General features: G+C 44.5%; 1 protein-coding gene across 2 annotated transcripts; it reads right to left on the bottom strand.

The window, feature by feature from the left end:
• Window positions 1-41,022: 41,022 nt before the first annotated feature.
• On the bottom strand, window positions 41,023-117,227 carry TRPA1 (transient receptor potential cation channel subfamily A member 1). Of its 2 annotated transcripts, XM_074987083.1 has the most exons (27): window positions 116,807-117,227; window positions 113,178-113,340; window positions 112,627-112,802; window positions 110,079-110,186; window positions 108,873-108,981; window positions 102,064-102,209; window positions 98,561-98,697; window positions 96,070-96,118; window positions 87,940-88,039; window positions 85,451-85,551; window positions 83,077-83,246; window positions 82,825-82,989; window positions 81,628-81,742; window positions 74,056-74,222; window positions 68,748-68,841; window positions 68,327-68,386; window positions 63,500-63,598; window positions 62,213-62,283; window positions 61,490-61,637; window positions 55,107-55,196; window positions 54,713-54,882; window positions 51,944-52,073; window positions 50,478-50,660; window positions 47,591-47,659; window positions 43,594-43,704; window positions 42,900-42,997; window positions 41,023-41,571 (listed from the first exon to the last, which is right to left on the bottom strand). In XM_074987083.1, exons 1-27 carry the CDS (start codon window positions 116,933-116,935, stop codon window positions 41,373-41,375), a joined length of 3,357 nt encoding a protein of 1,118 aa, XP_074843184.1. In that variant the 5' UTR covers window positions 116,936-117,227; the 3' UTR covers window positions 41,023-41,372. The 2 variants fall into 2 exon arrangements, with proteins under 2 accessions (XP_074843184.1, XP_074843185.1); XM_074987084.1 differs by lacking the exon at window positions 63,500-63,598.
• Between the last annotated feature and the right edge of the window lie 26,952 nt (window positions 117,228-144,179).

Raw genomic sequence — 144,179 nt, 5'->3', positions numbered from 1 at the left:
GATTTGAAACTTTACTACAGAAGAGGAAAAATGCTACTTCCTTTTTTTTTTTTTTTTTGTAATTTACATTTAACACTGTATTATATGTGTGTGTTTCTGTATATGTGTGTTTCTGCGCTGCCTGCTGGTACGCTTTCAGTTCCCGATTAGGTTTGCTCTTGACTGGTCAGATTGTAACTCTGGTGTTCATAACTTTGAGGTTTTACTGTTTAATGTTCTGTGATGCATTTATTTGTGCACAAAGCCTTGCACTGACAAATCCCTCACTGCAAGCTACTCACACATAAGATTTAACTGTAAGTTCTCTGGCACCTTTCAAAACTTCAAAAATATTTTTAAGGCTTATTTGTCAGTAACGTTCAGTGGACCCTAGTGAGCTCGCAATTTGCAGCATATTGTCCAGCCATAGTCCCCAGTGTCAGCTTGCAACTGCTATTGCTGTAAGGGGCTTGTCTGCAAACATTCAATCAAAACATAAACAGTAAATGTGTACTTGCAAAAGAGTTAATTGAAATCAGCGCCAGTAGACTGAGAAGCCATCAGAGCCTTTGGATGTGTGCAGGGTCTTTTTACAGTAACAATTTCATTGTAGTCTGTTTGCTGAATTTATAACATAAGAAGGGCAATGGCAGGTCAGAACAAAGGTCCATCCAGCCCAGTATCCTGGCTGCCAACAGCGGAAGTAGACTGAACACGTATCCATCAAGCGATCTCTCTGCTGCCATCCATCTGCAGCTTCTGACACACAGAGGCTAGGGACACCATTTCTTATCCATCCTGGCTAATGCCCAGTAATGGACCTAGCCTCCATTAATTTATCTAGCTCTTTTTTAAACCCTGTTATAGCCCTAGCCTTCACAGCCTCCTCTGGCAAGGAGTTCCACAGGTTGACTGTGCGCTGTGTGAAGAAAAACGTCCTTTTATTTGTTTTAAACCTGCTGCCCATTAATTTAATTTGGTGTCCCCTAGTTCTGATATGGAAAGAAGGAAATATTCTTTCCCTGTTCACTTTCTCAACACCACTCATAATTTTATATACCTCTATCATATCCCCGCTTAGTCTCCTCTTTTCTAAACTGAAAAGTCCTAGTCTCTTTAATCTATCTTCATATGGGACCCGTTCCAAACCCCTAATCATGTTGGTTGCCCTTTTCTGAACCTTTTCTAATGCCAATATATCTTTTTTTAGATAATCTGACATAAAATTGATATGAGCCAATACTTTGCTAAGTTCTAACTATAGCTCAGTTTGTGTATAAATGTTTCTTACTGACACCAAGTGTGTGCATGTTGTGTATGTGTGTCTGCATCTACCACATATTTTAGAGAGTTTGTCTTTCTGTCTGTTTGATTAAGAACTCCTTCTAAACTATGAATTAGGACCACCAAATTTACTATACAGCTGCCTTTTATCATACCTTACAGCAACATAAGGATTTGGCTGTGCCAGGAAAATGGGATGTGCCTGGAACGGAATTGCTTCTCTTAAATCCAAATAGAAAAGAGACAGAATCACCAAATCAAAGGTAGTCCTCAAAACTGAGGGCAGGGGACAGGTGAGGTGTGCACTTTATTCTCATTCCCTGACAGGGCAATAAAGGGATCAACAAACAGCTTCAGACCTGCTGCCTTCCCCACAATCCTCCTTGCACACACACGCACACACACACACGCCCTGAGCCCTTCTTACCCCCAGCCCTGAGTCCTGCCCCCCAAAGGCAGCCCACTGCCTGGAGGATCACACATCTCCAGCCCCTACCCTGAGCCCTCCATTCCCAGCCCAACACTTTCCAACCCCCTGTCTTGAGCCTCCTGCACTCCACAGCACATTTACATTTCTTACAGGTACTGTTGTATCACAACCCACCCTCCCACCAACCTCCTGCCCTCAGGGTTGCGATATGATATGACCTGTACTTTCACTCTCAATTGAACCAAGATGAGCCAGAAAAGTAGGATGAACCTAGAACAGGATTGCTTCTCAATATGCCTTACAGAAAAGAGATAAAATGGAGAAATTTGGAGTAGTGCTCTGTTTTGGAAGAGCTAAATCAATGCTTAAGGTTTGAAAACGAGAAGAAAATGTTATTGGAAACCAAATTGACTATCACCTTCTTTGTTAAAACACAGTGAATGAAAAAGAGTTTATAGGGATTAAGAAATAATATACCTGATGGAATTCTTAATTTAACACATTAATAAAAAATTAAACAGAAAAATTTTAACAATCTCTTTTTTTAAGAAATCCAAAATAAAAATTAACTTCATAAAAATAACATTATAGTTTTGAAAAATGTAATCATTTAAATCATGCATGTATATTTTCCTTTAAATTTATAACCCCCACCAACTTGTTTTCAGGATCCAAGTAATGCCAGGTAAATCTGCTCATGTGTATATACATGGTTGGCATTAAAAACAGAACATTGAAAAGGTTAGAAATATTTTTCAACACAGCTGCTATGACTGGCTAGTGAGAGAGTATGGTGACTTTTCTTGAGCTAACTTCAACTGGTGAAAGAAAAACATTTGAGTCTATACTGAGACATTTTAAAGCATAGAAATGTAGGGCTGGAAGGGACCTCAAGAAGTTTTCAAGTCCAGCTCTCTGCATGGAGGCAGAACCAAATGAACATAGAACATCCTGGACCAGTGTTTTTTTATACTGTTTGTAAACATTCCCAGTGACAGGGATTCCTAACCTCTTTTGCTGCATCTACACTATCCCTTCCTTTTGGAAGGGGAATGTAAATGCAGCCAATTGAAAATGTAAATGAGGTGCAGAATTAAATATCTCATACCTCATTTGCATACTCCTGCAGGATCTTGGTTTCGAAATGGGTTTCTTTCGAAATACAACCAGCTGCGTAGCTGAGGTTCCTTCGAAGAGAAATCCCACTTTCAAGAGCACCCTTCTTCCCAATTTTTGGGGGGAAAAAGGACAGTTTAGAAAGTGGGGTTTCCTTTCCAAGGAACCCCATCTACATGGCTGTTTGTGTTTCAAAAGCAGCCCCTTTCAAAAGTGAAATCTGCAGGAGCGTGCAAATGAGGCATGAGATATTTAAATCCATGCCTCATTTGCATTTTCAATTGGCTATATTTATATGCCCCTTCCGAAAGTGAGGAGTAATGTAGACACAGCCTTGAAGATCTATTCCAGAATTTAACTACTCTTAGAGAGGAAATGTTTTTCCAAATATATAACCTAAATCTCCCTTGGTCCAGGTTAAGTGTATTGCTTCTTGTCTTACTTTTGGTGGAAATGGAGAACAATTAATCACCAACCTCTTCATAACAGCTCTTAACATATTTGAAGCCTATATATTCAAGCCCAAATGGGAGCAGGCTTTTTTTAAAAATCTTTCCTCACAGATCAAATTTTCTAAGCATTTTATTATTTTGTTGCTCTGCTCTGGACTCTCGAATTTTTCCACCTTTCTTAGAATGGGGTACCCAGAACTGGGCTGAGTATTCCACACCAGTGCCATACACACCAGGACACTTACCTCCTCCGTCTTGCATATAACAGTCCTGTGAATACGCCTCAGAATGATCATTAGCCTTCTTTGCAAAGGCATCACAATGTTAACTCATATTCAACTGGAATCCAGTATAAGCCCCAGAGCCCCTTCCTGATGTCCTACCACCTTCTCAATTTTTCAGTTGCACATTTGATTTTTCCTTCCTATATGTAGTACTATGCACTTCTCTTATTTGAATTGTCTTGTTAATTCTAATCCTGTCCTCCAGATCACTTACAACTCCACCTAGGCTGCTGTTACCAGCAAGCTTTATAAGCACTTCATTATCCAAGTCATTAAAATGGGATAGGATCAGACACAGGACTGCCCCCTGCAGGACACCACCAAAGACACCCTCAATATAGTCTTATAGTGCACCCACCTTATATGAAAGAAGCTGCAGGACTGGAATCTGGGACTCTGTGTGCAGCCTGGCATCTGAGCCTGATAATCTGACCCTGTCTGCCTCATGCTGCCTGAACCTCAGTCTGCCCTCCAGTCTGTCTTGGACTTTAGCCTCATGAAACTAGACTTGGCCTTACTCACAATTCCTACTCTGACCAATAGGTCTGACTATCCTCATCCCAGCCATTACATCACAGTAATTTCATCTAAATTGCTTTTTAGTCATTTCCTTATGATAATATAATGTTGTACTGTGTCAAAAGAGTTACTAAAATCAAGCTGTGTCATGTTTACGGTTTCCCCCATCCACTGTGCCAGTAACCTTGCTAAAGAAGGAACTTGGCTGATTTGGCCTGATTTATTCTTGACAAATCCATGCGATTTCTTATGACCTATTACCGTATTGGTGTTTACAAACTGATTGCTTAATAATTTGTTTGAGTCTCTTTCTATGTATCAAAGTCACACAGACTGGTCTACAACTCCCCACTTCCTCTTCGTTCCCCTTTTTAAAGATAGGTGAGATCTTCTCCTGCCCTCTGGGACCTCACCCATCCTCCACAAGTTCTTGAAGATAATTGCTAGTGGTTCCAAGAGTACACCAGCTAATTCCTTAAGCACCTTTAAATGAATTCCATCCAGCCCAGATGATTTGAATACATCAAACTTACCTACATATTATTTAATCTGTTCTTTCCCTAGTTTGATTTTTATTCCCTCCCCCCTTGTTAATTTGACTTCTTAATTCCTTCCCCTAGAGCACTCAGTTGTCTGGCTGAGGATATGTAGAATTTGCAGAATAGCCTTCCCGTAATGAAGACTTTCTATATGGCTTTAAAAAAAAAAACCCACTGAACATGCGCAATAGCTACCAGACCTGTCCCCTGGGTGTTTCTGGCCTCTTCCATTGGAGCCCCTTTTGCTAACCCATGTAGCTGTGCAGAAGCACAGATGATTCAAGGTATCCATCTTCATTCACCACCGCTGCCCTCCCTTTACTGCACTTAAAATAGTGCAGTATGGATATATGGGTTACAACAATTACACACAGGGAAGTATTACAGTTCAATGAGTAGAAATAACAATTCCCTTTTTCCTCAATGCAAAAATGATGCACGATTTTCATGAAATATCCCTATTGCCAGCTATAACCAGAAGCCAAAAAGAAATTACAAGTTGTGCCCTCTGTCGACAAAGTGGTTGTATTGCGTGTCTGGTTTTTAAATAAAATGTTAAATATTGTACTCAGGCCCTCTGAGGGGGAGGGGAAGAGAAGGCAACGGGGGCAACTACCCCAAGGCCCAGTGATTCAAAGGGCCTGAGACTTCTGACTGCCACCGCTGCTCTTGTGGCAGTGGTGGCAGCTGGAGCTCCGGGCCCCTTTAAATGCTGTCAGATTGCTGCACCAGGTGCTTCTCATGGCTCTGAGGGCTGGAGAGCGGGAGCCACACCATGCTCTGGGCAGCACTGCCAGCCAGCTGCCCTCGGCCCCACCCTTTCTGCCCAAGGCCCCACCCCTACTGGGGGTGCAGAACCAGGTCCACCCAAACCTGGCTCCAGAGCCCATTATGGCTGTTAGCCCCACTGGTTTTACTTCCTATCCCAAATACTGTTCCAACATGAACTCCTGCAAAAGGCTAATGAAATAAACCAGGAATGTTCTTTAATGTTCTTTAAAATGTCTAAACATATTTTGGGCCTGTTTTAATTTACATGAGGCCCCTTTACATAGCTCTGGTAATGCAAGGGTGTCTTAAAGAGGATGCAGATACTACTGGGTTATCTTGGGCAAATTGCTTAATCTCACTGTCCCTTGGTTCCACATATGTAAAATGAAGATAATCCTAATCAGCCCATTGGGCAATGAGAATAAATGTGGCTGAGGCACTTACAGGCTACTGAGATGAGTAGGCCACGCGAGCATACACAAAAGGTGAAACTGCATCCTCCACTCATTGTGCTCATCATTGCTCGGGCTCCTAAAAGCCAGGATCACAGGGTACACGCAGTAATATACACACAGTGTTCGCACGTTTCACTTGTGGATGCAAAGTGACTCTAGAACACACCTTTAGATGTACTGCAATGCATACACACAATACGCAGAGTTAAGAATGGTGTTTCACACTTAGATGTTTCCTAGTGTTTTAGGTTTAGTTTAGAACTTTAATGTTGTCTGAATGCAGTTTCCAGTGCTTGTAGCTATTTTCACTTTAATAATGCAGGTTTCACAAAACAGAAATAAAGATGGTCAAAGCCTATAGCATGAGCTCAAAATTTATAGCTGGAGGAAGGAGGAGGGAGTTGCTGTTCAGACATCTTGATTGCAGGCTACAATGAATTCTTCAGTTTTACAGTGCTCAGGTTGATAGTTCTAGTAAATACATTCCTGATGGCCCAGGTTTTTAAGAGTCTTGCCTTCATCTTGTTAAAATTATGCTTTTCACTTAGCTACATATATTTTAAAAACCCATTTTCTCTTGCTTTGTAGTCCATGACAATATCAACACAAGGCAAAGCTGGAGAGAAAATAAAAATCAGTTCAACTATTATAAATTAACAATTAAATAGGGTGAGATTTTAATGGAAAGTATTTGCAATAACCAAGACATTATACAGAACCACTATTCAAATCAAACTTTTACCATAACTTCAGGTAAGTATCAACCTTTTTTCAGAAACACAATTCTGTCCTGTACCGATGGTGCTACGCCTCAGTTCCCAGATAGATGGTCTCTTTCACACCACTTTACTACACTGTCTATCAGTGCCACTTGTTTTGTTTCCATTTTGATCTTTTAGGCTGACTTTACTTTTTCCTCCCTTAGAGTAGATGACTCACTCTGACAGAGATGTACAAAGACAGAATCACAGAATCACAGGGCTGGAAGGAACCTCAGGAGGTCATCTAGTCCAGTCCCCTGCTTCAAGCAGGATCAACCCCCACTAAGTCATCCCAGCCAGGACCTTGTCCAGCCGCGACTTAAAAACCTCAAGGGATGGAGAATCCACCACCTTTCTAAGCAACTCATTCCAATGCTTCACCACCCGCCTGGTGAAGTAGTTTTTCCTAATATCTAACCTACACCTCTGCCTCTTCAACTTCAGACCATTACTCCTTATTCTGCCATCTGACACCAGTGAGAACAGTTTCTCACCCTCCTTTTTAGAGCTCCCCTTCAGGAAGCTGACGGCTGCTATTAAATCACCTCTAAGTCTTCTCTTCTGTAAACTAAACAAGCCCAAATCCCTCAGCCTAACCTCATAGGTCTTGTGCTCCAGACCCTTAATCATTTTTGTTGCCCTTCACTGAACCTGCTTCAGCAAATCCACATCCTTTTTACGCTGGGGGGCCCAAAACTGGACACAATATTCCAGATGTAGCCTCACCAGTGCCAAATAAAGAGGAATAACCACTTCTCTGGATCTGCTCGAAATGCTCCTCCTAATGTACCCCAGTATGCCGTTAGCCTTCTTGGCTACAAGGGCACACTGTTTACCCATGTCCAGCCTTTCATCCACCTTAACCCCTAGGTCCCTTTCCATCGTACTGCTACTGAGCCAGTCAGTCCCCAGCCTGTAACAATGCATGAGATTCTTCCACCCCAGGTGCAGGACTCTACACTTCTCCTTATTGAACCGCATCAGATTTCTTTTGGCCCAGTCCTCCAATTTATCCAGGTCCCTCTGGATTTTCTCTCTACCCTCCAAGGAATCTACCTCTCCCCCTAGTTTTGTGTCATCCACAAACTTGCTGAGGGTGCAATCCACTCCCTCATCCAGGTCATTAATAAAGATTTTGAATAACACCGGCCCCAGAACCAAGCCTTGCGGCACTCCGCTTGAAACAGACCGCCATCCAGATATTGAGCCGTTGACCACTACCCGTTGGGCCCAACCATCAAGCCAGCTTTCTATCCATCTTATAGTCCAAGGATCCAATCCATATTTCCTTAACTTATGGACAAGAATGTTATGGGAGACCATATCAAAAGTCTTGCTGAAGTCAAGGTATATCACATCCACTGACTTCCTCATGTCCACAGAGCTTGTTACCTCGTCATAGAAGCTAATCACAATCACCACACACACCCTGCACTAGCTTCCAATGAGCACTGGGCACCTGACATTTGTGCCTTTGATAATTTCCCTGTGTGATTTGTCGTGGCCTCATAGAGCAGATGGAACTCCACTGACCTCAGTGCAGTTCACTGGTACCCACACCCATACCGGGATATAAATTATATCGGAAAGACAGAACAGGTCGTGCGGGTGGCGGAGTGGTACTATATGTGAAGGATAATATAGAATCAAATGAAGTAAAAATCCTAAAGGAATCAAAATGTTCCATAGAATCATTATGGATAACAATTCATTCCTCTAATATGAATATGGCATTAGGAATATATTACCGACCACCTAACCAGGACAGTGATAGTGATGCTGAAATGTTAAGGGAGATTAGAGAGGCTATCAAAGTAAAAAACACAGTAATAATAGGAGATTTCAATTATCCCCATATTGATTGGGTGCATGTCACCTCAGGACGGGATTCAGAGATTAAATTTCTTGATGCCTTAAATGACTGCTTCTTGGAGCAGCTAGTACAGGAACCCACAAGGGGAGAGTCGATTCTTGATCTAGTCTTGACTGGAACGCAGGATCTGGTCCAAGAGGTAACTGTTACTGGACCGCTTGGAAATAGTGACCACAATATAATAACTTTTAATATTCCTGTGTTGGGAAGAACACCGCAGCGGTCAAACAATCTGGCATTTAATTTCAAAAAGGGGAATTACACTAAAATGAGGAAGCTAGTTAAACAGAAACTAAAAGGTAGAGTAATTAAACTAAAATCCCTGGAAGCTGCATGGAAACTGTTTAAAGACACCATACTAGAGGCCCAACTTAAATGTATACCCCAAATAAAAAAACACAGTAAGAGACCTAACAAAGGACCACCATGGCTAAACAGCCATGTTAAAAAGGCAGTGAGAGAGAAAAGGGCAGCTTTTAAAAAGTGGAAGTCAAATCCTAGTGAGGAAAATAGAAAGGAACATAAACACTCCCAAATTAACTGTCATAATGTAGTAAGAAAAGCCAAAAAAGAGTTTGAGGAACAGCTAGCCAAAAATTCAAAAAACAATAGTAAAATGTTTTTTAAATACATTAGAAGCAGGAAGCCTGCTAAAAAAGCAGTGGGGCCCTTGGATGATAAAGATATAAAAGGAGCGATCAAGGAAGACAGTGCCATTGCGGAGCGATTAAATGATTTCTTTGCTTCAGTCTTCACGGCTGAAGATGTTACAGAGGTTCCTAAATCTGAGCCAGCCTTTTTAGGCGACAAATCTGAGGAACTCACTCAGATTGAAGTGACATTAGAGGAGGTTTTGGAATTAATTGATAAGCTGAATAGTAACAAGTCTCCAGGACCAGATGGCATTCACCCAAGGGTTCTGAAAGAACTCAAATGTGAAATTGCGGAGTTATTAACAGTGGTTTGTAACCTATCCTTTAAATCCACTTTGGTACCAAATGACTGGAAGACGGCCAATATCACACCAATATTTAAAAAAGGCTCTAGAGGAGATCCTGGCAATTATAGACCGATAAGTTTAACATCAGTACCAGGTAAATTAGTAGAAACACTAGTAAAGAGTAAAATTGCAAGGCACATAGAAGAGCACGAATTGTTGGGCAAAAGTCAGCATGGTTTCTGCAGAGGGAAGTCGTGTCTGTCTAATCTATTAGAATTCTTTGAAGGGGTTAATAAACATGCGGACAAGGGGCACCCAGTGGACATAATATACCTAGATTTCCAGAAAGCCTTTGACACGGTCCCACACCAAAGGCTTTTATGTAAATTAGGTGGTCATGGGATAGGAGGAAAGGTCCTTTCATGGATCGGGAATTGGTTAAAAGACAGAAAACAAAGGGTTGGAATAAATGGTAAATTTTCACAATGGAGGGGGGTAACTAGTGGTGTTCCCCAGGGCTCAGTCCTGGGACCGATCCTGTTCAACTTGTTCATCAATGACCTAGAAAATGAGGTAAGCAGTGAGGTGGCAAAGTTTGCAGATGACACCAAGTTGTTCAGGACAGTCAAAAGCAAAAGGGATTGTCAAGAACTACAAAAAGATCTCAGCAAACTGAGTGATTGGGCAGCAAAATGGCAAATGAAATTTAATGTGGGTAAGTGTAAGGTAATGCATGTTGGAAAAAATAACCCAAATTACACGTACTACATGATGGGGTCAAAATTAGCTACGACAGATCAGGAAAGGGATCTTGGAGTTATAGTGGATAGTTCTCTGAAGACATCCACGCAGTGTGCAGCGGCAGTTAGTAAGGCAAATAGGATGTTAGGAATTATTAAAAAAGGGATCGATAATAAGACAAAAGATATCATACTTCCCCTATATAAAACTATGGTACGCCCACATCTCGAGTACTGCGTGCAGATGTGGTCTCCTCACCTCAAAAAAGATATATTGGCATTAGAAAAGGTTCAGAAAAGGGCGACTAAGATGATTAGGGGCTTGGAAAGGGTCCCATATGGGGAGAGGCTAGAGAGACTGGGACTTTTCAGTTTGGAAAAGAGGCGATTGAGGGGCGATATGATAGAGGTATATAAAATCATGAATGGTGTGGAGAAAGTGAATATAGAAAAATTATTTACCTTTTCCCATAATACAAGAACTAGGGGACACCAAATGAAATTGATGGGTAGTAGGTTCAAAACTAATAAAAGGAAATTTTTCTTCACACAGCGCACAGTCAACCTGTGGAACTCCTTGCCCGAGGAGGCTGTGAAGGCCAGGACTCTATTAGGGTTTAAAAAAGAGCTTGATAAATTTTTGCAGGTCAGGTCCATAAATGGCTATTAGCCAGGGATAAAGTATGGTGCCCTAGCCTTCATAACAAGGGCAGGAGATGGATGGCAGGAGATAAATCACTTGTCTTCTGTTCTCCTTCTCTGGGGCACCTGGCATTGGCCACCGTCGGCAGATGGGATGCTGGGCTTGATGGACCTTTGGTCTGACCCAGTATGGCCATTCTTATGTTCTTATGTTCTTATACACATGTTGCGCAAGAAGCATGCTATTGGCATGGACACCAACTGGAGGTCACGGCCACCAGGGGCCAGGGAGAGATAGTTTCACCAGCACTAGTGTTGCCTCTAATTTTTTTCCATTCATGTGCAGTATAAATTTCGTTTATGCACTGATGCATGTTGGATGTGCAGCACCCGTAGAAGCACATGCTGCCGGATGCAGGGATTGGGTGTGCTCTGCTAATCAACTGAGTGACATCTGATGGCCACCAAAGTGCTCAGCTTACCGGGAACCTGACCTGCACCCCTCTGGTTGAGAGTGGCACTGTGATTGTCTCACTGCTCTGCTCAGGGCTAGCAGGACAAACCGTTTTTATGGATTTTAATGGAAAGCATTTGCAATAACCAAGAAATTACACAGACATTACAAACCCGTTCTGCACCATAAAGATGGCACTACGCCTCTGTTCCCCTGTGGTATGTTGCAGTGTCTGGAGCGATGAGCTGGGGCCAGCCCTCATGGGAAAAGAGCCACCTCTACAGCCCAGGGTTGAACATCGCAAGGACACATTTACAGTTTTGTTGGTATTTTAATGTTATAAGCATGCAACATAAAAATGACGACATATTTGCTGATGGTAGACATTAAATTGCAATATTAGTAGCATTTTAATTTTTTACCTGCCTGTTTTGCCGCTAAGTGTATGTGTACACACATTTTGCCAAGTGAAAATGAGAGTGGTTCAGTTGTGCATACCATGTGAAAAATGTCTTGTCCTCACTCCTACCAGGGCCGATTGTGGTTTAACGATAGCAGCCTGCAAAAGAAAAATCCTGGAGCTATGGAGCCAAAGTCATTGTTGAATCTCTCCATTGCTTTTAGAGCTTTTCATACAATGTTTCACCATGCGAAACAGAATGCTGGCCTGGGTGACAGTTTTGCTGCGCTGTTAGATTAAACGTGTCTAGTGAGGTTTGTGGTGGATTCACAATGGTTTGAAATCTAGCGTGTCGATTGTGGAGTGCACAAATTGGAGTGACAGTTACTGTAACACAAGAGGGGCTGTTTCTACACGTGCCACTTTCTCCGAAAGTGGCATGCTAATAAACGGCCTGAAATATGCTAATGAGGCACAGATGTAAACTCCCCATGCCTCATTAGCATAAGGTCACATGAGTTGGAGTCCAGAAGACGCTCTTCCAGATTCCAAAGCAGCATGTAGAAGCGCAGCCCATGGGGGGTCTTCCACAAGGAAGTCCTCCTAGCGGAGGCCCCTTCTTCCCCAAAATGGTAGGGGAATTTACACCCGTGCCTCATCAGCATGTTCCGGGCAGTTTATCGGCATGCCACTTTTGGAGGAAGTGGCATGTGTAGAAACGGCCTAGTACTGCTAATAACAATTCCCACCAGTGAGCTCAGCACCTCATAGAAAAGGCGAACGGATTCTAGCCTTGCCCTGCTGCGCATACAGTCTCAGATACCCTCACCTGGTAGCCCACAGCTAACCAGACAGAAGAGTGGGGAAATGAAGCAGGGGATGACCAGTCCCCTGGTAACACAGTGTACAGACCTCCATGATCCTGTCAAAACTCTTGTAAAAAAAGTGTTATTTTCCTCCCTTGTTTCTTCTGGGTGAGACATTTCGATCTGTCACTGAGTCGTGTGGGTGATGCGGCAAACCTCCTTCCCCTGAGTGCTCTCCCCTCTCTGTCACCTTGGCCTTCCTGGGGCTGAGCTCAGAGCATTCAGCGACTCCTTCCAAACTAGGCGCCTCTTGCAGTGAGCTCACTTGGGCAGGGCTCCTGGGGCTGCATCCAGGCCCACTGATGGGAGGGAGGAGCAAAGGGGGCAATTTCCCCAGGGCCTGGCCTCTCAAGGGGGCCCATAGCTCCAAGAGCCGGCATCTCTGCTACTTCAGCAGTGGTAACAGCCAGAGCTCTGGGCCCATTTGAAGTGCTAGTAGGGCTGCTCTGCGTGGCTGTGGGAGGCCCAGCACTGGGGTACCAGAGGCTCTAACGGTGACTGCCCTGAGCCCTGTCCCTTCTGCATTTGGCCCAGCCCCTTTCATGGGTGCAGCGCCGGGCTCCCCTTCCAATTTGCTCTGGGCCCTGCATTGGCTGTCAACCCTGCTGCCTGCACCCCAACTATACAGTCCACCATAACTTGCAGCCAGTGTGTAGAACAGAAGCATTTATTGGTCAACAGGGTCATACAGTAGAATAGATCTTGCGGGCACAGAAGACAGAAACATTCAGGAAACTCCTTCTTGGGGGCAGTGAGCCCAAAGTGAGGGTTTTGGCACTACCCTGCATCCCAAACCAGCTGCGACGAATCCACTTACAGCTGCCTGGTCCCTGCCCAGCCTGTTGCACCTGCTCTGGCCTTTGTTTCTTTTCCCAGGGCCAAGAGTCACTTGGTTGCATCTTCCTCCTGTGTGTCAAGTTACCAGGTTATATAGCATACATGCAAGCAGCTTGAGCAGCCCCCACCAAAGTCACACATCCTTGTTCCCACCATCTTGACACTGATTCAATACACAGGGAGACTGAGGCACACACAGTAGACACACAACTCAGTAAGAATCACATTGGTTCCCATACAACGTACCAGGAAAACCCCCCACTTTGTCAGACCATCCAGTGAAATAATCTCAGTTCATGTATTGAATAATGAGACTTCAATAAATCAGATAAAAAGAAGGAATGGCAGCGCTGGAATTCACTAGTAGAAACAAGGTAGCCAGCTAATTAGAGGTGATATGCCACTTTCATATCTCTCAAGGTCTACAGTTACATTCTTAAGTCCTGATCCTACGAAAAATCCAGCCGCAAGAAAGGAGAGTCCTGGAGCTGCTTAATCTCCGATTTAAAAGCTTTACTGTAGATTCAACAATTTTACTCACCAATAAAATAAAAGCCACAATTGCAGCAAAAATCATGTGTTTCTATTTCAAAAGAGTCATATAGAATCCTCAAATCAATTGGCCTTTGTTAAGAACAGAATTGCCAAGAAAGTTCTGGGAATGTTACGGAATACAATCAGTGGAATGGAGCCTCATAAAAACCTCTCTCACCAACATCTGTACGGGAGAGAAATGCTGTGCGGTGAGTCTTTGAAATCTTTGACCGAGTTTCCTTCCCAGTTCTCATACGTGAATAAGACTTCTGAGTCAATGTGCCACTTCTGAGCCCGATCGGAATTGTTCCCCCAACAAGATCCATGTGTAGCGGGGACTTTTCCTTTGCAACTGTTGCTGCCTTGTGGCACTGTCCCTTCCCCAGGAAGGCCTATCAGCAGGTCTGGGGCTTGCACTGGAAGAGGTGAGAGTGTGAAGGAGGGCACACGTTCTTGCCCTCTGCTTTGGCCTTGCAGATGGTGCCTGGAAAGCATTTTACTGTCTGTGGCCACAGCAGAATTAGACAATTATAATTAATTAAAATATTTTTTTCCAATAGGCAGTTCACTTTTTTAAAGTAGGTCATAGCTTGGTAGAATTAATGGCTTTTTCAGTCAATTTGTCTTCCATTTTAACTCAAGCATATATCACAATATGAGCCAAAGTTCAGCAATAATGTAATAGACAAAACACACCAGGCCACCTCTCTGCCTTTGATGTTCAGAAAGAGAATCATTTTATAGGACTGATATACTGTAAAAGAGAGGCAATTAGAGGTGAAATGAGGAACAAATGAGAGGCCCCCAACCCAGTGAAATACATCTGATCAACAGTGCAAGATATCTTTATCTTCTAACTCCTTCTAGTCTCCTCTCCCCACCAAGGTCAGCCACTCTGAGGAGCAATTTATAAACTCACAGCTCATATTGTGGTTGCAGTTTCAGAAATGACATGAAATTAAATCAGTCTTGAGTGCAGTAGGATACAAAAGTTACCTTCCTAGTTTAGTGAGCCCTTCATGACGCCCCATAAATCTTCTAAAGGTAGCATTCCACTCTTGGTTGCCTATCTTTCTTTCCTTACAAAAAAGGCCTTGAAATGGAAACAGAGGGGTTTTCTTTGAAGTCATATTTCATACCACAGAAAAAGCCATGCACGGAAGCAACTGACTTAAGTGGTTCTCCCTTCTTGTTCGAAGCATTTTGTGAAACGTTTTAAATAGGACTTTCCCCCTAATCCCCGGCATTCCTAATTGCTGCAGCCACATGAAGTTAAAAGAGTCGCTGACGAAAAAAAAAAAAAGCATGAGCTGATGTCAACAAAAGGCTTCTTTTAAAAAGATAAAGGCAGAGATCTTTAAAATATGCAGGCAGCAGGAATGAAGGGAACTTAATCTAACTCTAGCCTCTCTCACAGATTGTAAAACTCAGTCAAACAGAAATTCACAATTGGAATGGATTGATGTTGATTACAGGTCCTTATGCAGCATATGCAAATACAATTATTAAATACACTAGGCCAGATTAATCTCTTATAGACCAGTGTTAATGTCAGTAGAATTAGATCCAGGCTGAATCAGGCCCAATCAGATTCATGTTTGCATTTATAGCTCATCATACAGAACAAAATAAAGCTCACTCTCAGAAGACCACATGTTGGACTAGATTCACTGAGGGTCTGCAGGCTTTTGTTGGTGCATAGTCTTGCCCAGGTCTCCCTGCAATAGTAAATATGCTTGGGCAAGGAATGCGGTGGCTCAAGAAACTCACAACCTCCCTTCTACTGGGGGATGGTGAAATACCAGGGGGACTTGCAGCCAACCAGCATATCTCCAAAAGTGGGTGGCCTGGGGCTGTGAGCCTCACCCAGTGTGCCATGGCACACTTGTGTGCCGTGAAGCTGAACTTAGGGCACCTCAGAGCCAACTGCCAGGTATGCGATCTGCTGCTCTGCTCCAGCACCCCACCATTGCTGAGAGAAACGTGTGGTGGCTCTGGGGTGGCTGCAGCATCGATTTAGAGTGGGGGGTGGTGCCAGGGGTCCTGGCTCTAGGGGAGGGGTTTGGGTTATATATATTGGGTGAGGCACACAAGTATAATGAGTGCTGAAGAGTGACACAAGGTGATAAAGGTTGCTGAGCACTGGCCTGGATGCACCAATTCATCACATCCATGATGAATCCTGAAACAGCAGGGCTGTTCTGGAATGCTCACCTGCTATTAACATGCTCCACCTCTGGTGCACTCTCCCAATGGGAGGACGGCAGTGGAAACACTGTCCCTCCTTCCCTGGGCTCTGTCTCTACTGGCACAGGAGCCCTTCCTGGTGCACCAGCAAAGGCTAACTTAGCCCACCGTTTAATGCAGTGTTATCCTCATCTCACTGATACTAGGTCAATATGATTCTCACCAGCCTAAGTGGTTTATATTAGATATGGACTTAAACCAACCCTTGGTCCTTGCCCCCTCTGACACTTGTATCCCGACCCAGATCCAAACCCCGTGGCTTGGGCCCACTGCTGTTTTGCAGACAAAGCCTTCCCTAGCTCTCTCTCTGCATGTGTTCTGACAAGGTCTCCCACATGAGAGAGCTGTGAAGACTTCATTTTGTGTTATGCTGCCTAACATGTTATTGGAAAACTTTGTAGGGCAGCTCAGGGGAGTGAAAATGATTTGCCTAGGATGAATGTAACCACCAGTGCATTACTTCACATAATCTAAACAGAGGTTCAGGCGCACTTCATCTATCATTCCTTGAAAGAGAGGGGCTGAGTTAATGCTCTCTGACAAATATTATGTTTCTCAGGCATCCCTGGTGCTGTCTTCCACATTTCCTGACCTACTTTGATTAGAGGTATAAACAGCTGGAGTGAAACATAGCTTGAGTTGTGCTCTTAGAACTACAAGGTAAGGATTCCATAAAGATTCATCAACGCCCTAGTGCTCGCTGAGGGAGATGCGCAGCACCCAAGGGAGCACCGATTCTCTCTCTCTCCGTGCTGTAAGATCCGTCATTTGCCTAATAGCTATGATTTATGACAGGGTTTTAATAGATCTCTGGGCTTTCTAACTAAGACAGGAAGGGGTAAGCGATAGGGCATCACACCTCAGGATGATTGACGCCCCTGAGGGAGGCCAGAAGGGAGGAGCAGACAATAGAGTGAAGTGGGACAGTAATTTTGCACCAGCGAGATATCTTATGCCCAGCATTGTTAAGGGTGCTGGCAGACTTGCAGCTGCTGAAAACCATCACTCAGAGCACTGCTGATGAAGATACAAAGCAGCTAGAGAAGCACGTGAAAGGAAGGAAAGCTGATTAAGTCCCGATGAAGGAGTCACAGATAATGGCACTTTTCTCTAAACCTAATGATTAGGTCACGCCATAATGCTGACAAAAGGCAAAAACATTCCAACTCAATCCACTTTCTTCTTTATGAAAACAATTCTTATATAGTGAACAATTTGGCGTATTTTATTCAGTGCAATGAATGCACAAAAGAATGGGCTAGTCAGCCTCAAAGAACAATTGTGCATAGTTCATTGTTATTTAGTTTTATTTGTTTTTAAATAGCCCCATCCGAAGCTCTGGGAACACATACAACATAACAATGAAAAGAAAAATGGAACCTTATTCTGAATATAAAATCCTTCCACACACATCACATCAGGGTTTCTCCACTATCCAGTGCAAAGCACTCTGTTTACTTTTCCAGCCAGAAGCTTTATAGCATGACTTGAAGGTCACCAAATGATGTACCAACTACAAATACTAAGACTATAAGCCCTTCGGGTGGAGAGCAACCAAAAATGGAAGTGGCAATAAGAACAGAGCCATTTTTCCTATCTCTGATTTCTGCGCCATCCTCACACAACTTTTGTTCTCACAAGAAGGAGCATCTACTATTGACTAAAGTCCAGAGCTACAGAGTAGCAATGTCCTTAATTTGGGATCTTGGACAAGTCATGTATAAGCCACATCCACTCAGTACAGCACTCTGTCCTTCTCCAGTAGTTGCTGAGCCACAAGGTGTGGTTGATGAGCCTGCTATGACCTTAGCTAACAGAGACGGGTTTTTTAGTGTGGACAGTGGTGGCTCCGTCTTTAAATCCAGAGGTTCTGGGGTTGATTTCCTCTTCCAGCTAGCTACCCAGGGGTGTCATAATATGCATGCAATTACATCTGGGTGGGGAACAGGTTTCCAAACCTTCAGGAATTTTTGAGATTTCATTGGAATGTTCCATCCTATTGTGGGACAAAAGGTCAAAATTACAATAAATCTTCACAAACTGAAAATGAAATAACAATCATCATCATCATCATCATCATCATCAGACCAGGTCAATTCAAATATTTTATTTTGTTTTGATAAGTGTCAAGGCTTTCAGCTTGAGTTCAGCCTTCTTAATTTTACACTGCTTCCCTATCTGTAGAATGAGATGGAAGGCAGATGATACCTTCCAGTGGGGCTAGGAGGAGAGCAATAATTCAGTAGAGTTTGAAAGCACTTTTAAAAGATGCTCAAGTGCAAGGGGAGTGGAAAGCAGTCTCTTTTTCCTGGGAATTTTTTAAAAAAACAGTTTTTATGGCTTCTCTTCACATTTCTATCTCACATTTTCTGAAAGCTGCTAACCAGGCAGTTACTCTAATATGAAGTGGCGGTGTGATATGTGGCAATAAGGAGTTTGGTTCCTTCATTGGAAAGATGCTAATTTTATAGTCACCTAAATTTAAAAAATATCATACTGGCATGCATCAGGGGAAGCCTTTTCACCTGACCTTCTCTACGATTTCTAGGTTGTCCTTCCAGGCTTCTCCCCTTACCTCCTCTTCTGGCCAATTCTATAGCTTTCCTATTGAGCTAATTACCTCGTTAGCCCAATCATTGTCCCACACTGTCAACAGTCCTCACCACAACAGGCTAATTGATTCCCATGAAGCCTGTAATTTTCTACAGCTAGCACTCCGGTGACCTATACCTATCTGCATTACAGTTAGTGGAACTGTTGTAAACCGTGCACATTCCTATTTTGAAAGGTGGTTTCCAGAAAAACAGGTACCACAATCTTTTCTCCTAAGGAAGTAAGTCAGCCATTAAGAATTCCCTTTGTGGGTTTACTTTTCCTCAGATTGGATGGATCTTCAGCTACCATCAGAACACTTTGGGTACCTCCAGCAAAGACGTGAGGTTGTAGGAATACCCTAGATTTTGTCCATTAAACATCCACATCTAATAAATAAATTACCCATGTAATAAAATTGCAAAGTAAATCCATAAAGCAGCATGCACTAACCAAGGGCCAGAGTCTAAAATTAACAATGCTACATGAGCGATAAGGTAGCACTCACTATTGCTAGCGCTACACTCACCCCTAGTGCCACCAACTTCAAGCAAGTGAGCAGTCTCGAAAATGCAACATGACTGCTCATTTGCATATTCGAGTGGCTCATTTGCATGTTCATGGAAGAAAACAAGCAGTGAAGATGTAATTCTGCCAGCAAAAACCCACTTTGTCGCCAGCTCCTTATCCCTGATTTTCTGCTTTGGATATGCCAATGAACTACTTGAATATGCAAATGAGTGACTGTTCTGCATTTTCAAGACTGCTCATTTGACTCAAGCTGCCGGCACTAGGAGTGAGTTTAGCACTACCTTATGAGTAAAGGTATCAGAATAGGGCCCTAATAAAATAGTAGTCAGTATACCTATACCAGCACATCTTAGCTGTGTCTACACGTGCATGCTACTTCGAAGTAGAGGCACTAACTTCGAAATAGCGCCCGTCGTGGCTACACGCGTCAGGCGCTATTTCGAAGTTAACTTCGACGTTAGGCGGCGAGACGTCGAAGTCGCTAACCTCATGAGGGGTCGGAATAGCGCCCTACTTCGACGTTCAACGTCGAAGTAGGGACCGTGTAGACGATCCGCGTCCCGCAACGTCGAAATTGTGGGGTCCTCCATGGCAGCCATCAGCTGGGGGGTTGAGAGATGCTGTCTCTCCAGCCCTTGCGGGGCTCTATGGTCACCGTGTGCAGCAGCCCTTAGCCCAGGGCTTCTGGCTGCTGCTGCTGCAGCGGGGGATTCATGCTGCATGCACAGGGTCTGCAACTCGTTGTCGGCTCTGTGTATCTTGTGCTGTTTAGTGCAAGTGTGTCTGGGAGGGGCCCTTTAAGGGAGCAGCTGGCTGTTGAGTCCGCCCTGTGACCCTGTCTGCAGCTGTGCCTGGCACCCTTATTTTGATGTGTGCTACTGTGGCGTGTAAACGTTCCCTCGCTGCACCTATTTCGATGTGGTGCTGCGCAACGTCGATGTTGAACATCGACGTTGCCAGCCCTGGAGGACGTGTAGATGTTATTCATCGAAATAGCCTATTTCGATGTCGCCACATCGAAATAGGCTACTTCGATGTAGGCTTCACGTGTAGACGTAGCCCTTGTGAGTTATAAAACAATAGAGTATGCCCAACCAGCTAACTAGCTGGTTCCTTAGCCCTCTTATCCTAATCCTCAGGCTTCATTTTGTCCTTCTCCATGAATAAAGGACACGGGGAGGGGGGACCTGTTCCCTTTGAATACACTTATAGCTCAACTCAGCCTCCCTTTTGTTAATATTTTGGGCTCATACCCTTTCTAGTAAGTTTTAGCTAACCCTCAGCACTTGTCATGTTGATTGGTTAATAAGGAGCTTACTGTGTCTTCCCTAGCTAGTTCAGAGAAGCTTTTGTCATCTCTTTGTATCAAGACACTTAGAGGTATGAGACAGGGCATTGCTTGAACCTCTCCTAATACATATCCATGTGATAGTTGACTCATTCGATACAGAAGCCTGTTCCATAGCTCTGCATCTCTATGGAGTTCTTAATCTGAGACACTGCTGAATTGCAGCTAAATCTGTAAACACCAATTTTAGGTTTTTTATGTGTGATGATGGGGATGGACAAACACGTATGGAATGATTTAAAACTCATTTAGGCCACCTGAGTCTGCAGCTGGGTTTATGGACTTGAGTTTTCAAGGCTTCTCCTTTGCTGTGGCTGAGCAGAAAGCTTATTTGCTACTGCTTGTAAACCTAGTTCCTGGTTCGATAGGTACATTACCTGCCGGATTCCCATGATGCTCCACTTTTCTTCCAGCGAGATCCTGTTTCACAAGATTTTGAGCCCATAAAACCTGGAGTTGGTGGTCGTGATTCTGGATAACTCACAACAGGAGCAGCTTGCTCAGAATTAGCATTGCTGGAGTCAGGAGTTTCAGTAAAGCTCTCTTCTCCTTTGGCAGAGCTCCCTCTGCTCTTCCTCACAATGGACCTGACTCAGCTCACACTGTGGGAATTCATGGCTGTGCTGTAGCCACTTTGGGTACTGTGATGGGTGAGGGCAGGTCAGGCCAGAGGACGGAACGGGTAGGTGGCAGGGAAAAGGAGGAAGGACAATGGACCTTCACTGTGGCAGAAGAGTGTCACTTCACTTTCTATGGGGGGGGGTCCATTGTAACGGGGGCACAAATCAGGGCATTTAGCAGGACTGCCTTTGCTTGCACCTGGGTCACGCTCCAAAGAGTTCCCAAACAGAAAGGAAGAAGCTGCTTCTCTCAATCCCTACACCATCCCATTCACCCCTCTTCTAGCCTATGCCTGACATGTCACGGCTGGTCCCAGAATGCCCCCCATCGCCTCCACACACACTGCCTACTCCAGCCACATCAGGGATCTAATCCAAAGTCAATGGGAGTCTACCTCTGAGAGATGATTTGTGAGACCTCTCGGAGCTGCTGGCCTTCTACCAGGACCTCCTCCGTACCTGGTGGCTGCTCTCGGCAGACAGGTTTTATGGGCCACTGCAGGGAAAGACCTCCTCGTGGAGCCCCTGCTACACAACCCCTGTCTCCATGTGCAGGTGACGGAGTCCCTCTTGGTGTGCCGGAGGTTGGTCCTGGGCAGAATCACTAAGATCGGAGACCTCCTGGACTATGACTGGGGAGACTGGATGGAGGCCCTGACGCTCGCCCAGCACATGGGGCTCTCCACCCTACACTCTCCCCGGTGCGTATTTGAGGAGGTGAAGGCTGCTTTGCCACCCGCTGCTCATGTTTTCCTTGGTCAGGTCCTGCAAGGGGGTGCAGAGCGCCACCCTCAAACTCCTGGCCCTCCAGATCTCTCTGTGGGCCCCCAGCCCCATGAGCCCCCCGCCCCCGTTCCCCTTCACCATCCCAGCCAGCTGCACACTTTGCAGCTGGTCCCCTTCTGAACCACGCCGAGGCATCATCTGTACATGCTTGTGCTTCATACGCTCCATTTCCCCACCCTCGTGTCCTGGCCCAATCACAAGAGGCAGGACCTCCTAGTGCCATCAGAGGGTGGGGAGCCCCAGTGGGCCAGCATTTACTCCACCTTGGTCCCACGGCCGCCAGGGACATCAGTTGGAGGCTCCTCCATGGGGCGGTGAGCACGGGCGTGTACCTGGCGCAGTTCACCGCCCCCCCCCGCCAAGACACTTGCTTGTTCTGCGGCGCGAGGGAGACCCTGGCGCACATCTATGTTGAGTGTACCAGGTTGCAGCCCCTCTTCCGGCTCCTCCAGAACCTCCTGCTGAGGCTCTGGCTGCACTTCTCCCCACTCCTCCTGATCCTGGCACACCCCATCCGTGGCCCCACTAAGTTGTGGGACCTCCTCGTTAGCCCCATCCTGGCTACAGCTAAAGTAGCCATCTATAATACCAGAGAGAGGAGGCTGGCTGAGGGGGAGACCTGCGACTGTGGGGCCTATTTCTGCTCCACCCTCCGCTCACGAATCTGGGCAGAGTTCCTCTGCGCACCATCCACTGGCTCCCTCGGGGAGCAGTGGGCGCAGTCTGGGGTTCTTTGCTCCGTGTCCCCCTCTGGCTCCCTTGTCTTGAACCTCTGACCTCCACTCCCGTCCCTGGTTTTCTTGTTAGTTGTCCCCTGACTTCGCTTGGGGCCATGTCTTTTAATGGGTCCCCCCTCACTTTGAGGGGGGCCTTTTAGTCATGGGCAGGCTGTGCCCACCCACTCCCTGGTCCCCAGTAGGACCCCAGCAAGCTGTGGATCTGAGCCTTGCATTACTGTGTTCTGCCGCAGGACTTGGTAACAGCTACGCAGTTAAAATGAGCGGAATTCATGTGGACCTGTGAGTGAGGGTAGCTAGTTGCTTTGCCAGCACTTATCCTGCCCTTCTATGTGGAGTGGTGCCAGGCTGTGTCGAGAGCAGCCCTAAAATACCAACATGGGAAATCACAGCAAGGCCATCCAGAAGTGTCTGTGATTCTGAAAGCCCTTGGAAAGGATCAGCTGGCTTCAGTTTGGGGAAGACCACACACATTCTGGCAGCAATGCCACCTGTTGCACATTTCTTGCCAGTTACAGCACCGCTCTGTTCTGGTGCTGCTGAGTGCCCTTAAGAAAATTCCCATGTCGAGAATGAGATAGCAGTACCCCTGAGACTTTGCGATGCACTGAGACCTCGGGCCTATCGCAGGCCCTGAGTGTGCTAATGAGCTAGAAAAAGCCAAACAGCTTGTCAAGGTGTCCCTGCCAGCAAGCTAAATGTTTGTTTATTTAATCAGGGCACACCAGTGGGTCAGCACTGTATGGGGGGGATGCTCTTTCTCTGACCCTTTAAAAAACGAACAACACATGCTGCTGCACCTGTTGTTTTGCCCTCAGTTGTAGCTCAGCTGAGTCAACCTCCCCTGAGGTGAGTAACACAGCTTGTAGACTCAGAGGGGTAGAGCCGTGTTTGTCTGTAGCACCACAACTAACAAGCAGTCCGGTGGCACCATAGCGTATGTCTGTACGGCAATCTTATTTTGAAACGAGCTATTCCAGAAGAGATCTTTCAGAGCAGCTTATTTCAGACTAACGCTGCTACACACAAAGGCTGTGTCTACACTGCATTCCACTTTCGGAAGTGGAATGCAAATAAGCCAGATCGAAAATGCACATGAAATGCGGATTCACGTACCTCACACCTCATTTGCACATTCTTGCACAATCATGCTGCCAGAAAAGGCTTTTCTGTAAGCAAAAACAGCTGTGTAGGGAGGGGTCTTTCAAAAACAAACCCCGTTTTCGGAAGAACCCTTCTTCCTATTTTGTTTCGAAAGAGCATAGTGCTGTGCAGACGTGCTGCTGGAAGACCCTGTCACCACCTTGCATCTATCCGTCAGGGGTATGTTCTTGAGAAAGGCAGTAGCGGAGGAAAGAGCAGGCGGTGACAGCACCCAGAAGCTCTTTTCTGTGAAGTACTAGCACGTGTGAGTGCAGGCGGAGATCCACTTGGACAGTCGTAGAGATGAAATGGGCAGGCCCTTGGATTGCTCTGCGAAGGATAGGAAGGGCCTCGGAGACTTGTGCCAAGGTGTTGTGCAATCAGTATAGAAGATCAGCTCCTGACACGTGTCCTGAATGTGCCAGGCACAGGTGCAGTGTCAGAGTGTGCTTTGGGAAGAACGCAGGTAAGTGGATAGGTGCATTGGTATGAAATGGAGAAGGACCTTTAGGGAGAAACTTAGGATGATGGCAAAAAGTGACTCTATCCTTGGTAAATACCATATAAGGAGGTTCAGCCATAAGAGTGGCAAGTTCCTCAACCCTCCTGGCTGATGTGATGATGACTAAAAACAAAACCTTCATCGACAGATGGAGCCAAGAACACGTCACCAGGGGTTCAAAGGGCAGTTTCATGAGGCAATTGAGTGTGTGGTTAAGGTTCCCAAATAGGGACTGGAGGTTGTACTGGCAGATCTGCAAACCCATCAGAAGAACGTTTTGTGGTAGGATGGGTGAAGAAGGAAATCCCACCTGCTGCTCAGTGGAATGCTGCCAACTCCATGGCAGGCACCCAGACTGCACCGATGGTGAAGTGCAGCAAGGAGGACAGGAAGGGGCAGGGTTTGAGAAGCCATAGAAAGATTAGTGCCCAATCACTGAGAGACCTGTATCCACTTGTACAGATAGGGTTTGTGGGTGGACTCCCATCTGCTGTTAACAAAAACCCCCTTTGCCCCTTCAGAGCATGCAGTTTTGGCTTTCTGGAACCATGAAGGAGCCATGTATGAGTGCAGCCTGAATGGATCGGGGTGAAGAGTGCAGCTGAAGTCCTGAGACAGGAGGTTGCAGCAAGGAGGAAAGGGATATGGAGTCGCTCACCACTGACGGCCTGTACCGGTAAGGATACCAAGTTTGTCTCTACCACGCTCAGGCTATCGGGATGAGGCAAGCCCGATTCATTCTGACCTCAACCAAAAGCTCATGAATCAAGGGAAGGGGAGGAAATGCGTAAAGACAGGGTGGATCCCATTTGAGGGAGAAGGCATCCCCGAAGGAGTGTCTCCCAAGGCCCACTCTGGAGCAATACTGATGCACTTTCTGTTGACTCAGGCCGCAAACAGGTCAGTGCATGGCTGGCCCCAAAGTTAGACCACATGGTTGAGGGACACCCTGTTGATTTCTCACTCATGGTGATCACTGCATGAACACCTGAGGGTGTCTGCGGGCACGTTCAGTACCCTGGGGATGTATGTCGCCATCAGAGTAATGTGATGCTGAGGGCACCAAGACTACAGCTGTATGGCTTCTATGCACAGGAACCAGAACCAAACCACCCCTGACAGTTGATATAATACATGCAGGTGGTGTTGTCCACAAGGATGTTGACTGATGTGTGTGCAAGGTGCCACTGGAAAAGCTGGCAAGTGCAGCAGACCACCCTGAGTTCCACAAAGTTTATGGGGAGCACTTGCTTGGTGAGGGACCATTTGCCCTGGACCATACAAGAACCCAAATGCCTCCTGCATCCCATAAGGGAGGCATCCATAGTCAGAGTAATAGATAGGAGCAGTTGCTGGAACAGTGCCCTGGTGAGAACATTGTCCAGACATGTCCACCACTAAAGGGAGGCAAGAAAGTGCAGTGGTACAGCCATGGATCTGGACAGTTGGTCTCTGTCTGGAGCACAGCACATGGCCAGGCAGGACTGAAGCCATAGCACGTGAAGTCTGGCCATCTCAACCATGTATGTGGAGGTGGCCATGTCACCCAGCAGCTTGAGGCATTTGTGCACCATGACAGTGGGAGACAGTCACATCACCAGGATGAGACTGCACAGGGCCTGGAATCTTTGGAATTGGAGAGTAGCCCTGGTGGCAGTAGTGTTTATGTTAGCCCCAATGAATTCTGGGGACTGCTTGGGTTGACGTGTGGACTTCTCATAGTTTATATGGAAGCCCAGGCTGAACAGGTCTGTGGTGACCATCACCGTGCTAAGGGCCTCCAGGAATGATGGCCCTTTTACGAGATAATAATACAGATAGGGGAAAATGATTACTCTGTGACAGTGCACGTGGGTACCCAAAACTGCCAATCTTGCAGAACACCTTGAGTGTGGTGCAGAGCCCAAATGGGAGGCCAAGTACTGATATTGGTGTGACCCCACCATAAGTCAGAGGAGATGCATGTGAGCTGGGTGTATTGTGATGTTGAAACGTGCATCCTGTAGGTCAAGAGCTGACAGCCAGTCATTTCTGTCCAGTGGTGGAATAATGGTCACAATAGTCACCATCCTGAACCATTGATATAGAAGGTATTTGTTGAGCCTCCAGAGGTCAAGGGTGGGCCCCCACCCCTGTTTTAATTCTGGTTAGGAAGTAGCTGGAGTAGAACCGCCTGCCATGAAACTCCACGAGGAGCAGCTCAACAGCACCCAGATGGAAGAGGTGCTGCACCTCTTGCTTGAGAAGATGCTCATGAGAGGGGTCCTTGAAGAGGGACAGGGTAGGGGGGTGAGTAATAGGGAGAAGTAAATGGAATAGAATACCCTTGAGCCACTAACTCCAGGACCCACTTGTCTGAGGTGGTGGCAGCCCAAAGGTGGAAAAAAGGATGGAGGCGGTGATGGAATGGCTGGCAACCATACTGTGTGATGGCTGGGGCAGAAAGATCTCTCAGGCTCCCGACCACATCCTCAAAATGCTGCTTCGTCTGTTGAGGGTGGGATGCCATGGGCTGTTGCTGCAATTGCCAGTGAATCTTTGCCACTGGGATTTGGGCCACTGGCAAGGTTCAAAGCATCGTGGTTGCTGCTGGAACTGCTCCCATGGTCTTTGATAGGGAGAGTACCAGAACCGCTTGACTTGGGGGTGAGTGTATATCCCCAGTATATGCAGCATACTGCGAGAATCCTTCAGAGTGAAGGGACCTCATCTGTCTTCTTTAATAGATGATGTTTTCAAAGGGAAGGTTCTCCTCTTTCTGCTGTAGGTCCTGAGGGCTGGATCCACGATATGTGCCTCATCACCACAGTGTAGGCCATGATCCTGGTCTCCATGTCTGCTATGTCCATCACGGACTGGAGTACCATCTGCGTGATGATGTGCTCTTCGTGTATTACATTCATGAGGGCTGGGTGCTACTACTCAAGTAAGGAGGGAGCCAACTCCTGAAGCTTGGAGTAGTTCAGGTTGGTGATAGTTGGCCAGCCTGGCTTCATAGTTTGCCACACACAGGAGTAACATGCCAGAGGAATAAACTTTGCACCCTATGATGTCCCATTTCTTACTTGTCCTGGGGAGTGGAACAAAAATAATTAGTTTTGTTGTGGACAGCACCCACTACTGAGGTTGGCTATAGATGGGAGAACAGCAACTCTGAGTCCTTAGGTGCCACAAAGTATTGTTTGTTGGCCCTCTTGTTAGTGGAAGAAATGGATGCCAGTGTTTGCCAGATGACATTTGGAGGATCCATTATGGCTTTGTCCATAGGCATCACAATTCTGGAAGAGGAGGGAGACTGCAGAGTTCGGAGACATCTATACTGTTTGATCAGCACCTCCTGTAGGGCCTTCTCCTGAGCCTGGGCCACCTGCCAAAAGAGCTCCTGGAAAGCCCATGAGTCATCTGTAGGGGAAGGCAAAACTGAGAGCACTGCAGCGTTTGGTGAAGACTAGGAGCCCCAGAATGCTGTGATGGTGGGTACATCGTTGATGTGGTGGGCTGTGACCACATGGGGAGGTCCCTGGACACTGCAGATGGTGCCAGCGGAGACCAGGAGTGGGGCAACTGCACCTGCCAAGGTGACCATTGAGGAGCCGTTTCGTGTGGATAGGGTAATGGTGTGCAGACCAAGGCAGGGGCAGGTGTGGGTAAGCCATGGTAGATGGCACATCTTCCTGGGGGGTGTGCAGGACTGGAGTGACACGGACGCTCCTCCAGTCAGAACCGCCCCCTCCTGGGGTAGGCAGTTTAGCCCCCAAGGCCTGTGAGAACCTCAAGTGTCTGGATGAATATGGGGATGGGACACTTGCTGTGGCGAGCTGGGTGGTGCTGGGCTGGGTGCCGTGTGTGCCCAAGAGACGAGTGTTCACAGTGCCATTTGGACACTGTGGTGCACTCCAGTGCCAGGAGCCTTGGTGAAGCAAGGTCCTGGTGCTGCTTTGGTGCCATCCCTGATGCTGTGTGAGAATGGGGTGGTGCCTTGGACCTGGACTGGCAGGATGTTGAGTCTTGTGCCTCATGCAAGCGGTGCGGGGACTTGGAGCAGTGCTGCTTGCCCTCTGGGTCCAGCACTGAGGGTAGGGTCTTAGATTTTGAGGACCTCTTATGCCTGGGGTAGAGGTGGCTGAAGCCAGTGGTGCTGATGGTGCTGAATGCTGATGTCTTGGCCCCAAGTGCACCTGCTCCAGCGGTGCTGGCTTTGATGGTGCCAGAGGTGTTGCAGCAGTCTTTTCAACTGGTGTGGCCCATGAGGATGGCACCAGGGTCCAGGAATACACTGGAGAAGGGCCTGCCTTCACAGATGGGGTGCCAACCGAGGTAGAGGGATCTGCAGAGTCCAAACCCCCTGCTGTCCCTTGCTGGTTTCTCAGTGGGAGGCTCCTCCAGGGATGATCGTTGAAGGGACTTTTCATATAGATAAGTCTTGACCCTGTTGGCTTGGTCCCTCCAGGCCTTTACCTGGAGACTGGAGTAATGGGTGCACGATTGGGTTTGGTGACCCTCATCCAGACACTTGATGCAGCAAGCATGGCAGTCAGAGGCTGGCACGGCTTCCTTGCATGTTGTGCATCACTTGAAGCCTGGGGGGCCCAGCATGGGGATGATGCAGCAACTAATTCTAAGAAGAACTAAACTTCTTATTTTGTTGATGTTATTTGAGCTTCAAACGGGAGAGAGAACATGCATAAGGGTAGAATAAACACTAAACTATCTATCTAACTAAACTCTTTAGAGGGAGAGCAAAGTTCTGTCTGCAGCTGAGGATGGTAGAGAAGGAACTGAGGGGCCATACCACATATATGCCAGATAGCATGAGGAAGCACTGCTGTTCATGCATGGCGCTGGAAACCTCAGCTATAGAAGAATGGGGCAATCCGTGTATCAGGCCTGATGTGTGTTAACATATGGTGTGGGAGAAGTCCTGGGCACCAGCTGACACTGTAATAATGGACACCCTAGAAATCTGAGATACTGCAGGAAAAAATGGTTTAATGAGGTAAGGAGGAGTCCCGTAACAGGGCAGGATGACACTGGTGATTCTACTAGGGATGAGTTCAGCAACACTGATGATTAGTATATTTCTGAATCTGAAATTTGAGTTCATGTGCCGGAAGGGTCCCAAAGAAGTATGTCTCAGGTAGGAAACATGGCATCTAAAATGAGGTGGCAGCAAAGAGCTTAGAAGAACTAGAATCTAAGCAAATTAATTGTTCTTTCCCAGGAAGAGTCTGGAAATACACACATTCTTTATTAGGGTGAAATCTTGTCTCATGGAAGTCAAAATAAGTTTTCCACTAACTTCACTGGGGCCTGAATTTCACCTCAGGATTGATCCAATCAATGCTATTGGTACTACAGTGTTCACCTGGTTCACACTCTCTGGTAGGGTAGCTCTGTAAGAGAAGCTGAATAGTCCAGTGGTTAGGACATTAACTTAAGGTCTCAGAGACCTGGAATTCCTTGCTCCACTACAGACTTCCTGTGTGACTTTGGGCTAGCCAATTACCTTTCATTTCTCTCAGCTCCCCACATGCAAATGAGGATAATGCCTCTGCCCTACTGCTCTGGGGTGTTGTGAGGATCCATTAAAGACTGTGAGATGCTCACATACCACGGTGATGGGGGCCTAAGGGCATGTCTGCACATCCAGCTGTGTCTAATTCCCAGCTTGAGGAGACACGTCCATGCTAGTTGTCAGTGAGGTAGCACACTAAAAAGGGAGGGTAGCAGTGGCAGTGCAGGTGGTGGGAGGGGTAGGCCACTGTGTCAGGAAAGCTAGGCACATACTTGGGGCAGACAACACTACTTTCAGTCTCAGTGAGTGCTGGTGTGAGTATGTCTCCTCCAGCTGGGAATCAAACACCCCGGCTCAAGGTGTAGACACATCCTACAACAGAGCGATGCTGCTGAAGCATCAGTCATACAAATGCAACTTTAGAGCATGTCAGGTATACGTGATGGAACAGCCCATTTGCGTTTGTTGAATATATGTTTATGAAACTCTGCGTTGCTTTTAATTTAGGCTCACTGACATACTTTGCCTTCCATGACCCTAGCTAAAACCAAACAGCCGAGGTTTGATAAACACTTAAATGATGTTTATTTTTATTTTCTTTAGTTTCTCATTTGCTTTCTCATCCTGCTTTCAGTGATGTAAGCAGCCAGAGAATTAAAAAGCAATCTTTTAAAACCGAAAATTTTCCATGCCAGTTAGAATTTCACTGTTTATATTTTTGGAGTCATTAATACACAGTTTATGAGTTGCTTAGGACTAACTTGTATAGTGTTGAATTTATTCAGATAACTGGATGATGCTTTTACGACTGCTGGAGAACAAACAGAGCTAAAGAGTGACTCACAGTGCTTGTTCTGGACTGTTGACTCCTTTCTTAACTCCCTCAGCACCTCCCTGATTTTAAATGTCTTCAAGGAGCTTTATGAGATGTTTGCCCTTTGTTTCTTTTTGAAGAACACAGAGACATGTAACTCCATTGCATCCCCAAATCTCATTTCATCCCCTCTTCCAATTTACCTGCTCCCTCACTATAGTCCCACTTCTACACAGAGTTAAGCAAGTACTAAACGCTTTGCTGTACAGGGGGCATCTAATTCCAAAACCTGCTTCCTGGATCATGCATTTACACCTTTGGTTGTCATCTCTTGCCTTCCCCTTCTTTATCCTTGTATCACTTTCTTTATCCCAGATAGACTTTTCCTGGCCTACAGCTGTCAACCATTCCCTTGGGAAAAAAAATACTCATGTGATCACTTTTCACTACTAGCACAGGCTTTTTGCCTTTGTATTATAATGAAGCTCTGAAGAAGATGCTTTCTCTTGCCTCTGACCACTGTCACTAGTCTGCTACTGCACAAACCCCTTGAATACTTTCATGCCTGCTTTCAGTCCTGCCCCAAGATCAGCCTTGCTCTTCTCTGCTTGGTTAACCACCTGTGCTTCTGATCATGATTCTTTGGACTTCTTTTATCTGACATAATTTCCCTGGGACCTTTATTCCCCCTCCACAATATTTGTTGAATACTGCAACAGAGTAACAGAGAAACTTTAAAAACACAATACAGTTCATGTGTCTCTGATGAAAGAATGAAGACAGCAGTGCAATGTTACCTACTTGACCATCTCAAGAAACAGCCCCATAAAACAGCAAGGTTGGTTTCATGTGTTCAGAAAGAACAGGACTGTGTTAAAAAGGGAACAGATTGAAATGAAAGTGAAATAAGTAGGCCTATCAATTAATCACACTAAACTCATGCACTTAACTCAAAAATTAATCACAATTAAAATGAATTGTGATTAATTGTAGTTTTAACTGCACCATTAAACAATGGAATACCAGCTGAATTTTATTAAGTATTTTGGATGTTTTTTCTACATTTTCAAATATATTGATTCAATTACAATGCAGAATACAAAGTGCTCATATTATGTAATTATTTTAATACAAATATTTGCACAGTAAAAATGACAAAATTAATATTTTTCCATTCACCTCTTAAAAGTCTCCAGGACCGGATGGCATTCACCCAAGGGTTCTGAAAGAACTCAAATGTGAAATTGCGGAGTTATTAACAGTGGTTTGTAACCTATCCTTTAAATCCACTTTGGTACCAAATGACTGGAAGACGGCCAATATAACACCAATATTTAAAAAAGGCTCTAGAGGAGATCCTGGCAATTATAGACCGATAAGTTTAACATCAGTACCAGGCAAATTAGTAGAAACACTAGTAAAGAGTAAAATTGCAAGGCACATAGAAGAGCACGAATTGTTGGGCAAAAGTCAGCATGGTTTCTGCAGAGGGAAGTCGTGTCTAACTAATCTACTAGAATTCTTTGAAGGGGTTAATAAACATGCGGACAAGGGGCACCCAGTGGACATAATATACCTAGATTTCCAGAAGGCCTTTGACACGGTCCCACACCAAAGGCTTTTATGTAAATTAGGTGGTCATGGGATAGGAGGAAAGGTCCTTTCATGGATCGGGAATTGGTTAAAAGACAGAAAACAAAGGGTGGGAATAAACGGTAAATTTTCACAATGGAGGAGGGTAACTAGTGGTGTTCCCCAGGGGTCAGTCCTGGGACCGATCCTGTTCAACTTGTTCATCAATGATCTAGAAAATGAGGTAAGCAGTGAGGTGGCAAAGTTTGCAGATGACACCAAGTTGTTCAGGACAGTCAAAAGCAAAAGGGATTGTGAAGAACTACAAAAAGATCTCAGCAAACTGAGTGATTGGGCAGCAAAATGGCAAATGAAATTTAATGTGGGTAAGTGTAAGGTAATGCATGTTGGAAAAAATAACCCAAATTACACGTACTACATGATGGGGTCAAATTTAGCTATGACAGATCAGGAAAGGGATCTTGGAGTTATAGTGGATAGTTCTCTGAAGACATCCACGCAGTGTGCAGCGGCAGTTAGTAAGGCAAATAGGATGTTAGGAATTATTAAAAAAGGGATCGATAATAAGACAAAAGAGATCATACTTCCCCTATATAAAACTATGGTACGCCCACATCTCGAGTACTGCGTGCAGATGTGGTCTCCTCACCTCAAAAAAGATATATTGGCATTAGAAAAGGTTCAGAAAAGGGCGACTAAGATGATTAGGGGCTTGGAAAGGGTCCCATATGGGGAGAGGCTAGAGAGACTGGGACTTTTCAGTTTGGAAAAAAGGCGATTGAGGGGCGATATGATAGAGGTATATAAAATCATGAATGGTGTGGAGAAAGTGAATATAGAAAAATTATTTACCTTTTCCCATAATACAAGAACTAGGGGACACCAAATGAAATTGATGGGTAGTAGGTTCAAAACTAATAAAAGGAAATTTTTCTTCACACAGCGCACAGTCAACCTGTGGAACTCCTTGCCCGAGGAGGCTGTGAAGGCCAGGACTCTATTAGGGTTTAAAAAAGAGCTTGATAAATTTTTGCAGGTTAGGTCCATAAATGGCTATTAGCCAGGGATAAAGTATGGTGCCCTAGCCTTCATAACAAGGGCAGGAGATGGATGGCAGGAGATAAATCACTTGATCATTGTCTTCTGTTCTCCTTCTCTGGGGCACCTGGCATTGGCCACCGTCGGCAGATGGGATGCTGGGCTCGATGGACCTTTGGTCTGACCCAGTATGGCCGTTCTTATGTTCTTTTGTTCTAAAAGAGATTGCACTGCAGTATTTGATCATGAAAATATCATTTACCAATGTAGATTTTTTTCTCCATAACTGCAGTGAAAACCAAAGCAATAGAAAACTTTAGCATCTGCAAGTTTGACTTCTTGTTCAGCCAGTCACACAGACAAACGAGTTTGTTTCCATTTACAGGTGGTAATGGTGCCCACTTCTTCTTTTCATTGTCACCTTAAAGCAAGGTATTTATGTGCAAGAAGTGCTAAACATTCATATGCCTCTTTGTGCTTCTGCACTCTGCCAGAGGATATGTTTCCATGCTGATAACACCTGTTAAAAATAATACATTAGTTGAATTTGAGAGTGAATTCAGGGGGCATGGAGTGGGGGGGGTGGAGAATTGTATGTTGCCTCTTCTGTTTTACCCACATTTTGCCATATATTTCATGCTACAGCAGTCTCAGATGATGAATCGCTATATGTTATTTGTTTTAACAGTGCTTTCACTGCATTTGCTAATGTCTGAGAGAGTCACTCTGATGTGAAAATTACAGAACCCAAGCCACACAAAAACAAAAAACAAAAAAACACCCACAATATTCTGCTGGTGGCATTTGACTCAGACGAAAATGAATATGTGTTGGTCTGTGCTGCTTTGGGTCAGTATCGAGCAGAACCCACTGGTTCAGATTGACCTGTATCCTCTGGAACAGTGTTTGCAACATGAACGGGTCTGCCTGAGCAATTGGTTGAACGAGAGATAGAACTGAGCTGACTTGTGGGATCCAAAATTGTACATTGTTTTATTTTTAAAAGCAGTTGTTTTTTGGTCGCAAGTCTACATTTGTAAATTCAGCTTTCAGGCTAAAGAGATTGCACAACAGTGCTTGTATTAGGTGCACTGAAAAATACAATTTCTTTTGTTTTTACAATGGAATATTAGTATCCAAAAATAGATATAATGTGAGCACTGTACACTTGGTGTTGTGTGTTGTAACTGAAATCAATATATTTAAAAATGTACAAAATAGCCGAAATATTTAAAGAAATGATATTCTAACAGCATGATTAATCACATAACTGTGATTGATTTTTAATTTTGTGATTTATCACAATTAATTTTTAATCATTTGACAACCCTAGAAATAACTTTATAAACCAAGATTTCCATAAGTGAAATTAAAGGCATAAGAAACAGAATTCCCTAGCTTTCCCTCAAAGATTGTAATCAACTTGCTGAAAGAAAGAAATGAATGTGTTGCTGAGCCATCCACTAATCTTCGGTACAGGAAAAACATGAAATGTTACACACTCACTCTCATATGGGGAAAGGTTTGTATTGTGTTCATTAAAATAATACGAAGAAAGAAAAATTACAACAGAAATCCAGCTTCTATTCAAGTCAATAGGAGTGTTAAAAATTACTTTAAAGGGGCCTGGATTTTTCATATTCATTCTAGAGAGAGATGCCTGCCAAAACCAAAATCAAGTGAGCAAACTAGGATCTTGTACAATAAAATGCCCTCATGAGTCTTACACCTATAATGACAAGGTGAGAGTTGTGAAGAATATGACATGAGTCCATGTGGAGGATTAGCAACAATGTTTTTGACTAAGACAAAAGTTCTCTCACTGGAATTAGCCCATTCTACTGCCAAATAATCAGTCCATTGTTTCTTAATCTTGTTTTCCTTGCCAGATCCATTTTCCACAGTGCTTTATACAAAGATGGAATAGCTTTGCCATTAAACTTATTTTTAAAAGAAGAAGCTTCCAAGTAAGTACTTATGGTCAGTCCTTAGTGTAATCTTCTGGTTTGTGTTACCCATATAAACTAGTAGCGAAATAGGTCAGAAGGAGGTGAATTGCAGAGGCACAGAGCTTTCTCAAGTATAATAAGCATTTGTCCTTTTATAGGTCCTTGTCCCCTCCCTTCATCTATCACTTTTCCATCACTGAAATATTACTCTCCTGTGGTCATCTGGATCGGTGGATGAAACCAGGTTATTTTAGCAAATATGGAGATTTTACTGAAGAGATCACATTGTTTCCAGGCATTGCTCTGAGATGTAATATCTAATCAGGTAGCTGCAGATATATAAAGGTTGAGTGGTTTTGCTTCCTCTGCAGCATGGGTCATTTGGCTGCTTTGAACTAAAGCAAATGGCAGATTATCTGTAATACAAAGTCTTCACATGAAAGTGTGAGGACTTCAGTAACTCAGACAGTGATTATGAGCCTATTAGAAGAGTAGGTGGATAAGAGTCTGAGACCTGCAATGTGCAGGTCAGAATAGATTATTGTGATGGTTCCTTCTGACTTTAAAGCAGTCCTGCTGCCATGACAATGTGTGTTGGGGGGCGGGAGGGGGAGCAAAGAAGAAAATTGCCTTGGGGCCTGGAGACTAGAAGGGGCCCAGAGCTCCCATCCAGTGCTGCCGTAGTGGAGGCTGAAGCCTGAGCCTTGTGTAGCACACTCTGTATGACTCTGAAGGGCTGGCAGAGAGGCGGCTAGCTTCTGGCCCCACCCTTTCTGCCTGGGGCCCTGCCCCTTCCAGGAATGCCCCCCACCCACCCACAGACCTTACCCAGGGGACTAGTTTTTCTGTCAGCCCCCTGTCTTAAAGTCTACGACCCTGTGAAATCTTGCTTCTAGGACAATATAACAGAGCCAGCGAGACTTCCATAATAAATAATAATAATGTAGTATATCCTACTTGAATATGAAATAGTTTTCCCTCCAACTTTGACGCCTTTTCCTTCTTGTTAACCATTCATTCAAAATTGGTTATGGAGTCATTACACTTTTTCTTCCCCTTCTCTCTTTACAATGCCTCACGGGTTTCCTTGGCCACCTTCTCCCCTTCATCCATTTTCTTTTGCTGCTAGTCAGCTACTTGCTCTTCACTTACCTGCTTGATTGAGTCTCTGTCCACTCACTCACTGGCTGTTCATCATCTGTTTGCTTTCTAGCTTCAGGGCTCTGGGCCCTGCTCTCTGCCCTCCCATGCGAACCGCGATCTGAAAGGTTCTGTCGTGTGAGGGGTGGTGGTGGGGGATCTTGTCCTTGTCCCACAGTGTGAGCCAAGATCTGGCAAAAGGCGATTATCAGAGACTCTTGCATTCCCTGTGCAGCCTCCAACCGTACAAAGGTGCTCCAGACTCATCTTTCCCCCAGCACAGTTGCTTCTAAGAGGAAAGGGGGTGGAAAGGGGGTGCCATGGATGTGCAGCAGAGTGTGGCAAAAGAAGGAGGTGGGTCAGAGCTGTTCAGTAGGGGACATGGGGAGAACTTTAAATCTCCCTAAGTAGCTGCAGATATGTGTGGTGTGGCAGAGTCAGTACCACTCCTGGGCCCTGAACTCTGTTTGGTCCACAGTCCTCCAATAAGGGACCTCCTTGCCCCTGCCAGAGTTCAGGCTTCGGTCCCTTGGCTCAAAGGGCAGGGGAGCCCCTGCCTGGTCTGACCAGGCTGAGTAACCAGTCCTTCCCAGACACTGGCTGAACTCAGGTTACTGGGCAGGAGAGCCCAAACACTTCCCGTGGGAACCCTTCACCACTCCTGCTTTCTCTGGTGATGCTGGTGTTCTCCTCAGCTCTTTGACTCTCACCCTAGCTGTTGCCACCTTCTCATCTCTCTCCAACTACCTCTTCCACTCTCCCCGTTCTCCTCACAGGGAGGGCCTTTTAAAGTCTCACAGCGGCCTAAAGTGAGTTCCGCTGGCCCTGGCTGATTTACAGCAGGCCCTTCTCAGCTTCTTCCATAAGTCAGCTGCTCCTCACTACCTTAAAGTATCCCTCTGCTAATTAGCCAGGCTATCTTGACTTGTATAGGGCTGCCTCTCTCCCCTTCTAAACTAGCCCTCTGGTCTGACCTTGTCACACTGGCTGGAGCACTCTTGTCTCCCTCTCTAGAATATCCTCCCATTTTTGTCCAAAACATAGCAGAAACCAGATTGGCCCATTGGCATCACTATATCTTAAGGCTTGTTTAAATATAAATTTGGTGTAAGATGCCCAAGCAAACAACATATACCTGACAATTTTTACTAGTCAGGCTTCCAAAATAGTTTGAAAAAGCTTAAGCGATTTATGCATAAGTGTGTGTGTGTACAAAGGAACTATATATACATTATATGCCCTGTTTGTCACTGTGTTTTACACGTCAAAAAAGCATTTACTCCCTGCAAATTATTATATTTCCCGCTGACCTGCTGCACATTGGCTTGGGATTCTGGAGCTAATGGTGAGATTTCAGACCTCCCTCAATTTCCCAGGCTGTGTTGTCATCCTGAGGAAGAGCTGTGGGTACAAATCTCAACTGGCTGTGAACCTGCTATGTCCAGGATACAGAAAATAAAACAAAACCACTTGGAGATTTGGGAAGTTGCTAACACCACCAGTCAAATGGTCCTCTCTGCCAGCCAAACCTCAGAGTGGCTTTGGGGGTTAGCCTTGGATATGTGTACAGAAGGGATGGATATGGTTGTGTGTATTTTCAACAATCATGACAGCCGCTGAATGTATAAAAGAGGAAAGAACACACAAGAATGAAAATGAATCATTTCAAATGAAAAGTTAAAACCTAAAAACTGATTAAGAGCACCCCACTGAAGGCCACATGTGCAAACTCCTCTGATTCTGCATGGGAAAGGCTCACAGAATCAGGCTGTAAAACTCCAGGTGGTGATTGCTTCTATTCTGAAGTAACAGTGTTGGTTCCTTTACTTCCCTTATAAAAATACTCTAAAAATCAAAACTTCTTGGGTGAGGTAATATTACTGGATCAATGTCTGGTAGTGAGCAAGACAAGTTTTTGAGCACACGGAGCTCTTGCATGGCTTAAAAGCTTGTCTCTCTCACCACCAGAAGTTAGTCCAATGAAAGATATTACACATTTACCTTGTCTCTCTAGTATGCTGGGACCAACACAGCTATTACCACACTATATTAAGAAACACTGTCATTCACTGCCACCTAGTGTTAATGGTGAATAGTAACAGAGAGATAGCCGTTGGTCTGAAGAAGTGGTCTATCCCACAAAAGCTCACCACTTAATAAATTATTTTGTTATTCTTTAATGTGCTACTGGACTGCTTTTTTGTTTTGCTAGTGGTAATGTGAGAGACTGGCAAAACTGCAAATGACTTGTCTTCTACTTTCAAGGGCTTAGTGGTCATTTTTAACTTTGTTTCCTTTTCAGACCTCTTTGGAAATTCAGGCTGCAGTCTGAGGACCCCTACCATGAAGTCTTAGACTGAAAACTGACTGAAAATTATTCAGCTATAAATGTTGCTTGTGATCACTCTGGCAGTGTCAAAAATGGCACTAACCTAGGCTTTTGTAGTACCAACAGCACTTTTGGCTTTTGACCTCTAAGTGTGGATATTCACATACTTTTATTTGATTAGAAAAATGGAATGCCGTTTCTGGGATCTGAAACTTTGTTTTCACAGTCACCTTTTGCAGATCACTTAGACTGGGGGTTTCAAACTCATGGCCCATTTAAAGCCTAGATCATATTCACAAGCCCTGGCAGCCTGGAGGGGAGGCTTGTCCATACCTGTTCCCCAAGACCCACTGCCTTCCTGCCACCACCCCAGCTGCTCCATCCCATCACACTTTCATCCCTGAGGGATCTGGCCTCAGGATTTATGAGGGGGACCTGGCATGGGATGGCAGCAACAGGAGCATGTGTCACTCTTGGAGTGGAGACACCTGATGGGCAATCTCAGAAGGGATTCCTGGATGTCTTTATAGAGCAGCTCTCAGGAGAATGGTCACCACTTTCACTTGAAAGCAGGAGGAAAGAGGGAGTGGCAAAGCTGAAAAATGTCTTCCATCTTCAAAAGAGGGCAATAGCAGCTGTGTCCTTGCACCTGTGACTGGGCTGAGGCTCCTGAACTTAACAGGCAACAATGGCTCAGTAAAAGTTGCCATTCAAGAGCAAAAGGCCCTCCTGAGCCTTCTTGTTCTCCACTGGAACCCTGAAGAACAATCCAGCAGCTGACTGCACTTCACCTGTGGTAGTCCCACCAGAATAGCAGTGAGAACAGAGGGAGCTTCTTTGTTTACCTGTTCTCTTTCCGCAGAACCACAGTGTCAAGGACTATGAAGATGAGCAGGTCCTAACTAGCTGCAGCTCTGGTCTATAACCAGTTCAAGGTTAGAGTTGTTGAGTGAGATGATATTTTCACTGAAATCAGTGTGATGTCATCTGTGCTGCCTTACCCCAGTCACTTGTATGGCAAAATTGCCACTAATTTGCACTAACGTGCCTTGCCTTTCGTGTGGATTAGTGAGGTTCTGCGCCATAGGGCATCATTACTGGTACTTAGTTTCCCATTACCTGAATAATAAGATATTCTTTAGAGAATGGGTGAAGTGATATGCAAACCTAAAAGTGAAATATGTCTGAACATAAAGACAGAGCACTGATGGTGACAACCAAGTCCAGACATAAGCAGTTTATTATCACCATTTCTGAAACTGAAAATACACCACAGCATATCATCAGTGCAGTTTAATTAATGCTTATACATACATGTCTACTGCTGTATCCCACATAGCACATTTTGTGTTTGGTAAATAAATAACAGGACCCAAAGTGCACATTAAGATAACAAGATGAGTTCTTCCAGTAGAACCAAAAGGTATACCTACAGTGCAGCTGGGATCATGCTTCCCAGCCCAGATAAATGCATACATGCTAGCTCTTCTATACCTGGGCGAGGTACCCAGTGGGTAAGGCAGGTGTGGACTTAGCTGGCCTGAACCACCCCTCATGTTGCCACAACCACACTGCTGTTTTCAGCACTCTACCTGGAGCAGCCATAGTGAATCTGTCTACCTGTGCTGGTAAGCACCAGGCCAGTTTCAATGCAGACAAACCTTAACTGTACTAAAAAGCAACTGACAGCACTAAATTCTGCATTCAGCTACACGTACATCCCTGAATCCATATCTGATGGCAGAATCTGGCCCTTCAGCTGCATAACAGATTCAAAATCTTACAGTTACTTTGTACCTTTCAGGGCCTGATCCTGCAGTCCTTACTCAGTCAAAAGTCCCAAAAAATCAGTCTGGTTCAGCTTCTTGTTTTATATTAAATTGTTTTTCATAAAGGCTGTGTCTACACTTGCACTCCTCTTTCAAAAGAGGTTCGCAAATGAGGGAAATTGAAAATGCAAATGAGGTACAAATTTGCATATCTGACACCTCATTTGTGTATTCTTATTTTGAAAAAGCTTCTTTTGAAAGAAGGAAACCAGTGTAGATGCTGCTCTTTTGAAAGTAAACCCCGTCTTCGAAAGAATCCTTTTCCCCATTAAATAAAGGGAAGAAGGATTCTTTCGAAGATGGGGTTTACTTTCGAAAGAGCAGCGTCTACACTGGTTTTCTTCTTTCTAAAGAAGCTCTTTTGAAATAAGAATATGCAAATGAAGTGGTCAGATAGGCACATTTATACCTCATTTGCATTATCATTTTCTCTCATTTGCATACCTCTTTCAAAAGAGGAATGCAAATGTAGATGCACCCAAAGTGATTCCTTTATTTATCTTTTCTAGAAAATCAGGTCATGATAGGAATTAGTATGCTCTGAATGCATCAAAAACGTTTTCATAATGGCAAACCAGGTCACTACATACAGAGAGAAGAGATTTCTTGTACTTCTGGAAACCCGAATTAGGAATCCATGCTATAGTTGCACACATGATGTGAGTCCCATTAATATTATACATGGGCATTAGAGGAGAGGACATCCCTAAGTGAAGCAATTTTATAGGTAACAAGTGATGTGACATTCACATTCAGAAACAGTTGTTTTTAGCTGTGCTGGAGCTACGGGCATTCTGATTTTACAGCTTTTAACACAGTATCCCATTTACTGTTCATGTGTTTTAACTGCTGTTTCCTAAATTTATGTTGAAATAAATCATTACTGTCTTCATCCTCAGCCTCTGATATGATCTCCATTTTCTGTATGATCAGTTTAATGAGCTCATGCTGTTTTTCCAAGAGTGTTGACATATCCTTAAGCCTAAAACAAAGTGTATACAAAGTAAATTTTATAATCTATTTTTAACATAAGTTTATTAGAATTATAAACATTCTAAATGCAAAACACTCATTAGAGAATCAAATTCACTTCTCTGCCAAGAAAAAAAAAGTTCCCCAGAGTATATTTAATACCTCATGCTGTGGAACTTTGCCTATTTCAAGAATATTGTATTGGAAACTGAGCTCATAGTCCTTAAGAAAAGTGATATATAATTGTACATTTTAAATATAAGACCAGAGAGGTCTGTCCCATCCTGAAGCAGAATTATTACTTGCAGTGCATGATCATACCAAACCCTTTCTATTCACATTAGTTACTCATTAGTGTAGTCCCCCTGAAGCAAAAGTGGACAGATTTTTAAAGGTTCTTAGGTGCTTAAAGAATCCTAGAGGATTTTCCAAAACACTCAGCTTACTTTACTGCCCAACTAAATCTGGCCTAAAGCAACAACTGACATTATTGAGGACTTCGTTTCAGTCCTATAGAACAGAATTAGACATGTACATCTTGTATTCTTTTACAAAAACAATTACAAAAATGGCACTCATTTCCAGAAACTGTTCCCCATGAGTTACTGAATGAGTGTTTTGAAATATCCATTAGTGGTTGGTGATAGAACAGCGACACTCAGACTGAAGCTCAGGAACTGCAAGTGTCTCTTTACGGTGTCTCCAGAAGCTCTTTGCAGCACATATTAAAACACTATGATTTAATTAACCAGTCTAAGTTATTGAACCAATTGTAAAATACTTGGTCAGTCATTTTTATGTGAAAATACTATATATACATATATTAATTCTCATTGGAAGTATTTAGTAAATTAAACAATAAATTCACACCACTGAGGCGATTTTGGGTAATTTGATTCCTAATTTGGGTCCTGACCTTCTGAGATCTGAGCATCACTGGCCTAGAAGATGGAAGATCTGCATTCAAGTCTGCCACCTTTGGCAAGTCATTTAGGCCCAAGTTTTAAATGAGATTAGGGCTCCTAAATCAGTTACGTGCTGCAAAGCTAAATGCAGAAAAACCTAAATATATTAAAAATTCTAGACCATAGTGTGTCTGTGCCACAGTTCCCCACCTGTAAAATGAGGGAAATAAGACCTCACTACCTCACAAATCTGCCAAGTATTTAATGCATTAAATATTGTGAAATATTTAGATATTATGCAATGAGTAGCTTAGACAGATTTAATTGTGCTTCATAAAAACAAGAGTGAGTGCTATGATCCTGGCATTAACTGAAAATATATTCACAATGCTGATTCTGCTTACTAGTGCACAAATAAAACAAAAATCAATACCTGTATTTCTGCTTCAAAATTTCCAATTCTAAAGCTGTGTCAGTACTCTGAGCATCTGTGACAGAGTCTTCACAACCAAAGCAATAGTTGAAAACACTCTAAATAAGAAAGAAATATCAGACATTACAATGAGGTGCAAAACCCTAAGAGATACATACATTAATCAAAGAGAGGCAGCAATCTCTCCTTCCCAGAGTAAAAGTTACAGCTTGTAGCATGTAGCTGTACTTTAGCACCCTTCTTAACTTTGGCTTAGAAAATGAAAACAGCCAGATTCACTTTGTCAGCAAAAAAACCTGTTCTCCCAAGGTCTGCAAAAAACGTATTCTGTCTTCCAGGTCATCAAATTATTCCTCCAGTTTGAACTACATTATTTTACTAAATATTTCTTTGTCTTTCTCTGTCAAGCTTCTCACATAGTTACAGTTCCTTGAAAACTCATGACCAATTATAATTGCTTAATCACAACTTCATTTTTTAAAAGTTATTGATTATTTTTGTTGTGGAGAGTTGGAGGCCTACTCTTCCTTCCAGTTAAGATTTTGCCATTAACTTTAATGAGGGCAACAGTGTGTTCTCTGGTCCACATCCTGCACCCAGCAAAGTTAATGGCCACAGTCCTGTTGCATTCAGTCTTTGAAAAACAGAGCCCCCTGTGAATGTTAGCATGATATTGTAGGAAACAGCAACTTACCATAAATCCACAATATCTTGGCCTGTTAGGATACACAGTGATTGATTCCTGGTCCACTCGACTTAGGAACCAGTACGGTAGCTTCTTCTCTAAATTTGTGTGAAGATTGACCTAAACATAATTTTTGCATTTAGATTAGTAATTGCCACAGCAGAACACAATGCTCTTTAGATCAAAATACATGATTCAGATGATGCAAATGCCCTTCATCTCACCAGCATCCTACTTGTTCTGGTAATGGGTAAAAGCAAACCTTTGCTTCACTGTTGTGAGATTCAGACATTTCATCCAAAGTAGTAAATATAAGGCTGGTTTGTTACGGCCCAAAAGAGGAAAAACACATGTTAGTCACAGCAAAACAATGCAGAGGTAAAATATTTCTGGAGAAAGGATAAAAAAGTCACTGGAGACACTTGTTTAGTAGATGCAGGGTGGGTAGGGAAACATCTGGAGTCCAACACAGTTTGTAGTGCTCAGTCTCAAAGCTCAGGGAGAGATTGGATGGCTTTGTCCCTAGAGTTCTGTACACAAACTTCAGGGACCTGAATCTCCTGCTTGACCACAATGTGTGACATTGGCTAGTCACTTACTGTCTGTGCCACAGTTCTCCATCTTCAGAACAGGAACAACAGTAATTCCCTGTTTTGCAGTGGTATTGTAAATGTAAACACATCAAGGCTCTCAGAAACTCTGGTGATATCAATAGTTAAGATAGAGAAACTGATATTAAGGGTTACCATGGGATTCGGGGAGGACTGTGCAGATGTCATGTTAGATTGGAGATGATATGCATTGCTCAAAGAAGTTGAGTTTGTAGGATTGATAATAATATGTATTAGGAGAGATTCTTCAATAGGATGGCGGCTGGGTATTTGTCACAGTGGTAGATCTGAGACCATTCGGCAGTTGAAGTGGGTATTATGATGCCCTGCAATGCAGGAGGCATGGACCTATGGTAGGACATCCAAAGGGTAGCCCAATCTGCCTCATGTAAAAGCAATAGGAGTTCTCTCCTGACTCAGTTCAAGGCTCTACTGGCCTTTTTACACTGCTGCTGAGTAATGAATCCATCTGTGATGGGGTATACAAACTTTGCCCTGTCCCTGAAGGGGTTAACAGATAACACTAGATCATGCTACAGCGTGAGAAGAAGCTTAAAAGGGAGCCATTCAGATCAAATGGGAGGAGACTAGGGAGAAGACAGACCTACCCCAAGGGTCTCTGAACAAGGGTGCCAGAGAAACCTCTCTGTGAGGAAGAGGACTAACAGCTGAGGCCAGTTGGGGCGGAAGGTTTAGTTGTCTTTTCTTTCGTGATCTTCTACTGAGCTTAGAGACTTTGTTGAAGTTTGATGGCGTACACTTCCCCAGCCCTTCTAAGTCCTGGCTGTGACCCTACGCATCCCTGTATTCAAATACTGCACATTTCTGCAATATTTGTACAAATACGGCTTGTGAAGTATTTGAAGATTATACATCATGTTGACTGATGTCTCACTACCTGACTTGATTGCTTCTGTGGGGATGTTGTCTGGATCAGGTGCTTTTCTGCTTTTCAGATGGGCAACGGCTTTTCTGATTTTTCTTTGGAGGTCTGCTGCTGTTAATTTGCAGTGGTATATTTGCAGGTGGTAACTTCTGAGGTTCCATGTGGGGAGAGCAGTTCAGTAGCTCTTCAAAGTGTTCCTGCCATCTGCTGAGCTGCTCACTTGGGTTTGTTAGCAAGGCAGGTAGTGAGACACCGGTCAACATGATGTATAATCTTTTGGGGAAACTGTGGGACACTGAGGAGATCCCACAGGACTGGAAATACTGCTACCTCATCAAGCTTCCAAAGAACGGCAACCTGAAGGAATGCAAGAACTGGAGGGGCATCACTTTACTGTCTATTCCAGGAAAAGGGTTCAACAGGATTCTCTTGGAGACAATGAAGACAGAAATCAATACACAGCTCAGGGAAGAACAGGCCAGCTTCCAAAGCGAGAGGTCTTGTACTGACCAAACAGCAACTCTCAGAGTGATCACAGAACAGTCACTTGAGTGGAACTCTCCACCATACATAACATTCAAAGACTTCAATAAAGCCTTTGACAGCATTGATAGAAACACTTTGTGCAAACTACTGCAATGCCCTGGCATCCCATCCAAAACTATTTAACCTGATCTGTCCAACATATGAACCCTCAACGTGCCAAGTTGTTCACGCTGGTGTCTTGACAGAATCCTTCAGCATATTCTCAAGATTGTGAAAAGGGTGCCTGCTGCCACCTTCCCCGTTTCTGATCACAGACTGAATTATGAGCAGGACAACAGATGGCCATCAATGGGGCATTCAGTGGACACTTTTGAAGTAGCTAGAGGACATTGCCACCAAAATCAATGTCACCCTCCTTTCACACTGACATGAAAGAAGAGGTAACACTACACAAAACTGCCTCAATGACTGGACTGAGCACTAACAAGGGAAAGACCAAGACAATGAGAATCAACCAGACCAAAACTAATATGTTCACACCAGGAGGGTATAACCTGAAGATGTGGAGCAGTTCACCTACTGGGGAGTATTGTGGGCAGAGACAGAGAAACAGACAAGGATATCAGTGCCAGGATAGGGAAAGCAACATCTGCATTTAAGACTCTTCGTCACATATGGCATGCACAAATAAGCAAAGACAAAACTGTGGATCTTTAGCACAAATGTGAAGAGTGTACTCTTGTATGGATGTGAGACCTGTGTACTAAAACGTCTTCAAAGCACAATCTACAGACATTCAGACATTCAAAAACAGATGCCTGAGGTACATCCTTCACATCAAATGGCAAGACTTTGTTACAAACGAAGAGCTTTGGAACTGAGCAGGACAGGAATCACTTGATGTTCAAATCAAGAGAAGAAAGTGGGGATGGCTAGGCCACACTCTCAGAAAACCATTATCCAGAATAATCCATCAAGCTCTCAGATGGAAACCGCCTGGAAAATGTAAAAGAGGAAGACCTCGGAGGATGTGGAGAATATCTACTGAGACTGAAGGACTACAACTGGGGTACTCCTGGAGTCAAGTAGAAGTTTTGTCCCAAGACATAGTGAAGTGGAGGAAACTTGCAGACGATCTATGTGCTACTCAGAGTACAAGCATTTAAGTCAAGAAGTATTTGAAAACAAACAAAACTGGTGAATTGAGAAATGCAGTAAGCAAGCGCCAAGGCAGGGGCTGACAACCTTCAGCACACGGCCCAGCAGGGTAACTTGCTGGTGGGCTGAGAGACATTTTGTTTATGCTTACTGTCCATAGGCACTTAGCTCAGTTCCTATTGCCTGCAGCCACTGGGAGCAGCAGAGGGCTGAGATGAAGGTTGCTGATCCCTGACCTGAAGGCTAGATTCTGAAAGGATTTTAGGCACCTAAAAATGCAGATATCTGCCTAGTGAGGTTTCTATAAATGCACAAATGAGAGTTAAGTGCTAATATACTTTTGAATACCTTTGAATACACTTGAAGTAAGTCCCTTAGTCAATGGTTACCATATAGTATATCTTAATACATAGCCTCTGACCAATTAAGCGAACACAAACATGTTGCATTGGAGCTGGTGTTTTTTACCTTTTCACTTACCACAATCATGTTAGGCTAAATAGATTCTCCCTATAAAGGGAAAGCAATAAATCCCCAAAATTATATATAATATTTTTGGTTTTTATGTTCACATAACTGAAATTGGCTGAATTGACTTTTCATGCCTTATCCATTCATTTTTAGCTTAAATGAATTTTTATAGTGATACAAATGACTAAAAGCTAGAATTTAGGATGAAATGCACTTGTTAGCCTACTTAGTTTACAGAGATGTTTGAATATAGTTTTACCATAGTAATGAAAATACTATACACTTCACGAGAGACCAATAATATTAACAATAAACAAACTAGTTATTTCAAGGTGATACTTAAGCAATTACACCTGCTATTTACTCCCTTACACGCTGAACATACACTACGAACCTGCATTGCGATCCTTTTCAGTGCGGCGTATTTTTGCACCTCAGCAATGTCTCCAACAGCCAAACCAATCTAAAAATAAAACACCTAATCAAATAACTGTTCATAATTACCTGATTTTTCACACTGGATGGTTTAAATTTTATTCCTCACTTGTGTTATGCACTGAAAATTCTTTGGCTAAATCATATTGTATCAGCAAAACACTTAACCACTAAAGACAGAAGTTTTGTGCATACTTAAAATCCATCATCTAGAAAATGAAATGTTTAATCCTGTTTCATTTTCTTAGGAAATTATATTTGCATATCATTGATGGTCTTTTAAACTACTTCTAAGAACTGTTCTGAAACTAATTCACTTCTTTAAAGGCCCTTTATTGCTGCTATTGATGTCAGCATAAAACTTACAATTACTGCAACAGCAGAATCAGGCCAACATCCTCCATAATTAAAGTCTTTGTATCATGACGTTCAACACAGTCCACAGGAATTGATTTCCTAGCAAACATGTTTAATACGGCATAGGCAAAGATGATGCATTAAATTTTTCTCTCTCTTTGCTACATTTCCAGTTGGTTGATCCATTTTATTTACACCAGTCCAACCATTTAATATTCAACAATACTTCTGGTGGGATAAGTAGTTCATTTATTTAATACAACTCACTGTGATTTGCTGAAGCAAATTGTGTGTGTGTGTGTCTGTCTGTCTGTGTATCTGCATGTGTACACATACATATAGCTTTAAAAATATCAAACTGTAAATTACTACAGTAGTGGCTAGATCAGCAGTTCTTAAACTGTTGGTTAGGACACAGTGGGTCATAACCCTATTGTAATGAGACCCCAGGGGCTAACTTAGCTTTGCTGGGGCCCAAGGGATGAAGCCAAAACCTGATCCCCACCAGCAAGGATCAAAACTGAAGCCTGAGCGCTTCAGTGCTGGATGGCAGCGCTCAAGTTACAGGCCCTTTGCCTGAGGCTGAAGTCCTTGGGCTTTAGCTTCAACTTCTCACTCTCCCTTTTCTGAGGGTGATGAGGCTCAGGCTGCTGTGTTACAATGAAGCATGAGAACCCGAGCTAGATAATAGCTTTTATGCCCTGCAGGGGGGCACATCATTTCAGGAGGAGCACGGGACAGACTCTGGCTATGTCTAGATTAAGGGTTTTGTCAACAAAAAGGCCATTTTGTCCACAAAACCCAGAGCATCCAGATTATCAAGCACTGTCTCTCAACAGTAAGTCAACAGACCATAGCACCTTTGTCAACTGCCATGCCCTGCTCACCACAAGGAAGACTGCTGCTGTCGACAGATCTTTGTCAACAAAACACCAGTCTGGACATTCTGGGGGGCCTTCTGCTGACAGAAAAGGCCTCCAAAACATAGCGCACCCCTGTATGCTATGGTTAGAGGTTGCCATTTTGCTGACAGAGCAGCCACGCAGCCTGGCCAATCTCTGTCGATAAGAGTGGATCACTCTTTCGATACACCCTGTGGTCTGGACGAGAGCTATCAACCGAAGTTTTATTGCAAGATATCTTCTGACACAAACTTCTGCCAACAAATTCCTGTAATCTACATATAGTCTCTGCTTCAGACAGGCACAATCTCTGCCGGGGTTTCTCCATGGACATAGGAAAGGGGCTGCTACAAGGCTGCTTTCCATGCTCCTTTGCTCTGTCAGGTGGAAGATGGTCATGGCCCTGCTTCCTTCTCTGTCACCTGTTAGGTGAATTTCTTCCAAAGGGTATGGGGGGTGGAGCTAACTAGCAGTCTCTGCAGCATAGGGGCTAGTACTAGAGGGAGGGATCACATATGTGGCCAGTTTTTTGCATTATACATTATGATTATACATGGTGATTGCACAAGGGACATCATCGTCTGGCTCTAAATACATAAATGCGTAAGATTGCTCTCTAATAATAACTGAAAGATACTTGGTTTAGGTAGCAAAATGGAGGAAAAATGGAGAAAAGAGAACCACAGAAAGACAAAAGGGTTATTAAAAAAGACAATTAGACAATGGCTACGTCTACACGTGAAGCCAACATCGAAATAGCTTATTTCGATGTAGCAACATTGAAATAGGCTATTTCGATGAATAACGTCTACACGTCCTCCAGGGCTGGCAACGTCGATGTTCAACTTCGACGTTGCACGGCACCACATCGAAATAGGCGCTGCGAGGGTACATCTACACGCCAAAGTAGCACACATCGAAATAAGGGTGCCAGGCACAGCTGCAGACAGGGTCACAGGGCGGACTCAACAGCAAGCCGCTCCCTTAAAGGGCCCCTCCCAGACACAGCTGCACTAAACAACACAAGATACACAGAGCCGACAACTGGTTGCAGACCCTGTGCCTGTAGCATGGATCCCCAGCTGCCGCAGCAGCAGCCAGAAGTCCTGGGCTAAGGGCTGCTGCCCACGGTGACCATAGAGCCCCGCAGGGGCTGGAGAGAGAGCATCTCTCAACCCCCCAGCTGATGGCCACCATGGAGGACCCGGCAATTTCGACGTTGCGGGACGCGGATCGTCTACACGGTCCCTACTTCGACGTTGAACGTCGAAGTAGGGCGCTATTCCGATCCCCGCATGAGGTTAGCGACTTCGACGTCTCGCCGCCTAACGTCGAAGTTAACTTCGAAATAGTGCCCGACGCGTGTAGCCACGACGGGCGCTATTTCGAAGTTAGTGCCGCTACTTCGAAGTAGCGTGCACGTGTAGACACAGCTAATGTCTTATTAAAAAAAAAGTCATGTTGCTACCTAATGAACAGCATTTACTATAAATCAGCACACATATACATACATTATCCCATCCAATAACAGTGTGTATGAACAGCTATGTTCATAAATCTCCATATTGTACTCAGTGAAATACTTACCAGCAAGTTCATAAGAAGAATTGGAATAAGCAGGGTGAAGACAATGAGAACTGCATAACTCAGGAATGGATAGGGCAACCTATCACTTAGCAGTGGATCAAGAAAAGCCTCGTGATAATTAATATCCCCCAACATCATAGCAAATGTCTGCATTACAGAAAGTAGTGGAGTCTTGTAATGGTGCTGAAAAAAAGAAACAACAAAGGCAATGTAAACATGCAAAATTTTAAAATCTGTAATGTAACATCTTTTTTTTTTCCTTCAGATTCTCAATCATGAATACTGGTTGTGGCCTTATGTAAAATCTCCACACAAATCGGTAAAATTTACCAATACAAAATGGAGAAGAGCAAATCTACTGACGTAAACTAGTGCAGCTCTGTTGATCATTCAGCCTTGCAAAAACTATTGTCCTAAAGACCATACCAAGTGATTCAAACAGGAATGATGGAATTAAGGAGCGGATTTATGTCTGATTGGAGAGAACAAGGTGTAAAGGGTTTCCGGCAGTGGAATTTGAGTTTTCTGCTGCACAGGATACTATGTCAAGTGCCATGTACAAGTCTTTTATGTCAACACATATCCCTTTATCAACCAAACTTTTAATCTCCTGTAAAAATGATTCCAAGTTCATTAAAAAAGATCAACAGTAATTCCCATACAACCCTGTTAATTAGTATTAATTATTTTACCGTACTTCAGTTCTTAATTGACAGAGTCAATTATCAGCCTTTCCATTATTTTACCTGAGATCAGTCTCAAGGTATAATTATCTAGGTCACTCTGTTCCTCCTATTGCGAATACTGGTATCTCAGCACTTTTCTAATTCTCTGGAACTTCCCAGAATATTAAAAACTAATGCCGACAGTCCAGAGAGCTCCTTGTCCCAGTTCTTGGGGAAGATCTGTGCAAGAGGATCCTAATGTTGTGGGAGCCCACGTCTCACTCTATCTTTCTGTATTGTCTTTGAAAGGAAAAAAAAAGTAGTAACACCTTTTGGTACAGTTTGGCTGTGTCTACACTACAAAAATAAATTCAAAGTTGCTTACTTTGAAGTGCAACTTCAAAGTAATCAACTTCAAAGTTGGGCGTCTACTCACACCCTACTTCAAAGTTGAACTTTGAAGTAGGGCACTACCCCATTCCCAGGAATGGAGTAAGGACTTCAGAGTTGGGCTCCCTACGTTAAAATTAACTTTGAAGTAAGGGAAAATGTGTGTAGACTCTCTGCTGGCTACTTCAAAGTAGTGCCTAACTTTGAGGTTAACTTTGAAGTTAGTTCCTAGTGTAGACACAGCCTTTGTGAATTATAATAAAGATTTTTCACTACATTGCAAATTGTCCTAATTTTCGCCATTAAATCACCTCATCAATTCTATGTAGTAAATGTATGGGTCTGGGGGGAGGATTATTAACAAAGGGGATTATTAACAATGACAACAAATAACTATGCCACCAATCTTACCTGTGAGCACAAAAGGACAAAGAAGCTGAGTCCAAAGGCCAATATCAGGAAAAAGAACACAACAGCAATCCGAAGCAAAGTCCGCAGAATTTCCCAGAACATTACAATGTAGATTCCATAGCTTTCAAATCTAAGGAAATGATTGTAGGTAAAAATTAACCACAACTGAATATGGTAACCAGCTACTTTTCCTGCCATGTTTGTAAGGCAGAGCACAACCCTAAAGCATCTGCTATGGCTAATATTTTGCTTTTCGGAAAGATTTTTAAATGGTCAGTACATTTTTCTAATTTCATGCACACAAATGTGGAAGAGGTCCAGTTTGTCACAAATTTAGAACAGGGCTTCTCAAATGTTTTATATGGCAGATCACGTTTACATTGAAAAATTATTATCTTACAGCTTCCTCCTCACCCATTCATCAGACCACTTCCTCTCCCATCTGAGAATGTCTAGTCTAGCCCAGGCGTATCATGCACAGCAACTGATTACGTGGAAAAGTAATATTAGAAAACTGGACATTTGTGTGTTGTCTTTTAATAGAATTCAGTCACTAGGAACAAGGACCATGAAAATAAGGCAACTCTCCAGTTTAGATTTTTCTTCTTTCACAACCAGAGGTGAAATGTGCTATGTCTGTAAAATCCGCAACCGAAAGCTCACAACTGAGGTCAAGGAGAAGCTACTATAGCTCTAAGGCACCTTTGTAGCCTCTTGATTTTGAGCTGCACAGGACAATGGTAAAGAATCCAGTGTAACAAAGACAGCCTTGAGGGCTGATGATGTAACCACTGTTTCAAGTCCCTGTGCACTGAAGTGCTACCTACAACCCCTTCTTCACTATCCCCCATGGCACTGCCCACTCCTACCTGTGACAGCCCCCTCCCACACTTTGTTTCACCTCCCCTCTCCTGCAAACTGCCTGTACACTGGGTGTTCAGTGGTGTTCTCTCAGGGCACTAACTGATGCCTTACAGAAAGCTTGCACTGGGTGAATTCACAGTTGTTTGACATGCAACAGGAGCATAAAAAGGCCATGGCAGATGGAAAATTCTTCCTTTAGAACTTCTGTGATGACACATTATGGGTTAGCTTCGAAGAGCCGTTTTAGGAACAGAAGACCTAAACCTTTTTCCGTTTTACATTATATTAATCAGGAGTAACTCCATCGAAGGCAAAGGAGTCACACCAGTGTAAATGAAGAAACTGAGACAAAAGTCAGGCCTGTTATGTTAGGCCCCCGGTGTCCAATATGTTTGTTACTCATCACAAGCAACAAATAGGACACTCTGTTGTGGCAAATGCCCACATACCTTCCTCATAAGAAATAATAATTCTTTGAATTCCTCACACGTGCTCAAGATGATTAGCACAGGTGCAACACTCCCAACCCTTAGATGCACTCCTGCCGAAGTCAGACACTCATACATGTTCCTGCACATACCCAATGTGCGTTTGTAGACACTGACCCACGCTCTTGCCTTGAACTGCCCCAAAAGCGGCCTGATTCATTCCTGCACTCACACAGGCAAGGCAGCCTGCCAGCCAGCAGGGAACCCCTGCAGGCACTGACGCCGTCTGCACTGAAAGGGAGCCCTGCAGGGCATGGCAAGGATGTGGCTTTGGTATCACATCCTCTGCTTGCAAGGAACAGCTGGAGCTGAACCACTCCCATTGCCGCCGGGGGTGGTTGTCACAGCCTATGCAGGCTTCAAAGCCATTCTGCAGTTGGGCTTTTTTTGCTGCAATGAGCCATGTTGCCGCACTTGTATCTGTGATTATTACATCATCTCACAGTTTTGTGTGAATTCAAAGGCCAGAAGGTATTTATTTTTCTTATACCATTTAATAAAGCTTTGTATAATATAATGTGATGTATATGGGAAGGTGACAACCACGAGTGTGGCGAGCTTTGAATTCCTATTGGACGCTGCCGTGTTGGGCAACAGAGGTACATGGTACCTAAAGGCTTCTGCTGGCATATGGAACCAAAAGTGCTCTGAGGGAAAGAAAGCTGTCTGAGCAGGTAGGGTACCAGTCTCACCTATGGACTTCTTGTGTGATCCTGAGGCCTACTTAGGCCTAGTCCATACTTAAAAACTGGATTAACCCAGCTTTGTTGCTCAGGGCTGTGAATAGTTTTATAAATTGGGCAAGACAGTTAGGTTAAGATAAACAATGGTATAGATGTGCCTACATTGACAGAAGAATTCCCTAGCTACTGTCCCTCAAAGAGACAGGCAAAAAATTCTATTGACATAGGGAGCATCTATGCTATAGCCATGCACCACCATTGCTGAGTTGCTGCAGTAACTAAAGTGTAGATCCTTAGCGTATGTCTAATCCTGCAAACATGGATGTACAAGTTGAATCTCTCTAATCCGGCACTCTCTTGTCCGGCAACATCTGCAGTCTGGCATGATTTTAGTTAGCCAGATGCCTGCATATGCATGTGGCCAAGATTCCTGTGGTCCGAGAAAGTGTGTTTACAGCCACTGGTCCTGGCTCTCAGTGCTCTGTGCTGTTATTTAACTCTAATTTATCCCTAAATGTCTGCTAAGAGCCTAGTAAGCAGTGGAAGTGTTGGTAATGCTGCTAGAGAATACTGACTTCCCATGGTTTGGCAAATTCTCTCATTCAGCACCTGTTGGGTCCAGAGGATGCTGGATGAGAAAGGTTCACCCTGTATTATGATTTTACCATGAGATTACTCCTACTGAATTAAATGTTAATTTTCTAAATGTCTGTAGGAGCAGGACCTAATTTTACCTCTGAAGATAGAGTAAGAAGTTCATCCAAGACAAATACACAGCAATTGCTCCACATTCCCACTGCAAGCCAACTGGGGTATTAACAAATAAGGAAGATACAAAAATTATGCTTGAAGTATAAATTGTCCAGTCTAATAGATTAGAACAATCCAACAAGTACTTCAATTTCTAGGATTTAAATGAGAGAAAAAATTAGCACACTGACAGGGATGGAACTGTTAAAATATTACATAATATATTTTCTCTCTCTTCTTAAGTTTTAACATCTCTTGAGGATAATCCTGAGTTAGGATTTCCCTTCTTATAAAAGAAAAATCCAGCTGTGTTTTTAATATCAAATACATTAAGTCAAATAAATTGAATATGAAAACATGTAATATATATACATATACCTGTTGAAAGAGCTGAAATATCTCTTTGCAGATTCCAAATAAACTCATGACAAAAACCAAGCACATACATACTCTTTCGAAGTATGAATCCTGAAACAGAAATCACGAAGTACAACAAAATGGTGAATATAGCAGAAACTTTGGCTCACTTTCTAAGGACATTCATGTTGCATTGATAAGTCTGCTAATTCTTCACAGAACAAAATTCTCCAACAGAATATCATTAAAATCAGTAATAAAAAATGTTCTGTTAACACTGATGATGAAATCTACTCCAGCTGCATTGGGATCATGAGGTGCTATACTAAGCTGCATCTACACGAGCTGGCTACTTCGAAGTAGCCGTGCCAACTTCGCAATAGCGCCCTTTGCATCTACACATGGCGAGCGCTATTTCGAAGTTGAAATCGACGTAAGGCGGCGAGACGTCGAAGTCGCTATCCCCATCAGGAGATGGGAATAGCGCCCTACTTCGACGCTGAACGTCGAAGTAGGGTGTGTGTAAACGATCCACGTCCCGCAACATTGAAATAGCGGGGTCCTCCATGGCAGCCATCAGCTGAGGGGTTGAGAGATGCTCTCTCCAGCCCCTGAGCTCTATGGTCACCAGGTGCAGCAGCCCCTTAAAGCTCCCCGCCCCCTTATTTCCTGTGCAGGAAGCTGAGAGCTCGTGCAGGCAGCAGCACTGCCACGTGCACAGCCTGCACGTCTCTCTGCAGCCCCAAGCCACCATCCTGCACCCCATGGCAGCCAGCCAGCCCCCCAAGCGCCGCCAGGGCTCCCAGGCTGGCAGCCAGGCGTGGAAGAGGCAGCGGGGCCCCTCCTGGACGGAGGCCGAGATCCGGGACCTGCTGGGGCTCTGGGGCGAGGAGGAGGTGCTCCAGGTAATGGGGAGCAAGAGGCGGAACGTGGATGCGTTTGCTCGGCTGGCCGAGGGCCTGGCTGCCCGGGGTCACCCTGCCCGCACTCCTGACCACGTCAGGAGTAAGGTCAAGGAGCTGCGGCAGGGTTACACCCAGGCCCGGGATGTGGCCAGCTGATCTGGGGCCACCCCCGCCATTTGCCCCTTTTACAGGGAGCTCAAGGCCATCCTGGGCCCCCGGTACACCTCCTCCCCCACAGCAACTCTTAACACCTCGGCCGACGAGCCCCAGCAGGCCCCGGCGATGGAGTCCGCCCTGGAGGCAAGCCCTGCACCCCAGGGCCCCCGCAGGAGCCCACCCCTGGGACGCCAGAGGAGGAAGAGGGGGATTCCTCCAGCAACGGGGGGCTCCATATCACCCTCCCATCCCGCAGCTCCAGCACGGCGTCCGCCCATTGGGTGTCCCCTGAACGTGGGAGCGGACCGTCAGGTATGTACCCCCCCCCGGTGCACACCCCCCGGGGTTAAGGGGCGGGGACAAGAGACATGACCAGGGCCCTCCACACGCCCAGATGACCGTGGCCCCAAGGACAGCAGTGGCATGTCCCTCAGAAGAGTGCATCAGCCCCTGCCCCCCAGCAGGACAGCGCCATGTCCCATCCCTGGGGATGGGGGGAGCAGAACCTAGGGTTCCCCGGCGGGTGGGGGTGGTGGGACACCCATCAGCAGCAGCAGCAGCAGCAGCATCTCTGGGGGACAGGGATGGGGAACCAGCAGCAGAGGGGTTGGGGGACAAGGGCCACAGGTCAAGGCCCACACTAACGGCTGTCTCCACTCTTGTTCCGCAGCTGCACCATCGGAGGGCCCAGAGGGCACTGGCGAGGTGTCTGTGGTCCCGGAGAACCCACCGGGGCCATCCCAGCAGGCCAGCCCCTCAGCGGAGCACCAACCAGCCCCACGACAAGGCCGACGGAGGAGCCACCCGCGGACGGCCACGGACCCCCAGCTGCTCGCGACCCTCCGCTGTCAGCTGGAGGTGTCGGAGCGGCGCCTGCGGGTGGAGGAGCAGCGGCTAGAGCTCCAGGAGCAAGCGCTGGCCTGGCACCAAGAGGCTTGGGGGGCCTTCATGCGCACTTTTGACTGCATTGCGCAGCACCTGGCCCCCCCACTGCACCGCCCATCGCTCTGCCCGCCGCTCAACCTGCCTTCCCTCCACCGTCTGCCACCCTGGGGCCTGCCGCCGAGGGGGACCATGGGCCTGCGGACACCGGCCGGCCGTATTTGCCGGTTCTCCCGGCCCCCACCCAGCCTCAACCAGGGCTCCAGCCGAGACGTGGGTTGCGCCCCCCAACACCGGGTGCTGGACATTAGGGTGCGGGGCCGAGGATGTGGCCCCCCCTCCTTTGTACATATTCCCCCATTTGTAAATAGTTTTTGTTGGACCCCTGTTTTAGTAGCTGCCCCCCCATGTACATAGTTCCCCCCTTTTCTTCTGTGAATAATAAGGTTGCACTGTTTTGTTTGAAACAACATTGCCATTTATTTCAAAGAAAAGTGTGGGGGGGTCTGCTCTCGGGTGCTCTGTGGTGTGGGCGTGGGGGCAGGGAGTGTTGTGGAGGATGGGGTGGGTGCAGTGGGTGGCTCACCCACAGCTGGCCCTGCCTGCGTTCACCCCGCAGCCTGGTCAAAATGGGCCCGAAGGGCCTCCCGGACCTGGATCCCTCAGGGTCGACCTGGCGACTGGGGGGCAGCGGGTGGCTGGACGTCGGCCCTGCCAGCCTCCACAGTCCAGCCCTGGAAGAAGGCCTCTCCCTTGCTCTCCACCAGGCTGTGGAGTGCGCTGCACGCGCGCACAATCTGGGGGATGCTGGTGAGGCCTGCATCCAGGCGGGTGAGGAGACACCTCCAGCGCCCTTTGAGGTGGCCGAAAGTGCGCTCAACCACCTGGCGCGCATGGTTCAAGCACATGTTGAACCGCTCCTGGTTGGCTGTGACATGGCCCGTGTAGGGGTGCATGAGAAAGGGCCGGAGGGGGTACGCCACGTGTGCGACGACGCAGATGGGCATGGTGGTGTCCCCCACAGGGATCTCCCACTGAGGGATGTAGGTCCCTGCCTCCAGCCGGCCGCACAGGCCCGAATTTCTGAATACCCGGGCGTCGTGGGTGCTGCCAGGCCAGCCAACATAAACGTCCAGGAAGCGGCCCCGGCTGTCCACCAAGGCCTGGAGAACCACGGAATGGTATCCCTTCCTATTGAGGAAGAGTCCTCCACTGTGCTCCGGGGCACGGATGGGGATATGGTTCCCATCCAGAGCCCCAAAGCAATTTGGAAAGCCCAGGTTGGCAAACCCCGTGATGGCAGCATCCGGGTCCCCAAGCCGCATGAGCCTGTGGAGGAGCAGGACATTGATTGCGCGGATGACCTACAGGGGAAGGACATGAGAGAGCACCAGTGAGGGGTGTGCAGGGTGTGTCTGGCCCTCCACCCTGGTTCCCCACCCCGGTCTCCCCCCAGGCTTCCCCCCCCGGGTCCTCTTACCTCCATGAGGACAGCCACGATGGTGGCCTTGCCCACGCCAAACTGCTGCCCTACGGATCGGTAGCTGTCTGGAGTGGCCAGCTTCCAGACAGCTATGCCAACTCGTTTCTCGACCGTGAGGGCACGTTGCATGGAGGTGTCCTAGTGCCGTAAGGCAGGGGTGAGCCACTGGCAGAGCTCCAGGAATGTCTGCCGGCTCATCCGGAAATTCCGGAGCCAGTGGTCGTTGTCCCACTCGCCGAGCACCAGCCACTCCCACCAGTCCGTGCTCATAAGGTGGCTCCACGGCCGGCGGCATGTGTGGCAGGGGTGGGCTGGGAGGGTAGCAAGGTCTGGGGCTGCTTCCTCATCCCCTGGGGGCAGCTCATCTTCCTCAAATAAAAGATGGTCAGCTGCCTCCTGCATGGCACTAAGCAGGGCAAGCACTGCTCCTGCAGTGGCGGGTGTGTGGACCTCTGGCTGCTGCTGCTGCTGCTGCTGCTGCTGGGGGTCCATGCTGCTTCCATGGGGTGTGCGTGCTTGTGGCTCTGCAGACCGCGTGCTGTGCAGGCTACATGTGTCTGGAAAGCGTCCTTTATGGGAGTGGCTTGCTGTTGCCCCGGAAGTGCTAGTCCGCCCTGTGACCCTGTCTGCAGCTGTTCCTGGCACCCTTATTTCGATTTGGGCCGCTTTAGCGTGTAGACCCTCCCCTGCAGCACCTACTTCGATGTAGTGCTGTCCAACATCGACGTTCAACGTCGACGGCACCAGCCCTGGAGGACGTGTAGACGCTATTCATCGAAATAGCTTATTTCGATTTCGCTACATCAAAATAAGCTATTTCGATGTAGCATCCCCGTGTAGACGTAGCCCTAGTGTAATATGTGAGCTCAGTCCTCTGAGGGGGCTATTTAGGAACTGGGACAAACAGATTTAAAAAAAAATCTACGAGAGCTGGTGCTTGGTCTTTCTGTGAGTGCAGGGGTCTGGACTCCATGACCTGTCAAGGCTCCTTCCAGCTCCATCAGATGGTCTATGTACAGGCTAGCAAAATGCAACCCTTTCATGGTACTTAAGGGGAGTGCAGATGGGCTTAGCTGGCTCCTCTTCTGTGATGTCTATCAAGGCAGCCATTATAAAAGACAGCAGTGGAGTGCCACACATTCACCCCTTCACTATCACTCAATTTCATACTCTCTAAATAAATTCAGACTTTGTCTTACTTATATCTATTTCATAGACCCATTCATGTGCCAGCAACAGAGCTCTTACTTCCTTGCCAGTGTGCCAACTATTACCTGAAAGAAACAAATGAGTTTTAAATCTGAACCATGGGCCAAATTCTGCCTTGTATTTATACACTGTGCTGCCTCAAGCACTTGGTTCACACCTGGTCCTATCTTGCCTTCAGAGTCACTGTATGGTTCAAAGAGAGGGCAAAACTTGGATGTATATTCCAGGAAGATCTACAAGATGCATAAGCCTTGGCTCTAAAGTCACACACACAGCTACTGAGATCACATACGTCCTATTTTTTGACATTTTTGTTACTGATGTCAGCAGCATACCAGGTGTTGTAGATTTTCCTCCTAGGCACATTTAATCATTTATAATTATATTGACTGTGTGTATAAATGGCACCCTGAAATTAACATTATTTTCAAGGTTTTATAGATTTTGTGGGGAGGATATATTACAATCTAGTTTAGATTTCCTCCACCCCCCATCCCCGCACCTCTTTCCTGTTCCCATAGCTGATTTATGTTCAGTTTAATATTCATTTTGGACGTTGTGACTTCACAAAATAATACAAACATGCAGAGTTTTGAAATAATTGCTTGAGTTTTCTTAGCAACTTAAAGACAAGAAGCAATACCATCACCACATCAAACATTAAAGTGGCATATGTTTCATGTTGTTATTACAACCTTCAACTCTATTTTTCAGTCCTCGGGTTCTTATCTCACCATGTCATAGCAACATCTATCATTTTCTCTAGTTTCTTCCTGCCCTTAGCTTGTTGCTTTTTATTTGTGTGTGAATCACAGTATGACTCATGGTAATGTACAAAAAATGAATTCCAAACTACCTATCAACAGAATATTGAGGATCCAGAGTGAAGCATTCAAAAGGAGGTAGGTGAAAAGTCAGGCTGCATACACAACTTATACTTGTGCGCATGTGTTCTGATTAAGTCTTGTACTATGTGATAGCATTCTGTTTCTCAAGTAGGTTATCACACATATTGCTGCACAGAAGCCCGTCCTCAACATTTTTACAATTTAGAAAGTGCATGGGGGGTTGTGGGAAGAATCCTGACAAAGAAGCCTGAAAATCCTGGGAATCCTTTCCAGATTACTGTGCCCAATTCAGGAGTCAGATTTGCTTTGCATACCACCACGTTACCCCTCACTTAAAAACTACTAAGTTACAAAAACATGCAAAAATGTCACAGAAGGCTACTTCTGAAAACTTGCTGACTTTCTGCCATCTTATTGTCAAATAAATGAATTGGAATAGAAATATTGTACTTACATTTCAGCGTAAGGCATATGAAACAAGTGAACTTTTAAACTGTACTGACTTTACCAGTAAGAGAGGTAGCTGTGTTAGTCTGTACTCCAACAAAACAAAACAGCAGAAATGTAGCACTTTAAAGACTGACAAAATGATTTATTTGGTGATGAGTTGTCCCACAAAAGCTCATCACCGAAAAAATCACTTTGTTAGTCTTTAAAATGCTACATTTCTGCTGTTCTGACTTTACCAGTGTTTTTTATGTAGCTTGTTTTTACTTTACTAGTATTCTTTTATGTAGCCTGTCACACAAATATCTAGAGGAGTTGATGCACCCCCTGGAAGACCTCTGTGTACAACCAATGGTACATGTAGCCCTGACTGAGAAAAACTGTTATTAAGTAACTAATTATTCTAGAAAACCATTTCAATTATCTTGTCACCCTTAAAATGATAAACAAATTGTTACTAATTAAAAATAGCACCTCATCTTCCAGTGGTCCTATTTCATGGACTTCTGTTGCATTGGAAGATATCCCTGGCCGTATGCGGGTGATCAGAAGAGTCAGAGGAATGAGACCAAGAGAATATATGGCAAGGTTCATAATATGAGCTCGGAACCCATAGGCCATCCTGGAAAGTGAAAAATGAAAAAAGGTTACAAAGAAAGCTAATTTTACGTTTAGAATTTAAGTGAGTTTCATTCCACCCATTCACCCTGATAAAAATCTTTTGAACACCTCAACCACTGACAGGCTGCTTGAATGTTAGCAAAGATTCTTGCAGAGTCTTTTGAACTTGCAAGAGACAGAAACTCAGCCCAATCTATACTGACACAAGTTTTATTTTCATTTCCATAACAGAAAATCTGGCGCAACTTCATTAACTTCATAGGAAATAAGAGCAGATATGGGCCAAAAGACCCTAGTGACAGCTATTATAAATTTATTCATGTTGAACTCCCTGGGCAAGACCAGTTCCTGATACAATTTATACAGTTGCATTTGCACGGTGTAACCCACAATCACAAAAGAACCACTGAAATACAATCCTCCCAACACAACAAATCTTTCCCATAGGAAATATAAAACATTTTTATAGTAATGCGTTTCTCTGTATATTCCATTTTATTAAAAACTTGATTATGAGATTAAAAACCACAGTTTATTCTAAAATCTGTTTTAGGAGTCCAATAAACAGATACATACCACTTCATGAGCAAATATTCTTTACATACAGGATGACTGAGAAGCTCCATGCGATTATGACGTACCATTGCCTACAAAATGTGCAAGAAGATGTGTTAAACATACAGTATATCCACTTGAGTTGACTGATCAAGTTACATATCAATAGTTTAGATCGAGGTGAGCAAACTTTTTACATCAAGCCTCACTTTTTGTCCCTACTGGCCCTCCTAATGTGTCTAATGTAATACAAACTGATGGAAATGTTAGTTATTTTCACATGAAAAAAAAACAACCTCTTTCGTTATGTGTAAGAAAATAAGTATGTAGACTGTAAAAAGGTTATTAATTGGTATACAAATGTGAATACATACATAAAATAGTAACATATTGCAACGTTTTTAGCTAGATGGATGAGCTGGAGACTCAGCAACCGACTGTGCTGTGTCCCACCCCCCTTACGAAACTTCACACCCCCTGAAGGGGCCTGCCCCTGCACTTTGTTCACTCCTGGTTTAGACCACTTATTTCAGTAAAACAGGATCCTATTTGTCCAAGTCTCCATTATCCAGCTCTCAGTATTAACCAAACCACCAGCCAGCAGGGAACCCCACCAGGCATGGGGCTGGCAGCAGGGAGTCCTGCTACCCACTCTTTTCCTTATCAGAAATTTTTGTTATCTGATCTGGCCCAGGCCCCAATTAGATTGGGTAATTGGGGTTGCACTCAACTTCATATTAATTCTAGGCTATTTAAAGTTATAGTGTATTTGAAGTTAGCTTACTTAGCTAATTTTATTAGGACAGAAAAGAAAAAAAAACAGAATATTCTTTGAGGCTAATATTGTGTGAGAATAGGATAAAACATTTTGCACTGTACATGTGAAGAAAGGAGGCTGGGCGTACATCATGACCACATGTATCCAGGCCAGATTGCTCTCTTAGAAATGCTTTATAATTCTGTTTACATTTCAGGAACAGGGCACAAGTGATGAAGGATGAGTTTGCTTAGGTACATGGATGTCCACATGCACTGACCCCTTCCAAGTATTTTTAAGTGCATAAATAAGTTCATAATTTCTACCTATACCTAACAACTAGTTAAAATATTTGTTATACAATCTATAAGAACTTCACCTAGCAATTTACTACCCTGTTATGTGCTTTAAAATTGCTGAGTTATAAATCGCTGGAAAAGAGGGTTTACAGTTTGAAAAAAACCAAAAAACCAAAAAAAAAACCTCTTACCTTTAGTTCCAATGATACCAATGTGCAATATTTTGATAGTTAAAAAAAAAACAGAACTTACATTTAAGGTGGTAAGAGGTTCGTAGACAATTTCTTCATCTGCCTTTTTTTTTTTGTTAAGTATTAGTGGACATTGAAGATACCTGAAGTTATATTCAATCTACACATTAAACCCATATATTAGTGTATATTTATGACAATATTGACAAGAGTAGTTCAATCTTAGTACATTAGTGCAAACAAAAAATATTATTTGGAAAAAATATGACTATCATGGCAGAATGTCTACCAACATGGATACTTTGTAATTATCAATCAACCAGTAAAATAATGCAATCACAGCGATCATGTATAATTACTATGGATTATCATAACTATCAGTAAAATAAAAGGGGTCTTAAAATACCCTGACTGAGAAAATATGTATCTTTTCCTGAAGATCCTGTATCTTTTAAATAGTTATTTCTTAGATTTTTATTTTATTTTAGCATTGACTACAAGGTAGAAGTTATAGAGTAATATAAGAAAGAAACCACAACATATTATATTTTCCAAATTATGTTCTATGTTATTCACACAATCCAGTGTGAAAATTTACATGAAATGTTTTAATACAAATCCAAACTTAGTGCAACTGTAAAAGCCACAAAAAACTTTAACATATATCCTGCTTCCTTGGATATCCATATGGTGATTGTCCATAGTTTAAGATTTTTGAGCCATAAAATGTGCCTGTTTGTACACAAAGGTCAAATTCACATTTAGCATAAGCACATAATGGTTAGAAAAACAAACTGTTTTAGAGGGGGTGTAAAGGCAGATACAGAAATTTATACAGAACAAATGGAAGAAAGGGGAAGTTGATAGTAATGCATATAAATCAAAAGTCATGAATTACAGAAAACAGATATGAGAAACCAAAGGACATAAGAAGAAAGTAATGGTCAGCAGAGTGAAAGAAAATAAGCAATTTTTTAAATATACTAGGAACAAAAAGAATCCTGACAAGGTAATTTGTACATTACAAGATAGAACTGGTAGAATCAAGAATAGAACTCTGCAAATATTCACTTTATATTTGTGGTGTATCTGCATGAGCAAATGAGGATGAGGATCACTGTGGTTCATTTTTGCAGAAATGGATGCAGAGGTGAATACCCATTTTGTGTCTAGAACACTGCAAATTTGCATATATTTGCTTTATACCTAGGTATCTGCATCTATGGATGTGACTGTAGACCATTTTTGCAGACAGATGAAGATGTGGATAAAAATTTTGTATCTGTTCAAGGTTATAATTATCAATAATAACACTGAAAAGGCTGAAGCATTCTATAACTATCTCTGTTCTGCCTTTGGTAAAAAAAGAGACTACAGTTTTATAATATAATGACAGTAACGCTCCTTCCAGTCCTCTTGTATCTCTGAAAGATGTTAAACAGCAAAGTTATGAAACTTAAGACATTTTAAAATCAGCAGGACTAGATAACTTGCATCCAAAACTTTTTAAAGATGTATTTGAGTAGCTCACTGAGCCATTAATACTGATTTTCAATCAGTCTTGGAACTCTGGAAAAGTTTGTGAAGAGCAGAAGAAAACCAATTGTTGCGCCACTTTTTAGAAAGATGTTGGTATATATAGACCTGTCAGCTTCATAGCAGTCCCAAGCAAGATAATGAAGTGACTGACATGGGACTCAAAAAATGAAGAATAATGCATCATATGGTAATTCAGACAAAGCAGCATGGGTTTACGGAAAATAAATCCTATCAAACTAACTTGATTTCTTTTTCGATGGGACTACAAGTCTTGGAACTCTGGAAAAGTTTGTGAAGAGCAGAAGAAAACCAATTGTTGCGCCACTTTTTAGAAAGATGTTGGTATATATAGACCTGTCAGCTTCATAGCAGTCCCAAGCAAGATAATGAAGTGACTGACATGGGACTCAAAAAATGAAGAATAATGCATCATATGGTAATTCAGACAAAGCAGCACGGGTTTACGGAAAATAAATCCTATCAAACTAACTTGATTTCTTTTTCGATGGGACTACAAGTTTAGCTGATAAAGGTAATAGTGTTGATGTATTAGGCTTAGTCTTCTCTAAGGCATTTTGTTTGGTAACATGTGACATCCTTGATTAAAAAGAAAAATATAAGATGAACGTGGCACACATTAAATGGATTAAAAACTGGTTAACTGGTAGGTCTCTAAAGATAACTGTAAATGGGGAATCATCACCAAGTGGATGTTTTTTCCAGCAGTGTCCTGGAGGGATCAGTTCTAGACTCTATGCTATATACCACTTTTTAATCAACGAGACGGAAGAAAACATAAAAACATCACTGATATAGTGTGCTGACGACATAAAAATTGGAGGGGGAATGGTAAATAATGAAGAGGTTAGCTCATTGATTAAAAGTGATCTGGGTACCTCAGTAAAAAGCATAAGCTAACAATATATTATGTTTTAATATGACTAAATGGAAATGTATACATATTGCAACAAAGAACAGAGGCCGCATTTATAAACCGGGAGGGTCTATCCTAGGAAACAGTGATTCTGAAGAAGACTTGGCTGTTGTGGATAATCAGCTGAACAGAAGTTCTCTGAGGCCAAAAGAGCAAATATGATCCTAGGAGGCATAAAGAGGGGAATTTCAAGTAATAACAGAGCAGTTATGTCACCTCTCTACTTGACACCAGTGCAACTGCTGCTGTGTCCAGTTCTAGTGCCCACAATTCAAGACAGATATTCATAAATGGGAAAGGGCTGCAGGAAGAGTCACCAGTACAGGCTGAACCGCTCTAGCTCGGCACCCTCGGGACCGCACTGGTGACAAAGGAGAGAATTTGCTGAACCACAAGAAGTCGATACCATCTAGCACGTTACCGACACTTCCAATGCCTAAAGGGGCTCTTAGAAAACATTCAGGGGTAAATGACAACTAAATAACAGCACAGAACACTAAGAGCCGGGACTTGTGGCTGTAAAGAAACTTTATGGCTGTGTCTACATGTGCCCCAAACTTCGAAATGGCCATGCAAATGGCCATTTCGAAGTTTACTAATGAAGCGCTGAAATGCATATTCAGCGCTTCATTAGCATGCGGGCGGCAGCCGCGCTTCGAAGTTGACGCTCCTTGCCGCCGCGCGGCGCGTCCAGACGGGGCTCCTTTTCGAAAGGACCCCGCCTACTTCGAAGTCCCCTTATTCCCATCAGCTCATGGGAATAAGGGGACTTCGAAGTAGGCGGCGTCCTTTCAAAAAGGAGCCCCGTCTGGATGCGCCGCGCGGCGGCAAAGAGCGTCAATTTCGAAGCGCGGCTGCCGCCCGCATGCTAATGAAGCGCTGAATATGCATTTCAGCGCTTCATTAGTAAACTTCGAAATGGCCATTTGCATGGCCATTTCGAAGTTTGGGGCACGTGTAGACACAGCCTATGGGGCCATGGGAAACAGAACCACCCCTATGATGAGTGGTCATCCACCTAACTAAAATAATGCCAGAATTTGGATGTTCATGGGTGAGAGAGTGCCAGACTACAGGGGTTCAACCTGTATTAGAAAACATATAGTGAGGCTCAAAGGGCTCAACCTACTTAGCTGAACAAAGAGAATTTAGAGGGATGACTTGCTTCATCAGTAAAGAGGTATACAGGGAACAAATATTTGGTAACAGATTCATCAATATAGCAGAGGAAGGCTGGAAGTACCAGCTAGACAAATTAAGATCTGAAATATTGTGTCATTTTTTCTCAGGAGAGTAATTAACCACAGAAACAATTTGTGAAGGGTCATGGGCAATAATCCCTCTAATTGTTTTCAGCTGTGTGCAGAATAAACTTTGTTATGTGTACTCAGGCATGTGCAGACATTCATGACCAATAGAAACACACACTGCAGGCTGCAGGTGCTTTGCTAATCAGCTGAGTAACGTTTGAATCTCTCCCAGATGGTCACCCACGTGCTCAACTTATACGGGATCTAGGTCAAGGTAGATTTTCCATCATTGACTAGATGTTCTTTTAAAAGATCTGTTCTGGGAATTATTTTGGGGTTGGTCTGTGGGCTGTGTTATACAAGAGGGACACATCCACATGGAGCCTTTTTTCAGCGCTGCTGCCAGCAGCACCATGCTAAACAGGGTTCTCAAAAGTGTAAATGGCTTCCCATTTGCATAATCACATGGCTAATTAGCACAGCCACACAAGATCTCCCTGCCAGTACAGGCTGCTGCTGGCAGTAAACAGGCTGTGTGGACTGCTTCTGCTGGCAACCACTCCCTCTGTCACCAGCTCCTTAACCCTGACTTTTTTCAGGGATAAGGGGCTGACGACACAGGGGTTTTTGCCAGCAGAGGCATGTCTGTTTACCACCAGCTGCAGCCTCTGATGGCAGGGAGATCTCAAGCGGCTATACTAATTAACTGCATGATTATTCAGATAGAAAACCATTTGTATTTTTGAGAACCCTGCTTAGCACTGGGGCGAAAGCACTGAAGAAAGGCTCTGTGCAGATGTGGCCACAGTCATGCTAGATGGTCAGAATGGTCTCTTCTGGGTTTGGAAGTATGTGCAAATCTATGAACACTGAAGATATCTGCAACACTTAAACCAGATGTGTGTTTGACTCAAAAAGTGAACTTTCCACCTGTTCTCATGGTTATGAAAATAGAGCATATTCTGGAAATTCATAACTTTTGATTCGAGATTCATTACAAGAGCTATCTTAGCAAAACTGAACACCGATAAATTGCTGAAGTTTATATTACAGTCAATTTGCTACAATCCAAATTTTTAACAAATAATTTATTACTATAAACATATTGCAGGTGAGTCATATCTAATTGTAAAACTAATTTAATTACTTTTTTTCTTCCACTTACATAGAAGTCACGGCTTGTCTTTTCGTCTGGAGACTCAATCATACAGTTGTCCAAAACCAACTTTCAGGATTGAAAAAAAAATTAATTTGCATAAGTGAATTATGATTGCTGAAAATTTGGACTGTTCAGAAATAAAAAGGAATATTTCCATATTTTTGAAAAGTAACTTCCATGATATTCAACAATAAAGCAGCCATTCTAACAGAAACAATTATTCATTCCATATTTACAGTAGAAATAAAGATGTGTACAAATCTATATCTGCACATATTTATAAACAAACAAAAAATTTACCCTTTTTACCTGAGCATGAAAATTTGTACATGCAGATATAAAATCTTTATAAATATAGATTTAGTTGCAATTGCTCATATTTTTAAAAATGAGATAAATTATTAATGCACTGACTAAGCAGTCTTACCTTTAAGGACTCAGGAGTATATTCAACCATTTCCAACAAAGGACACTTATTGGCAGGAGAAGAGTGAGAAAATGTTATCACAGCTTCTTCCCATCTGTAAGAATAAGTTGCAATAGTGGAGAATGAATTCTATGCTACTCTATGAAGGATAAGAAGCTAAATGTCAGCTTTATAATGAAAGAAAAATGGATTATGTTATTTTGAAATCTAATTATGTTTAGACTGGATGAGCTCTTATTTTAGGAATTATTTTGTTAACTACAACATATGACAAATTTACATGCCTATAAGTAAAAACCAGCTGTTGAGGCCATAACAGAATAACATCCCTGGATGTTTCCCCAAGAATGATTTATGCGTAATCCTGTATGCAGCTAAGCTGTCATGTTTTCCAAATCACATGGATATACTCAGTTCTTCTTAAAACCTTGGACTCATTATGAACTCTAAACTGATACTGAAGTCTGTATCTTGGGCTCACAAAATTCTGACGATAATAATAAAATACTGGATGCCACTCCACTACTCTTAGCATGAGTGGTGATCAGAAAACGGTGCAATTCTGTCACACCTGAAATGAGCCCAACAAGTTTAGCAAACTGACGGACCTAGATAACATGTCCTGTCTAAATACCTACAAAACTCTCAAGAACATAAGATCACAAGAATGGCCATATTGGTCAGACCAATACTTCATCTAGCCCAGCATCCTGTTGGCCAGGCACAAGGAAATTTCAAGAAATTCATCCCCCATCATTCAATCCCAGCTTCTGGCAGTCAGAGGTTTATGGATATCCAGAGCATGGGGCTGCATCCCTGACTACCCTGGCTAATCGTCACTGATGGACCTATCCTTCATGAATTTATCTAATTCTGTTTTCAGTCAATTACACTGGCCTTCATAACATTCCCTGCCAGCAAGTTCCACAGGTTGACTATGTGTTACGTGAAGAAATATATCCTTAGGTTTGTTTTGTTTGTTCTATCACCCATAAATTTGATCGGTGTACATGTTATATGAAGTGGGGGAACTACACCTCCTTATTTACTTTCTCCATACTATTCATGATTTTTAGACATCTATCATATTCCACTATGCTCACCACTTTTGTTTAAGAGCCTTTGGTGGGAGACCTTCTCAAAGGCTTTCTGAAATTCCAAATACGTTATCTCTACTGAATCAACCAAGTCCACATGTGTGTTGACTCCCTCAAAGAATTTTAGCTGATAGAAGAGACATGATTTCCCTTTACGAAAGCCACATTAACTCTTCCCAAACAAAACTTTTTCATCTATGTGCCTAATAATTCTTTTCTTTACTATAATTTCCAGTTTGCCTGGTACTGAGATTAGGTTATTGGACTGTACTTGCCATGATTACCTCTGTAGCACCATTTATTTATTTTTTTTTAAAATCAGAATTACATTAGCTATCCACCATTCTGCAACAGATTCATTTACATGATAAGTTATATACTACAATTAATTGTTCTGCCAAGTTCATATTTGAGTTCCTTCAGAACTCTTGGGTGAACACCCTCTAGTCCTAGCAATTTGTTACTGTTTAATTACTGAATTTGTTCCAAATCCTTCTCTACTGATACCTCAGATTTGTCACCAAAAAGAATAGTTCAAGTGTGGGAGTCTCACATTCTCTGAAGTGAAGATCAACACAAAGAAACCATTTAGCTTTTTGCAAATTTCCTTGAATCATCCTCGTGTATGTAAACATCTGCAAAAGTTTTACCCAGAAATTCTATATCAAATCCCTGGAATTGTGTGACTTGTATGATTTTGATTAAAACTCTGTTTGTAAAGTAGACTGTCAAGCGACTAAAAAAATCAATCATGATTAATCATGCAATTAATCACACTGTTAACTTGTAAAATAATACCACATATTTAACTATTGTTGGCTATTTTCTACATTTTCAAATATTGATTTCAGTTACAACACAGAATATAAAGTGTACAGTGCTTATTTCATATTTCTTTTTATTACAAATATTTGCACTGTAAAAACTAAGGATATAGTATTTTTCAAGATCTCATTATAATTACTGTAATGCAATTTTTAATCAGGAAAGGTGACCTTACAAATGTAGAATTATGTATAAAAATAACTACACTCAGATATAAAACAATGCAAAAACTTTAGTGCCTACAAGTCCACTCAGTCCTATTTCTTGTTCAGCCAACTGCTCAGACAGACAAATTTGTTTGCATTTGGAGGAAATAATGCTGCCTATTTCTTGATCTCATTATCACCTGAAAGTGAGAACAGGCATTTGCAGGGCACTGTTGTTGCCAGTGTCTCAAGATATCTATATGCCACATATGCTAAGGATTTACATGTCCCCTCATGCTTCAAACACTATTACAGAGGACATGTATCCATGCTGATGATGGGTTCTGCTCAACAGCAATCCAGAACAGTGTGGAATGATTCATGTTCATTTTCATCATCTGAGTCAGATGACACCAACAGAAAGTGAATTTCTTTTTTTGGTGGTTTGGGGTTCTGTAGTTTCTGTGCCAGAGTGTTGCACTCATAAGAATTCTAAAAGCTTAATACACACATTATCCCTCTTAGATTTTGGAAGAAACTTGAGATTCTTAAACCTTCAGTTGAGTGGTATAGCTATCATTATAAATTTTACATTGGTACTATCTGCATTTTTTCAAATCTGTAGCCAAAGCTCTCTTAAAAAGAACAACATTTCTGAGTCATCACCGGAGATTACTGTAAAATGAAATATAAATGCAGAATGAGGGTAAAACAGAGATGGAGACATACAGTTCTCCCCCAAGGAATTCAGTCACAAATTTAATTAAACACATTATTTTTTTAATGAGCATCATAACCATGGATACATGTTCTCTGGAATGGCAGCCAAAGTATGAAGGAGCATACAAATGTTTAGCATATTTGCTACATAAATACTTTGCAAAGTCCCATTAGAATGTCTGTTTTCACTCTCTGGTGAAATTGTAAACAAGACACAGGCAGTGATGTGAAATGCCTCCACCCAATCCAGTATAATGAGGATGTGAGTTTTGTAACTTTCAGTCATTTCTAGTGTAACCTTTTAAGTTCTGTAACTTTCTGCAAGCTTTGTAACTTTATAACTTGTATAACCCTTGAGCTTTGTAACATTCCATCATGTGAATAGAGGACTGTGTATGTGTCTAAATGGAAAGACACTTCAGGACCACAAAAGCCAGAGCCAGGAGACAGGTGGTGTCTAATACAATCTGCTCTGGGCAGGATCAGAGAAAAATATGGAGGTGCTGCAGAGGCAAAAGAAGGACTTGTTGAGAACAAGATCTGGGCTGGCTTCTTGATGACAGACATAGAAAAGAATTCAGTGTTTGTGACAAGAGCCACCCAGTTAGATAAAAATAAGATAGCCCACAGACAACAGGCTGTATGATCAGCTCACAGGCCCAGATTCACGCATGCAGGCAGACACACCAGACTCACTGACCCCATCTACACCAGCAAGTTCTTCCAAAATATTTTTCGGAAGAAGAGGCTCTATTGAAATAACCAGCAGAGCATCTACATACAAAAAGAGTTCTTTCAACATTAAATCAAAAGAACGCATTGCTCCTTTCAGAAGCCCTCTTCCACTCCCATTTCAGGAAGTGCTCCTTCTTTCGAAGGCATCTTTTGAAAGAAAATGTGTGCAGACGCTCCGCAAGCCCTTTTCTTCGAATGAGCAGTCCTCATGGGGCCTGATTTTTCGATCCCTGGCCCATTCTTTTGAAAGAGCGGGGGGCTGTGTGGACACGCTCTTTCGAAAAAGAAGATCACTGTTTTTATCTGCTTTTTTGTGTGTGGATGCACTCTCTTGAAAGAAGGTGTTTCAGAAGAGGTCTTCTGGAAGGACTTCTTTCGAAAGATTACCATAGTGAAGATGTAGCCACTATGTTTTGGCTTTTTTTGCTGCCTCTATGCAACTCTTCACTTGCATAAGTGTAGGAATGTATGAGTGTGTGTGTGGGTGCGGGGGAGAAAGCGCAATTCTTTTTGCACTTGATTCAACTGTGGCATTTAACAAATCAATATAAATGTAACCCTGTGTTGGTCTTTTGTGGAAAAAATGGAACAGGCAGCATTATCTCCCTTAAACATAAACACACTTATTTGTCTTAGCTTTGGCTCAATAGGAAAAGCAGGACTGATTGGACTTTTTGGTTCTCAAGTTTTGCACTGTTTTCATTTTGTGTGCAGATATGTGACAAAATAGCTACATTTATCAGTTGTAGTTTCACAATAAACAACTTGCACATTGTATATGCATGAGGTGAATTGAAAAATGCTACTACTTCTATCATTTTTATTGTGCAAATATTTATTATGGAAGTAATAGTCAGCAGGCAGTATACAGTTTGGCTACGTCTACACATTCCCCTCCCTTTCAGAAGGGGAATGTAAATGAAGCAGATTGAAATGGTAACTAGGTGCTGATATGAATATTCAGCACCTCATTTGCATAATGGCAGCCACCCAGCACATTGAAAGTGCTGCTTTTGAATCACAAACAAGCTGTGCAGATGGGGTTCCTCTGAAAGGAAACCCTGATTTCAAAAGCACGCTTCTTCCCAATTTTTTTTCTCAAAGTACACGGCCAGTTTGCAATTCGAAAGCAACATTTTCGATGCTCTGGGTTGATGCCATTATGTAAATGAGGCATTGAATAGTCATATCGGCACCTCATTGGCATTTTTGACCTGCTTCATTTACATGCCCCTTCCGAAACTGGGGGGCATGTGTAGATGTACTCTTTACAGTCTATGTTGTAATTGAAATCAATAATTTGAAAATATGGAAAACATCCAAAATATTTAATAAATTTCAACTGATAGTTTATTGTTTAACTGTGTGATTAAAACTGATTAATCACAGTTAAGTTTTAATTTAAAAATTAATTTTTAATTTTTGAGTTAATTACTGACGTTAACTGCAATTAATCAACAGCTCTAATGTAAAGCTATCTTTGTACCACTGCAGCACCATATTCTAGAGTAAGAACTACTCACATCTCTTGATTTCTTGCTATGTTTCTTTTAGTCCTTGAACAATTGCCCTGACATGGAGTTTTTCCTTCCTAAAGCTGATGACTATTACTTATTTGCCATTTCTTCTCATTTTCATTATACACATTATAACAGTCTTTTGAATATGGAATATGCATCTGTTCAACCGTAGTATAGTGCATGCTCAGTACTGCAAGCAAAAAAAGAGAAGACAATGGGCAATAAATACGTAAACCTATTAGAAAGCATTATTTAGGCATCTCACCTTTTGTTCAAAATGACAGCTGAAACTACATCTTTTCGCCTATTGTGAATTGCTTCATGGAGAAAAGAAGCTGATGCTTTGTTGAGGATTATTTTGGCACCACAGTCAAGAAGCAGCCTCACTGCTTTTGCATGTCCTTCTTTCGCAGCAAGATGAAGAGCTGTGTTCTTTCAATGGACAGAAAAGATACCAAAACATTATTAGTAATCACTATGCTTGAAAGGAATGTACAACCCTTCCCCTCCATTACTCCTCAAAGGCAAGAGTCTGATCTCATTGCACCAGCACAAATCCTGAATGATTTCAGTGGTGTTATAAAACCTTGTTCCAGGTGCTTAATTTTATATGCCTGTACCATTAAAGGGAAAACAAACTGCATAGAGGAAACAGTAAAACCTATACAAAGGATGTAGATCATTAATGTTGCACAATTTTGCAATTAATGAAAGCAAGATGTTAAAAAGAATTAAAACTGTCCTGCATCAATGATCCACAGAACACACGTTTGAGAGTCAGGAAAAGACAATTACTTACCTGTTCCGTAACCAGTGTTCTTCGAGATGTGTTGCTCATGTCCATTTGGGTGTGCGCTAGTGCATGCCCAGTTGCCAGAAGCTTATTGCCCTAGCTGGTAGCCCTAGGGTCAGTATGGTGCCCCCTGGAGTGGTGCCTGTATGGCTGCCCATATAGGCGCTGCCCGTCCTCTGCTCAGTTCCTTCTTGCCGACTACTCCAACAGAGGGGAAGGCAGGATGGTTTGGGAATGGACATGAGCAATACATCTCGAAGAACACCAGTTACAGAACAGGTAACTGTCTTTTCTTCTTCAAGTGATTGCTCACGTGCATTCCAATTTGGGCGAATGCCAGCCAATGCCTAGGAGGTGGGGTCGGAGCCCCGAAAGGAGTGCAGGACAGCTCTGCCCACTGCAGCATCTTCCCGTGTGTGCTGTGTAACTGCGTAATGCGCTGCGAACATGTGAATGGAGGACCAAGTGGCCACCCTGCAGATGTGCTGGATAGGGACCCTGGCCAAGAACACTGCAGAGGACGCCTGTGCCCTTGTGGAGTGAGCCTTGATCGGGGGAGGGGAAACCCCCACCAGTTTGTAGCACTCTCTGATACAGGCCACTATCCAGGAGGGGATCCGCTGAGAGGAGACTGGGTATCCCTTCATCCTGTCCGCCACTGCAACAAACAACCGCTACGACTTCTGGAAGGGTTTGGTCCTGTCCATATAGAAGGCCAGTGCCCTCCGGAGATCCAAAGTGTATGAGCTCTGCTCCCTAGGGAAGACATGGGGCTTTGGGTAGAACACTGATAAGGTGATGTCTCGGTTAATGTGGAAGGAGGAGACCACCTTTGGCAGAAATGCTGGGAAGGGTCTCAGCCTGACCTTATCTTTGTGGAACACCATATAAAGTGGGTCCACCGTCAGGGCCCTGAGCTCTGACACCCTTCTGGCTGAGGTAATGGCCACCACAAATGGTGCCCTGTAACTAAGGAATAACATTAAACAGGGGCAAGGGGGTCAAATGGGGAAGCCATAAGCTTAGACAATACCAAATTAAGGTCCCATGTTGGTGGGGGGGCCCGAACCTGCAGTTTGACCCTTTCCATCCCCTTCACAAACCTTTTCACCACAGGGTCTGAGAACACCGATTACATCCAGGGCCCTAGGTGAAACACCAAAATAGCTGCTAAGTGCACTTTCAGGGAGGATACTGACAGCCCTCTCTGGCTTACGGCCAGCAAGTAGTCTAGGATACAAGGTACTGGGGCCTCTCCCAGGGATAATCCCCTTTGAGTGGCCCATATAGTAAACGTCTTCCATTTGGCTATATATGTTACCCTCGAGGAGGGCTTCCTGCTGTTTTAACAATACTTTCCTGACAAGTTCGAAGCAGGCCAGCTCGATCGGTCTCAGCCATGCAGCCTCCATGCTGTGAGACGTAGTGCCTGGAGATTAGGGTGCTGCAGTCTCCCTTTCTCCTGTGTCAGCAGATCCAAGCGTAAAGGAAGCACCTTTGGGTCACAAGCAGACACCTCCAAGAGGGTTGAGTACCAGTGTTGTCAAGCCCAAGCTGGGGCCACCAGGATAGCTGATGCTCGATCCGACCAAATTTTCAGCAGTGTTTGGTGGATGAGCGGTATCGGTGGGAAGGCGTAAAGCAAGGGTCCCAACCAACAAATGCTGTAGGCGTCTTCCCAAGAACCCGGGTTTCAGTTCTGGTAAGAGCAGAATGTCCTGTACTTCACGTTGAGATGGGTGGTGAAGAGGTCTACCCGGGGACGTCCCCACCTCTGGAAAACTGAACTCAGGACTTCCGTGGGTAGTGACCATTTATGGTCCATGAAGGACCTGCTGAGACGGTGTGCTAGGGAGTTGTGAGCCTCAGGCAAGTAGAACGTCCTCAGGAGAATCTGGTGTTGGATGCAGAAGTCCCAGAGTGCGAGGTCCTCAAGACACAGGGGCGATGAGCATGCACCCCCTTGTTTGTTTATATAGTGCATTGCCGTAGTATTGTCTGTGCTGTGACACACTGCCCCTTCAGTTATCTCAGAAACACTTCACACGCCAGCCAAACCGCTCTGAGCTCCCGCACATTTATGTGGAGCTGAGCGTCGGTCTCGCTCCACAGAGCCTGAGTCTGGCGATCCCCCAAGTGTGCCCCCCAGCCCAGGTCCGAGGCATATGTGACCAGGGAGAGGGAGAGCTGCAGGGGGTTGAAGGGCACTCCTATGCAGAACGACCAGGCCTCTAGTCACCAGAGTAATGCCGTTAACACTCTTGGGGGGATTGTCACTAACTTGTCTATATGGTCCCTGACAGGTCTGTATACTGAGGCAAGACACAGATGGCGCATTTGCACCCTGGCATGCTGGACTACAAACATGCATGCTGCCAGGTGGCCCAACAGTCTGAGGCATCCCCTGGCTGTTGTGGTTGGGAACCTGATTAGACCCTGTATGCAAGACTCCATGGCGTGGATCCTGCTCTGGGGCAGGAAGGCCCTGGCTTGCTCTGCATCTAACTGGTTGCCCACAAACTCCATGACCTGAGTTGAGGCTAGTACAGACTTTGCCTCGTTCACTAGGAGGCCTGGTGTGTCGAATATCTCTCTTATTAGCTGCACATGTCGTGGCACCTGTTGCTGCGACCGACCTTGGATCAGCCAGTCGTCTGAGGTGCTCCCCCTGCCTGTGTAGGAAGGCCGCCATTACTGACATACATTTGGTAAAGTCTCTCAGGGCCAAGGATTGGCAGAATGGAAGGATCGTGAACTGGTAATCGTCCTTCCCCAGCACAAACTGGAGGAACCTACTGTGAGGTGGATAGATTGCTATGTGAAAATACGCATCCTGTAAGTCAAGAGCAGCAAACCAGTCCCCTCGTCCCAGCATTGGGATAATTATGCCCAGGGATATCAAATGAAACTTTATCTTTTTCACAAATTTGTTCAGGTTTCGCAGGTCCAAGATTGGCCCTAATCCCCTTTTCGCTTTTGGAATTAGGAAATAACGGGAATAAAACCCCTGCCCCCAGAAATCTTTGGGAACTTCCTCTATAGCCCCCTTTTGAAGGAGGGCCTCTACCTCCTGCATGAGAACCGTCTCGTGAGAGGGGTCCCTGAAGAGGGACAGGGAAAGTGGGTGGGAAGGGAGGTAGGAAGAAAATTGGATAGCATATCCCTCTTCTACCATGCGAAGAACCCACTGATCTGCCGTTATACTGCACCATGCATAGTAGAATGGGGATAGGCAGAATGAAAATAAATCCTGAGCTGGAACCGTGGGGGTGGCCGATGCGTTGCTCCTGCTGCCCCATCAAAACTGGTGTTTAGACCCTGATAAGGGTTTTTGGTGGCCCTGATCCTGTGTCTGGCGGCCCTGACATCTCCTATTATGGCGGCCCCTTCTCCTGTTCCCATCCTGTTGCTGTTGTGGGAACTGTCTGAACCGGGGTCTCAGGGTAAAGTGTATCCTCTGGGTCGCCAGTGTATACAGACCTAGTGAGCGTAGGGTGGTCCGTAAGTCCTTCACGCTATGAAGCTTCTTATCAGTCTTTTCTGGAAATAGGGAGAGGCCCTCAAAGGGGAGGTCCTGTATGGACTGCTGCACTTCCTGCGAGAGTCCCAAGACCGGAAGCCGTGCCCCCCTTCTTATGGCTATACCCAAGGCCATGACCCTGGTGGCCGCATCCGCTGCATCTAGTGTGGCCTGTAGTGCCACTCTAGATATGAGTCTCTGTTCCTCCACCAGGGCCGTAAAGTCCAACGTGGTCTCTGGCAGGAGCAGCTCAGCAAAATGGTCCATGGAGCTGGCTGTATTATACGCACATCTGCTAACCATGGCTTGCTGGTTAGCAGTTCTCAACTGGAGGCCACCTGCAGAATAAACTTTTCTATCATACAGGTCTAAGCATTTGTCCTCTTTGTTTTTAGGGGAGGGCCCCTGAACCCCTGCCTGTCCCTGTTATTCACAGCATCCACGACTGGGAGTCAGGGGGAGGATGGGTGAACAGATGCTCATTGCCCTGGGCTGGGAGAAAATACCGGCACTCGTTCTTTCTAGCCATGGGTAAGGCTGAGGCTGGGGTCTACCACACTGTCTTTGCTCTGTGGCAATTATTTTTATAATGGGCAGTGTCACCCTGGTAGGTCCAGATGTTGAGAGAATATTTGTAACAGGGTCTATTTCATCCCTGGCCTCTTCTGCTTGCACCCCCAGACTCTGGGTCACCCTTCTCAATAACTGCTGGTACGCTCCTCCATCCTCCATTACTGGGGATGCAGAGGATCCAGCCAAAGCCTCATCTGGGAAGGATGAGGACGAGGGCATTGCGCCCTCCAAACCCATCGGTGCGGGGGGTTCAGGTACCTCCATTTGAGTCCCCGACACTGTGGTTCACAGTGCCGTGCTTGGTATCTGGGGTGAAGGGCCCCCTAGTGGCACACAGTAAGGTGCCATGACAATGGGGCCACTTGGCACCTGGGATGGCACCAGTTCTGTTGGTGCCGATGCCCACTGCACTACAGGTCCTGGTGCCTGCAGGGGCGGTGCCCATGTTTGGGTTGGTGCTGACTGCACCGGTGCCGGTGTTAGTGCTGTCATTGGTGCTGGTGCCAATGACTCCACCTGCTCTCTTGGGGGTGCTCCCAATGAAGCAGTTGGTGCCAATCTTGGCACCTGGGGAGTGCTGGGCTCCCTATCTGGGAGTCCCACAGCCTGCCCCTGTGCCTCATGGACTGCCCCCGGGGTCCAGAAAGTCCATTGTGGGGCACCTGGGGGGGCACTTGCCACTTCCCCTCCGAGAGGCGTTGGGGCCGGTGTTGATGTCCACTGCGTTGGGATGATTTTGTACTTCCGTTCCGAACTGAGTGGGAGTAAAAAAAGTCTGACTCCAAAGGCGACGACTGCGGCAGTGCCGACGGTCCCATGGTGCCTATCGGTTCCTGAGTGCCTTGCACCGTCTGGTGCTGAGCACTGAGGGAGGCGACCGTTTGCGGTGGCCTCACCGGCGTCAGGAACCGTGCCGGGGCCCCATAGGCTGTTCAGATGCCTGTACCTGGGGCGATGAAGGTTCCCGGTGTGGCGTCTGCAGCAACACTGTGATCTGCATGAGGCCTTGCACTGTGGGCAGTCTGGGAGAGCACGGGCTTCCGCCTTGCGCTGGAGTCGATGCCCACCCTTCATGACCCCAGTCACGGGGTGATCTGGCAGACTCTCCCGATGCTTGCTGTCGCCTCCTCCTCTCCTGGGACTGACCCCAGTCACGCTTCCTCTTCTTGCAAGGCACCAGGCACCGGCTCTTATGGCACCAGGAGGCGCTAGGCACTGAGTCCTGCTCTTGGAGCCAGGAGCTTTCTGACAGCACCAGAGCGCTCTGCACCGATGACGCAGTGCTCTGAGCTCCCGCTAAGGAAATGTCTGGGCACAGTGCTGATTCCATTAGTAGTACCTTCAGCCATTGAGCTCTGTCTTTCAAAGTCCTAGGCTTGAAGGCCTTGCAAATAGAGCAGTGTTCCCAGAGATGGGCCTCACCGAGGCAGCTCAGGCAAGCCCCTATGCAGGTTGCTTTTGGGCATTCACTCGCCACATTTTGAGCAGGTTTTAAACCCCGGGGAGCCAGGTACCCCCTGGCGCCAAGGCGCCAAGGGAGGTTAAAGTCCTGCCTTGGTTCACGAGGTGCTAAGTGGAACTATTTACAGATGAAAGACAACGATCTAAAGTATTTACAACTGTTTTCACTATCAACTAATTTAACAATAAAGGCTACCAGCAAACGCTCAACAATGAGGGAGCTCCAGCAACTGACAGCGCAGCGAGAAGGAACTGAGTGGGAGATGGGTCAGGTGGTACATATATGAGCGGCCATATGGGCACCACTTCAGGGGGCACCACACCAATCCTAGGGCTACCGGCTAGGGCAAAATGCTTCCGGCAACTGGGCACGTGCCAGCGCACACCCAAATTGGAATGCACATGAGCAATCAGTTGAAGAAGAAAAGAAGAATCCCAAATTAGTTCCACCAGCATGGTCATAGGTCTGCAGAGAATTATTTGCAAGCAGCTCTTGAAGAGGAGTGTGTCCACAGTGACTTGCATAAAACAAAGGGCAATGGTGAGGATTGTTAAAGGCAGTAAAATGGCTTGGAAGTACATATCCCATTGCAAGTTGATGGGCAGGAAAAGAAGTGCTTCCAGATCTCTGTGGCACTTGTGTGAATCTCCCCAAATATCAACCCATCCTGTGTTCTATGAGCAATGTACAAACACTGGGCTGCACAATAGCTTCTGATTAGCTTCTAGATGGAACCTGACGTGCTGTGTTTAACTGGCATGTTTTAAATGCTTTGAACCCTAGCTACCAAAACTGCCATCTCTCTCCCATGGTTAGTAATAACTATTGCTTGAGCGTCACTGCTTTCTCAAAGGGGACTGTTGATACATCATTTCACACAAGAAGTCTTCAGCTATGAAAGGGGATTTGTCCCCTGCCAAAAGATATTGGTTACGTCTACACTAGCCCAAAACTTCAAAATGGCCATACTAATGAAGGGCTGAAATACATATTCAGTGCCTCATTAGAATGCCGGCGGCCGCGGAACTTTGAAATTGATGCGGCTCACCGCCGCGCGGCTTGTCCAGATGGGGGCTCCTTTTTGAAAGGACCCCAGCAACTTCGAAATCACCTTATTCCTATCTGCTGCCCATTTCGAAGTTTTGGGCTAGTGTAGACACGGCCATTATGTTCTTCTACACTGCTAACATAGGCCATAGTGTATAATTAGCAGAGCCTTAAATTATTTTGTACTTTACATTTTGTATTAATGATATTGATCCTCTGTTGTGTAGAAGCTCTTAGAACTTGGATTGGCATTTCACTAATTATAAATAAACCTCAACAATGTATTTGTTATCATGAACAAAAGAGTAAGGCTTTTGCCAAATAAAATATATTGTCATAAACACAGTCTCTTACAATCAACAGCGAAACAAGTTTGTTAATAGTAATTACCTGTTTGTTTGCAATGAGAGAACAGAATACAAACAATTACATATTTACATACCCCGTCTTCATCCACTTTGTCAGTAGATTTCACATTAGTGTCCAAAATTATCTGCATTGTGCGAGTGTATCCTCCAAAAGCAGCATGGTGCAGAGCTGTCCAGCCTTTATAATCACTTTTGAAACAGAAAATACAATGTTATCCATGTAAATTACTATAGGCAGTGCTTTTCTTGGGCCAGTACTTTCTCCTTTTTGTTCTACGTCAATGTCAGTGTTTTTTTGGTGAGTAAAGTACAACAATCTTCGACTAGTACTATATTCAGACATGTAAGGGTAACATCAAGTGTGTAGACATAATTTGGATCTCAGAAGAGCAGGTATGTGATCTTGTGTGCCTGGTTCATGGGAATCCCCTCTGAAATGAGTGAAAAACTTATAAGACTCTGGTACTAACAGTTCGCTGTATACAACACCATAGTACTGTTGAACTTTAAGGTGGGGTGGAGAACCTTTTTGGGGGCTGGGGGTCACTGCCCCACAGAAAAATCAGTCAAGGGCCACATTAACATGAGAAGCAAAACAAAAATAAAAAATTAAATAAAAACACCTTACTGATGTGGCCCCTGAACAAGACAGCGTTTCCTCCCTGGGATAGGCAGATTCCCCAGTCTTGATCCAGTTCCGTCTTGCCTGGCTCTCACCTGTAAGGTTCAGGGTTTCCCCAGCGCAGCAGGAAGCTGACACTAGTGCTCCAGCCTTGTGGGGGGCTGTGGAGTTGGAGCACCAGCCCAGGCTCCCATTTTTGGGGGCGGGGGGCGGGGTGCTGGTCCCCGAGCCTTGCGGCCCAGAGCCAAACAAGCCACAGGCCAGATCCAGCCTGCGGCTATAGTTTCTCCACCCTTGATTTAAGGCAACTGACAAACATTAAAAGCACTCAATTTTATTTCTAGTAATATAATTGTATTTTAATATTGTGACATCCTACATATTAGTGAATTATTCTAGGTGAATAACTTATTATAAGAAAAGACGGCCGAATCAGGGTGGTTGTGGAATATTCTCGACGACTTAAACAAAACAGTAATATGTAACATGATGTTATATGATAGTAGTGTTCATGTGATAATGCATAGCTTACCTTTAATGAAAACTTGCCTTGAAAATCCAGCTCAACTTTAGAGGTGAGTAAAAATACAAGTAATTAAGTAGCTGAGTAACTTTAATTATTTTAAGGAAAGGAAATCCATACACTTACCACAGGAAGAGGGCACCCCTCTTCAGCAAAAATTGTACAACTTTTTCATGTCCATTTTTGGCTGCCAAGTGAAGGGGAGTCATTCCCTTCTTATCACCTTCATTCAAAAGCCTTGTGTCGTTCATGCCTCTTAGCAGTCGCTGACAGGTGTTGATGCGCCCATAGCTTTAAAAGATTCATGTACGGGTTAATAGTGCAAAAATCTGGATGGATAAAGTGATACTGATATGTTATATAAACTGCACCACTTACCTGGCTGCAAAATGCAAGGGAGACTTCTTGTCTCTACTTTTAGAATAGACAGAAACATTCAAGTCAAGCAAGCTATTTACCGAGAAGGGCACTCCTTGCCTGCACGCGTAATGTAGTGGAGTGCACCCCTCGTCGTCTTCTTCCACTACAAGATCTTTAATGTATTTCATCTGTTGCAAAAAGAAGTGACAATGTACATATTAACCAATGTTGCTGTAGGTCCTAGTTTCTTAGCAGTAATTCTTTAAAGCTATATTTAAAATAAAAAATAAAAAACCTTAATGGAACTTTTAGAAAGATGAAGTTGAAAAAAAAACAAGACGACAACAGCCTTTTACAAATTTACACACCGACTGATGCTTTTCAGTGAATTTACACTTCACAAGAAGAACTCAGAAAGCAGTTTCAAACTCTGTATCTATACATAGAACAGGTACAATCTACAAAGTACAAGATTATCCTGCACTGCCACAGTATGCACCTCAACAACAGCAGGGAGGAAAACAAAGTCATGTCAGTCTAAATCTCCTGAATACCTCTTCTTGTTATGAGACCATTAAGAAGGCGACCAATTTGGATTTTGTAGTGTGAACACCTGTCCACTAGGAAGGGGACTGAGACCCCTGAAAAGCCATCAGAAGGTGAAAAAGGCTGAACACAAATGATCTGAAACTAAGTTCACCACAGTAGTAAAAAGAGGCAAAAACAACTCCCATGCCAGTGGGTGAAGCTGCACTAAGAAGAGATTCAGTCTGAGGGTATGGGAGATGGAATTTCCCAACACCCTCTTCCAGGGGTCCAAATGGAAATGAAGACTTTAAAATCAGAAATGACAAACTCATTGAGTAAAATAACTCTGGCTACTTGCATTCCATTGGGTGGGGTATAAGTTTAGGAGCATTTATTCCTCACAGTATAAAGTAGAATCCCCACTGATATCAATAGTTTCACAGGGAGGAAGCAGAGACTAGAGTTTTTAGGTGATAATGAAACATTTAGGCTATGTCTGCACACTACTTCTTACATCTCCACTGCAGCCATAACTTTGTAAGTGTGGTGTGTTGCCATTCCTTATCTCTGGGAAAGAGATTTCCCAAGAACAATATTACTGCCTCCCCTATATCTCCCCCGCCCCATGAGGACCAGTAGTTTTGTTAACGAGAACATGTTTCCCTCTGACGAAGGACAATGCAGCTTTTCATCACTGAAACATTTGTCATTTGGGGGGGAGGGCGCTTCACACCCTTGAGTGACATGAGTTTTAAGAAGGAAAGTGTTGGTGTGGGCATAGCCTTGGTTATAATTTATTCAGTGTCTTATTATCACATTCATGACTTAGTGAGAGAATATGTTTTCCTTGAGGTATCACTATTTCTCCTTTTGTGCTTCTCCCTTCACCATCCTTCCTCTTTCCATCCTCAAATTTTGTGAGTCTCCCTTTTTGTTTGCATTTTCTTTCCTGCAGCAACTTTCAATTTCTAGATCAGTGTACTTTACTACCAGACCTTAAGCCCATTCCATTCACTAAAATGATCAGTGCTTAAACAACTTTAAAAGTTGACCATGCAACATGCAAGCCTCATCATTATTCTTTTAAGTTATTTCTCCAATCAGATTAATATGGGACGGGGAGTCCACACCTTCGATCTGTGGTTTCAATCTGTCTGCACATTCAGGCGGACATAACCGCAGAAGTTATACTTAGCTCACATCTGGAAATTTCCCTCTGCAGCAAAGAGCACTAGAAACTTACTATATTTCCTTTAAATTAACGCTTAGATTCCAGAGAATCTGAATATTTTAAATATCAGAGAGGCAGCCGAGTTAGTCTGTATCATCTTTGCCCACAAAAGCTTATGCTCCAAAATGTCTGTTAGTCTATAAGGTGCCACAGGACTTCTGGTTGTTTTTGAATATTTTAAGTGGTCCATATAAATATATCAAACAAGCCAGACGCAGAATTGGTTGATATTCCTGTTTTAAAATACAGCTGAGAATTAATTGAAACCCAGGCAATAGAGGCTTCTTGAAGGATTTGCATATCTCAGGATCTGAGTGCATATTAACTGAGGAAAGTAGAAGCAAATGGTGCTATAATATATTGCTAATCTCCTAAACCATTCAATCCCCTGGCAGCAAATACATTTATTGTGTTACTTTATTCCCTTGCCTTCCAAAGACATATATATTATGGGCTTGGTCATGTGTTTGTTTGTTTTTTAAATACGTGTTTATCTACTTAAATTACCCAATGGGACAATCAGATGAATTTATAAATAAAATGAATTTCAATAAAAGTTCTGGAAGAAGAGAGAACAGTTGGGCAAGGAGATTGCATTCATCAGTGAAAGACAGAAATAGATCCTGACTGTACCTGCAAAAATTTTTCATCCAGATGCTGTAATCCTCCTGGTTGCAGTACTGTCAAGTGCAAGAAATTCCGACCAAGCTGATCTTTTAATGATACATTTGCTCCTAAATAAATATGGAGATAAATACTAGCAAGTGCAATACTGCCAGTGTCTGACCACTATGTTTGATTAAAATAAACAAGCTAAAATTAAATTAAAAATACAGCTGTTTCAGCCAGTGCAACAACAAAAATTACACCATGACTTCTACTGCCACTAGGTTTTCAAATTGCAGCAATGTCTGAATTTCATTAGCACTCAGATGTATAGAAGTCTGTTCTTTGGAAACACTGAGTCCCCACAATTGTATGTGTGAAAGGAAGCTGCACGATCAACACCTCTAAATATACCAGGCTCATAGTGTACAGCAGACCCTTGAGTTGCATGGACTCAACTTATGCCTTTTTTATATTAACATGAGTCTCAAGTCGCAGCTCGGGAGCTCCTCAGGAGTGGGGAGGGGGAGCTGGAAGTGCTGCAGGACTGAAAGGGAAGAGGCTCTTAGACCTTGTCTGCCCTTGTCTCCTACCCCCCTCCGCCCCACTTTCTGAGGGTTGCAGATCCTGGCCCCCTGCCGTTGGGCAGAGACACTGCACGCATGCACACACACTGCCCCCGGCCTTTAAAAAAAATCCCACCTGTGTGGCGTACACCACCCAGAATGCACACAGAATGCTGCTCCCTCATGCCACAGTGCCTTTTCGCTCCCACAAGCAAGCGGTGTCTCCAGGCCAGGCCTAGGCTGCATCCCCAGAGTGACCAAGAAGTGAGGGACGCAGCGGCAGCATGCACTTTCCATGTGTGGGAAGACGCGACTTTGGAGGGGCCAGCACAAAACCAGACGTGTGGATGAAGTTCACTTACAGGGTGAGGGGCAGCAGGGGGAGGGGGACTGTCTGTCACCACCACTCCCCAGGGCATCCTCTGAGCCCCAGCCTCTGCCCCCTCACCCCTGCCCCCACACCCCTGCCCCTGAGCTCCTGATGTCCGGGCTGCTCCGCCCTCCCCATGTCTTTCCCTGAGTTCCCCTGTGGGTCCCCTGGTCACCCCCACAGAGCCCTAGGGACCCCCCACCCAGGCCCTGAGTCCCTGGGATCCTCCTTCACTGCCCCACTGGCACCTCCTGCAGAGACATCCCCCCCCCGACACATATCTTTCCCCAGAGCTCCCAGCCCTGCTGCTGCTGGGAATTACCCCGGCCCCAGTGGCTCCCTGGGGGTGGAGCTGGCAGCCCCACCACCACCTCAAGTTGTGCAAAACTCAAATTACACCTGGTTCCCCAGGAACATAGTTCTCACACAAACTGGGGGTTTACTGTATTCCTGCCACCATGACATTGTTTCAACTGGCATGCTATGTTTTAATATCAGGTTACTTCAGTGTTTCTATATAAATAATCTATGATAATAGTTGGATAATACAGAAATGGATTGTCTTACTGATTGTAAGCAAGGAAGTGTTTTTCTGAAGTTCACAACAGGTTTACTACAAGCTTTTTATTATAAAAAAAGAATAGTTTGTTAATAAGAATAGTCTGTTAATGTTATATATATTAATGAGAGAAATACAAAAATATCTAAAGGATCTTGCTCTTAAAAATGTGGCAAGAGACAATTAAAGATGAAAGCTCATTAAGAGTGTAGTAATTAGTATTGGTTCAGGTGACACTACAATGTGACCACTTACCACAGTCTAGATTTAATAGTTAAAAGCCTTTAATAGCCAGAAACTTGGCCATGTTAAAGTGGTATCTTAGGCTATGTCTACACTAGAGGGTTTTGTCACCAAAACAAAACCCATGGAACGTCCAGATTCTCAAGGCATTCTGTCAACAGTAAAATGACGGAACGTAGCATTTTTGTCAACAGTGTTGTCCCGGCTCCCAATGAGGCATAATGCCTCTGTTGACAGAGACGTGGATGTTCCATGGGGGGGCCTCTGTTGAAAAGACAGGGCCTCCAGGACACAGCTCTGTCTGCTGTGCTTCCGGTTGGCCGCTTTGTCAAGAGAGTGGCCAGGCGTTCCAGCTGCTCTCTGTTGACAGAGCAGATCCTGTCAACAGAAGTTTTGTCGGATAATCTCTTCCAACAAAAACATCTGTTGACAAATCCCTGTAACCTAGACATAGCCTTAATGTTCATCAATCTCTGTCACCCTGCTTTGAACTTCTGGAGAGTGGAGCAGGCATGCACATCAATCCTTAAGAGAATGCAGTATGTGGTTTCCTTCTACAGCCTGCACATGCTGCAAGCTGATGTGGAGGGTCCTAAATATGGCCCTGCCTCTTCCTTTCCCTTTCCGCGGATTTAACACTTCAGAAGATGCTAGCATGGAACAGGTCTTGTGTTCACTTGTGTGTGGCATCTATGTGAGAGACTTGACAGAGAATCTTAAATTATATGGACTCTCCTCGGAAAAAACCCCCCACATATACTGGTTTGTTCCTTTGTACCTTTTGAGAGTAGTAAATTCACAATTTTCCATGATGCACAGCTAGTAGCCAGCAGGAGTGGTGACCGACCCTCAATGTCAAGACTATCAATATTTGCTCCCTGTAATGAAAAAGCTCAGGGTTATCATGGATTCTTGAACAAATAAAATTAAGCAATAAGTTTTAAGAGCAGAATTATTCATCCTATTTGTCTCAGACCATTTCTCCAGTTTGTCCAGATCATTTTGGATTATGACCCTATCCTCCAAAGCAGTTGCAACCCCTCCCAGCTTGGTATTATCTGCAAACTTAATAAGCGTACTCTCTATGCCAATATCCAAATCGTTGATGAAGATATTGAATAGAACTGGTCCAAAAACAGATCCTGGCAGAACCCCACTTGTTACGCTCTTCCAGCATGACTGTGAACCGTTAATAACTACTCTCTGAGAATGGTTATCCAGCCAGCTATGCACCCAACTAATAGTAGCCCCATCTAAGTTGTATTTGCCTAGTTTCTTGACAAGATCATGCAAGATCATATCAAATGCCTTACTAAAGTCTAGGTATACCAGATCCACCATTTCTCCCTTATCCACGAGGCTTGTTATCCTATTAAAGAAACCTATTATATTGGTCTGGCATGATTTGTTCTTTGTCCTATTCTAGGGTGCATTTTCTTAGGCTCTGGTGACTTGCAAACATCTAATTTTTTTAGTAATTTTTACCTTGTTCTATTTTTTTTTTAATTTTCTCCTTTAAACCTACCCCTTCCCACTAGCATTCACTACGTTACGCATTTCTTCATCAGACTTCTTGGTGAAGACCAAAACAAAGAAGTCATTACGCATCTCTGCCATTTCCAAGTTTCCTGACATTGTTTCTCCCTCCTCACTGAGTAGTGGACCTACCCTATTCTTGGTCTTCCTCTTGCTTCTAATATATTTACAGAATGTCTTCATGTTACCCTTTATGCCTCTAGCTAGTCTGAGCGTGTTTTGTGCTTTTGCCTTTCTAATCTTGCCTCTGCACACATGTAGGCTACGTCTACCCTAGAAGCGATGTTCCAACAAAACTTCTGTTGACACATCACGTCTACGTGTAAAAGTGGATTGATCTTTTGATCCACTGTTGACAAAAAGGCCCCCCAGAGTGTCTACACAGCTTTTTTGTCAACAGTTTCTGTCAACAAAATGCATTTTGCGTGTAGACGCTCTGTGAGTTTTGTCTTCAAAACCTCAGCTTTGTCTACAAAACTCTCTAGTCTAGACGTAGCCATTTTGTTTGCTTATATTCATCCTTTGTAATTTCTCCTAATCTCCACTTTTTAATATGACTCCTTTTTGATTTTGAGATCATGCAAGATCTCCTGGCTAAGCCAAGTGGCCTATTACCATACTTTCTATCTTTCCTATGCAGCAGCATAGCTTGCTTTTGGGACCTTAGTAACGTCCCTTTGAAAAACTCCCAACTTACTTAAGTTGTTTTTCCTCTTAGTCCTGCTTCCCATGTAGATGATGCCACAGAACAACACTGCCGAGAACCTCTGAGGGCCCTGTGGCAAGGTGGGAGGGAGACCTAGCTCTGTATTTTGGAAGGGGTGGGCCCAATGGTGTAAGGGGCAGGTCCTAGGTATTTGTCACCTCAGTGCTGCCAGGACAGTGGTGCTGCCTGCGCCCCCAGACATACACAGCCAGGGCAGCGCTGTGACAGCAATTCAAAGAGGCCCAGAGCTACAGCCACTGCTGCTGCTACTTTGGTGCTGGCTGGAGCTCCAGGTCTCCTTGAAAGGCCAGGCCCATGGGCAGCTGCCCACTTTGACTCCCCCATGTGGGCAGTGTTAACTGGGGCTTAAGGATAAACAGGTAGAGTTATCAGTTTGGGCAAAGACTCGACGATCTGACTTAAAGATCAAAGGTCCATACGTGCACCCCGGTTACTTTCAATTTCACAGAGCTGGAGAAGCTCCTGGACTCAAGATAGTTTTTTTGGACTCTAGTGACCCCACAAGCAATATTTAGGAGCCCCTTTTTTATTTTAATTTAGCAGCAAATTGGTTTGAATTAATATGAACAGTTCAAACTGTATGATATCAAGCAAGAGGGTTAATATTTGATTACAAGCTGAAATGCTCTAATTAACTATCTGAACATAACATGCTGACTATATGGTTTACGTTATACACTACGCCTTGGTAAAAATACCATAGTCACTACCTCCAGAGAATCCTAGGAGTTGAGACCCGCTCTGCTCCACAGATGGCAAGGTGAGGTTGTATGATGGTAGTAATAGTAAGAATTATAATGGTCACAGAGGAAAGTGTTTAAAGATTAGAGAGAACTGGAACCAGAAATATAGATATAAACTGAAGCTATCAAGAATCTTTTAGGAAACCCTTTGAAGTGAGATAGTTTGAGAGCCCATATGAGCCTTCTGCGAGCCTGCTCTCACCACCTGCCACTGGGTGTTATAGACCCTTTTGGGTCACTTTCAGCATATCTTCCCAATACCAAATTGGTCATCCGTACCCTAGGAATTTATGGGATACACAGATATGATTGGTGAAATCAATTTAAGGTGTCACCCTGAATACACATGAGGTGTGATGTCATGGCCTCATGCATAACTTCTGAGAAAAAGACAAAAGTACCCTGAAATATCACTGCAGCAACCTTTGCCTATACTTTCCTTTGACAAAAGGATGGCTGTTACCCATGGGGCCTGATGTTACTGAGCTCTTACTGATGCTCCCTGAGATAACTACCCCTTTTTGGTCACCATATCTTTAGAAGAGTGGGGTTGACATTTAGATCTGAGGCCTAAGTCAACAGGTATGCAGATATGGATGAGTACTTGCCTTTGCGCCTCATAACTAGGGAGAAAATTATAGAATAAAAGTAGAAAAAAAAAAACCTATGCAAAAGTCTTTCCTTGCAGAAAACACTCTGCAAGTGTCTTGCTGTTATTGCAGGATATGGGAGGGCAGAAAAATAATTCTGTCCCTTATCCTAGATCAAGTCAACTACATATATGCACTCTATTGGATTACTTGAGCTCTACTGGATCAACACACATAAGCTATGTCTACACTTGCCCCCTTCTTTGAAGGGGCACGGTAATCTGGGTGATGGGAGATGACTAATGAAGTGCTGCAACGAATATGCAGCACTTCATTAGGCAAATTCTCCCCCGCGGCAACTTCAAAGTGTCAGACTTCTGAGTCCTGGCATGCCATGTCGGTGCAGGTACTTCCAAGGAGCAATATTCATTGCGGCACTTCATTAGTAATCTCCCATCACCCTGATTACCTTGCCCCCTTTGAAGAAGGGGGCAAGTGTAGACATAGCCGTAGAGAAGCATGGGCTTTAATCAAACTAATAGGCCTTATAAGCTAGCAGGCTGTGGCGGGCTTGCACAGGAGCATCTTCAGGAAGAGGAAACAGAGTAAGAATTGAAATGTATGGTGTTCTGTTAATCTCAGCTGGTATTTTGGCACTTCTTAGAAGCCAGTGCAAAGCAGAGCAGTCCTGAGATGGCCTGAATTAATGCAGAAGTCCAAACCCAGCTCCAAGCAGCCCCAAGGAGCAAGGAACGCAAAGACAGCACACAGTTGCTGTAGCAGAATGCTAAATTGTATTAAACCATTCAGACACAAGGCAATGATCAGTGTACCTGGAAGACTGTTAAAAGACCTTATGATGAACATATCCGGTGTGTATAAGCAAGCTCTGAGACCTGTCCATACCTGATACAGAAATATTAGGGTAATACCTAGGGAGGCACCTGACTCTTGGCTACACCCCAATCCAACCCTGCCTCCTCCCACCTCTGTTCCAGCCTCTCCTGCCCCCACTGCACCTCTTCCCCAAAGCCCTCTCCCCTGAGAGATGCAACCTGGGGATTACCAAGGGGCATGGCACAGGGCGATAATAGGGATTGGGCTCCTCCACATTCAGTGAATTGGTGGCTTCCCCATGGTGGCAGGAATTGGAAAACCCTGACTGGTCCAAGACTGCTCCATTGTGCTCTACCCACCCAGATGGTGGGAAGCAGAACAACCCAGCTGGAAATGGAGGCAGGGTGGAGCAGGCTGCTGGGTCACGCCCCACGCTGCAGTGAATGCAGGGTGCCAATCACTGGTGCCACCCTGTGCCAGGTTCCCCAGTAAACCCCCAGCTGCTCTGGACACCACATGGCTAATCAATATGAGGGACCATCCCATTCATTGGATGGTTGAAGCAGCCACCATAGGGTCCTCCAAACCACAGGGCCTGGAACGACAGCCCCAAAACATCCTATGGATGGGAACAGCTCTGCCCAGGATGGCCCTGGTGAAAAATGTGGAGGAAGCTGATGATATTGGACTTCTGAGAGGCGAAAAGTGCAAATCAATGTAGGTAATAAGGCTGAACCACAGCGTACAATCACCTCTAGCAGACAGACCTTGGAAGAGGCTAGTGGCAGATTTAGGAAAATTCGAAGGATATTACCTGGTAATTGTCAGATTTTTTCCAGGTATATGGAAATAATGTACTTGAAAGACATGACATGTTGTAGCGTTACCATGACACTGCATACTTTGGGACTTTGGAACAATTAGGGCTTGTCTACACTACCACTCTCCTTCGAAGGAAGGATGGTAAGTAGGATGTTGGGAGTTTACTTATGAAGTACTGTGTTGCATAAATTTTGAGGAGTAAAGGGACTTTGAAGTTTTCCCAGCACTTCGAAGTACTGGCAGGTGAGCCACGGCGAGACGCGAGCCAGTAGTACTTCAAAGTTTAAAACTCCAAGTTGCCGTGGAGGGGAATTTGCTTAATGAAGTGCTGCGTATGCAGTGCAGCACTTCATTAGTAAACTCCCAACACCCTACTTACCATTCTTCCTTCGAAGGAGGGTGGTAGTGTAGACACAGCCTTAGCGATTGACAATGGAACTACATTCACTGCAGCAGAATTTAAGTCATTCAAAATGAAATATTTTGATATTATTATAGCTGTACAGGCAGGCAGGAAAATCTGACAGCATGAATGTCCATTCCTTGCTCTTCAGAGGTATAGATCAACATGAATAGTGGTTACTGAGTGTAGGTGCACAGAACTGCTGATGAGAACACAACACAGACCTACTCTTCCAACTTTGAAAAAGAACCTATTTCCAAAGTGGTGAGACATAAAGAGTTGCCAACTAAGATAAAATGCCAAAAGAGACCATGAACACGTTTACAACAGACATCACTATGATGGAATACATCCTTGTATTCATACCCTCTAGTAATAATCTTTGTACACAAAATGTCTTGTAAGATATCATCTGAAAATAACTCACTGGTGAAATGTGTGCAGTAAAATTATATGCAAAGTTATAAATGTAAGCTGACATTAGATCTAAAAAGTGACTACCAGACCAGTTTGGGTAAATCATTTTCTCAAAGACAAAGGAAAAGCTGACACCACTACCCAGGTTATATCAAAGTTGATGAGCAATCATCCATAAAATGGACATTCTTTGGCAAGGAAGGGAGGCAGAAACAAACAGATCTGTATCATACCAAACAACACTGTGAAACTTCATTCACCACAAAATGTCTTCAGAGCAGAAACACACTTTATCTAGGGGTAACCCTCAGGAAAATGCATTTCAAAGGAGGACTGCACAATAAAGGAGAGACAAGACCATCTCACAATATCTCTCCTTATCCATCTCTTGCTCTTTCACCAAAGAAAACTAAAGAAACCATCTCATTTAACTTTGGTAGAGATCCTGACCTAAAATGTGCTCAGTTCTGCTGCTGGGAGCAAGTGATAAAAATTTCATCTTGAACCAAGTCTTGTTTATAACGTTTTAACACTAAAAGCATTTTATCTTTTTTCTCTTGTAACCATTTCTGATTTTAATGTTTTATGCTTCTACTCATATAAAACCTATCCCTTTGTAGTTAAATAAACTTATTGTTGTTGAATTAAACTAATCCATTGCTGTCCTTAAACTGAACTGTGTGGGGTAATTCCATTTATGGTAACAAATTCTTATATATTGATCCCCTATATCTGGACTGCCCAGGAGAGGAATAAGCAGTGCAGAACACAGGTTTTAAGGGAATATCCTGGACTTGGAGTGTTTCGGGGTCACCCTACAAGTGGTAGCCAAGGCTGGTGGAAACCAGAGTATGACTGGTCTATAGTTGGCAGGATGCTGATTTATAAAGAAGCACAGAGCATGCTGGAAGGCTGTTTGTGAGCAACACAAGTGGGAGTTACAGCAGTAAAGTAATTGTGATGCACCAAAGTTTGAAGGGCAGGGATGACATCGCCCCTCATTTTTCTGGATTGTGTCCCAGAATGTCACATAGACTCAGTTAGAAAACCGACAGGACTGGGACATGGTGGCTGCGTTCCTGTCAAATTGGATGAAGAAAAGGGATGTGCAACTCCAGCTGTCACAGAGGAAAAAAGAATTCAGTGCACAGACCATATGTAATCAAGACCGAGTAGAGAGTTCAAAAGAAACAGTTGCCGTCTAGAGTTTATTCCTCAAAGAACACAATCAACAAAGCAAACTCCGCAGGTGTTAGATGTAGAATACAAAGAAGACAAATCATAGATTTAGCACAAACGCAGCCAGTTGCTGCAACAGATGAACAGCCAGACAACCACGTCATCATGCAGCTGAGCCATGTAATGAGAAAATGAGTATGACTCAGAGGCGCTTAGCACACTGATACCTACTTAACTTCAAAGTCAGCATGATAGTGTAAATGCTAGGAATGTAGAACTTAGAGGGAGAGATATAATGGAATGTTAAACTGTACTATACTGTTCCGTCTTAGGTGGCACTGTGCGTAAAATACCTTATTTCAATGAACCTCAGACAGACATGGGAGAACATTAACAGACCTAATGATGAACGTTTCTGGTGTATAAGCAAGTTCTGAGATCAGTTCCCATTGGGTACAGAAACATGACAGTTGCATTGACTTCCCAGCATGGGTCCTATGTTGAGCATAGCTCAGCCAAACCTCACAATGCAACACAAATATTCTAGAAAATATCAGGAGAAGAATGCAAGTTCATTCTCAACAAATACAGTGTTAAATACCAGATTTTCATCATTTAACTTCTAATTATTTGTGTATGTGGACTTTCATATGTACAAACTAGCACCTGCTTTTTGCATGTATGTGCCTGTTACTACCTAAGGATAATAGTCTAATGCAAAGTTTTACCATTTGCTAATGTTTAAAAAAAATACAACTGGTTTCATATCTCACTTCTACTAGAGTTCCTGAGATAAGTGCAACTACCTGTATGGAGCACAACATTTTCAAGTCCATCTATTACTGTCTGTTGACACAACATTAAAGGCAAAATCCTCAGCTACTACAAATTGGCATAGCTCTACTGACTTCTGACAATTTGTTCAGCTGCACAAACACAGGATCTGTAGCGGAGAATACAGTGTATACCAAGATCTTACAACCTATATTGTTGTTAATGTACACCCACATTCTAGCCAGCAGTGCCACGATTACATTTCTCCTTTTCATTTCCCAATTACTCCATGAACAAACCCACTAAATCTCCTCTGTGTGTGTGTGTGTGTGTGTGTGTGTGTGTGTGTGTGTGTGTGTATTACTGTACCACACACATGAACCCTCTTCTCCTCCTAGACATGTCTGTGTAATGCTGTGACACACACCCCAACACATACATATAATGGGCTGTGATTTCAGTTCTGGAAATGCAGATGAAAAAATTAAACGTACATTGAAATTTGATTTTTTTCCTTTGTTAAATACTTTAGAAGTGAGGTCAATTGATTCATTCTGGCACATTCTATAAACACATCCATATGTTAAACAAATCAACCATGAATACAGATACAGTTATGCTGCACGTTTACAAACACCTACAGATGCTACAGCAGGTGTTCAGAATCACAACTATCACGGCATGTAATCCACAGCTGTGTACTATGGAAGTTATACAAACTAAAAGAAAATCTGTTCCTGAAAATACACCCCCTTTGTAATTTCCTGTTCTTCCTAAACAGGAAATTATTTCACGTAAGTTTTTAATAGATGTGTCTGTACAACCTGCATTAGTAGCTAGCAACAATCTTTGTTAACATATTTCTTGATTAAATATTTACCATTGAGATTAAATACTCTGCCAGTTCATAGTGATCAAATAATGCAGTCCTGTGGGGGAAAAACATACACTTACTTTAGAAAGGTCAATGTAGTTTAAAAGTAAAGGGCAATGTTCTTCTACATCTACTGCCTGCTTGTAGTGCTTTCATATAATTTTCTTCATATTAGAAGAAACAAAAAATGCTTCCTGAATAACTGGCCATAGAACAAATTATTGTCTACACATATTGTGGTGCTTAGATTTTTAACCATGTTCAGTTCTACAGATAAGCTAAAAGCTCACTGAGTGAACTGGAGCCACTAAAGGCAACGGCAGAACTCCTATTGGCTTCATGCCATAAAATGTTGATACAGAATATTATACAGCATGTGCTCAACTTACTCTGAGTGCACCCAAAGCTTTAAATGATTTCAGTGAGGTATGGCACCTAGATCCCCTGCACACAGGCCTTATTGGAAGATTTGGATGTGCACAGAATGCCAGATCTGGCCTCGCAATTGCAAGAATTTTGCTCAGTGAATATTCTGACTGGAGTAATCAATCCCATCAGAAAACTAGGGAAAGCATTAAAACATACTTCATGGCATGTGGAAGTGTTATTAACTTAACAAAAGTTATTTTAAATATCTGCATGTTGTACAGATCTGAGGGAGAGTAGGATATCAAACCAGGAACATTCTCAAAAATAATGAAGCTAAACATTTTGAATTTTTATGAAAAATTGGGACTTCACTGAATTTCTGATCAAATACATTCAATAACTACATCTTCCCTTTTCCATTAAGCCTTAACACTAAATTTTACAGGAAGTGATCTCAGTGTGATATAACTACACATAATTATGGTGGTAAAGTGATAACGTTTCTCAAAGATACCACATGACTTATTGGACTTACTTATTATTTTAAGTAAGTTTTTAATAGATGTTTCTGTACAACCTGCATTAGTAGCTAGCACCTATATAATGGTGGAAACCATGATATAATGGTGGGAACACTCTATTTAGAAGTGATGATATTTAAAAGGGTGATTTTTTGAAGTATTATCAGTGATTCAAATGTATGGAGAGACTTCTGCTAAATACTGGAGATATTTCCTGCCAGAAAGATCAAACATTTCACATATGGGTAAGAGAAACTTCAAGACAACATACAGAGAATAACAATGCTTTGTAAAGTATTCGCACTGAAGCCTGAGACCACAACTCTAGCTGGGACATCATATCACATGCACTTAATGCCCTCAGCAGATTAGAGTCCACACCTACCTAATAGTGTCTTCTGAGGAATCCTGTTAACAGTGAAGTCTTCTTCTGATGCCCCGTGGCACTTACCTTAACCAAAATGCACGAGGTGACAAGTAAAATCATCTACTTTTGAATTGTCCCTGCTCTTCTATCTGCCTGCCTTTCTTCAGCAGCAAAATTCTGATCTTCTTAGTACTGCCACTTTAATTTACTCCTGGGCAGAGATGCAGTTACACACACAAATGGCTATTTATAACTCTTCGATCTGCATATGCAGTCATAGTAACTCTGCATGGATTTGCAGTACCACCCTGAGTTTTTGAAAATCAGACTCTAAGGACTTGTTTACACTTGCCCCCAGCTTCGAAGGGGCATGTTAATCAGGGCGATGGGAGACTACTAATGACGTGCTGCAGTGAATTCGCAGCACTTCATTAAGCTAATTCTCCCCCACACCAACTTCGAAGTGCCAAATTTCGAAGTGCCAGCATGCATGTAGCCGTGGGCGCTTCCAAGTGCCCGCACTACTTCAAAGTGCCTTTTCTCCTAAAAATATTGACACTTCAAAGTGACGAAAGCTGGACACTTTGAAGTTGCGGCAGGAGAGCATTAGCCTAATGAAGTGCTGTGTGTTCACCGCAGCACTTCATTACCAATCTCCCATCGCCCTGATTAATATGTCCCCTTCAAAGCTGGGGGCAAGTGTAGACCCAGCCTAAATGATTGTTACAGAAGAGTGAAAGAAATTCCAGTGCATTTTTGACATTCTTTCTTCATTAGTTTAGGAAGGTTCACTGAATCCTGTTAGACCACTTTAGCATTTATTTGGTCCTGGAGCTTCAACAGACTCTTGATAGACAAGATAACATTTTGGAACTATGTTCCCATGAATATCCCTTTTCCAGTACTGCAATTTCTTTCAGCTGGTATGCATACATATGCTACAATAGAGTAGTTTTCTAGTTCAAATAGGCAGTGTTCTTTGCTGGATGGACCATGTGAGATGCAACAATCTTGAAATCTCTCTGGTCTTCACCCCAGACACAGAACGCCAGGCACCAAGCAGCTTGACCAATCATACTGTGTAGTGAAATTACCTCCTTCCAGAATTCCCATTTCAGTGAGAAATCCCTCCAGATGCGGATATACATCACCGGCTTTCTCTAATTTGTTGAAGTTATATTGTTGGATATTGGTGGAACTGAAGTAGTGATTGTGCATATGATATCAGAAGATCTCCTACCTGTGAAGCAGTGTTTCCTTATTCCCATCTACTGCATCAATAATAGATTCATCACCAGCATAGGATGACATCATTAATTTAACAATCTCAGTGGCTCCTTGGGTGGCAGCAAAATGAAGAGCTGTACACTTTTCATTCTGCAAACAGGATTATAAGGTATAATTTAAAATCAAATTAATCTTCAATTAACTCAGTCTGCATAACCTGATAGCTTGACTCCAGTGACCTGCCATGCAGGAGACCAGCCTTCAATATGTGCACTTGGATGCTTACATCTTGGGCGCAGAAGTCTAGGAATAATGCAGTATTAATGAGATCATTTTTAAGGCCTATCAAATATTCTTAGCTCTTGAACAGCAGCCTCTTGAGCTGAGTGACATAGATGGACTGAGAAAAAGTCCAAGTTGTCCTTTGAAGCTAGAATAATAATGACCACGATAAGTAGTCTTGAAGGCAGGAGGCTAAAGCAAGGGAAATCATCTGAAGATGGGGTGGTACAACAATTCTAAAATGAAAAAAATATTCAATTTTTTTGTCATGATCATTATATTTATTTCTTAGTATTCAATTTCCAACTTGCTTTTTTTAAAAAAAAATGCTTGTTATCCCCTAATATGCATGCTAATATGTGATCTGTTTGACTGGGTGAATCACATCCGCCCTTAACAGATGTGTGAGCAGTCTTGTGTTTTTTCCTTTTGGCCACACATGTATACCTTTTAATGAACAGAAGGCCTCTCTGAATTGAAACAATATTTTTCATGAATCCATACCCATGCTTAAATACTCCCTGCACCACAAATTCTCCAAAAAGGAAAAGTACAAGTGTTCTATTAACAGGATCACCACCGAATGACCTTGATTAGATATCACATATCCAGGCCCACTGATGTGATGGGGAGGGGGTGGGCAGGGGGAGGGCAGTTGCCCCCAGGCCTGGCACTTCAAAAGGGCACAGAGCTACTTTGGCTGCAGTGGCAGTTGGAGCGCCATACCCCTGTGAAATGCCATAGCAGCACTGTTGCACTCCTGCAAGCAGCTGTGCTGGAGTGGGGAGGGGCGGTGCTGATCAAGGCAGCACTGAGGGTCCTCAATGCCCTAGGCCCTGCCTATTCTCCCCTTGTCCCTTCCCCCTCCAGGATGTGGAGCCAGGACACCCCTCCCACCTTGCCTTGGGGCCTGAGGTAGGGGTCAGCCCCACTGTACATATCCAAATACAACAAATACATTTCCAATCGGCTGCAATTGCATTCCCCTTCTGATAGAGGAATATAGTGTGGATGCAGCCTCCCTGAATCAAGACCATAAGGCTGTTCCACGTGTAAATGCATTAATAAAAACTCTGTGACACACATCTTCCTTTCCAGCATCCCTGGGTCCACTAGTCTGACTGTATGTATACAGCCCTTACTCAAACAGAGTCCTGTGGAAGTCAATAAGATAGCTTGCATGAGGAAGACAAAACAGGGTCAGGTCAATAATTTGTCCTTCTGAGACACCTGATGTCCCATTTGTCATTGCATGACTTTTCTGCAAAGTTTCCCCTGAAATAACTGAATCTGTAAATACCATATGCTTTTCTTTAGGTTTTCTAACAGAAATACATTGTTTAAATGCCCCATTTTTCACCAAAGTGTTTTTAAGAATTGTATAACTGGAAGTGCACTTCAGAACACATATCTATGATAGTAATATTTCTGCTTTGAAGCCTATCCTCATATTCCACAGTGTTTCTCTGTTTCAGAATGGGCTTTCAGAATTAGGTATCAATTTCTGATATTGACTCATCTGTGAAAGGAGACTTAAAACTGTCTTAGTCAGATGGGGATTTCTCCTGATTTCACACAGTGCAAAATGTTGACCCCATCTTCTCACCCACACAAACATATTGCCTTCAAATTGCTCTTCTACCAAATTTATTCAGAATCTAGTTCACAACTGCTATCCTTCTCTTGTGGTAAAATACTGGCTCCAATTAAGCCAATAGGAATTTTGCCATTGACAGCAATGGGGCAAAGATTTCATCCTTCATTTGTAGGACTCTTCTTGTCTTTGTATTACTCCAATCTCCCTCAAGAACCTTTTTTCATTCCACTCTTCTGGATGACAACACTCATCTGGCACTTGGTTTGCTGTCTGCTGAGCTATGCACTACCACCAGTGGTGGAAGGGGAGTCTTCTCTTCTGCAGTTCCTGCCACCTGGAAAAATCTTCTCGTATCTCCTCTGTCTCTGATTCCCCTTTCATTTACAATTTCACCAGAAACCTTACTTTTGCTCATTTGCTTAGTCCCTTTAATTTCCCTTAACTATCTCTGCCATACTTCTTTGTGTAAAAACTTTTCAGGATACATTTTGAAACTGGAAAAGCTATATAAAGTATTGCTAATAAGCACAAAAGTATGGTTAGCTCCCTTCATTTTCGGTTTCTTTAATTTTTTCCCAGAAATTTATCAATGTTTATTACTACAACAACAAAAACAGATGAAAATCGATGGCAAAACTATAAACAATCTTTTGGGTAAATATCAAGGTATATTTGGATGAAAGGAGGGACAGGAAAAATATTCAGTAGATAAACACCTTGATGAATGGAATTTAATTTGATCTGCTGAAGAATTAAAACATAATCCAAAACACAATGGTCATGGCTACGCTACCCCTCCCTTTTGGAAGGGGCACATTTGAAAATGGATATTGGGAAGAAGGGTGCTTTTGAAATTGGGGCACCCTTTCGAAGGAACCCCAGCTACGCGGCTACTGTTATTTGGAAATCAGCACTTTCGATGGGCCAGGTGGCCACCATTATGGAAATGAGGTGCTGAATAGTTATATCAGCGCCTCGTGTGCATTTTCAAATGGGAGGGGTAGTGTAGCCATGACACGGCCAATGAGTGTAAAAATACAATGCATCTCTAATTCCCAAAGAAAACCTTTCATTGAATAAACAGTTTATTGTTGTAGACTTAGAACTATTAACCTATAAATATTTACACTGAATAATTGGGCCACGCCATTTACAGCGCATAAACTCAGCTTCATCCTTTTCCTGTTTCTGTTTTTTTTAAATGTTTAAATACTTCCTTATGTTCTGAAATGTACTCTGACACAGACTTTTGTTTTCTTTCCATTTTAGTCGGTCAAATCTTTAAACCATTCTCTAGCAACAGCTTGAAATATGTATGTGGTGGGTATGAGATTTATCATTATGTTCAGATGAGCATGCACTTCAGTTTGCTTATTATGTCTTCTAAATTAATACATAGCCTTAGCTCAACAGGCAACTTTTCACACATACACAAACTGATGTAATACTGTAACACATACAGCTCATGCAATACACTGTATTTTCCTAATGAAACAAGTTATTTTTGTATATTTGAACGACACAAAAGTAAGAAAACAATCAAAAAATAAGTAATACTTTTTGTGAAACCTTGATTTTTTTTCTGGTTTTATACTGAAAATGAAGGGGATTATGTATTGTAATACATTCACAGTTACCTGTTTCAGATCAATTTGTGCTCCAAATTCGATGCACATTTTAATCATTTCCAAGTCTCCACTCTGAACTGCCAGATGTAGAGGACTGCATTTTCCATTATTGGTGAAATTGATGTGACTTTCAGGAGAATGGCCTAACTCTTCACCTGCAAAAGAAAATGAAATACAAACTTATTAAAGATAAAACAAGAAATCCAGATTTTAAAACAAACAAACATTGGGATATATTTTCCCCCTCAATACTAACATGTAACTCCTGTTAACATTCCTGGAATTTTGTGCATGCTTTAAAGGGTGCATATAAGTTACGGCTCTAGAGCTGCGTCTACACGTGCACGCTACTTCGAAGGAGCGGCACCAACTTCGAAATAGCGCCCGTCGCGTCTACACGCGTCGGGCGCTATTTCGAAGTTAACTTCGACGTTAGGCGGCGAGACGTCGAAGTCGCTAACCTCATGAGGAGATAGGAATAGCGCCCTACTTCGACGTTCAACGTCGAAGTAGGGACCGTGTAGACGATCCGCGTCCCGCAACGTCGAAATTGCTGGGTCCTCCATGGCGGCCATCAGCTGGGGGGTTGAGAGATGCTCTCTCTCCAGCCCCTGCGGGGCTCTATGGTCACCGTGGGCAGCAGCCCTTAGCCCAGGGCTTCTGGCTGCTTCTGCGGCAGCTGGGGATCTCTGCTGCAGGCACAGGGTCTGCAACCAGTTGTCAGCTCTGTGTATCTTGTGTTGTTTAGTGCAACTGTGTCTGGGAGGGGCCCTTTAAGGGAGCGGCTTGCTGTTGAGTCCGCCCTGTGACCCTGTCTGCAGCTGTGCCTGGCATCCCTATTTCGATGTGTGCTACTTTGACGTGTAGACGTTCCCTCGCTGCGCCTATTTCGATGTTGGGCTGAGCAACGTCGAAGTTGAACATCGACGTTGCTGGCCCTGGAGGACGTGTAGACGTTATTCATCAAAATAGACTATTTCGATGTCGCAACATCGAAATAAGCTATTTCGATGTTGGCTGCACGTGTAGACGTAGCCTAGTTGTACAAGCACTTACTCGTGTAAATTTAGTCAGTGAAGCATTCTCATTGAATTTGTAGAGAATTAATGACATTTGCACAATCAAAACTTTTGTTTGCACAGCCCTCTGAGATGCAAAGTACTAAATACACACTGTTACTACAGGTATGTCTATGTTTGGGTGGGGAGGTGTGATTCCCAGATTGTGTAGACATACCCACATTAGCTCTGCTCAAGCTAGCGCCTAAAAATGGCAGCGTATCTGAGCTGCACAGTCTGCTGTAGGGGCTACCTCAGGGAGGGCAATAATTTTCACAAGGGAGCCATCTGCAAATTTGGTAAGTGGACACGAGCCTCACTTTTCTATTATATTAATGGAGGGGGTGACGCTTGGATGCACGAGGGAGCTCTAGAAATGGGGTGTAGGAGGAGGTGCAGGGTCTGGGAAGGAGTTTGGGTCCAGAAGGGGGTTCTGACCTGGAACAACAGGCAGGGGTGTGCAAGGTAGATGCCTAGTGCAGGCTCTGGCCCTGGCTGCGAGGTGCTGCCTGGCTGGTGGCACAGCACAGCACTCAGGCAGGCAGTCTGCCTGCACACCAAGATGACCCATGCCACTCAAAGCTTCTGACTACTGCCAGAAAGCACTTGGCAGCAGCTTCCATGAGTGGTGTGACTGGAGCCACAGCAAGCAGGCAGACTGCCTGAATACCTCCCTGTGCTGTGGGGTATTTTGGTCTGGGCAGGATGGAGGAAAACACTTAAGTGGCGTCTATACTAGCCTGCTACTTCGAGGTAGCAGGCAACATTTCAAAGTAGCGCGCATCGCGTCTACACACACCACTCACTACTTCAAAGTTAAAATCAATGGTAATCATGGAGATGTTGAAATCACTATTCAAAGGAGAAAGTGTGAATAACACGCTACTTTGACATCTAATGTTGAAAAATGACGTGTGTAGATGCTCTGCATCCTGCTACTTCGAAATAGCGGGGTGTGCCATGGCGGCAATCAGCTGGGATGCGGAGACATGATGTCCAGCCCCCGCGGGGCTCTATGGTCTGTGCATGCAGCGACTCTTCAAGCTGCATGGACCAGAAAACCACCTTGCAGGAAGCTGAGAGCATACAGATAGCAGCCATTACACGTGCTGTCCCTGCACGCCCCAGCCAGACTCCCAGCAGCTGACAAAGAGGGATGGCAACTAGCCAGCCACCTGAGTGCCCCCAGAGCTCCCCCTCCAAGCCATCGCAGGGCTCTCACGCCTCCACTAAGGGGGCAGGAAGTGTGGCCTATGCTGGACCAAGGCCAAGCTCCGGGACCCGCTGGGGCTCTGGGGCAAGGAGAAGGTGCTCCACGTAATGGGAAGCAAGAGGCAGAACGCAGCCACCTTCACCCTGCTGGCCGAGGCCCTGACAACCCGGGGTCACCCTGCCCACTCCTGACCACGCCTGCAACAAGGTCAAGGAGATGCAGCAGGGTTATGGCCAGGCTTGGGACTCAGCCAGCCAGTCGAGGGCTGCTCCCATCGCATGACCCGATTACTGGTAGCTCAGGGCCATGCCTCTGGGACACCTCCTCCCCTGGCCATCCTGGACACCACAGGCTACGAGCCTCAGCAGGTCAGAGAGCAGGAGCCAGGTCCAGAGACCAGTCCCACCACACCAGGGCCGCAGCCAGAGCTGGGCAATAAGGTGGAGTAGTCCAGCGAGGAGGGGGAGCAGGTCATCGACCTCCCTTCCCACACCTCCAGCTGGGCATCTGCCCGACGGGCTTCCCCCTACTGCAGTGGTGGACACTCAGGTACACACCCCACAGGACACACACCCCCAGAACATGGGGTGGGGGCCCCATACATGACTGGATGCCATCCACAACCCTGGCAGACCCCAGCCTGCCTGGGCCCAGGCAGACCACAGCCCCTGGACAGCAGCACAGCTGCCAGCGCCTGTCAGCACCCGCTCCCATGGACAGTGCTGCACCCTGCCCCCGGAGAGGGGGATGAACCACACAAAGGCACCACCAGAGGGCCACCACACCCATGGACAGGGGACAGGAACCCGGCACCCATGGAGCAGATGGGGGGGGCATGGGCCACAGGGCAGGGCTCAGTACTCACGGCCTTTTTCTCTCTTCCCCTGTTTCCGCAGCCGCACCATCCAAGGGCCAGGAGAGCACGGTGCCATCCGTGGTCCCAGACAGCCCCCCGGAGGCGTCAGATGGCAACTGACGGGAGGAACCACCTGCCCCAGGACAGGCCTGCTCTCGCCGGAGCCAGAGGTGAACAGCTGAGGACCCGCTCATGGCTGCCTCCCTCTGGCACCAAGTCAAACTCGCAGAGCAGCGCCTCCACTTCGATGAGGGGGAGGCCTCCTGGTGCTGGGAAGCCTGGGGTGCATTCATGCACGTTTGACAACCTGGAGGCCTCCTACCAGGAGCTGGTGGCCCAGCTGCCCCCTCCTAGTGCCCCCGCTGCTGCCCCTCCAGACATGGACCCACCTGACAGCCCCCTGGGTGAGGAGCCCACTGGGCCTGAACGCTGGCCTGAGCTCGAACACCAGTCTTACTTGCTCGTGCTCCCCGCCCCATACAGCCTCGCCGGGGACCCCAGACAAGGGGGAGCGTGGGAGCCAGAGCCAGCGGGAGTTGCGTCCCTCTACTCCCACCCCCAAGTGATGGGCCAACAACCAGGCCACCTAAGTGCCCCCCCCATCCTGTAAATAGTTGACCCCGCCCCATGTAAATAGTTTTCTTCAATGTTGTTCCTGACACATAAGTTTTATTCTAAGGGTCACTTGCTTAAATATATATACGGTTTCATTTTCCCAAAACCCTCATGTGCTCATTGCGTGAGGGGGGGTTGGGAGGGAGCGTGCAGGAGCCCCACCACGAGTGGCTGAGTCAGCACTCACAGGGGCCCCTGCTCCAAGTACCACTGCAGGGCCTCCTGGACACAGATCCCGTCCAGGTGGGCCTGGCAGCTGGGGGCAGCAGCTAGCTGGGGGGTAGCCTGTGCAAGCCTCGACCACCCATTCCTGCACAAAGGACTCCCCCTTACTCTCCACAACATTGTAGAGCGTGCAGCAGGCACTCACAACCTGGAGGACACTGAGGGGACACAACCTGGGGGACACATCCAGGCAGGCGAGGAGGCAGCGCCACCACCCCTTCAGGTGGCCACAGGTGCACTCAACCACCTGGAGGGTGTGGTTGAGCTGCCTATGAATTGCTCGTGGCTGGCAGCGAGATGGCCATATACGGCCGCATGAGTCAGGGCTGGAGTGGGTAAGCGGCACTGGCCACCAGGCAGAGGAGCATAGTTGTCCCCCAGTGGGATCTCCCTCTGGGGGATGTAAGTCCCCGCCTCCAACCACGGCACAGGCTCGAGTTGTGGAAGACCCACACCTCATAGGTGCAGCTGGGCCTGCCCACATATATGTCCTGGAACTGGCCCCGGCTGTCCACCATGGCCTGCAGGAACACAGAATGGTAGTCCTTCTGGTTTACAAACCGTCCCCCGCTGTGCTCTGGGGCGGATGGGGATGTGGGTCCCATTGAGGGCCCTGAAGCAATTTGGGAACCCCAGTGCGGCAAAGCCCACTATGACCGCATCCATGTCCCCGACGCGGACAACCCTCTGCAGGAGCAGGGTGATCAGAGCACAGACCACCTGCAGGGAGGGGACAAAGGCACCCCTGAGGGTGCGCAGGGTGTGCCCGGCCCACCCCAGGCTCCCCAACACCTGGTGGGTGCATGCCCAGGCTCCTTACCACCATGACGACTGCCCCAACTGTGGCCTTGCCCACACTGAACTGGTGTTGCATGGAGTGGTAGCTGTCTGGAGTGGCCAGCTTCCAGGCAGCTATCACGACTCTCTTCTCAACAGGGAGGGCGCGCCACATCGGGTGTCCTGGTGTCTCAGGGTGGCTAACAGCAACTGGCAGATCTCCAAGAAGGTCTGCTGCCTTACCCAGAAGTTCCAGAGCCATTGGTCGTCGTCCCATTCCCCCATGACAAGTCACTCCCACCATTCGGAGCTGGTGGGGTAGCTCCAGAGGCGGCGGGGCACCCTGTGGGGAGCAGTAGGGCCCAAAGATCTGGGGTGTCCCCTTCTGCCCTGGGGAGGGCTCCCCTGCCAGCAGCTGCTGGACAGCCACCTGTGCTGCGGCCAGCAGGACGTCAAGCAGCTGCTGCTGCTGCTCTGTGTCCATTCCTGCGGCAGTATGTCTGCGGGGATTGTGGCAACTACGCAGGCTTTGTGCTCTGCAGGCCAAGTGGGTTTGGGCAGGGCCCTTTAAAGGAGTGGCTTGCTGCAGCCCCCGAAAGGGCTTGTCTGCCCTGCAGCCCCATCGGCAGCCTTTCCTGTCCCCTTCGTTCAAAAGGGACTGCTTGTTCGTGCAGACGCTCTTTCCACGTCTGGCCCCTTTCGACATGCTGCATCAATATTTCAACATTACACGTCGACAGCACCAGCCCCAGTGCATGTGTAGACGCTATGCGCCAAAGTTGCATGTTTTGAAGTCTCTACTTCGAAAGACCCTACTTCGAAGTAGCGCTCTAGTGTAGACGTAGCCTCAGAAGGTTATATTTTGCCCACCCCAGGCTTGCTCCTACAAGTATAATCCCACTCGACATCTGGCTAGCCAGAGTCACCACCTGTGGGATCACAGATGAACACAATACTATGTTTAGGCACCAGCACAATCAGAACTAATGAATGTACAGCTACACAAGCTGGGAATCACACCTCCCAGGTCAACTAGAGACAAACCCGTGATTGGACAGCTGGCCAGTATGGTCATTAAGAGGATGGAGAAGCACCTGGGGCTCTATTAAAGGTCAGTTAAAAGTCAGAGTTCATGACTCCATCAGAAATCAGACAGGAGAGGGGAGAGGAAAGCCGCCCCCGAGAGAAGGCATCTCCTAGGAGAAATCTGAAGGCAGGACAGCAGCAAGAAGGGTTTGCTGGCTGGCAAGTACCCTCCAGTCAGAAAGGAATAAGGTATTAATAATAGGAGGAGCAGCAGGAGCAGCAGCATCTTCATCTTCCTTGATAACTATATCATCCACAAACCTCAAGTTGTTAATTCTCATCCCAAGCATAACTATCCCTTCTACCTCTTCCTTCATCTTGTCCATCATTTTCTCTAGGTGCGTGATGAAGATACTCAGTGATACCAGATCTCCTTGTCCTGTACCTCTCATCATTCCAAACCAACTTCCCAATTCCCCACACGTTCTCACTGCTTCCTCCACATTATCATTGATATCCTTCATCAACCATAACAACCATATCCTTCAACAACCATAACAACCACCAATCAATCCACTCCAAATGACTCCAACATGGCCCAAGTTTCTTTCTGATCTATACTGTCAAATGCGTTCTGGAAATTGACAAAGCAATTGTGGATGTTCTTGTTCTTTCATTGAGCTTTCTCTGCTATCAAACTTAGTGTCAATATCTGCTGTATGGTACTTCTGACTCTCCTGAATCCCGCTTGCTCATCTGCTAGATGTTTTTCTATGTGTGATCTCAGTCTCTCCATCAGTACCATCATCACCTTGCCTCGATGACTCATTAGGGCAATTGTTCTGTAGTTCTTGCACTCCAGTGTGCTTCCTTTCTTATTTATTGTCACTAGCATGTACCTTGTCCATTCCTTAGGTGCCCTCCCTTCCTTCCACACTATATACTAACAAATACTGTTTAATACATGAGGCATCCAGGCTAGAGATTCACCACCCCTGAGCAACTAATAAGTCTCAATAAATAAAAGAGATGTGGAACATTTATTTACCTTTTTTTAAAATAATTTCCAAACATGCTTTTGCACCTGAAAATGCAGCTGCATGGACAGCCATACATCCGGTTTTGTTTGTTTTACATAACTTTCCTCCATTTTCAAGCTGAAAAATAACGTTCACATGTAGTTAAATAGCAAATAACACATTACCGTAGATGTACTTTATGATAAGCAATAGCTGTCTCTATTCTATATTTTAAAGATAATACATTTGTAAAAATTTCTACATCAGCAAGTAAGAGATACATACAATTCCAATAAACAGTGTAATTGCTCAAGGTTCATGCAAGGAAGCCCTTCCATTTTCTAAAATTTACATTGAAAAAATTACATTTTATCTGGGCATTTTTAATATGCATGACCAAAGCAGAGTGAGTTTTTTTCACCTTCCTCATGGCAGATCAGGAACCTGTTAAGGGAGCTGAGTAGATAATAGCAGCTGTCCACTGCTGGCATTTGTTATAGAAGGGACAGAGTTCTCGGATAAACTCAGTTTGGAAAGCGATTTAGGGAAGACATCACCAAGGAAGCTGGGAGAACGGGGTTCCTACTATCCAGAACATTGCCTCCCTGGTCTCTGACCCCCTTTCTTCCTGCTCCTTTTAACCCTCATTCAGTGGTGCTGGCATGAGTTTGGGAAGGGAGAGCAAACAACAGTTCTTCCAAGTAGGAGTAAACAATTAAGAAAATAACGATCACCCAAACTGTATGATTTATTGATGGCTATGCCCAGACATTTTAAATGAATAAAGTCGCAGCACAATTAAGCACTCAAGAATCTCAACACTTTTTTTTTTCTTAGTGATGCTGCAGTTATAAACAGATTAAAAGAATTTCCATGGAGGAACAGACACATGGTGGCAGATAAAACATACTAAATTTCAGAAAATAGGAAATAGATATACCTAATTCAAGATGCTAAAATTTCTTTCTTGTAGCTTAAGACAACAAATTTGCAAACAGATGCCCCTTACATGTAATGAAACTATATCAGAGAACAAGGATGTGACACACTTATATTTGCAGAATTATCGAAGTGGAAGAGGCTCCATTCAGGCAAATGCAACTTGCAGTACTGAGACTTTAATTTACGTGTACACTTCTTTGATTAAGCAGAGCTATATAAAGTAGAAAAACAGACAACATACTGTATGAAGATAAGAGGAAGAACATTAGGACAAATTGAATAATTATACTTACCAGAAGTGCCAGTGCCTCAGGATTTTCTTTGTAACATGCTACTATTATGGGTGTGTTCCCAGTTTCTCCCTCCAGATTAACATCTGTACTGCTGTGTTGGACCAACACCTAGACAGTAAACATAAAAACATAAGAATGGCCATATTGGATCAGACCAATGGTCCATCTAGCCCAGCATTGTGTTTTCTCATGGTGGCCCGAGCCAGGTGCTTCACTGGGAATGAACCGAATAGGTAATCAGAAAGTGATCCATCCCCAGTTACCCATTCCCAGATTATGGCTAGGAACATCATATCTGTCCATCTGACACAAGAAAACCTTTAAATTTTTACACCATTTTAGTTGTTTATCATGCATGGGATCTTTTTCCTATTCTTAATATCCTGTATGAGGGGCACCAACATCACACAGATTAAAGGAGAGCAATGGAAAGAGAGGAATGGCTTTTCAGGTGTATATACCATAGTGCAAGAAGAGGCAGGTGAGAGTAGCCCAGGGAAATAAAGTTCGTGTTTACACTAGAGAATCCCTAGTAACTGAACTAGTGGGACAACACTGCTGTAAGCACAAACAGTAAAGTGATTACATAAAACTATACTATTTTGGGTCAAGTTGTGATTCAGTTTTGTCCTCTGTTCACACTGGCACTGAACTATATACCAATGCATTTCTACTGCCACCTGGGTACCTAGCTCAAAGTTACCAGCATAGTTCTAAAAAACAAGGAGTTTTAGGAAATATGAAAAAAAGTTAGTCTCTACATATTATAGCTATGTCTCCACTACAGTGATCTGTTGACAGAAGTTACTGTAGGAAGAAAACTTCCAGCAGAATCTCTGTCAACAGATCACATCCACAACCAAAAGAGAATCAAAAGAGCAATACAATCTGTCAACAGAGAGCAGCCAGACTGTCCAGCCACTCTCTCGACAGAAGGGCCAACTGGAAGCAAGGCAAACAGGGCTGCCCAGGTAACTGGAAGCCCTGTCTGTTGACAAAAGGGCCCCTGGAATGTCTATATGGATTTTTGACAACAGAAAACTGTTGGCAAAGGCATTATACCTGAACACAAAGAGGCACAACTCCTCCAGTGGATGTGCCAGGTTTTGTCGACAGTCTGTTGACAAAACACATTTTGCATGTAGAGGCTCCGTGGGTTTTCCAACAAAAGGCTGGTTTTGCTGGAAAACCCCTTTCCTGTAGACATAGCCTTTCTGTGCTTTCTCTTGCTAAATAAACTCTACTTTATTTTCCTTTCCAAAAGCTCCCATATGCCTTGTCTGCAATGGAGAATTTGGAACTTTAATTAGCTTTTGAAAAGGGAAAAAAAGGGAGAAACAGTTTCAATACAGGAAAGTGAGGGGAAAAGACGTGAGAGTATATGTGAAAGTATGAGTAGATTTGTAGAAAGTTCTGACAGCTGAATTTAGGCTCAAAACCAGAAGTCATTTTTCATATTCCAATATGTTCCCGATTTGTCTTTAACCAACAGTGCTTATGTGCATTGCAAAAGCCATGAGGGTGAAACTAGGAAGGAGATTTTGGGAGCTGCTTAGGGGAATCTCTGACATCATACCAAACTCTATTTACGTTATGGAATACATAAGTACTTCATTTCTGTGTTTGAGATAACTATTGGAAAAGTTTAATGCTGAAAAGTGCTTTTTGGCTGATGTTACAACAAAGGCACGAGATAGCAACTTCTAAAATTCTACCCACACAGCAACCTATCCAGGATATGGAGTGAAATATGTCTCACAGTATTTGGAATAACCCCGTTTTCTGCTGAAGTTTTCATTATATTTTATCAACATTTTAATTTCAGTTTTATCAGTATTTGTATTGAAATTGTTTTCAGTGGAGTTATGAAATATTTTATTTACTAAAAACCAAGATTTCTTATTAAAAACATTTTCAGAACAAATCTTAATGGATAACTTTGTTGAAAAATCACTTTTTCTGAGCAACTTCTGAGTGCAGATCTGTAAGTGCACATGTTGTACATCATGCTTGAAATGTGAAGAAATTAAAGGGCTAAATTTTCAATGGGTGAATTTGTACACTTGGAATTTTGCATACTACGGCTACGTCTACACGTGCCCCAAACTTCGAAATGGCCACGCAAATGGCCATTTCGAAGTTTACTAATGAAGCGCGGAAATGCATTTTCAGTGCTTCATTAGTATGCGGGCAGCAGCGGCACTTCGAAATTGACATGGCTTGCCGCCGCGCGTCTCGTCCAGACGGGGCTCCTTTTAGAAAGGACCCCGCCTACTTCGAAGTCCCCTTTCGAAGTCCCAGTCTTTCGAAAAGGAGCCCCGTCTGGACGAGACGCACGGCGGCAAGCCGCGTCAATTTCGAAGTGCTGCTGCCGCCCGCATGCTAATGAAGCGCTGAAAATGCATTTCCACGCTTCATTAGTAAACTTCGAAATGGCCATTTGCGTGGCCATTTCAAAGTTTGGGGCACGTGTAGACACGGCCGTATACTAGTGACATTGTGTGGCCAAGTGGCTCTTGAGCTGTTTATGCATGGACAATAATATTACCTTAACTATTTCATTGTGAAGGGATTGCACAGCTAGATGAAGAGGTGCCATCATACTGGAGTTTACAATGTTTGGATTAGCTCCTCTGCTGAGAAGTAATTTAACACATTCAACCTGATTTTTTTTGGTGGCCCAGTGCATTGGGGTGTTTCCAAAGGAGTCCATCACATTGAGCGCTAGGGCAAAAGATTAAAAAAAAAAAAGAAGAAGTAAATACTACAATAAATATGCACCTGGCAAATGTTCTGATATAGGTAATAGAGAAATGATTTTCCTATTATATACTTTAATGTTAGTACAGATTTAGTTCTCTGTCACTGGGTTTGTTTGTAGATTTGTTTAAATAAATCAATTCTGAACAATTCTTGCTGCTATTACCAAGCTGGCAGTCACATAAAAATGAATTACATGTATTTCATTGCATTACTACAATGAATCACATGTACTTCATTGCATTACTACTGAGAGAAAATATACACAAGTGAAGTAACAAATGTTTTATTTAATTATTTTTATTTAATGATACAGATGATAATTTAATAATGTTTTACCTTCATTGGAAGAACCATCTATAATCATCTCCATTAATTCTATTTGACCTGCTCCTGCAGCATGATGTAACGGAGTGGCTTCCAGTTCATCCAATTTGCTAAGTCCAGAACGATTTTTCTTAATGAAACTCCGTAATCTGCAAGCACTTCCATCTGAAATCACCTAATTTTGGATTCAAATATAGTAATTTTCTTTCTTTTTCTAATAACTAGGCTTTAGTAACAACATGTCTTAAAAAAGTAGTTTCAAAATAAAATTTTTCTCTGCCTTGTGTGCCTATGAGTTTCAGAAGCAGATGGGTTACTTCTATTACTTTTACCGTACTTTTGTTAAGGACTGTGCACATGTGTTTTCATTATGTGAAACATAAATTATTTGTTCCTGACCTTTTCATTCAATTCACTTCTAAAAGTAAAAGCAGTTATTTCTCAAAATGTTAAACTTTTTTATTGATGTGTTATATAAAATCTTATAATTAACCTAGGCTATAAACGTCTCAATAACAAACAAAATGGATCAACCAACTACAAACAGCTGGCAATAGAAAATTTAAAAACATACTTCACACCAAACCAAATACAATATTTAAAAGTACACATGTAATTCAACTTTCTTACCCCAACTTCTAATTTTTCCTTTTGCTAAAAATAATGGAAAAGAATTAGAATTGGAAAATATCCTGTCAACTGCTGTATAATTTTCTTGGTCTTGCTCCTGTCTTACAGCCTGAAAAAGCATTAAATTAGCTGTATTCAACTGCTGAAATAAGGGTGCGCTCTTTGCAGTTGGTACAACTAAACACCTCTATATCTCATTAATTAAACATGTCCTTAAATGTTGTACCATTAGAACCTAAAGTACGCTCACCATCAGTTACTAGAGTGCTATCTGAGGAACTGATAAAAAGCTGGGGATATCAGCATACCTTTAATATTAAAAAAAATCAGCTCTGAAGGCAATAGATTATAAAAATAAAGGTCCTGTTATGCACACAGATGTAATACAATACGCTGTGTATGCATTACACACAAAAACCCAGTTAACAAAATGTTAAGCTTCCACAGTTAACCATTCAAAAAAAATCAGGAAATTCCAGCCTACTTGGCGTATATGCATAACAATGAAGTCATTAATTATATATTATTTCTTAATACAGCATGGCCTTAGATACACATGTAGTATTTTATAATTTTCTTTCTTGTACACTCACACTATTTTAATTATCATAATGATCTTCCCATTACTCACATTGTGTATATCAAAAGTAATTCTATTCAAGATGGAATTTCAACAGTCTAACACTAGTATGCATGAAATCACACTCTGGATCAAGGTGACTTAACCACAGAATAGAAAGCAGAAGCACAGCTGGTAATGTTTCATTCCTGAATTTCCTTCTCAATCATCGTTTTCTATTAGTCCTGCAAGTTCATATAATTTTTGGCACCAGACACTTGAAACTATTTCAGTTATTTATAGACTAGGCCTACGTTTGAGCTGGAAGATGTGTTTTCCACCTTGCATAGACATACTATGCTCGATCTACTCAGGCTAGCATGCTGGACATCGAAGGGTACCTAGGATAGCATGGGCATGGCTCTTTGGGAATTACATACTCAAGTGGCTAGCCCGAGCCACAGCACATGCTACCTCATCTATATTTCTGTTTTTATTTCACTAGGTCTGCTGGAGCTAATGTGGGCACATCTGTGTGAGCTGGGAATCTTACCTCTGAGCGTAAGCAGAGGTTCTCAAACTTTTTTTTTTCCATGGACCACTTGAAAATCGTGGAGAGTCTTGGTGGACCACTTAATGATTTTTCCAAATGTTATTTATACTGTTAGCTGGCTGTAGTAATGCGATTTGGATAAAAGCACTGTATAAAAATCTCTTAATATCTGCTTTTTGTTCTACAGATAAAAGCACACAACTCATATTTTAATATCAGTAGGGGCTTCTCCACTGCCATGGCAGCTACAGAGCTCAGACTGTGAAGGAGGGCCATCTCTCCAAGGCGCACAGTCTTGGAACTGGGGAAAGTCACCTCTCGCTAGCCACTAAAGACTCTCATGTCCCTAATTCTTCTGATTGTCTCTTCTCACACCACTCCACGCCCGCACCTGCCTCCTCTTTCCCCCTAGGCCACCACCTCACCTTACATGTGCATCTTCTCCAGGGTCCAGGCATCTAATTAGCAAAGTCATGCCTGTGAGCCACTAATTAGGTGGGCAGCCCTTCATTCTATGGTGTGCAGCTACCAAGGTGTGGGCCTTAGAGGGAACTATCCGCAGACCACCTGAATGGAGCTTATAGACCATGGACCACAGTCTGAGAACCCCTGGAGTACAGATTAGCTACAGATGCAATATGTATTGAGGAATATTTTGTATAATCATTTTTTATCTTTCCTGTTAAATGTACTATTGTGTTATTTTGCATAGGTTTGACATAAGTAGATATTACCAATGTTTATTTTAAACTATTCTGCATTTTTATCCGTTTAAATTTCCATAGTTATGGGATATTTTAGGGTCCACATCAAGAGAAGAGAAGGGGTGACATGATCATTATGTAACAAGAATAGACACTGGGATTAAAAAATTGAAAGCTTTGCTACTGTTAAAACCCAAATTGTCAATGCCTATGCCAAAATGCTAGTCTACATACTATCAAAACAAAAAGCAGTCAGGTAGCACTTTAAAGACTAACAAAATAATTTACAAGGTGAGTTTTCGTAGGACAGACCCACTTTTCAGACCATAGCCATACCAGAACAGATTCAATATTTAAGGCATAGGGAACCAAACCTCGATTACTATTTTTGGTTCTCTGTGCCTTAAATATTGAGTCTGTTCTGGTCTGGCTATGGTCTGAAGAAGTGGGTCTGTCCCACGAAAGCTCATCACCTAATAAATTATTTTGTTAGTCTTTAAAGTGCTACTTGACTGCTTTTTTGTTTTGAAAGTAGCATTAGTAACAGAGAGGTAGCTGTGTTAGTCTGCATCATAGCAAACCAAACCAGCAGTCCTGTAGCACTTTAAAGACTAACAAAATGATCTATGAGGTGATGAGCTCTCCTGGGACAGACCCGCTGGAGACAGTGCTGTACTGGAAAAATGTAGAGATCTGAAGACGTGGGTCTGCCCCCCGGAAACCTCATCAGCTAACAAATTATTTTGTTGGTCTTTAAAGTGCTCCAGGGCTGCTGGTTTGGTTTGTCAAGCAGCCTTAGATCAAACTTGGTCTAGTTCCCAAGGGACACCGGTGAGGGAAGCAACACCTTGTCTTGGGCCAGCTCTTTCTGCGGGCGAAAGACACAACCCTTCACGCCACACAGAGCTCTTCAGCCTGCCCCGCCAGCTAATGGGAAGCTAGTGCCGGCCAGGGTCCCAGCAGCGAGCACCTCGAGATCACAAGGGCTGCGCCGCCACTGCGGGCAAGGTCTCAAGCGGCGTGTTCCTCCTGCCCCCGGCTGTACCGACACCCCCGGGGGGCGGGCAGGCGGGCCTGGAGGGAAATGGAAAGCCCCTGACACTGATCAATAACAGTATAACACCCCCCCCCCCGCCGCGTCCCGCACACACACACCCCCGCCCCCCGCCTTCTGGGACCCCCGCCGCGCACACACCTTAAAGACGTCCTGCGAGGCGAGGGAGACGGCGTCGGCGTCGGCCTCGACCTCGCACACGACCCCCTCGTAGGTGTCGCGCGCCGTCTTCTCCCGCGGCGGGAAGAGCTTCCGCAGGGCCCGCCTCATGGCGCCGCGCGGCCCCCTGGAAGGCAGCAAGCAGAGCGGCGCGTGAGTGCGGCGGCGGGGGCCAGCCGGCGCCGCGCCTCGCGCCTGCAGCCCCGCCGCTGGGAGCGCCCGCCGGCGGAGGGAGCTTTCTCGCGGGCACTCAGCGACCCCCCGCCTCCTGCGCCTTTCCCTTCCAGCCTCCAGCGGAGGGCAGAGGAGCCAGGCGCAGGGAGGGACTGAAGGGGGCGAGCACTGCGCCCTGACGGGCCTGCGGTGAGGGGGACACTCTCCGCCCCAGGGGACAGCCCCTGCCCTTAGCGGGGCTGGGGGTGGGGTGGGGAGAGGTTAGGTAGGCGGGACCCGCTCGTGTGGGGATGGCGAAAGCTTGTCCCCCGTCACAGCCACACGCCCGGGGGAACAGGTGCTGTAGGGCCGGGAAGCCTTCAGCGCTGCCCTGCTGGTGTTCTTGTCGAGCAACAGATTGGACAGGCGCGCCCGCGAGAGCCCAGATTTACTCCGCAGCGGCACATCGTGTGAAAGGTTTAGCCTTTGACAGCCCCTTCAGCTCACGCACGGTTTCCTCACTGACACCGGGACCTGAGCCCCCCCGCTTTACACACGCGCCCGAGGGAAACTGCGTGTTATGGGATCACCCACAGTGGAACTGCGACAATGTTCACCCATTCTTTTTTACTATTTTGGCGGGTGCCAGTTGCAAACATACCGCCACAGTGAGGTCAGTATGGTCACGCAGTTGTAAAATAATTAAAGTGTTGATTCGTTTCTTGAGGGCTTCAGGATTTGCAGCATGGCAACAAGTATGAGGTATATATAGAGCTCTGCCATGTGCTGAGTATAATAGTAAATGCAAAAACTACAGTGCAGTTAACTTAAATGCTTTAAAAAAAGTCAGTGTATTGTTGCAACTTAAGGGTTGAAGCATCAAGTCCTCAAATCAGGATGGAAACAAAAAGCAGTCAAGTAGCACTTTAAAGACTATCAAAATAGTTTATTAGGTGAGCTTGATGTTGTGCAACAACATAGTGCGCTGATGGTGTTGCTAAGCCCCTGGGGTACTCTGTGGAAATGGGGACAATTCTGGCTATACTGGGTTCTCAGGAACAGAAGGTAGCTTTGAGAGTGATCTTTTTTCTGTGTTACTGTCTCTTACCCCTGGGGGGTACACACTCCAACGTACTGTTTATACCGAAATACTGTTTATACCCTCTGACTACTATCCCATGCTTCTCATCCATGTGGGCACTAATGTTACTGCGAGGTGTGACGCTGAGCAGGTCAAGAGTAACTTCAGGGCTCTGGGGGCACGGGTCAGGGAGCTTGGGGCTCAAGTGGTATTCTCTTCAATCCTGCCTGTCAGAGGTGGGGGCCCAGGCAGAGACAGGTGTATCCTAGAGGTGAATGCTTGGTTGCACATATGGTGTCGCCAGGAAGGCTTTGGTTTCTTTGACCACGGGATCCTTTTCCGGGGAGGACTGCTAGGTAGAGATGGGGTTCACCTTTCGAGGAGGGGGAAGACCGTATTCGGACACAGGCTGGCTAACCTAGTGAGGAGGGCTTTAAACTAGGTTCGACAGGGGCAGGGGAGCAAAGCCTGCAGATAATTGGACAGCATGAATACATGAGAGATGAATTTGAAATGGGAAGGAGTATGGGCTACACTGGGAGAGTAAAAAGAGGGCCAGGGCAAAACTGGGAGGCAAGACCAAATCAATGTCTGAGATGCCTATATACAAATGCAAGAAGTATGGGAAATAAGCAAAAAGAATTGGAAGCACTAATAAATGAATACAACTATGATATCGTTGGCATCACAGAAACTTGGTGGGATAATACTCATGGTTGGAATGTTGGTATTGAGGGGTACAGCCTGCTTAGGAAGGACAGACAGGGAAAGGAGGGAGGAGGTGTTGCCTTGTACATTAAAAATGTACACACTTGGACAGAGGTGGAGATGGACGTAGGAGATGGACGGGTTGAAAGTCTCTGGCTTAGACTCAGAGGAGTAAAAAACAAGGATGAGGTCCTACTAGGAGTCTACTACAGGCCCCCTAGCCAGGTGGAAGAGGTGGATGAGGCTTTCTTTAAACAGCTAACAAAATCATCCAGGGCCCAGAATTTGGTGGTGATGGGGGACTTCAACTATCCAGGTATATGTTGGGAAACTAATACAGCAGGGGACAGACTGTCCAATAAATTCTTGGATTGCATTTCAGACAACTTTTTATTCCAAAAGGTTGAAAAAGCTACCAGAGGGGAAGCTGTTCTAGATTTAATTGTAACAAATAGGGAGGAAATTATTGAGAATTTGAAAGTGGAAGGATGCTTGGGTGAAAGTGATCATGAAATCATAGAGTTCACAATTCTAAGGAAGGGTAGAAGGGAAAACAGTACAATAGAGATAATGGATTTCAGGAAGGCAGATTTTGGTAAACTCAGACAGCTGGTAGGTAAGGTCCCATGGGAAGCTAAACTGAGGGGAAAAACGGCTGAAGAGAGTTGGCAGTTTTTCAAAGGGACATTATTAAGGGCCCAAAAGCAAGCTATCCCACTGTGTAGGAAAGATAGAAAACATGGCAAAAGACTGCCTTGGCTTAACCAGGAGATCTCGCATGATGTCAAAATAAAAAAGGAATCTTATAAGAAATGGAAACTAGGACAAATTACAAAGGACGAATATAAGCAAACAACACGAGCGTGCAGGAGCAAGATTAGAAAGGCTAAGGCACAAAATGAGCTCAAACTAGCTACAAGCATAAAGGGAAACAAGAAGGCTTTTTACAAATACATTGGTAGCAAGAGGAAGACTAAGGAGAGGGTAGGGCCATTGGTCAGTGAGGAGGGAGGAACAGTAACAGGGAATTTGGAAATGGCAGAGAGGTTTAATGATTTCTTTGTTTTGGTCTTCACTGAAAAATTGGAAGGAATGCCTGACATAGAGAATGATAGTGGAAAAGGGGTAGGCTTAGAAGTTGAAATAAGAAAAGAACAAATCAAAATTTACTTAGAAAAATTAGATGTCTGCAAATCACCAGGGCCTGATGAAATGCGTCCTAGAATCCTCAAGGAGCTGATAGAAGAGGTATCTGAGCCTTTAGCAATCATTTTTGGTAAATTGTGGGAGACGGGAGAGATTCCAGAAGACTGGAAAAGGGCAAATATAGTACCCATTTATAAAAAGGGGAACAAGAATAACCTGGGAAACTACAGGCCAGTCAGCTTAACTTCTGTGCCAGGAAAGATAATGGAGCAGGTAATTAAAAAAACCATCTGCAAGCATTTGGAAGGTGGTAAGGTGCTAGGGAACAGCCAGCATGGCTTTGTTAAAAACAGATCATGTCAAACCAATCTAATAGCTTTCTTTGATAGAATAACGAGTCTTGTGGATAAGGGAGAAGCGGTGGATGTGGTATACCTAGACTTCAGTAAAGCATTTGACACGGTCTCACATAATATACTTATCAATAAACTATGCAAATACAACTTAGATGGGGCTACTATAAGGTGGGTGAACAACTGGCTGGATAACCGTACCCAGAGAGTAGTTATTAATGGCTTTCAATCCGGCTGGAAAAGTATAATTAGTGGGGTTCCGCAGGGGTCTGTTTTGGGACCGGTTCTGTTCAATATCTTCATTAACAATTTAGATATTGACATAGAAAGTACACTTATAAAGTTTGCAGATGATACCAAGCTGGGAGGGGTTGCAACTTCTTTGGAGGATAGGGTCATAATTCAAAAGGATCTGGATAAACTGGAGAAATGGGCTGAGGTAAACAGGATGAAGTTTAATAAGGACAAATGCAAAGTGCTCCACTTAGGAAGAAACAATCAGTGTCACACATACAGAATGGGAAAGGACTGCCTAGGAATGAGTACAGCAGAAAGGGATCTGGGGGTTATAGTGGACCACAAGCTAAATATGAGTCAACAGTGTGATGCTGTTGCGAAAAAGGCAAACAGGATTCCTGGATGCATTAACAGGTGTGTCGTGAACAAGACACGAGAAGTCATTCTCCCGCTCTACTCTGCGCTGGTTAGGCCTCAGCTGGAGTATTGTGTCCAGTTCTGGGCACAGCAGTTCAGGAAGGATGTGGAGAAATTGGAGAGGGTCCAGAGCAGAGCAACGAGAATGATCAAAGGTCTAGAGAACATGACCTATGAAGAAAGGCTGAAAGAACTGGGCTTGTTTAGTTTGGAAAAGAGAAGATTGAGGGGGGACATGATAACAGTTTTCAGGTATTTAAAAGGGTGTCATAAGGCAGAGGGAGGGAACTTGTTCTTCCTTGCCTCTGAGGATAGAACAAGAGGCAATGGACTGAAATTGCAGCAAGGGAGGTTCAGGTTGGACATTAGGAAAAAGTTCCTAACTGTCAGGGTGATCAAACACTGGAACGAAGTGCCAAGGGAGGTGGTAGAATCTCCATCACTGGAGGTATTTAAGAAGAGGTTAGATAGATGGCTTTCAGGGATGGTCTAGAAAGTGCTTGGTCCTGCCATGAGGGCAGGGGGCTGGACTCGATGGCCTCTCAAGGTCCCTTCCAGTCCTACTCTTCTATGATTCTATGAAAGCTATGGAGCACCGTGTGACAAGGTAAGCTAGCAGTGACAGGCAGCTGATTTAAACTGGCTTCAATACTGCTGCCTGGGGCCAGAATTTAGTCTTGTATTTTTATGCTATACATGCACATCTGCAGCACTATATAAATAGTTATAATTCTATATACATTTAACATCATAAACTATAATCCTGCATATTAAGGTATACATTTGATTTCAATAATTACAAATAGAAATCACTAACATTGAATATGGCAGACAATGTTGTTTTAACATTAATTCATTGTTCTCCTGAGTTTTGTATGCTTGATTTCTCAACATATGCATTGTATTAATATTATTTGATGCAATTTTTTTAACCAGAGAGTAGGAAGGAGTTTATGGGAGGGAGAAAATTAAAAAAAAAAACCACTGCAAAGCCTTTTAACTAGGACACTCTAACATTAGGGACCTTACGGAGTAATCCTAATTTACGTGATTTTAACAGAGGGATTCTTAACTCACATAGCCTTATCTGAAGTGATCTTAAGAGGTTTGAGAACCTTAATGTTAAAATGGTTTGCAGCTTTATGCGTGTTAACTTTCAGGCAGCCTAAAAATTATGAGGGGGCAAATTCAACTGCACATGCTATATAATGCTACAAAATGTCATAAAAGTTGCTGTTAATTATTTAACTACATGCTTATTGTTACAATTAATTGTGACAAGTGAAAAAAGTGATTTTATTGTCAGACTCACATGATTGTACAAATTTTAAATCAAATTTGGTTAAACATTCTACAAAAATCATGTTCAGGCTGTGATCAATCATGAAAATTTATGACCAAAATTCTCTTGTTTTGGGTTTTTAAAGAAAATTATGGCCATCTATTAAAAGGCATTCGTGTGCAAAACATGGCCAGAATTTTCAAACGTTGGTGCTTTAAGTTAGGGTCCTAATCTTTATTTAGGCGCCTAAATAAGTGGGATGGTATTCAAATGTGCTGACAGCCCAGTCCCTACCTCACTGAAGTGATCCAGTTTGGAAAACCTTTGACCATTATTGTAGTTCTTGCCAAATTGGACCAAATTCTTTTCCCACTTTCACCAATATAAATCTAGTGGGAGTCAACTGAAGTACCCTGGTTTTTCAACATTATTAGTGAGAGTAGAATTTGGCCCAATGGGTTTGTGTTAAATCATTTGAAATGTTTGGATTTGAGTATAGTAAGAGTGGAATACTGAAATGAAGTGTGGAGGAATTTATGCTGATTTTTTTCATATAGAGAGGTCATTAAGACTTCAAAAACTATAGGAAACTGCAAAAATGTCACACTGAGGAGAAATGTAGTGTTAATAATATTTTGCTTTCAGTTCATGTATGGATCTCCAAATGGCATCACTGGAAATTTTCTGTGTGGATCAAGGGTAGTACATAGCCCACAGGTTCCCATTGTCATCTACATCTGCCCGGCAGCATAACTGTATAGTCCTAAAAACAATAAACTGGTTTATCAAATTGACAAGCAGAGCAAGAATTGTGATAGTGTTCACAATAAAGTGTCAGAAGAGCTAAACATTGTAAATCAAATAATGGCTTCCCCAGATAATGGAGAACAGGTGCCACTTTCCACCAGAGTTTAGTCATGTCTTGAGAAGGCCCTGGCTGGGATGATTTAGTTGGGATTGGTCCTGTTTTCAGCAGGGAGTTGGACTCAGTGACCTCCTGACAGACCCATGACAGACCCTTGATTTCTAAAGTGCAGACTTTGGCTCCCTCAGAGAACTGATGGGCAGGATCCCTTGGGAAACAAAGATGCAGGGGAAAAGCGTTCAGGAGTACTGGCAGTATTTTAAAGAAGTCTTAGGGCTTGTCTACACTACCACCTTCCATCAAAGGAAGGATGGTAATTAGAGAGTTGGGAGTTTACTAATGAAGTTCTGCCGTGCATAGGCAGCACTTCATTAAGCAAACTCCCCGCCGTGGCAACTCCAAAGTTTTAAACTTCGAAGTACCAGCACACGTCTAGCCACAGTGCACCCGCCGGTACTTCAAAGTGCCGGGGCAACTTTGAAGTACCAGTGGTTGCGCTGTGGCTAGACGCATGCCGGTACTTCAAAGTTTAAAACCTCGGAGTTGTTGCCGGGGGGCGGGGTGGGAATTTGCTTAATGAAGTGCTGCCTATGCATGGCAGCACTTCGTTGGTAAACACCCAGCACCCGAATTACCATCCTTCCTTCGAAGGAAGGTGGTAGTGTAGACACAGCCATACTGAAGGCACAGGAGCAAACCATCCCACTGCATAGTAAGAAACACAACTACAGTAGGCAGTCAGCTTGGCTTAACGGGGAAATCCTTGGTCCACTTAAATTAAAAAAGGATGTGTATAAGAAGTAGAAATGTGGACAGTTGACAAAGGAGGAATATAATTATATGGCTGGAGAATGCCGGGCAGTAATCAGGAAAGTGAAAGCACAATGGGAACTGTGGCTGGCAAGAGATGTGAAGGATAACAAGAAGGGTTTCTCCGGACATGTTAACAAGATGAGGATTATCAGGGAAGGTGTGGGGCCATTACTGAAAGAGAGAGGTAACTTAGTGAAAGATAATGTAGGAAAAGCTGAAGTATTCAATGCTTTTTTGCCTCAGTCTTCATGGACAAGGACAGCTCCCATATTGCGATGTTGAACAATGCAGTATGGGAAGGTGGAGGGCAGCCCTTGGTGGGGAGGGAATGAGGTAAGAGCTAGAAAAACTAGGTGTATACAGATCCATAGGTCTGGACTTAATGCACCCAAGGGTGCTGAGGGAATTGGCAGACATCATTGCCAAGCCTTTGACCATTATCTTTGAAGACTCTTGGAGATCGGGAGAGATCCCAGATGATCAGAACAGGGCAAATGTAGTGCCCATATTTGAAAAAGAACAGATGGATAATCCAAGGAACTATAGACCGGTCAGCCTTACCTCAGTTCCCTGAGAAAATAATGAAGGTGATCCTCAAGGAATCCATTTTGGAGCACTTGGAAGAGGGGAAGAGATCAAAAGTAGTCAGCATAGATTCATCAAGGGCAAGATGTGCCTGACCAATCTGATTCGATTCTGTGATGAGGTCACAGGCTCTGTGGACACGGGGAAGTCAATGGATGTGATATACCCTGACTTCAGCAAAGCTTCCAACACAGTCTCCCGCAACATCCTTTCTCATAGGCTAAGGAAGTATGGATTGGATACCTGGCCCATAAGCTGGATAGAAAGCTGGGTTTATGGTAGGGCCCAACAGGTAGTGGTCAGTGGCTCAGTGTGTGGATGGCAGTCAGTTTCAAGTGGAGTGCCCCAAGGCTTGATTCTGGGGCCAGTGTTGTTCAATATCTTTATTAATGACCTGGATGAGGGACTGGATTACACCCTCAGCAAGTTTGCAGATGACACTAAGCTAGTGGGAGAGGTGGATACGTTGTGGGGTAGAGATGGAATCCACAGTGACCTGGATATATTGGAGGATTGAGCCAAAAGAAATCTGATGTGTTTCAACAAGGAGAAGTGTAGAGTCCAAAGCAGAAGAATCCCAGCATTGTTATAGGCTGGGGACCGACTGTCTAAGCAGCAGTACAGCAGAAAGGGACCTAGGAATTATGGTGGATGAAAGGCTGGATATGGGTAAACAGTGTGCCCTTGTAGTCAAGTAGGAGGCATCCGTCAGTCTATGTAGACTATGGATTGTGCCCTTCGTAGTTCCATTTGGAATCATCATTTGCAGCGTCAACTGTGACTGTGAAGGCCCACACGAGAGTGACAGTCCTTGCTGCATCTGTTGCAAGTGTAATGGGTGTCTGGCAGGTCCTTACTGTGCTTTCTGTGGGCCCACTTCTCCTCTGCTAGCTGTCTGATCCTCATCTCACCCTTCTGAAGGCCCTTGTGTAGTTCCTGCCTCCATCTGCTGCGATTGTCTGCCAGGTCCTCCCAGCTGTCCAGCTTGATGTCTACCTCCCTGAGGTCCCTCTTGCAGACATCTTTGTAGTGCAATTGGGGGCATCTGGGAGGTCTTTTGCCAGAGGCTAGCTCGTCATACAGGATGTCTTTTGGGATCCTTCCATCATTCATCCTGTGGACATGGCCAAGCCAGAGGAGCCGCCGCTGCCTGAGGAGGGTGTTCATGGTTGGGATTCCAGCTTGCTCAAGGACGGCGGTGTTGGGCACTCTGTCCTTCCACGATATTCTAAGGGTGCGCCTGAGGCAGCGCAAGTGGAAGACATTCAGCCTCTTTTCCTGGTGGGCGTACAGGGTCCAAGACTCGCTGCCGTAAAGGAGGGTGGTGAGGATGCAGGCTCTGTAGACTTGCATTTTGGTGTGGGTGTACAACCTGATGTTATTCCACACTCTCTTGCTGAGTCTGGACAGAGTTGTGGCTACTTTTCCGATTCTCCTATTTAGCTCAGTCTCCAATGACAGGGTGTCAGTGATGGTGGACCCGAGGTAAATGAACTCTTGGACAACCTCTAACGTATAGTTGTCAATGCTGATTGATGGAGTTTCAGCAACATCCTGATCAAGTACGTTTGTTTTCTTTAGGCTGATGGAGAGCCTGAAGTCCTTGCATGCTTTGGAGAACTGATCCAGCAATTTCTGAAGCTGGTCTTCTGTGTGTGACGCTACAGCAGCATCATCTGCGAACAGCATATCTCTGATGAGGACTTCCTGCACCTTCAATTTAGCTTTCAGCCTTGCAAGATTAAGCAGTTTCCCATCAGATCTTGTGTGCAAAAAGATGCCCTCTGTTAAAGATCCAAAGGCGTGCTTCAGGAGGAGCACGAAGAAGATCCTGAACAAAGTCGGAGCAAGGATGCATCCTTGTTTGACGCCGCTCCTGATGCTGAAAACATCCGATAATGTGCCGTCATATTGGATGGTTCCTCTCATGTCTTCGTGGAAAGACAGGTCGATGAAGGCTTCCTCTGCTCCCTGAATTTCTCCTACAGCTGCCTCAGAGAGGAGACCATGTCAATGGTAGATCTCTCTGCGCGGAATCCGCACTGTGATTCGGGATACACCCTCTCAGTAATCTTCTGGAGTCTGCCGAGGATGACATGAATGAACAGTTTACCAGTGACGCTTAGGAGGGAGATTCCATGGTAATTGTTGCAGTCACTTCTGTCTCTTTTGTTCTTATACAAGGTTACAATGTTAGCGTCGCGCATGTCCTGTGGAACCTCTCCCTCTCTCCAGCACAGGCACAGTAGCTCGTGTAGGGGTTCCAGGAGGGTGTCTGTGGCACACTTGATTACCTCTGGTGGTATACCATCCTGGCCCGGGGCCTTTCCTGCTGCCACGCTGTCGATGGCTCTCTTCAGTTCGTCCACAGTTGGTTCCTGATTCAGTTCGTCCGTTACTGGTAGGAGCTCAACAGCATCGAGGGCTGAATGTCCTCGTGTGAGTACAGCTCAGAGTAGTGCTTGACCCAGCGCTCCATCTGTTTGGCTTTGTCAGTGATGACTTCACCAGATTTGGATTTCAGAGGTGCCATCTTGTTCTGGGTGGGTCCTAATGCCTTCTTGATGCCCTCATACATTCCCCTGAGATTACCAGGGTCAGCACTGGTCTGGATGCTGCTGCATAGCTCAAGCCAGTAGTTGCTGGCACAGTGCTTGGCTGTCTGCTGTGCTGTTTTTCTGGCTGCTCTGAGTGCTTGCAGGGTACTCTGGCTTGGTGAGCGTTTGTACTCCAGGAGTGCAGAGCGTTTCTTGTCGATGGCTGGAATCATCTCATTGGAGTTAGCTTTGAACCAGTCATTTGTGTTTCTAGCTCTTCTTCCAAATACCAACAAGGCCGTGTTGTAAATTGTATCCCTCAGATGCTGCCATCTGGATGTCGCATCAGCACCCCCATGGCTGCTGCGCAGATTCTCCTCGAGGGTCACTCTGAACTTTTCAGCTCTCTCTGAGGCTGCGTCTACACGTGCACGCTACTTCGAAGTAGCGGCAGTAACTTCGAAATAGCGCCCGTCACGTCTACACGTGTTGGGCGCTATTTCGAAGTTGAAATCGACGTTAGGCGGCGAGACGTCGAAGTCGCTAACCCCATGAGCGGATGGGAATAGCGCCCTACTTCGACGTTCAACATCGAAGTAGGGACGTGTAGACGATCCGCGTCCCGCAACATCGAAATAGCGGGGTCCTCCATGGCGGCCATCAGCTGGGGGGTTGAGAGATACTCTCTCTCCAGCCCTTGCGGGGCTCTGTGGTCACCGTGGGCAGCAGCCCTTAGCCCAGGGCTTCTGGCTGCTGCTGCTGCAGCTGGGGGTCCGTGCTGCATATACAGGGTCTGCAACTAGTTGTTGGCTCTGTGTATCTTGCACTGTTTAATGAAAGTGTGTCTGGGAGGGGCCCTTTAAGGGAGCGACTTGCTGTTGAGTCCGCCCCGTGACCCTGTCTGCAGCTGTGCCTGGCTCCCTTATTTCGATGTGTGCTACTTTGGCGTGTAGACGTTCCCTCGCTGTGCCTATTTCGATGTTGGGCTGAGCAACGTCGAAGTTGAACATCGACGTTGCCAGCCCTGGAGGACGTGTAGACGTTATTCATCGAAATAGCCTATTTCGATGTCGCAACATCGAAATAAGCTATTTCGAAGTTGGGTGCACGTGTAGACGTAGCCTGAGTTTGCTGTCTTTCTGGCATCAATGTGGGGCCTTCCAGTTGGTTTAGAGTGGTACAGCTTCTTGGGTCTCACCTTGAGTTTGGGGCAAACTAGCGAGCGATCTGTATCGCAGTCAGCACTATGATAACTGCGTGTCAGAAGGACGTTTTTGAGATTATCGCATCTAGTGATGACCACGTCTAGTTGATGCCAGAGTTTCGAGCGTGGGTGTCTCCATGACACCCTGTGCTGTGGCTTGGTTTGGAAAAATGTGTTTGTGATGCACAGATTGTGGTACATGCAAAATTCAAGAAGACGCTGTCCGTTTTCATTCATTTTTCCCACACCAAAGTGGCCTAAGCAGGAAGGTCATGAGTCACGATCAGCTCCAACTCTTACATCGAAGTCACCCAAACTGTACAGTTGTTCGCGAGCAGGTATTTGCACTATGGCAGCACTAAGCACGTCGTAGAACTTGTCTTTTACTTCTGGTGTGGCGTACAGGGTTGGAGCGTAAGCGCTGATCAGGTGGACAGGACTGGCGTTAAGTTTGAAGTATGACCTGAAGGAGTCTTTCTGATCTGCCCATGACTAATTCCACCATTTGTAGAAGGGTGTTTCTGATGGCAAAGCCAAAACCATACTCCCGGGGTTCATCTTGGGCTTTACCCTGCCAGAAAAAGGTGTAGTCCTTTTCCTTTAGAGATCCCGAATGTGCGAGTCGCATCTCTTGCAGAGCAGCAATGTCAACTTGGAGCCTCTTCAGTTCCTCGTTGATGGCAGCGGTCTTTCGGGTGTCGCTGATGTCCTGAAGATCTTCAGTCAAACCGGTCAGCATGGTCCGCACATTCCAGCGAGCAAGCTTAAAACTTTGATGGTTTCCTTTTCTTGTTGATTTTCTTATTGGTTTGCCTGGTACTCAAATTTCAGTCACTTGTCAGGTTTGGGAACCTTAAGCCTCACACACCCAGTGAGGCAGGTGAACTGTGGCGGGACAGTACCCTTCTGGCTGGGGGATGCCCAGCTTGAGGCGGGCGGTGACTGTCTAGTGAGAGGCGCTGATCTCTCCCACTGTCGAAGGCAACCCCTGGCGCTCGCTCTCTACGCCAATCGAGCAAGAGCTTATAACTGGTATCTGTTACCTCCCGTGTTGGTTCAGCGCAGTTAAGCGATGCTGGAGTACCTCTCCAGGCGCGAGCCTAGGCAATTTTTTGGGACCCTGGGCTGCCCACACGCCAGTGTCCCCCTCTTGGCTTTACTGATATAGTCCAAAGGAGAGGATAACCTCTACGTCTGGTACCAGCTCAGCTGCAGGAGTTGCTGGGTCAATGCCAGAAATTGGCAGAGAACCGCCTTAGGACTCCCGCCTGGATTTTCTCTCAGGGTTTACTCCCTTGGCCTTGCTCCTTCCCAGGATAACCCACAAGGCAGTGGCGCTGTAGTCAAGTAGGCTAACAGCATGTTGAGGTGCACTAGGAGGAGCATTTTGAGCAGATCTGAAAAAGTTGTTGTTCCCCCCTATTTGGCACTGATGTGGCCACATCTGGGGTATTGTGTCCAGTTTTGCCCCCCCACCACCAGTATAGAGTGGATGTGCTGGAGCAGGTTCAGCGGAGGGCAACGAAAATAATTAAGGTCCTGGAGCACATGATCTGTGAGGAGAGTCTGAAGGACTTGGGCTTATTTAGCTTGCAGAAGAGAAGACCGAAGAGTGATTTAATAGCAGCCTTCAACTTTTTGAAGGGGAGGAGAGGGAGAGACTGTTCTCAGTGGTGACAGATGGCAGAACAAGGAGCAATGATCTGAAGTTACAGAAGAATATGAGTAGGTTAAGTATTAGGAAAAAGTACTCCACCAAGAGGGTGGTGAAGTACCAAAATGCATTGCGTAGAGAGGTGGTTGAATCACCATCCCTAGACATTTTTAAGTCCCGGCTTGACAGAGTCCTGGCTGGGATGACTTAGTTGGGGTTGATCCTGCTTGAAACAGGGTGCTGGACTCAATGATCTCCTGAGGTCCCTTCCAGCCCTATGATTCTATTACCTATGTAGGAGCCACCTAAAAGTTTATCTTGCCCTCTTGAGCACAGGTGGTATAGGTCATGGATGGTTATTGGCACTGCTGGTAGCATTCTAACTCAGAATAGACATGTATAGATAGCTTGGAGGGATGTTCTTACTCCCTACATGAGACTTATTCAATGAAGATGTAGAAACAGATGTTGATATATGGTCCCCATAGTATACTTGCATCCCCATCTCTGAGCACTTCCCCTGTAATTCCTTCACAAGCAAGCAATAACACTCCGAGCCACCACTGCTGAGCAAGTGCACCATTGTGCTGTGAGCTACTTTTCAATACCTACTATGGCTTTGGTGATGGAGCGCTCTGGTTTAGTGTGTGTCAGTGTTCCCTGTAAACCGAACCCTTGAGCGGCATCTCAGGAGAGATCCAGGCATCGCCCAGCTGATTAGTAGAGAGCCCACTACCACCCAGAGTGGATAGCATGTGTTTCTATTAGTGGTGCACATTTGCACATGCTTTGGTGCACATAACAAAATTTATTCTGCCCATGGATGGACAAACAATAGCAGGAACACTGGTGTGTACACCTGTTTTTTATGAGAAATACAACATAATAGCCGTGTCTACACTAGCCCAAAACTTCAAAATGGCTGTGCAAATGGCCATTTCGAAGTTTACTTATGAAGCGCTGAAATACATATTCAGCGCCTCATTAGCATGCGGGCGGCCACGGCACTTCGAAATTGACGCGGGTCGCCGCTGCACGGCTCATCCAGACGAGGCTCCTTTTCGAAAGGACCCCGGCTACTTCGAAGTCCCCTTATTCCCATCTGCTCATAGGAATAAGGGGATTTCGAAATGGCCATTTTCATGGCCATTTCGAAGTTTTTGGCTAGTGTAGACACGGCCAATATTTGACATTCTAACTATATTAAGAAAAAAGTAAATACCCTTTACATTATTGTGAAGAGCATGATATAACATTGAACTAATTTGTAGTCTGTATTTATCAAATACCTATTAGGATCACATCAGCCATCCCCTTTTACATAAAATTCTCATGATTTCAGGCAGAATTCTTTGTGCAGAGCAATAGCAGGCTATGCTCCCAAATAAAGTACTATCACTAGATTCCTACAATCATTTTAGTGATATTCTTGAGACTGATTATACTTCTGTTTTCTTTTTCAGGCACTGCCAGTTAGAAGTCTAATGGTGGTGTGTAGAGGAAATGTTAAGTGTGAAAAAATATTATGAACATTTTTAGTTCCCAGGAGTAATCAAATGGAATCATAAGCCTGCTGACCACAGCTTCAGATTTCCACCTAATGACTAAACATAAAGAAATGAATTTAAACAAGCAGTCAAAAAGTAACTCTTCTTAGAATCATGTTCCCTAGAGTGGCTTGAAAACACATTTATACCATTTTCTTTCAGATGTGAGCTCACTAATGGTAAAACAGTGGCTCCATTAGCAGAGAAAATTTTCATTGAAAATAAGACTGTTTAATAACTGAATTTCAAACACAGTGAATATACAAGGGCCTAAGGCAGCAAAAATGTCCAATCATGTCAAATTTCGTAGTGCTAGGTACTACAAAATCGGTCCTGCATAAATAAATGGAAATTTTACACTATCGTTCTTATTATGAAGGAATCCTATTTGGCAACATTGTCAGATAAAATATCGTAAATTATTTATATGTAAAATGATATTTAGTGTTTTACATGTTGACTTAATGAATAAGCCATGTTAACCCTCGTATAACTCTATTGAAGTCAATCAAGTGACTCAGACATTAATTCAATCCTATGTCTACCAGACTTACAAAATGTCATCCCATGATTGCATGTAAAAAGCAAACTAGCACTCATTGACTGTAAAGAATAATAATATCGTCTTATATAGTTGTCTTTTCCTTTGTATGATCCTATTTCTTTTAACTGAATTTACTTTAAAACATTATACAAATTTCATGAGTCATTTTACTGCTTTAGATAGCAATCGAATTTTGCTGTAACTAAGGATGACACTGATTGCTTTCAACAAAATCGTTTAACATGCTATAACAAATGTGTAATGTACTTCATAAAATCAAAATGAGGACAGTAAAAAGGAATGAGTATTACCACCACATCCTAAACATCTTTTTAAAATGTTCAGTAGTACTGTGAAACAAGATCTTGAACTGAAGTATTGCCCTAGAATAAGCCCTGTGTAACATGAAAGTGGAGGAAAAAAAACCAGGAATAGACAATGAGATTTTTTGCACTGTGTAAAGGTGGTGAGAGGGAAATATGAAACATGAGCGTCTGAAGTTAAGAGGTATTCATGTTGAATAGGGGCCACTCCGCCAAATAAATAAGTCATTAATCAGGTTATCTGATAGGGTGTCAATTGAAATCTGACAAATAATTAAATCACTTGCAATGGTTGCTGCTTACAGAGGACAGATTCTGGTTAATGGGTATGTGTTCTGCCTATGTCAATGTCTTCTACTGGGTCTGTATGTTTTCTCCTCTGAATGGTAAATTTTCAAAATGGAAGTGGGTAACTAGTGGCATTCCCCAAGGGTCAGTCCTGGGACCAATCTTGATCAACTTATTTGTCAATGATCTAGAGAAAGGGGTAAGCAGTGAGGTGGCAAAGTTTGCAGATGACACCAAACTGTTCAGGATAGTCAAAACCAAAGCAGACTGTGAAGAACAAATGAAATTGAATGTCAGTAAGTGTAAGGTAATGCACATTGGGAAAAATAACCCCATTTATACATACAATATGATGGGGGCAAATTTAACTACAACAGATCAGGAAAGGGATCTTGGAATTATAGTGGATAGTTCTCTGAAAACATCCACGCAGTGTGCAGTGGCAGTCAGTAAAGCAGATAGGATGTTAGGAATAATTAAAAAAGGGATAGAAAATAAGACGAAGAATATCTTACTTCCCCTGTATAAAACTATGGTACGCCCACATCTTGAGTACTGTGTGCAGATGTGGTCTCCTGACCTCAAAAAAGATATATTGGCATTAGAAAAGGTTCAGAAAAGGGCAACTAAAATGATTAAGGGTTTGGAACGGGTCCCATACAAGGAGAGGTTAGAGAGACTGGGACTTTTCAGTCTAGAAAAGAGGCGACTGAGGGGCGATATGATAGAGGTATATAAAATCATGAATGGTGTGGAGAAAGTGAATACAGAAAAGTTATTTACTTGTTCCCGTAATATAAGAACTAGAGGACACCAAATGAAATTAATGGGTGGCAGGTTCAAAACTAATAAAAGAAAGTTTTTCTTCACACAGCACACAGTCAACCTGTGGAACTCCTTACCAGAGGACACTGTGAAGGCCAGGACTCTAAAGCCGCATCTACACGAGGCGGCTACTTCGAAGTAGCCGTGCCAACTTCGAAATAGCACCCGCCATGTCTACACGTGGCGAGTGCAATTTCGAAGTTGAAATGGACATAAGGCGGCGAGACGTCGAAGTCGCTATCCACATCAGGAGATGGGAATAGCGCCCTACTTCGACATTGAACGTCGAAGTAGGGCACGTGTAGACGATCCGCGTCCCGCAACATCTAAATAGCGGAGTCCGCCATGGCGGCCATCAGTTGAGGGGTTGAGAGACGCTTTCTCCAGCCCCTGAGGTCTATGGTCGCCGCAGGAAGCTGAGAGCGTGTGCAGGCAGCAGCGTTGCCATGCGGTCAGCCTGCACGTCCCTCAGCAGCCCCAACCCACCACCCTGCACTGATGGCTGCTAGCCAGCCCCCCCCCAAGCACCCCCAGGGCACCACCCCCAAGGGGAGCCAGGGCTCCCAGGCTGGCAGCCAGCCAGGGAAGAGGCAGCAGGCCCTCCTGGACGGAGGCCGAGATCTGGGACCTGCTGGGGCTTTGGGGCGAGGAGGAGGTGCTGCAGGTAATGGGGAGCAAGAGGCGGAACGCGGATGCGTTCACTCGGCTGGCTGAGGGCCTGGCTGCCCAGGGTCTCCCTGCCCGCACTCCTGACCATGTCAGGAGTAAGGTTAAGGAGCTGCGTCAGGGTTACGCCTGGGCCCGGGATGCGGCCAGCCGATCTGGGGCCACCCCTGCCACTTGCCCCTTTTACAGGGAGCTCAGGGCCATCCTGGGCCCCCGGTACACCTCCTCCCCCCGGCCACTCTTGACACCTCGACCAACGAGCCCCAGCAGGCCCCGGAGACGGAGTCCACCCCGGAGGCAAGCCCTGCACCCCAGGGGCCCCCCCAGGAGCCCACCCCTGGGATGCCAGAGGAGAAGGAGAGGGACTCCTCCAGCGACGGGGGGCTCCGGATTGCCCTCCCGTACCGGAGCTCCAGCAGGATGTCCGCCCAGTGGGTGTCCCCTGACCATGGGAGTGGACCATCAGGTATGTACCCCCCTGGTGCACACCCCCGAGGTTAAGGGGCGGGGACAAGAGACATGACCAGGGCCCTCCACATGCCCAGATGACCATGGCCCCAAGGACAGCAGTGGCATGCCCTTCAGAAGAGTGCATCAGCCCCTGCCCGCCAGCAGGACAGCGCCATGCCCCATCCCTGGGGATGGGGGGAGTGGAACCTAGGATCCTCGGGGGTGGGACACCCATCATCAGCAGCAACATCTCCTGGGGACGGGGATGGGGAGCCAGCAGCAGAGGGGTGGGGGGACAAGGGCCACGGGTCAGGGCCCACACTAACGGCTGTCTCCACTCTTCTTCCCCCCTGCGTTCCGCAGCTGCACCATCAGAGGGCCCGGAGAGCGCCGGCAAGGTGTCCATGGTCCCGGAGAGCCCACCGGGGCCATCCCAGCAGGCCAGCCCCTTGGCGGAGCACCAACCAGCCCCAGGACGGGGCCGACAGCGGAGCCACCAGAGGACGGCCACGGATCCCCACCTGCTCGCGACCCTCCGGCGTCAGCTGGAGGTGTCGGAGCGGCACCTGCAGGTGGAGGAGCGGCGGCTGGAGCTCCAAGAGCAAGCGCTGGCCTGGCACCAGGAGGCTTGGGGGGCCTTCATGGGGGCCTTCGAGCGCATAGCGGAACACCTGGCCCGCCCGCCACTCCACCCGCCACTCCCACCGCCGTCCCTCCACCATCCGCCACCCTGGGGCCTGCCGCCGAGGGGGACCTGGGGCCTGCGGACACCGGTCGGCCATATTTGCCGGTTCGCCCGGCCCCCACCCAGCCTCGGCCAGGGCTCCGGCTGAGGTGAGGGTCACGCCCTCCAACCCCGGGCGCCGGACATTAGGGGTGCAGGGCCGAGGACGTAGCCCCCCCCCCTTTGTACATATCACCCACTTTTATATAGTTTGTGTTGGACCCCTGTTCTGTTCTGCTACCTGCCCCCCATGTAAATAGTTCCCCCCCTTTTTTATATATATATGTATATATATATATATATACACACACACACATATACATATATATATTATTAATAAGATATTGCACTGTTTGGTTTCAAACAACATGTGCATTTGTTTGCAAGAAAGGGGGGTGTGTGCTCTTGGGTGCTCTGTGGTGTGGGCGTGGGGGCAGGGAGTGTTGTGGAGGATGGGGGGGGTGCAGTGGGTGGCCTGCCAGCATTCAGCCCGCAGCCTGGTCAAAATGGGCCCGCAGGGCATCCCGGACCCGGATCCCCTCGGGGTCAACCTGGCGACTGGGGGCAGCGGGTGGCTGCACGTCGGCCCTGCCAGCCTCCACAGCCCAGCCCTGGAAGAAGGCCTCTACCTTGCTCTCCACCAGGTTGTGGAGTGCGCTGCACGTGCCGACAACCTGGGGGATGTTGGTGAGGCCTGTGGCCAGGTGGGTGAGAAGACACCTCCAGCGCCCTTTGAGGCGGCCGAAAGTGCGCTCGACCACCTGGCGCGCATGGTTCAAGCACGTGTTGAACCACTCCTGGCTGGATGTGAGATGGCCCATGTAAGGGTGCATGAGCCAGGGCCGGAGGGGGTATGCCGCATCTGCGACGACGCACAGGGGCATGATGGTGTCCCCCACAGGGATCTCCCGCTGGGGGATGTAGGTCCCCACCTCCAGCCGGTGGCACAGGGCCGAATTTCTGAATACCCAGGCGTCATGGGTGCTGCCAGGCCAGCCAACATAAATGTCCAGGAAGCGGCCCTGGCTGTCCCCCAAGGCCTGGAGGACCACGGAATGGTATCCCTTCCTGTTGAGGAAGCGTCCTCCGCTGTGCTCCGGGGAACGGATGGGGATATGGGTCCCATCCAGAGCCCCAAAGCAATTTGGGAAGCCCAGGCTGGCAAACCCCGTGATGGCAGCATCCAGGTCCCCAAGCCTCACGAGCCGATGGAGGAGCAGGGCATTGATTGTGCGGACGACCTGCAGGGGAAGGACATGAGAGAGCACCAGTGAGGGGTGTGCAGGGTGTATCTGGCCCTCCACCCCAGGGCTCCCCCCCTCAGAGCTTCCCCAGGGCTCCCCCACCCAGGCTTCCCCCCCCGGGTCCTCTTACCTCCATGAGGACAGCCACGACGGTGGCCTTGCCCACGCCAAACTGCTGCCGTATGGATCGGTCGCTGTCTGGAGTGGCCAGCTTCCAGACAGCGATGACGACCCGTTTCTCGACCGTGAGGGCACGTTGCATGGAGGTGTCTTGGTGCCATAAGGCAGGGGTGAGCCACTGGCAGAGCTCCAGGAATGTCTGCCGGCTCATGCGGAAATTCCGGAGCCAGCGGTCATTGTCCCACTCGCCGAGCACCAGCCGTTCCCACCAGTCCATGCTCATGGAGTAGCTCCATAGCCGGTGGCGTGTGCGGCGGGGTGGGAGGGAAGGCAGCAAGGTCTGGGGCTGCTTCCTCATCCCCTGGGGGCAGCTCCTCTTCCACGAATAAAAGGTGATCAGCTGCCTCCTGCATAGCACTGAGCAGGGCAAGCACTGCTCCTGCAGGGGTGGGTGTGTGGACCTCTGGCTGCTGCTGCTGCTGCTGGGGGTCCATACTGCTTCGATGGGGTGTGCATGCTTGTGGCTCTGCAGACTGCGTGCTGTGCAGGCTGTGTGTGTCTGGGAGGGGCCCTTTAAGGGAGCGGCTTGCTGTTGCCCTGGAAGTGCTAGTCCGCCCTGTGACCCTGTCTGCAGCTGTTCCTGGCACCCTTATTTCGATTTGGACCGCTTTGGTGTGTAGACGCGCCCCTGCAGCACCTACTTCGATGTAGTGCTGCCCAACGTCGATGTTGAACGTCGACGGCACCAGCCCTGGAGGACGTGTAGACGCTATTCATCGAAATAGCTTATTTTGATTTTGCTACATCGAAATAAGCTATTTCGATGTAGCATACCCATGTCGACGTAGCTTAACAGAGTTTAAAAAAGAGCTCAATAAATATTTGGAGGTTAGGTCCATAGATGGCTATTAGCAAGGGGTAAGGTATGGTGACTAGCCTTTTGTCGAAGGTGGGAGATGGATGGCAGGAGACAAATCACTTGATCATTGTCTTCGGCTCACCTCCTCTGGAGCACTTGGCATTGGCTACCGTCGGCAGACAGGATACTGGGCTAGATGGACCTTTGGTCTGACCCAGTATGGCCGTTCTTATGTTCTTAAGTATCAGAGAGGTAGCCATGTTAGTCTGTCTCTTCACGAACAACAAGAAGTCCTGTGGCATCTTACAGCCTAACAGATATTTTGGAGTATAAGCTTTCATGGGCAGAGACCCGCTTCGTCAGATGGCCCACTCATGCATCTGATGAAGTGAGTCTTTGTCCCCGAAAGCTTATGCTCCAAAATATCTGTTAGTGTATAAGGTGCCACAGGACTTCTTGTTACTCCTCTGACAATTCTTTTCAGATTTTTTGAGCTGAGATAAAATTAAAAAGTGCTATTAGCTGCTCTTAGCTTGACCCCTCCATAGCAGCTACTGTGCTATACTATCATTGTGGTCCTTACAGTTAGTCCCTCTCCCTAATTATTGCCTCTTCCTAATTATATAGACCTATTCATATGACACCCTCATTAGTCTCCCAGACAGTAACATCATTACCAAAATGACATTTTTCTTTAATCAGGAATTATGTTTGATCAGGAGACAAGGCCCTTTACAGAGATACATTGGTTCAGTAGATCCTAATCCATCCAGCAATATAATGAGTAGGAATGAGGTAGAGCCCTGCATTGGGGTATTTTTTTAATCCTGACCCCATCCAACCCCTCAGCACTCGCTCCCACAATATTTTTTGCATTTTATCCCACTCCCAAAAACTTTAGTGCCCACAAAGCCCACAAGACAGATTCTCCCATGTTACTTAAAAAAAATTGGTTTATGTTTATATACACACGTACACAAACAGCAATCAAGAACAATTTTTATGTGGAACACTGATGAAAGATAGTATTTTCTTGCAAATTACCATGGCATGCTTTGTTTGTCATGCAGTCACACTGTGGAGTTCTTGAAAGGGGCTTCTAGCCAAGGTCTGTTCATGCAATAGGATATAAATAACTTGCTTTACCATTCATAGAAAATACATACCTTTAGCAACAGCTGACTAAATTATGTATTCTTTAGATACAGCACTGTATTTCACAAGGCACAAATAAATAGTGGAGCCAGGCTATTGCTAGCTGATGATCTGACCCAATAATTCAAAACATTGCTTAAAATTACAGTTGGTTTTACCATGCTGAGTACTGGAAAGGCACAATAAATAGGACTGATTCCTTGGTTCTTCTTTTGTTTCAATTCTTATTCGACAACTGAGTGTTCCCATGCATTCTAAATTCTCTAATGAAAATGCATAATGACTTTTAAGCCAGTTGTGCTGGAGTTTCACCTTTGTGTCATCTTTTCTTTGTATATAAAGGCTACATCTACACTGGAAGCATCTGTCAACAGTAACGTTTGTCGACAGAGTTGTGTCAACAGAAACTTTGTCGACTGAGTGCATCTACACACAAAAGCAGATCAATAGAGCAATCTGCTCTGTCAACAGAGAGCAGACAGACTGCTCTGCCCTCTGTCTATAGAACGGCTGACTGAAAGAACAAATTTATTAACACATCAAAGGCTGTTTTTGTATGAAGATGGCTTGAACCAGAAAAAAATACAAAAGTTGGAACTTTCTCCTTTATTTTAATTTGGAGGGAAAAGAGGTTTTTCTTAATGCTATATCAGTTTGTAAATTTGTGGATTTAAATAAAAATGGCAGTACAGTTACATGCTTTCTCTGTCCATAATTTTTGGAGATGAATTCATTATCACCTCTATTCAGTACTATGCTTACATTCTGGAATCAAGTCTCAATAGACCAGAGGTTCTCATGATCGTAGGTAGTCCACAGAATGTATCATGGACCATTTCCCAAACTAATTTACGACTATGCAACATCCCACTGGTAACTTATTACATGAAAAAGTATTAGGAAAATATTAGTGTATACTATTGCCAGTTTTTTAGTTTTTTAGAACACTAATCATTCCTTTCGCTCTTCATTTCATCTCCCCTCTTGTGCTGATGTGATTGCCCTATCTCAAATATATATATATATATATATATAATTAGAAGTATGGAATGGCTGCCAAAAAAGGAGAGGTTAATAAGACTGGACCTTTTCAGCTTGGAAAAGAAATGACTAAGGGGCGTGGTATGGTTTATAGAAGTCTATAAAACGGTGGTTAGCATAGAGAAAGTAAATGAGGAATTGTTATTTATTTCTTCCCAAAACTTAAGAATGAGGGTGTCACCAAGGCTGTGTCTACATGGGCACAACTCTTCAAAATAGCCATGCTAATGGCCATTTCAAAGATTACTAATGAGGCGCTGAATTAAATATTCAGCACCTCATCAGCATTAGGATGCTTCTGGCCACAGCACTTTGAAAGCGCTGCATTCGAACTCACATGGCTCGGCGTGGCTGGACCCTGCACATTTCGAAATCCCCTTATTCCGTTCAGCTAAGCAGAATAAAGGGATCGAAAGGTGCGGGGTCCTTTTGAAAAGGGTCCCCGTGTAGCCACACACATTCGAAAGCAGTGCTTTCAAAGCATCATGGCTGGAAGTGTCCTAATGCGAATGAGGTGCTGAATATTCAATTCAGCGCCTCATTAGTAATCTTCAAAATGACTATTAGCCATGGCCATTTCGAAGATTTGTGCCCATGTAGACACAACCCAAATGAAATTAATAAGTAGAAATTTTAAATCAAGCAAAAGGAAGTATTTCTTCACACAACACACAGTCAACCTATGGAACTCTCTTCCAGAGAATGTTGTAAAGACCAAGACTATAAGAGCATTTAGAAAAGCAATAGATAAGTTTCATCGAGGAAAGGTGCATCAATGGCTATTCGCCAGGATGGGGAGGGAGGGTGTATTTAGCCTCTATATACCAGAAGTGAGAAATGGGTGACGGGATGGATCACTTGATTACCTGTTCTGCTCATTCCTTCTGGGGAATCTGGCATTGGCCACAGTTGGAAGACAAGATACTGAGCAAGAGGAACTTTTGGTCTACCCCAGTATGGTCATTCTTATGTTCTCTTACCTTTTCTGTAGCTTTCTCTGTGCCTCCCCCACTTATGGTTCTGGGCTGTTTGATACTTTCCTGTCTTTCTCTGCATATGTGTATTTGGACATGCTGTCTAGCCATCTGGCTGTCTTATCCCCTGCATCTGCGGTCTTCCTTTTCCTTTTCCATAAAGCCAGCAGATGCCAATTTCTGTGACTTTCCAGTGTATCAGGAACCACTAGTAAGACAGCCATGAAGTGGAATGGTTGCTCCTCATTGCTAATTGCTTTTAGAGGTCTCTATGTCCTTTGCAGTAATTAACCTGGGCACTTGTAGAAGCAGCTGAAAACAAAGGACAGAACCAACATCCTACCAGCAGTTCACTCTGCAGGTCACCCAGAAGTTACCAGAGGTCTGTAAATCACAGGCTGAGAGCAGCTCAAATAGAATATCCATTATTCAGAGTAGAATTATGGGGCAAACTGGCAATGGCAGGTTACACTGCCAGCACCAAATTCCCAAGAATATTAAATCAATCATTTGATGTGCAAAATATCAGTTAAAATGTATACACTGATCTTAGCACAGTGGAATCCTAGTCCATGATTGGGATGCGTAGGTGGCACTATAACATATATAACAAATAACCATCATAATTATGCTTTCATTTATGTTTATGCATCTCCACTGATTCTCCAGTCAGCTGAACTTGGTCGATTAAGTGATTCTTGTTAGAGGGATGGGAGCAACTTGCTAAAACGTAGACTATGTAGTCAAAAGGATTCTTGCAAATATATAAAATGAGATCTCTGCTTTCTTTAAAAAAAGCAAAAGAAAAATGCATTTAAAATTAGGTTTTTGTTTTGCTTTAGATTTGCATAATTATATATGGTTAAAAATCTACAATAAATTTAGTCTGAAAATATAAAATGGAAAGTAGATATATTTCCTTTTAAAAGTAGTTATGCTGTTCATCCAGCAGAATTCAGGAAACTCCAAGTGATGGGTCAGCTTTCCTTCTGACTCAATGTTAGTTGAATCAAGGAGGTAATCACTAATTATACATTTTTAAAACAAACAAATCCTTCTTCTGCATGAAGTAGATTGAATCCAGCACGCTGGCAGTGGAGCAGTTTGTAAAATATGTCCTATGGACTCAATGCAGCTAAGTCACTGAGCACCTTTCTCCCATTTAAGCCCATGAGGAATCTCACTGAAGTCAGTGGTACTACTCCTGTCCCTATGTTTCAATAGTGCCTCACCTGTTCAGGGCCTAAGTGATTGAAGCTTATTGGGCCAAGTTATATATGCTTACTAGAGTACAATAACACTAAATTGGGGAGCCATTTGAAATACCCCATATATTGTTTGTTTAGCAGAAGTGAACTGATCATTACCACAGAAACATTATTCTTGTCTAGTAATTGCATAAGCTCTCCAGAAGCAAATATGATTAATTCTATGTTTTAGTTATTCAAACTATAGTTAGCACAAATATAATTAATACAATGTCTACTAGTAGCTGTTTACTGTCTACAATGTCTACTAGTAGCCTTGTTTAGATATACTATTTTCCTTTGATAACAAAGCTTACTGGGATCTATTTAAGGAAAGAAACAATATCTTTCTTATGATAAAAATAAAAAGCTGCTCTGAACAAATTTGGGTGATGAACAATCATTCTATAGCATATTAAAGAACTGATGCTACATATTAATCTCATTTTTCTACTAGGAGAAGGCGGATGTTATTAAAGTGAATACAGAACCTTCATTGGCTTAAATTGAGCAAAATAAATTTCAGGTTAATTCATTTTGTATCTTACAACATAAAAATTATATTTTAAAGCACACAGACAGAAAGATCAACATGCTTCAGCTGTAATTGTATTTGACCTACAGAAAAACAAGATTAGACTTACCCTTCAAAGAGGTTTGCAGGCTAGCGATCACTTGATGGTAACGCATACATAAAGGTATCAATAATAAGATTCGCTGAATCTTCATCTGTCCATACTTTTATACAGGAGCTCCCGTGGAGTGTGTATCCTGCAGTTATGTCACAGGGTTGTTTGCACTGGTTGCAAGAATTCTTTATTTACTAAAAGTGTCCCTGTAATGGACTAAGTATCAGGACTCATAGAGTTACTCTTGAAGACTTTTTTAACATCTGACTAAGCTCATCCATTTTCATTATGGGCTCCAAATATACCTATAAATGTACCCAGCATTTCAGATGTTTTTTTCTACTGTAATATCACAAAGCAGTTGTAGATTTGTTAGGTGGTCACTAGAGGATATTTGTTTACCTATTTGCAATGAACTAATTGCTTTTAATGGATAATTTGAACATCAGTGGACAAGAATGTAGTCTACTTATTAAGATCGAGGGTACTAATAAATGTTTCAAAAAACAGAAGTAGTATATAAAAAGTAGCAAAAAATGATCAATACCTAATGCAATATGGAACAGTGGAAAGCATTGCATATACTTTCTTTCTGAAATATAAATTGCATTCCATTTTACCTTGAAACTGAACAAAACTTCTTCATTTATTCAAACCAGCTCTCTAATGCTCTACAGAGAGAATCATGCTACACATAACCACCAGCTGATAGAATGGTTTAGCACATTTATTCCATATAAAACATTATTTCTGAGCACAATCATATTTCAGCCAAGTTGCCTAGTCACACGTAACAAACTGCACAACCATATTTCTATTTGTGATATCTGGGAAAATATGGCTAGCAATAGTGTATCATACAGCCTTATTTACTGGGTACCGAGATGAAATTATAAGACTTTTTCAAAATATTCCTTCTCTCAACTCATCTTCTCTTTAAGAGTCCATCAGCCCCACAGTGCAGTTTCAAACAAAGGGTTTGATGGCTCAGAACACTTCATTATCTAGCTTTGCTATTCGGTTGCTTGATTGCATAGAAAGAGGACAAAACAGGAATAAATAAAACACTGCAATATAATCTAAAAACATAGTTAACTGAAATAACATCTGAAAAGAAAGGAGCTCCTGATATGCAGGAATTCATGTTGTGAGCTGGCTGCTTTGTGTCAATTGGAATCTGAACTGTAGAGCAACTCCAGTTCTCCTCACTAGTAGGGTAGTACTGTGACTAAAGTGAACTCAGAATGATGTTTGTAATTTCTGTGTCTGGATCTTGCCCTAACTTTATAACACTATTATATCCATCCACAGGTATCCATTACTGTGGAGATGAGAATTGATATGGGTATGAAATATTCTAAATGATACACAAATAATTTCTCTTATACAAAAACACTGTGGAATTATTGAAAATGTTATTTGTGTGGCAGTTGATATCAATATTGATTAAAGCTGCTTAGAAAATGGAATTTGTGTTCCGTGGGAAATTGTTACATTTCAAAATTTGATTTTATTTCAATTTGGAATGAAAAGAGAAAATTTCAGAATTTCTCACAGGACAAAAAAAGAGTAGGAAATCCAGCCTGTCTGATGTTGCTCTGGTATTAAAGTCAAACCCCAACTGTTATAGTTTGCACAAGTGGTCTCCAACTGTCATCTCTTTTATGTAAAGCTATTGTTCCCT

Source organism: Carettochelys insculpta, chromosome 2, assembly GCF_033958435.1.
Source record: "Carettochelys insculpta isolate YL-2023 chromosome 2, ASM3395843v1, whole genome shotgun sequence".
In the NCBI taxonomy this organism is placed as follows: domain Eukaryota; kingdom Metazoa; phylum Chordata; order Testudines; family Carettochelyidae; genus Carettochelys; species Carettochelys insculpta.
The sequence above is the reverse complement of the archived record's forward strand: the minus strand, read 5'-3'. Positions and strand labels throughout refer to the sequence as shown.

Bases quoted from the DNA above. Each gene is read 5' to 3' on its own strand.
- TRPA1 (XM_074987083.1), bottom strand. From the start codon at position 116,935: ATGAGGCGGGCCCTGCGGAAGCTCTTCCCGCCGCGGGAGAAGACGGCG. The intron at 113,341-116,806 runs GTGTGTGCGCGG...ATCCAAAATTAG, and splicing joins CCTCGCAGGACGTCTTTAAG to GTGATTTCAGATGGAAGTGC. The intron at 108,982-110,078 runs GTAAGTATAATT...GTTATTTTTCAG, and splicing joins CTGAGGCACTGGCACTTCTG to CTTGAAAATGGAGGAAAGTT.